At 50.1% G+C, this 116,077-nt stretch overlaps 2 protein-coding genes across 15 annotated transcripts in view; one reads left to right on the top strand and one right to left on the bottom strand.

Moving 5' to 3' along the window:
• The window catches only part of ELF4 (E74 like ETS transcription factor 4), a 45,984-nt gene extending 44,777 nt beyond the window's left edge, over positions 1 to 1,207 (top strand). For all 6 annotated transcript variants that reach the window (XM_003918262.5, XM_009198236.2, XM_003918263.4 and 3 more), the window contains one exon: positions 1 to 1,207. This exon is cut by the window's left edge and continues 1,400 nt beyond it. The gene's annotated coding sequence lies outside the window, so the exon portion shown is untranslated.
• A 6,789-nt stretch (positions 1,208 to 7,996) lies between these two features.
• BCORL1 (BCL6 corepressor like 1) lies at positions 7,997 to 85,397 on the bottom strand. 9 transcript variants are annotated; one of them, XM_031660666.1, is made up of 15 exons: positions 85,302 to 85,397; positions 83,907 to 84,017; positions 60,934 to 61,063; positions 53,564 to 53,654; positions 50,017 to 53,280; positions 45,065 to 45,230; positions 43,231 to 43,311; positions 40,833 to 41,222; positions 37,358 to 37,584; positions 31,610 to 31,831; positions 28,738 to 28,904; positions 26,978 to 27,123; positions 15,417 to 15,494; positions 14,193 to 14,349; positions 7,997 to 10,263 (listed from the first exon to the last, which is right to left on the bottom strand). In XM_031660666.1, the coding sequence occupies exons 3-15, from the start codon at positions 61,017 to 61,019 to the stop codon at positions 9,981 to 9,983; spliced, it is 5,358 nt and encodes a 1,785-aa protein (XP_031516526.1). In that variant the 5' UTR covers positions 61,020 to 61,063; positions 83,907 to 84,017; positions 85,302 to 85,397; the 3' UTR covers positions 7,997 to 9,980. The 9 variants fall into 9 exon arrangements, with proteins under 9 accessions (XP_031516526.1, XP_031516525.1, XP_031516529.1 ...); XM_031660665.1 differs by lacking the exon at positions 85,302 to 85,397 and adding an exon at positions 84,571 to 84,689; XM_031660669.1 differs by lacking the exon at positions 85,302 to 85,397 and adding an exon at positions 84,356 to 84,686 and having other exon boundaries at positions 37,364 to 37,584.
• Between the last annotated feature and the right edge of the window lie 30,680 nt (positions 85,398 to 116,077).

Genomic DNA, 116,077 nt, shown 5'->3' on the forward strand with positions numbered 1-116,077 from the left:
CAAGTTTGATCCCCCGAATCTGGAGATGTTGTAGAGCTGGAACGAGTGCAGAGTAGGAACGCTTTGATGCGCATGCACATTGGGGAAGATGCGCTCCTCAGGGACACGAAGGCCGAGTAGGATAAAACCACGATGGGAGGGAAGGGAAGTCAGCTCTGGGAGCAGCACTCACTGGCTGGACCAAGGTACTCTTCCTAGAGTTTGCCGAGTTAGCAACCACAGTCACCATGCGGTCAGGCTGGAATCGTGGGCCACCCCAGAGTGCTTTGCTGAAGGATTAGACAGGGGTGAAGTGCCCTCCAGCCTCAGAGCTAGCCACAAAGCCCCCAGTCAGAGCTGAATTCATTGAATATTTGTGCCTCGGGCTTGGGCTGTTTGTGTGATACCAGCCCCCCGCCAGACAATAGCCTTTGCTGACACCCCAGCCTACTTCCCCGATCCTGGGCTCCCTCTTGATTACTTTTTGACATTTTCCAGCTGTCAGGCGTCACTGGGGCTAGTCCAGCAGCGACCTATATGGGGCCCACCCCCATTCTTGCTCAAGCATGGGTACCTACCACATGGTTTCTGCTGCTCAGCCTGCCTGCAACTCACCTCAAAGGCGAACCAGCCTGCCTCCATGATGACTGCAGCAGACCTCCTCGGGTGGACCGATGCCCCTCATCTCCCACTTTCACACCTAACCCTGACTCCTTCACCAAGAAGACGGGAGTCGGCAGCCGGGAGTTCCCATGGCACCTCTCTCTCTTCGTGGCTCCCTGCTTCCCCCTTCCCTCTTTCCAAGGAAGGGTCAACCTATTCTCTCTCAAAGCCAACACCTAGGCCAATGGCCTGGATCTCCTCCCCTCTCCCTTCTTTAAACGAGCTTGCTTCCCTCTTGCCAAGTTTGGGGCAAGGCTAAGAAATTTCAGCCACAGAAACAACTCTATTATCTGGTGACTTTGGGTAATGTGAATCAGTGCCTGAGGACCTTTGCTGTGTCCTTGGTACAAAACCATCCACTTGACCTAACTACCTCCCCTGGCCGCGCTCTTGCTCTTCTCTTCTTCGCCAAGCCAATTATCACCCTCTCCCACTCTCTTCTTCTCCCTGCCCCCTGGAGGGCACTGCGTTTAGTTGTGCAAATGTATTTTCTATGCGTGTTTCCAGCAGTTGGCATTAAAGTGCCTTTTTCTAATAAAATCAGTTTATGATGAGTTTCCTGATGGTTGAAAGTGAGCATCTTGATAAAGGGTCACCATTAAAAAATTTTGCACAAAGGTGCTGCATGGGTTGGGGTAGCCCTGTCCCCACCTGAAATCTGGTTTCTGCCACCCCTACTCCAACTCCATGGAAACTCATTGCTGGAAGGTCATCAGTGACCTCGTGGTGAAATCAAATGTCTTCTTCACAGTCCTCGACCCTCGTAAGCACACACTAGCTGGGCTCTCCTGCGTCCCCCATCACCCTTTCTGGGGCTGGTTCTTCACCTACCACTTCCAATGTGGCTGTTCTTCAAGAATCTCATCCATTTGGGGCTCATTGTGGCTCCTCGGAGATGGGTCTTAAATCTAGAGCTCCAGTCCCACCCTTTCTCCTAAGCTCCTGGCTCACGTTTCCAGCGATCTGCTGGACATTTCCACATGGATACTTGTCAGCCCCTTAAAGATAGCCCCTCTATTGAGTCAGAGTCTTGCTCTGTCGGCTGGAGTGCAGTAGCATGATCTCGGTTCACTGCAACCTCTGCCTCCCAAGCTCAAGCGATTCTCCTGCCTCAGCCTCCTGAGTAGCTGGGAGTACAGGCACACACCACCATGCCCAGCTAATTTTCGTATTTTTAGTACAGCCAGGATTTCACCATTTTGGCCAGGCTGGTCTCCAACTCCTGGCCTCAAGTGATCCACCCACCTTGGCCTCCCAAAGTGCTGGGATTACAGGCGTGAGCAACCACGGCTGTCCAACAATGGATTTTTAAAATTATTTCCACACTCACAAAAAACCTTTCCAAGATGATGGGTTGATGGGTGCAGCAAACCACCATGGCACATGTATATCTATGTAACAAACCGGCACATTCTGCACATGTATCCCAGAACTTAAAGTATAATAATAATAATAATAAATCAAGCAAACAAAAAGGCCATCATGACTTGCCTATTTCTGTTAATGGTGCCACCGTTTTCCTGACCTCTTAAGTTTGAAATTTCAGAGCCATCTGATCGTTCCCTTCAATTCACCCCCATTCCCCTCTCCCATCTCCTGAAGTCCAGCGTGTGGTTTGCAATGTCTGTAAAACCTCGCCTTTATTCCACATTCCCAGAAGCCTCCACCCTAGCTCAAACTACACACAGAGGCTCCCGGTGTGATGTCTCAACCTCTCCCATTTGCCCTTTGATAAAATGCCCTCAGTGACGACTCCTGGCCTATAGGTAGGGGTGATACTCAAAACACTTCATCTCTAATCCTTTCTATACTTAATCCTTTCATTGCTGAAGCCAGTCCAGGGGTCCTGGAGTAGGGATGGGGGAGCACTTGGGCTCAGGGCAGTAGCTCCGGAAGTATTTTAAGCTTAGCATCAGCCCTGTCTTCAGGACAAAGCTCCAAGTCCTTGGCCTGCCATCAAGACCCTTCACCTTTGGGTCCTAACTGACTTCCCCAGTCAACTCACCCTGCTCCTTCTGCCACCACTCATACCCCAAGGCACTGCTCCAGTCAAACTGATGGATTTGCTGGCCTGTGAACATGCCTCTGTTTACAATTTCCAAACTCTGTGCTTTTGCTCTTATTATCTACTATATATAGTCTAAGCATTTTAAACCTGGAAACCAAGATCCTCCATTTATCTTTTACCTGCTCTAGGCAATACAGACAAACTCAACATTATTTACACACTCTTGTGTTTTCTTAATGAATAATCTTCCCTTCTATGTATCTTTTCCTTTAGAAATACAATCCACTGGCTGTGCACAGTGGCTCATGCCTGTAATCCGAGCACTTTGTGAGGCTGAGGCGGGCAGATCACGAGGTCAAGAGATCGAGATCATCCTGGCCAACATGGTGAAACCCCGTCTCCACTAAAAATACAAAAAGTAGCTGGGCATGGTGGTTGGCACCTGTAGTCCCAGCTACTCGGGAGGCTGAGGCAGGAGAATCACTTGAACCCAGGAGGCGGAGGTTGCAATGAGCCGAGATCGCGCCACTGCACTCCAGCCTGGCGACAGAGTGAGACTCCATCTCGGGGGGGAAAAACACACACACACACACACACACACACACACACAAGAAAAGAAAGAAAATCCATCCCCAGCCAGGCACGATGGCTCACGCCTGTAATCCCAGCACTTTGGGAAGCTGAGGTGGGTGGATTACCTGAGGTCAGGAGTTCGAGACCAGCATGGCCAATATTGCAAAACCCCATCTCTACTAAAAATACAAAAATTAGCCGGGCTTGGTGGCACGCGCCTATAATCCCAGCTACTAGGGAGGCTGAGGCAGAAAATCCTTGGACCTGGAGGCAGAAGTTGCAGTGAGCCGAGATTGCACCTGGGTGATCAGAGCAAGACTATCTCAAAAAAAAAAAAAAAAAAAAAAGTACAATCCATCCTTCAAGATCTGATTGGTTCCGCTCAATCAGAATGTCCTTCCTATCCTCCTAGTACCAATTAAATTGTGTCCCTCCTTCAAGACTCGATTCATGGACTCTGCCTCCCCAGACCAGCCTGTCCTAAGTGAGCTATTTTAAACTTATTGCAATTGCCACTCTTTCAGCAACTGATCATGAGCACCCTGTGACATCTCTTCCATTATAATCACAAACTGTTACTTAAATCTTCAATGACCTGTACCTATTTAGTGTCCCCAATTAGTACATTACCTCCTTGAAAAAGCGGGAGGGACTGTATCAACCACGTAAGGTGGCACAGTACAAAGCATCAAGGAACGGTTACTGATGGAGCCGGTGGGAGATGGGGACCAAACTTTGAGGTAGGTGGCCTCTGACCTCCCCTCTGCCCAGGCACTCGCCCCAGGTGCTCCACTGCTCTGGGCCTGCCCTCCCTGGCTCAGTGCCCTCATGGTATCCCCAACCCCACCCCCCACCTTAGCACTCAAACTTTGTTACTATTTTGAACATCCTCTACCTCTAAAGCAACTTCCCTGTCCAGTTTCTTTCTTACTCCAAGTGTGAAACTAGCTAAACTGATTAACCTGTGCTGATATAGTTATGGGAGAGGGCTAGAGTAGAACCTCAGGAGACAGGTTAATTTTAACCAGAGTCAAGTGGCAATAAGTCTCTGCCTTTTCGTGGTTTAATGGAGTCAGGAGTCAAGAGATGACCCTCATCTCCCAGCAGCTGATATGTTACTCCCTCCTCTGGGTTCCCACAGCACTTCGTTTTATTTTTCTGAGATAGAGTCTCCCTCCCTTACCCAGGCTGGAGTGCAGTGGCGCAATCTTGGGTCACTGCAGCCTCTGCCTCCGGAGTTCAAGCAGTTCTCCTGCCTCAGCCTCCCGAGTTCAAGCAGTTCTCCTGCCTCACCCTCCCAAGTAGCTGTGACTACAGCTGCGTGCCACCACGCCCAGCAAATTTTTGTAATTTTAGTAGAGACAGGGTTTCACCATGTTGATCAGGCTGGTCTCGAACTCTTGACCTCAAGTGATCTGCCCACCTCAGCCTCCCAAGGTGCTGGGATTACAGCCCTGAGCCACCTCAGGGTGGCTCTTATGGTAGCACTTATGGTAGCACTTAGCACACTGCAGTTCCTTAATTACCTGTTTATGTAGGGTTCCCCGCCAATAGACTGTGGAGCTCCTCAAGGACAGGGACTGTGTGTTAGTCGCTGATGTATCCCCCAGTGCCTAGCACAGTGCCTGACACACAGTAGGTTCTTAATAAATGCTTATTGAAAGAATGAACGGGTCCTGATTTTAATTCTGGGACCTCTGCCCTATGCTACGGCAGGCAAGAGGAGAGGGAGGGGGACAATCCACACTTGGGAGCTAAGGCGGCTTTCTGCCCGCTCCTATAACACTGCAGGGGGCTACTTCCTTTGCCCCTGGAGTGTTACAGACACCCCCGGATCACAGGGTCCACGAGGAGCCCAGGGGCTGCTTGCCAGCTGTGCGTTGCTGCCACCAGGTGCCACATGCAACTCCTGAACTCCCGCCCTTTGCTGCTGCCCGCTTCCAGGGACTGCCTCGCCACTATTTCCTCACCCTTGGGTGGGGCTGTCGGGTGGAAGCGTCAGCTCCAGTGGGTGGGGCGGGACAAGAAGTTATTCTGAGGGTCACAGGCCTTTCTGATCCCATCCTGTACTCCAAAAGAGGCAGTTGCCTCCAGCTCTGAAGTCGCTGAACCTGGGGTGAGTGAGCTTCTTCCCCTCCTGGACGGAGGTCCCAGCCTCCGAGAACTTCGGTCCTGGCGCGCCGGACATGGAGGCCGACGTCCAGCAGGTGGCGCTGTCGAGCCAGCGATGGCGGGCGAGTCGCCCGGCGGGGCCCGGGAAGGGAGGGGCACCCAGGGCGGGGCCTACCGTCCCTGGCGGAGGCGGCCGCGGCCGGCGTGTTCCAGTCCCTCGATCATGCCCCTGCGCCCACAACTGTCCCCGGACGGTTCCGGCCGCCACCAAAGCCCTCCGCTGTTCCGGAGCTTCGAACTTTCCCCTCGGCCCCCGCCCCCTTCACTTTCCTGGGGGAATTTAGCTGGCCGCCGAATGCGCTCCCCCATTGGCCAACTGCGCTCTGGCCCCGCCCCCGGCGCCCCCTCCCCCAGCCTCGCGGACCAGCAGGTGAGCACGCGGCGCCGCAGCCACCCCGCCTGCCCTTCGCTCCCCTCGCGCGCCGCTGCCTTCTACCATGAAGCGGCAGAGCGATCGAGGCGCCCTAAACAGCCGTTTGCTAGCGGAGGGACCTGACCGCCGGCCGCGCGAGCGCGGCTCCCAAGGACCGGCGCGGGGCCTAAAGACGTCGCTCCAGCGGCCGGACGCTGCGGCTCGGCCGGCTCCCCGCGCGGTGGCAGCCGGAGCGCTAGGGAAACAAGTGGAGCCCCGGCCCGTCCCTGCTGCGGGGTCCAGAAGGCCCGAGCACTTCGCGTCCCCCTGCCCAGCAGTTGAGCAGATGCCCCTGGGGCGGACCCCACCCTTCCCGAAACACACACACACTGGTCTTTGCATGGGTGGGACACAGTTACCCACCAAGGCCTCCCGGTTATTGGGTTAGAGTATGGAACAGGGCAGGAGTTTACTGCCCCATTCACCATCGCCCCCAACCCCACCTACCCCACGCCAAATAGGGATGCAGAGATGATCCCTCCTCCCACCAGGACTTGAACAGAGCCTCTCTTTCAAGCCCAAAGAGCTTTCTGATAAGACCCTCATTAACCATAGGCTCCTGAGCTCTGCATGAAGGAGGAACTAATGTTGGCTAAACAGATCTTTTTGGTCCTCAGTGTGATGCTTTGTCAGTAGGTGGGTACATTGGCCTCCATTTGGCTGATGGAGCAATGAAGGCTGGGAAAGATTAGGTTCTCGCCCAAGGTCAGCCTAGGTCGTTAGGAGTGGTGCTGGCTCTTTCCTCTACACCATACTAAAAGGACTGGGAGATATTTAATAAGAGGCCACCAAGCCATCCTCACCCCAATCCTGACCGGGGATGTAGATTTAATGCCACGGCCCATACTTCCTGCCTTAATCTTTCCAACCTGGCAGAAGGGCAGTGGGACTCCAGGTAAGCTGTGGGCAAAGAACCCAAAAAGCAATAAAACAATCTGCTGTTTGGTTTTGCTTTTAACTCCCCTTGTCTCCAAGCCTTTGCTCAGATTGTCCCTTCAGTTCAAACACTCTTCCCTGCCACCTCTAATTCCTAGATTTCTACCTTTTAAAGTATCAACCAGGCATCACCTTTTCTAGGATGTGTTCCCAGGGCCCTTGCCCATCCCTCTGAGCTCCCATAGCATCCTGAGCCTAGTTGAATTCTCATACTCACCACATGGCTTTCATAACCTATCAACATGTCAGATTTCTGGACTTAACTGCAAGTTCCAAGCACAGTATCGACCTGAATTCAGAACCACTGTGGGCTTGTTTAGGAATCTGACAAAAGTGGCTATTGCATAGGGCCTTGGGATCAGAAAGTGGGGAGAGGAGGACCAATGAGGAAGATTAATGCTATGGTTCAAAGAGGATGATGCTTGGGCCTGGGTCGAGTCAAGCTTCTGAGGCTTGAGCAAAGACAGCAGCTTAGAGTTCACTCCTGGGGACGGCTGGACTCCAGCCGGCCGGACGCACAGATCCCTTCGCCTCTACACTCTCTGACAGGGCTCTCCAGACTCGAAAGCCACAGTGAGAGGCCCTAAGAGAAAAGAGCTTCAAAAGGCCTCATCCCAGGCCTCTCGAACATCCTCTTCCTCTGTCACTGGTGCATTCTGGAACCAGCAATCACAAGAATCATAGCTTCCACCACTGTTTTTCTGAAGTGGGAGGAAAAACTGCAAAATCTAGGATGGGCATCTTGCCTTCATGGTAGCTTGGTGGCAGGAAAACAGAACCGTGGAAGGCCTGCACTGTGGGCGGGGAGCGCTGGCACAACAGTGAGGGCAGTGATGAGGCCATGCAGCCAGATGCCACCTCGGCAGGGTGGCCCAGGGCAGGCAGAGGACTTCCTTGAGGCTTATTCCCACAGCCACCAAAGAGAGGGCTACTTCCTCCAACCCTGTTACTCCTATGGAAACAAGGACTGCCCAGGCACCTGCTTCAACTCCAAACCAAAGCAACAGGAGCCAGATGCTCCATTTGCCCCACTGGCCCCGCCCCCAGGATTTGCCCCTTTCTTTTTCTTTCTAGATCGTGACCCAACGTTCACTAGTCACTCCACCTTGCCTTCATTCATCGTACCTCTCGGGACCCACAGCTGCAAAGCAGGATGGTGGGGACTCCCTATTTACTGAATCACAATGCCCACCTTCTGAAACCACCAAAAAGTCCCAAAGGGGAGGAGAGAAAAAGAGAGACGGGAGACAGAAGCCCTGACACAGGTTTTTCAGTATGCAAGTGTTTTTGACTCCACAGCCAGTTGCTTAAAATGAAACATAAAGGGCAGCCAGAATATACACCCAAATGCGAAAAAAGGAAAGGCAAACAGAACATGAAATAAACTACACAATACCAGGAACCCCAACAAAACCAACAAATTAAAGTCCAAAACCCCTCAACTTTATATATATATATATATATATATATATGTATGTATATATATATGTATTTTTTTTCTTAAAAAGGGAAAACAACTGTTCAAAACCAACTGGGCAGTACGGTGGGGGTGGGGAGCAGTCCTATAGAAGGGGCTGAGAACTTCTCCCCCAGGAACAAAGAACAAACACAATACAAAGAAAATAACCACCAATGCTCCCGCATGGCTCAGGAGCCTCTAGAGAACAGATTGTCCCATCCTCAAACTGGCTTTTTTTTTTCCTTTTTTTTTTTATCTTTTTTTTTTTTTCCATTTTCTTTTTTTGTTGTTGTTGTTTTAGCACCTGTACAATAAAACTGTACCATCTCCAACCAGAGCCGGCCACGGCGAGGCCCTCCTGCCTTTGGATGGTACATACTCTACAAGGATTGTTCGGAAAAATAGCAATTGGTAGAAAAATAAGAAGAGTGGGAGGGACAATGCCACAGAGGGGGTGGGGACAGGGAAGCAACCCAAGCTCCTCTCTCTCTCTCACTCGACAAACCCAGCGCTGGAGGCCCGGAGGCCAGGAGGAGGCCAGGAGGCCGGGGGAGGCCAGGCGGGGCCACCACTCAGCCCCAGGCCCCCAGGCAGGAGTGGAGCAAGGGCTGGAGACCACTTTCCTGCCCTTGCCTAGGAAACAGCTGACACCTGGATTTCACATCTGGCAGTCAGTCCCAGAGCCCTCTGCAGATTCCCAAGGAGAATGGGGGGCTGAGGGAGGAGGAAGGAGGAGAGGAAGGAAACGGGTGCTATGAGTCTGAAAAGGGGCAGGGATGGGGGTGATAAGGGCTGGGAGGTGAGAGGCTCAGTATCTTGAGACAGGGAGGCCAGAACGGGGTGGGAGAGTGGAGGCAGGAACAAACTCGTATTGTGCACTCTGAGCGGGGGCAGTGAAGAAGGCATGAGGAGGGGGCACCCTCACCCCTCAGATCCCTTCTCCACGCTCCTTTATTAGAGTAATTTATTAACCCCGCACCTCACAATCCTCCCCTCCCCGTCAACACTAATCTCAAGATAGCAGGGCTGCTGCAAAAGGTGGGAGGGGGCGGGTGGGGGAGCACCAAAGCCTCAGGATTTACCCCCAAGCCCCCAGCCCTGGACCAGCAGCAGCCAGCTTCGTTAGTCACAAGTCCATGTCCCCCCACCCCATTCCTCCCCACCCCCTCCCCAGTGGGGGAAAAACACCTGGGAATAGCTTTGTCAGAGCTCATCAACAAAGAAAAAGAAAAGGAGGTACAGAAAGTCCCTCAATACAACAAGTTGTCTCAAATCGTCACAGTGATACAGACTTATCAGAAACCAATGAAACAATACAAATTAAATACTAATAAAATAAATACTACAGAAGACAGAAGAACACAGGGGAATGGAGTTGGGGGGTGCTCAGAGATCTGGGATTTTCTCATTTCTCCTCGGGACAGGCCAAGGCCACCCAGGGCCCAGGTTTGGTCTTGGTCATAAACAAGGAGGCCAGTCCAAGGGACCCCAGCGCCACCTCCCACCACCCCCGGGACCTCTTGTCCTCAGACGTGGAGTTCAACTTTCCACCCCCATCACCAACCACGATAACAATGACGACAGGGAGATGAGAACTAATTGTAACCAAAAAAACAAAAACAGTCCAGTCGCTAATGCTGGCATTGATAAGGCGGCTTCTTGTTGGTCCATATTATTGCCTCATTCTGCAGTCTGGTGCTTGGTGGGGGAAAGACAAGGAGGTGGGGGAAGGGCGAACTCGGAAGGAGAAAGAAGAAGAGGAGGGGCTGTTTTCCCGGTCAACTGTTGCAAGACTGGAATTCCACCTCAGACCCTAGGAGCCGAAGTAGGTCTGGCTCGTACCGCACCAGCTCCACAGTCTCAGAGGAGCCTGGGGGGGATCTGTCGTCCAAGCCTCCAGGCCTCTCAGCAGGGGTCAGCAGCTGACTGGAGGCCACCTGCCTGTAGAACTCAGCCTTGGGCATGGTGGTGATTTCAAAGTGCGGGAACCGGGCCTGAAAGATCCTCGAGGAAAGCTTCAGCCTCTTCAAGACATCAGAAAAGAGGAACCAGTTGCAGGGCCTGCAAAGGCAAGGATGGGAGTTATGGAAGGAGCTAGAGGAAGCGGTGGGGGCACTGACCCAGAACACTCTGCAAAGTCCACAAAGGCTGTGTGACCACCAGTGTTCCCCATTATAACTCACTGCCAGTCTGGCTCCCCTGTCCCCTGCTAAACCACAGGCTCCTTGGGTATAGCTGAGGCAAATGTCTTCTGTCCCCTGCAATGCCTGGCCCAGCTTTCAGCTAAATGGCGAGCACGCAGTCGGTGACCACCTCTTCCAAAATAACACAAGCAGGAGGGAAAGGGGCCTTCTAGAACCTAAAACTCTTAGCAGGCTTCTTGGGGACTTACCCTGTACCCCTGTGACCTGGCATTTGCCATCTATTGGGACCAGTCTTTCCCGCGACTCCCGCCCCTGCCAACCCTGGCTGGCTTCCCTCTCCTGTTCTCACTCTAGCTTCCCCGGCCTCCTTGTGCTCCAAGATCTTCCCCAGCAGAGGGGGAGCCGTGGAGAAAGGCCTAAACTGCGGGTAATCCAAAAGGCATTTCTCTTTGGCTCTGGAATGCATTAGACGAGTGTTTTCTCCGGCAGCACCATCGTTTCTGCAGGGCCAGAGCTCACATTACAGAGAGTCGGAGTCTGACTTTGCTGAGCACACCCGACTGGGTGGCAGCCTAGGGACAGCTGGGAGGGGTGCTGGAGAGGCTGATCCCGGGCCAAACGCTTACATTGACTAATGCGGGAAGAAGCGCTGCCTCCCCACATGAGTGGTCCCGGTTCACAGGGTTTTCCCTCCTCGCTATTCCACTATCCCAGTTCCAGCCTTTGCCACTTCTGGCCTGGGCTCCGTCTTGTCAGCCTCCCAACCAGTTTCCCTTTGCCAAGAGTCACTCTTCTGCACCCCCACCCACCCTCATTGGATCTTCTGTTACCATTATGGTTTTCTTTCTTTTTTTTTTTTTTCCCAAGACACAGTCCCTAGGCTGGAGTGCAGTGGCGCAATCTCGGCTCACTGCAACCTCCATCTCCCCGGTTCGAGCGATTCTCCTGCCTCAGCCTCCTGAGTAGCTGGGATTACAGGTGCACACCACCACGCCTGGCTAATTTTTATATTTTCAGTACAGACGGGGTTTCACCATATTGGCCAGGTTGGTCTCAAACTCCTGACGTCCAGTGAGCCACCCGCCTCAGCCTCCCAAAGTGCTGGGATTACAGGCATGAGCCACCATGCCCAGCCACTAGCATGATATAAGACCTTCTAACCTCTTCAGCCCAATGTCTACCCAATCTCTCTCTGTCTCTCTCTCTCTCTCTCACACACACACACACACACACACACACACACACACACACACACACCACATTGTATCCCCCACCCCTCCAAGCACCAGCCACATGATAAAGGACTCCCCCTACTTTCTGAACTTGTATGTTTCAGTGCCTTGCTCTCCATCCTTCTCTCCTTCCCGGCCCAGCTCAGGTAGATACTGTATCACCTGTGAAACCTTCCCCTGGTGTAACTCATTGTTCCTCCATCTCCCATGGTCTCCTGGCATTTGATTCACATCCCTATTGTAATATTACTAACAAAGCCCATTTCTGAAAGGATTGCAAAAGAACCTTAAACTGTGGTTCACTCTGCAGCATAGCAATGGGGGCTCAGGGTGGACTGGAACTTTTTGTATTTGGCACCCTTCTGAAACTATTGGAGGTTTTTGTTTGTTTGTTTGTTTGTTTACAATAAATCTGCTTAGGATATTTTGTCTTTTATTAGAGTTAATTATATACTTGTCTGTCTACTGCACTAGACGGTGGATTCTTTGAAGGCCAGAGCTGAGTTCTGGTCCCCAGGGTTTGACCTGGTGCAGCTGTTTAAGACATGTTTATAGAATCAAATGTTCTGTTCCAGTGCCTTAAACATCTAACCAGACCCACAGTCCTCATCCCTAAAATGGAACATTTCTCCCAAATGACAGCAGGCTCTTATCTCACATGATTAGGAAATGGAGTGCTCTGGGTTAAGAAAAGGAGACTACAGATATCATACACTTGGACCATCACTTCCAAAGAATGGGAAAAAAGCCCTGAGAACATTCACACTAGTGATGAGAATTCAGTCTTGCTTTTGTGATTCAAAAGGCCCTTCTGCACCCCATAGGGCCTCAGAGGCATCATTCTACGCTAGCACCCCCACCCCCAACTTCTTGAAGAACAGACATTTTCACAGTGTGCTGCAGCTTTGGGGAAAGGCAGCTCTAGAGCGAGCGTTAGAGGATGTCACGTCAGGAAAACCAGCTTTGCTGCTACCAGGCTCTGGGCTAACCACATGCCTGCCACCCGGCTCGCTGAGGGGCACGCAGCCCTCTGTGGCCCGTGTTCTGTCCGTACCTAATGCAGACTACCCTGGTCCTTTTACTGCCTGAAGCCCAAGATCCTGTTTCAGAGAGAGAGGTGCTGAATACATCGGAGGAATTAATTAACCCTGCAATACTATATCCCAGAGGCCCCGCCCTGCCCTCAGGGATCAGCTTATGTCCAGAAGAATAAGGACCAAAAGCCCCTGAAACTTGATCCCTACTAGTGCCATCATATATGCTATTTTTATTCTGATCAGGCCATGTGTGTGGGGCAGTTGGGGGGGGGGGGGGGGGGAGGGCAGGGGATGCAAAGAAACTGTGGTCTAATGATTAGAGCCCTAAACAGAGGCTCTCACTTAAAGACCTCCTCATCCATCGTCTACCCAGCTCCCTATCCTGTGTACATCATGGTGGTTCACTGGCTTATTTTATTATTTTATTTTATTTTGTTTTGAGACGGAGTCTCACTCTGTCGCCCAGGCTGGAGTGCAGTGGGCAATCTCAGCTCACTGCAAGCCCCGCGTCATAGGTTCAGGCAATTCTCCTGCCTCAGCTTCCCATGTAACTGGGATGACAGGTGCCCGCCACCACATCCAGCTAATTTTTATATGTTTAGTAGAAATGAGGTTTCACCATGTTGGCCAGGCTGGTCTCGAACTCCTGGCCTCAAGTGATCCAGCCGCCTTGGCCTCCCAAAGTGCTGGAATTACACCGGCCATGCCCGGCCACTGGTTCACAGGTTTTTAACATAGAGTTGACATTTAAAAAATAGATATCAAAGAAAAATTATCCTTACAATTGTTTGGAAAAGTATTTGAAATACATGAAGACACCAATCACAGAGAAAAAAATCATGGAGGCTAAGAACAAAAGGGCAGTTGAGCCTGCATTCTCCTTCTCTCAACCAGCACTTCCACACACTGACATGTGGGGAAACCCAACAAGAACCATGGCCCTGCCAGCTGTCGAACTCCCTCCAGAACCATCAAATAAATATTAAATTGGGTTCAATCTAATGTTACGTGTCAGGCATATTCTATATTCTAGTCTCCTTAAATGAATGGGTGATCCCCAACATAATATGCACAGTCATCTAGGCTGACAATGTTGGCACCACCGCGCTACTAACATTATGGCACTGAGAAACTAGGCTGTAGATTACTGAAGGACCCCAGTGGCCCCATGGCTACGGCAACCATATGTCCTGGATTTTCCAACAATCTCAATTTCAAATATTCTATCTGTTTACCCCCAGAAACTACAAAAATGTTCCAAAGATTCTAGCAGTTCATCGGCCCAAGTATCTCTCAGATTATCTTTTATACCCAGTAACAGTGCAAAAAAGCCTTCTGAGAGAGAATCTAGATTTAAGGTTTAGGAAATGCAGATAGTCAATGTCCATGGAGCCTGTAGCCTCTAGTTTGAACATGACTACTCTGGGCTAAAAGGGCAGGTTAGCCTTTGTCATGTGTAATGGCACTTGTTGGCCAGGTCTTCACTTCCTCCTGAAGAACTCCACTTTCCCAGTGAGGTGGTCCACTGTTGCCAGGATCCTGGCACTTAGTCGCCATTGGATCTCTCAGACACTTACCCACGGGACACTGACACTTGGAGGTTGTAGCAAGGGAGAAGAGGCTTGTCTGAGAGTTCGAACATGAAATCATCCTCCTCCATTGGATCGTCTCCTTCTTGATCAGAGCTCCCAGGAGGATTATGTAGGAGGTCACAGGCAAACCCGTCTTTTTCCTCTGTAAGGGGAGCATATAGGGGATTAGGACTCAGATACATGTACAAAACCGAAGAAAAGAAATGAGCCAAGCAGATAAAGGGGCATGGGGAGGGGTGGTAGCTGGGAGGTAAATGACAAGGCCACAGGCCCCTAGTCAGGGACGAGGTTTGCCGGTCCCAGGGCTCACATCCTTCAGAGGGCACATGAAAGTTCTAGTCCTGAAAGAAATCATTGTGTGGCCAGAGATTTATTATATTCCTCCCCCCTCCAACCGGCAAAAGCAAGGTGACATGAAGGATGAGCTGCCCAGCTGTTGGGAGATGGAAGCCTGAAGATACTATCAGCAGACAAGGGCAAGGTAAAAACACCTGTCCTTCTCTAGCTGCAGCTTTCCCAAGCCATCTCACTGCCTGCAGGGCTCCCACAAAGCCCAAAGGGGGCTCAGCGGGTTCCTTTCCCCAGCCCACATTCTGGGTGTGGCTGGTTGCATTCCATCCTGACTTTCTCCCCTCCAGCTTCCCCCAAGGGTAGGAGTGCGTGTTTCCTTTCATCTTCAGCCCCTAGCCCAAAGGACGAATGCTAGATGACCACCATGGATAAAGACGTGCTAGTCTTCCAAGAGAGGAAAGCTGCGGCCAGAAGGCTAAGGGCTTCCGAAGACAGTAGCTATTTCGAAAACTGCGTGTGCATCATGGGGGCAGGGTAGGGAGGGAATGGTAGCTGTCAGGTGACGGGTGGGGTCCCTCTTGAGTGTCAGCAATACTGGAATAGGTGACAATGCTCATAGGGGCTTCTGGTAGAGTTAAGACAAAGCCAGGGAGAAGAAAGGGACCTCAGAAGAAAGATAATTTTTTAAATGCCCAGGGTGGGGAGTGGTAGAGGGCTAGTGAGGGATGGCTATGTCTAAATCAGTGCTGCATTTCCTGGTTTCGACAAATGACTTCTGAGTCTGCAGGGAAGGATGGGTTCGGGTTTGGGTTCGGTCTGAAAGGGTCTGTAAGCCACTAAAAGGTGAAGAAGGGATACCACCACAGGGCTACTCCTGTCCTTGAGAAGAGGGTGGGAAGAATCCCACTTAAAACTTACCCAACACAGAACTGCTGTAAAAATCCCAGGATACACCGGGATCACCCTCTGCCCGGCCCTGAAGATCCGAGAGGTGATCTGATGAAAGAAGAGCAGGCAGTGAGACAAGGAGGTTAGGCTGGGGAAGGAATGCCCAAGTGAAGTCCATGCATATGGGGCTAACGGAATGGGAAAAGGGAAGGAAGGACCACAAGAGAGGCCAGGAGTGACGAGAGAGACACACACTTCCTGTTCTCAGTCAGAGACTGCAAACAAGGGGACAGGAGACCAATCTAACCCACTGACTGCCTGGTGTTTGACCCAGTACTTTAAAAGAAAAGAAAAAAAAATATCCCCATTTGCTTCCAACATTTTAATTTTTTTTTTTTTAAGAGTCAGGGTCTTGCTCTGCCACTCAGACTGGAGTGCAGTGGCATGATCATAGCTCACGGCACCTTGAACTCCTAGGCTCAAGTGATCCTCCCACCTCAGCCTCCCGCGTAACTGAGACTGCAGGTGTGCACCACCACACCTGGCTAATACTTTTTTACATCTTTGTAGAGTGATGGGGTTTCCACAAGCTGCCCAGGCTGATCACAAACCCCGAGCTCGCTTAGGACCCTCCCACTCCTCGGGCCTCCCAAAGTGCTGGGATTACAGGCATAAGCCACCCCGCCTGGCCCCACTTACAACATTTTTAAATTTTAAATTTAAATTTTCACTTAAAAATCCAGATTTCCCAATATTTCTGTGAAAAAAAAAATCTGATCTGGCAACATTGTGTCCAAATTCCTGCATGTCAACAGCTGGCTGGAGGGAATAGCAACACATGCTGGCTCCAATTCGCCACTCCCCACCCAGCCTGCTTCTCCCTTTTAAGCCTGAAGGCATTCAGGTTTGGGACCTCCACTTTACATGGTGTAGAGCTTTAACCCTGCAAGCAGAATCTTAGACCTATCCCAGGATTTTAATTCCCTGCTGGTCACAATGTTCATTTATCGAATCACAATCTCTCCAATTTATAGTAATATAAATAAGCATAAGTCCTTCTGGTTCATCTTTGAAGAACATGGGGAAATGGCCAGGTTTATCCTCATAAAATCCTTTTGCTTCCACTCCTAGGTATATATCCTGAAGAACTGAAATCAGGTGTTCAAACAAAAACTTACACATGAGGCAGGGCACAGTGGCACACGCCTGTAATCCCAACACCCTGGGAGGCTGAGGTGGGTGGATCATCTGAGGTCAGGAGGTTGAGACCAGCCATGGCCAACATGGCGAAACCCAGTCTCTGCTAAAAATATAAAAATTAGCCAGGCGTGGTGGCACACACCTGTAGTCCCAGCTACTCAGGAGGCTGAGGCACAAGAATCCCTTGAACCTGGGAGGCGGAGGGTGCAGTGAGCCAAGATCGTGCCATTGTACTCCAGCCTGGGCGACAGAGCAAGACTGTCTCAAAACAAACAAACAAACGCAAACCCTTACACAGGAATGTTCACAGCAACTCCACTCACAAAAACCAAAAGGTGGAAACAATCCAAATGCCCATCAACTGATGAAATTTGTGATGGAAATATACAGTGGTTCAGCTGCTGTGGAAAAGTTTGGTCATTCCTCAAAAGGTAAAACACAGCATTACCATATGACCTAGCAATTCCACCCCCAAAAGAACTAAAAACAGGTTGTCAGACAAGTACCTGTCTGTGCGCACATTCATAGCAATTCTATTCATGGCAGCCAAAAGGTGGACACAACCCAAACATCCATCAATGGATGAATGGATAAACACACAAAAATGTGGTATATCCATACAGTAGAATATTATTCAGCCTTTAAGAGGAGATTCTGACACATGCTACCCACACGGATACTATGTGACAGAAGCCAGACACCAAAGGTCCCATATTGTATGATTCCATTGAGATGAAATGTCCAGAAGAGGCAAACCCATAGAGACAGAAGAAAGCAGATTGGTGGTTGCCAGGGCCTGGGGGGCGGAGGGGGGAGAGGGAGGGGACGCTTAATGGGGACGGGATTTTCCTTTAAAATTATGGCAAAGTTTCAAAACTAGATACTGGTGGTAGTTGCACAACATTGTGAATGTACTTACTATCACTTAATTGCACACTTTAAAATGGTTAAAATAGTAAACTTTGGGTTCTATGTATTTGACCACAATAAAAGTTTTAACAATCTTTTGTTTACTTGCTCTACAGACAAGGCAAGACAAATGAGGAGGCTAAGGCCACCCCTTAGCCTCCTCATTTCCTAGCTAGGCACTATCTAGTGGAATTGTTTCACCTCTTAGTCCTACCTGGACAAAAAGCAGGTCCATTGGCTTTCGCGACAAATCCAACTGTATCATCTCTGGGTACATGGCTCAGCCAATATGCCACACCCTGTACAACTGGCAAGCTGACTAAGTTGTGTATGATTGCCACCAGCCCTCAGGTGACACCTGGGCAACCAGACAGGAGACAGTCCAAAGGGCACAGGTGAGGTGAGGGTGCCCCCTGAAAAGCAAATCCCAGGAGGAAGTTGGCAGCCAACTTAAAGAAGCAGAGCGAGTTTCCCCCAATGGGAAGCACCACCATGACCCAATATCCCTTTGGGATCATCCTATCAACAAGAACACCTATTAGCATTGTGAGCTACTGAAATGATTCATTTCTTTAGCAACCTTCTAGGTGATGCAGGATTTCCCCCAATAGGAAAAGACAGCCAGAGAGAAGCTTTCAGAGTCATGGCTGAGCAACCAGAGTGGGATACCTCTAGTTATGCACATTAGATCTTCTGTGCACTCCCTGTAAAACAACTGCAGTCCCTCTGTCGGCTCAGGTGCTCCTCTGTGCCCCATGTCACTCGAGGGTTGGAAGTAGTTTCTTCCAGAAACATGTGTCAGTTAAGTGGGTGTCTCTTCTGTGCTAGCCCTGTGTAAGGTGTCATGGGAGATTATGGAGTGAGAGCGTAAGTTCTAAAAAGACGGCGACCATGCCTGTCCTGTTTACCATTGTCTCTGCCATACCTAAGCCCAGTGCCTGGCACATAGTAAGAGCTTAATAAATATACGGAGAGGAAAGGAGGGAGGAATTCCTACAAGGCGAGACTAGAAAGTGCTTGCTTAACCAACATGCCAAAACATATGCATTCAAATCACTGATGTCCCCTTCCCCCCACAAGAGGTCACACAAGGATTCCATCAGAGCAGCCCTAGCTCACCACATTCCTGGGGCTCCTCTCTGGGAACTTCCTTCAAAGCCTCCGGCACATTCCTCTAATTCTCTTCACTGACTACCAATCTTTGTCATTTGCAGGTGAATTTGCCTTTTTGAGATAGCCAAAAGTTAACTGGCATGAGCAAAGATGCTAAACCTCAAACAGGCCCATGAGTGGCACACAGGAGGAGCTCCAAGATTTGGTCAGTGGTGCGGCTTCCATTCCCATTTCCTCACGGACGTTCACAAACAGTCCAGATGAAGAGGGACCTTCCTTTCCCTTGATTCCCCCCACCCCAGCCACGCTTCCAGCCCTTTTCTCTTATCCCTTCTTTGAAAAAGTACCCTAAGTCCAGTAATTCCACTCCTAGGTATATGCCCAAAAGAACTGAAAATGGATACTCAAACAAGTATTTGTACATGCATGCTCACAGCAGCACCATTCAAAGCAGCCAAAAGGGGAACACAGCCCAAATGTCCATCAATGGTGTATATATCCACATAAGAGAATATTAGTCAGCCATAAAAAGGAATGAAGAATTGAAACCTTCTAACACACGGCTAGACCTTGAAAACAGTATTCTACCTGAAAGAAGGCAGACACAAAAGGCCCCATACTGTATGATTCCATTGATATGAAATGTCTAGAATAGGGAAATCCATAGAGACAGAAAGATTAGTGGTTGAGCGGGGGGCAGGGAGGAAGGGGGAATGGGGAGCAGCTGCTTAATGGGTGTCGGGTTTTATTTTGGGGTGATGAAAATGTTTGGGAGGCTGGGTGCGGTGACTCACGCCTGTAATCCCAGCACTTTGGGAGGCTGAAGCATGCAGATCACGAGGTCAGGAGATTGAGATCATCCTGGCTAACACGGTGAAACCCCATCTCTACTAAAAATACAAAAAATTAGCCGGGCGTGGTGGTGGGCACCTGTAGTCCCAGCTACTCGGGAGGCTGAGGCAGGAGAATGGCATGGCGTGAACCCGGGAGGTGGAAGCTGCAGTGAGCCAAGATAGCACCACTGCACTCCAGCCTGGGCAACAGAGCGAGGCTCCATCTCAAAAAAAAAAAAAAAAAAATTAGCTGGGCGTGGTGGTGCATGTCTATAATCCCAGCTACTCAGGAGGCTGAGGCACGAGAATTGCTTAAATCTAGGAGGCGGAGGCGTCAGTGAGCCAAGATCGCGCCACTGCACCACTCCAGCCTGGGTGACAGAGTGAGACTCTGTCTCAAAAAGAAAGAAAAAAAAGAAAATGTTTTGGAACTAGATAGAGGTGGTTGCACAAGGTAGTGAATATACTAAATGTCACTGAATTGTTTGCTTTATTTTTTTGAGACAGGGTCTTGCTCTGTCACCTAGGCCGGAGTGCAGTGGCATGAATACGACTCACTGAACCTCGACCTCGTGGGCTCAAGCGATCCTCTTGCCTCAGCCTCCCAAGTAGTGGGGACCACAGGTATGTGCCAATATGCCCAGCTAATTTTTGTTGTTGTTGTTGTAAAGATGAGGAATCACTTTGTTGCCCATGATGGTCTCGAACTCCTGGGCTCAAGTGATCTACCTGCCTCGGCCTCCCAAAGTGCTGGGATTATAGGTGTGAGCCAGTGTGACCAGACTAATTATTTCCTTTTAAATTGTTGATTTCATGTTGCATGAATTTCATCTCGATAAATTCTTTTTTAAAAAAGCAACCGCAGGAGCTGGGTGCAATGGCTCACACTTGTAATCCTAGCGCTTTGGGAGGCCAGGGCAGGCAGATCCCCTGAGCCCAGGAGTTCAAAACCAGCCTGGGTAACATGGTGAAACCCGCCTCTACAAAAAATGCAAACATTATTTTGGTGTGGTAATGTGTGCCTGTAATCCCAGCTATTCGGGAGGCTGAGGCAGGAGGATTGCTTGAACGTGGGAGGTCGAGGCTTCAGTGAGCCCAGATTGCCACTGCACTCCAGCCTGGGTAACAAAATGAGACCCTGTCTATAAATAAGTAAACAAATAAATTTTAAAAAATAAAAATCATCCTAAGGCCTCATGGTAAGAATAGAGCCTCTCACCTCAATTCAAGAGGCTACCCCAGCACTTTGTCTATTTCTCAGGGTCTGATCATACCCCTCCCCATCTCCTCTAACTAACTCACCAGCTGAGGGACATGAAAGGCTAGAAAAACAAAAAACAAGTAGTCTTCAACATGGGGTCATATGGCAGAGAAAAACAAGAACTTGTGATTCAGTGACCTCAAGCGGTAAACTGCTAACCCTTTCATAGGTGGAAGGCAGAGTGTCCTGATACTTCCTCTGATGTCCCAAACCAAACCGAATCAACTCCGGGTAAGCCCTACATTCTTTCCGACAGATGAGGAAAAACAAGTCTATTTTCCTTCAGCCAGCTTGGATATTGCTCTTTTCTTCAAAGGGACAAAGGTAAATCAGTCACATACCTGCCTGTAATTTGGCCAGAGGGGGAGGCCTTCCAGAGGCCTCTCAGGGAGTTTGGATGGTGTGGCGCTCCAAGCCCAAGCATAAGATAGAAAGAGTTCACTGTCTGGCCTCCTGTACTCAGGACAGCACCTGAAATCTAATAGGTGCTCACTAAATGGACGGATGAACGAATGAATAAAGGAGTGCCACTCCATCCTTCATGATCTCAGGAGAAATGCGCCTCACCTTAAGCCAATCCAATATAAGAAAATCTACATTTACAACCCAGATGAATTATCTATCTTCTGCTTTACAAAAGGACTCACTTCAGGATACGGGAACATAGTGACATTTCTTTGTACTTAGAAAAGGATTTACTGGCTTAGTGGCTCATGCCTGTAATCCCAGCACTTTGGGAGGCTGGGCGTGGCAGGATCACCTGAGGTCAGGAGTTCGAATGCCTCGACCAACACTGTGAAACCCCATCTCTATTGAAAACAAAGTTAGCCGCAGGTAATGGTGGTGTACGCCTGTAATCCCAGCTACTTGGGAGACTGAGGCAGGAGACCGCTGAACCCAGGAGGTGGAGGCTGCAGCCAAGATCACGCCATTGCACTCCGCAGCCTGGGCAACAAGATCGCAGACTCCATCTCAAAAAAAAAAAAAAAAAAAAAAAGAAAAGAAAAGAGAAGAAAAGAAAAAGAAAAAATGAAAGGATTTGATTCCTCCTATTTTTCCAGAACAGGGGCCTTTGCACACAGCCAGGGAAGTGCTATATGAGGCATAATCCTGACGCTAATGCTCACCTTTTCCTCCCACCAAAAATAGAGCCCTGTGCACCCTAAAGGGATTCTTCTTCATTTTCTGCCCAGTTGGACTCCACTAGGGGAGGATGAAGACAATTAATCGACAGAGGGTCTAGTCAAGCAAATGCTTGGGGACAAAAAGCCAAAAGCATTTTAAATACCTCGGCCAGATAGCAAAGTAAAAAAATTAAAACTAGGGCGGGCATGGTGGCTCACGCCTGTAATCCCAGCACTTTGGGAGGCTGAGGCGGGTATATCACGAGGGTCAAGAGATCAAGACCATCCTGGCCAACATGGTGAAACCCCATCTCTACTAAAAATACAACAAATTAGTTGGGCATGATGGTGGGCGCCTGTAATCCCAGCTAGTTGGGGGGCTGAGGCAGGACAATCAGTTGAACCTAGGAGGCGGAGGTTGCAGTGAGCCAAGATTGTGCCATTGCATTCCAGCCTGGTGACAGAGCAAGACTCCATCTCAGAAATAAATAAATACATACATACATACATCAGAAGTCCATGTAAATGTATCTAGGTGTAGGAGCTGAGGAGGTAGAACAGTGGAGGAAAAAGTTTCCCCAGCCTCCAGTCTCCATGCTCGGGTGCTCCCTGCAGCCACCCTACCAGCCTACCCAGTGGTTCCTGGAGATTTGGCAGGGAGGCACACAGACATGAAAAATGAGAGCCAAACACTCAGTCCAAGGCATCCAAACAGCCCGAGGTTGGCTGCACAACATTAGGAATATACTAAATGGGCCGGGAGCTGTAGCTCACGCCTGTAATCCCAGCACCTTGGGAGGTCAAGGCGGATGGATCACTTGAGGTCAGGAGTTGGAGACCAGCCTGGCCAATACAGTGAAACCTACCTCTACTAAAAATATAAAATTAGCCAGGCATGGTGGCGCACACCTATAGTAGTAGCTACTCAGGAGGCTGAGGCAGGAGAATCACTTGACCCTGGGAGGCAGAGGTTGCAGTGATCTGAGATCATACCACTGCACTCCAGCCTGGGTAACAGTGAGATTTGTCTCAGAAAAAAAAAAAAAAAGTACTAAATCCCACTGAATTGTTCACTTTATTTTTTTTTTAATTAATTATTTTTTGAAACGGAGTCTCGCTCTGTCACCCAGGCTGGAGTGCAGTGGTGTGATCTCGGCTCATTGCAAACTCTACCTCCTGCGTTCAAGCAATTCTCCTGCCTCAGCCTCCCGAGTAGCTGGGATTACAGGCGTGCACCACCACGGTCCAGCTAACTTTTGTATTTTTAGTAGAGACGGGGTTTCACCATGTTGGTCAGGCTGGTCTCCAATTTCTGACCTCAAGTGATCCACCTGCCTTGGCCTCCCAAAGTGCTGGGATTACAGGCGTGAGCCACCACACCCGGCCTGAATTGTGCACTTTAAAATGATTATGCTAGGTAAATTTTACCTCAATTTTTAAAAAAGTCCCTGAGTGGTGGCCGGGCGTGGTGGCTCACGCCTGTAATCCCAGCACTTTGGGAGGCCGAGGTGGGTGGATCACGAGGTCAGGAGATCGAGACCATCCTGGCTAACCCGGTGAAACCCCGTCTCTACTAAAAAATACAAAAAAACTAGCCGGGCGAGGTGGTGGGCGCCTGTAGTCCCAGCTACTTGGGAGGCTGAGGCAGGAGAATGGTGTAAACCCAGGAGGTGGAGCTTGCAGTGAGCTGAGATTCGGCCACTGCACTCCAGCCTGGGTGACAGAGCAAGACTCCGTCTCAAAAAAAACAAAAAAAAAAAAAAAAGTCCCTGAGTGTTGTCCTCTCACACAACCTACAAACAGTCTTTGGGCCTAAGTGCCCCTGCTTCTTGAGAGCCTGCTGACTCCCACCAGTGCCTGCCTCCCTGGGGTGGTAGGCCAAGGTCCCAGGCTGCCTTTGCATGGAAAAGAGCTGGTGTACTTTATAGCAACCCATTGGCTCCTGATTCCCATTATTAAGCCAGTTCCATGCCCATAAATTGAGCAAAAGGTCTAAATGAAGATTGGGCGTGGTGGCTCACACTTGTAATCCCAGCACTTTGGGAGGCCAAGGCGGGAGGGAGGATGGCTTGAGCCCAGGAGTTCCAGACCAGCCTGGGCAACATAGCAACATCCCGTATCTCGACAAAAAGATAAAATACAAAATTAGTTGGGACCGGTGGCACACACCTGTGGTCCTAGCCACTTGGGAGGCTGAGGCAGGAGGATTGCTTGAGCCCAGGAGTTTGAAACTGCACTGAGCTATGATCGTGCCACTGCACTCCAGCCTGGGTGATACAGGGAGACCCTGTCTCTAGTAATTTTTAACAAATCTAAATAAAGGTGCTCAGCCAGGACAAGTTAGGAAGTGCTGGAGTCTCTAGCCTTGGCAACACAGCAAGACTCTGTCTCAAATATATATAGACACATATACACACACACACACACACCCCCTACATATCTGAAATACTAGAGTTAAGGAAAGTCTCCTCTGGGGTTGAGAGCGGTGGCTCACGCCTATAATCCCAGCACTTTGGGAGGCCGAGGCGGGCAGATCACGAAGGTCAGGAGATCGAGACCATCCTGGCTAACACGGTGGAAACCCCGCCTCATTGGGTAAATACAAAAAATTAGCCGGTCGCGGGTGGCGGCTTCGTAGTCCCAGGTACTTGGGAGGCTGAGGTAGAGAATGGCGGAACCCAGGAGGCGGAGGTTGCAGTGAGCTGAGATTGCGCCACTGCACTCCAGCAGCCTGGGCAAATACAGGGAGATTCCCATCTCAAAAAAAAAAAAAAAAAAAAAAAAGTCTTCTTTGAATTCTGCAACATAGACTGGCATTCGCTAGTTTCCAGGAGAGTTGTCGTGCTGGCTAGCAGAAGTTCAAGACCAGCCTGGCCAACACGGCAAAACCCTGTCTCTACTAAAAATTCAAAAATTAGCCAGTCATGGTGGCAAATGCCTGTAATCCCAGCTACTCAGGAGGCTGAGGAACGAATCCTTTAACCCAGGAGGTGGAGGCGTTGCAGTGAGCTGTCACGCCACTGCATTCCAGCCTGGGAGACAGAGCAAGACTCCATCTCCAAAAACCAAACAAAACCAAAAGATAGCTAGTAGTTGGGATGAGGAGACAGAAAGATAAGAGAAACATGTTTATTTCTCTCTCTCTCTCTTTTTTTTTTTTTTTTTTTTTAGACACTGTCTCACTCTGTTGCCCAGGCTGGAGTGCAGTCACCATACCTGGCTAATTTTTTAATTTTTTTTTTTTTGCAGAGACAAGGTCTCTGTATGTTGCCCAGGCTGGTCTCAAACTCCTGGCCTCAAGAAATTCTCCCACCTCAGCCTCCCAAAGTGCTGGGACCACAAGCATAAGCCACTGCACCCAGCCTATTTCTCATTTTTTAACTACTTAAAATGGTCTCCACATTCCAACTCCTTTGGGGTTTTGGAGAAGGGATTGGGGAAGCAAAGAGTTCATCTGCTTACTAAGGTGGTCAGAGTGTTATTTAGATCTAGGAGCCCCGAGAGCCTCAGGACAGCAGTTTCTAGCCTAAGGAGGCCTCGGGACTAGACCAGTTTCTCAAAGACAGAGCTGTGTGTGGTGCCTTTGTCATATCAAGATGTCTGGATGCTTGCTGGTCTCAGATTTTCCTGGGAATCCAGTGGAGTGCAGATAGCACGTGTATGTGTCTAAGAGAGAGTGCATGTGTGCACAGCATGTGGGAGGGAGCCACCAATGGTGGCTTGCCCCGAGCCCTGCACCCCTAGGGATGGTTCAGCTAAGGGGAGCAAGTCACCACTGGCCCAGGACAAATGACTGAATGAACATTCCAAGGCTGCTCTGCCTCTCAAGGACAGGGGCTTGGGAACCCAGAGCTGGAGGGAGGGAAAACAGAAAAGGCAGCCATCCTGTCCCCGGCCTGGGAGAGGCTAGTCAGGCTGTATAGGCCTGAGGCCTGTGCTCCAAGGTTTAGTCAGCTCAACTGAGACGTGGGTGGAGGCTGGCTGAGCAGGAGTCAAGATCTCCCACAACAGCCTCCCATTAGTCCCCCTCACCCCCTATCTAGTCCTCGCCTTCCATAAGAGCCTTTAGTTAGGTCCTCTGTTTCTTCCTCCATCATCAACTACTTAACCTTTGTCGGATAAACAAATGAGCCCCTGGTTGGGAGCCTGGAACCATATATCTGGGGGTGTAGTGGTTCGGGACTAACTAGGGCCAAAGCCTGGGTGAGAAGAGGGAGCAGCCTTGGGCCAATCCTTAGTCCTGTTGGCTCCTGGCCAGAGAGGGGTTCTAACCATAATACAAACACTGCAGCCTCCAAGGAGGTTCAGAGATAAACTCCCAGCTGCTCTGCAGCTCAGGCAGTCTGAAGAAGTCACTGTTAGAGCAAGGGCCAAACTGTGATGTCAATAAGAGGCGGGGTTCCTTTATTCAGAGGTCAAGTCTGAGGAGATTCCTACTGAGCATGCCCAAGCTAGTCTCCCCTCCTTCCCTCCTCCCCCTGCCCAACTCAGTAGAGCTATCTAACTGCAGACAAACAGCTGCTATCCACTAATGAGAAAATAAATGCATGTTGGCTTGTGGTCCTTGCCATGGGCCTCAACACCAGACACTTTCCAGAAGGGGCAGGTGAGGGAGGAAAAGAAAGGAATGGAAGAAAGGGGGACCCTGGGATGCAGAGGGAACACCACAGTTCCCACAGGCAAGGGCTGTAAAGAATGAAGCTTCGGGAAGCATCCCAGGGGTTCTACTTTGATCACAAGCAAGAAATTGCAAACACATAAGCAAAATGCTAAGTATCACTTCGTTGCAACTGACATCCCATTCAAAGCACAGGTCAACACATTCTGTCCCCCAGCTAGGTCTGCTAGTGGGGCTGCTGCCCTCACACAGAGGCCCACCCTAGATCCCTATCTACAAAATAGTTCCCTGTGGGCTCCCAGGGCCCTGAAGAGGATGCACACACTTGCAGTAAGGGGATAAGAGGAAGTGGCCTTTGGACTTTTTCAAGCAAACTGAGATTCTTGAGATCTTTGAAGGAAAGCAGGTGAAGAGTGCAGATGGCCCTCATGGGAGCTGTTCAAGGTGGAAGGAGATGAAGAGGATGTCCTCACAAGTTCAGGAATCAGAGGCTGGCCCCAAGGACAACAGTGTCAAGTCTGGACCACACTTACCACTGAGAAAGCGCTTCATGGTGTCGCTGCTGGCCAGCTTCATGGCTGTCTGACCCGAGTAGGTAGCCAGTGTGGGATCGGCCCCATAGGACAGTAGGAGCCAGATGGTCTCCAGGTTGTCGTTGACCACCGCGTCATGAACTGGCCTATGGAGGTGATACAGGATGAGGATAACAGGGCCCAAGTGGGAACTGGGGTGTCTAGACTTAAGGCTACCGCACCAGGGGAAAACACTGAGCTGACCCCAGGTAACCTTGGTGTAATATGGTTTAAGACTTAGGACACGGGAACCACCTGTAGCCTTGCCACTCTCCACTACCATCTCCCCAACTCCTCCTCTCTCTGCACCCCCTTTTCCTCCCTGCCATTACTCTCTCTCTGGCGTTCCCCCGACATCTTGGGACAGTTCCCATGGCACAGTGGAGCTCTATTGGTAGTTGTGGAGTTCACTAGAGAATGGGTCCTTGACCTACAATAGAGTTCAGGCAGCTGCAGGGAGCCGGGCGCGGTGGCTCACGCCTGTCATCCCAGCACTTCGGGAGGCCAAAGCGGGGTGGATCACTTGAGGTCAAGAGTTTGAGACCAGCCTGGCCAAAATGGTGAAACCCCATTTCTATTAAAAATACAAAAATTAGCCAGGCGCCAATGCAAGGGCACCCATAGTCCCAGCTACTTGGAAGGCTGAGGCAGGAGAATCCCTGAACCGGGAGGCAGAGGCTGCAGTGAGCCAAGATTGTGCCACTGCATACCAGCCGGGTAACAGAGCCGGTGACTCCTCTATCTCAAAAAAAAAAAAAGGGGGTGGGGGGCAGCTGTAGAGGGATACGAACTGCAGGCCCTGGGTGACTCCCTGAGAGCAGAGAGGAGCAGAATGGTTCCACACGCCAGGCAGAATCCAAGTGGAGCCCCCTCCTGCATCTGCAGCTCCTGTCTCTAAGTTGCCCAGGAAGTAGGCTCTCTGGTAGAACAGAGGAGAATGGGTACAATTTCTCCAAGACACAGCAGGTATATTTTTCTTACAGTGTCTAGAGATCAAATTTTAAAAATCAAATCTAGATATTACCCTCAGGTCAACCTCCCAGTTCCTATTCTGTCTGAGACAGGTCCCCCACCAGGATGAGTTGAGGGAAGGCCGAGTGGTCTTCCTGGTGACAGCTGCACATGATGTGATGATCCCTAGACAACCGCAGCCTCCCCTTAGTAACTGATGTGGTCTGGCCATCTGGGAACTAACTCATTGGCTCCTGCCCTAAACTGGTTCCCTCTCGAGCCTATAGAAGTCTTTCCAAAACTCCTCCTGTCAAGGCCTCTCTGCAACTCGCAGTCTGGTGTGCTACGAAGGTTCAGGTTGAGGCAAGGTCTTTATTTTTTTACTTTTTATTTTTTATTTTTTTTGAGACGGAGTCTCACTCTGTCACCTAGGCTGGAGTGCAATGGTGTGGTCTCGGCTCACTGTAACCTCCGCCTCCTGGGTTCAAGCAATTCTCCTGCCTCAGCCTCCTGCCCAGCCTGTAGCTGGGACTACAGGCGCGTGCCACCACACCCAACTAATTTTTGTATTTTTAGTAAAGATGGGATTTCACTATGTTGGCCAGGCTGGTCTTGAACTGCAGACCTCATGATCCGCCCGCCTTGGCCTCCCAAAGTGCTGGGATAACAGGCGTGAGCCACCATGCCCTGCCAGCAGCAGGCAAGGTCTTTTGAGAGAGAGGCTGAGCTGGGAGTGAGGGCAGGACTCGGGGGAGATGTAGCCCTCTTGCCTCGTGCCGTCCTGAGCGCTGCAGTTCACATTGGCCCCGTGCTCCAGCAGGATGTTCAAGATGTCGGTCCAACCCCGGGAACAAGCCTCATGCAGGGCTGTGTAGCCAGCATTGTCACGGTGATTCACGTCCTCACTGTCTTTCTGGAGGCAGTAGAGAACAACATCCTGTGGGGACAGGGACAACTCCATGAGCAAAGAGAGGGCTAATTCTTGAACTTATAGAACCCTGAGACTCAAAGCTCCCCAAATATCTGAGGAGTCTCAGAGCCTGCTCTTTATAGCAGGGACACACCTCAAAATCTTTCATTAACAACATCAGTCCTGAGCCGCTACTGCCAGCACCCCAGCTCTGGGCTGTTTCCTTGGCAGCAGAGAGACTTCTTTTTTTTTTTTTTCCGAGACAGAGTCTCACTCTGTTGCCCAGGTTGGAGTGCAGTGGTGCGATCTCTGCTCACTGCAGACTCTGCCTCCTGGGTTCGAGTGATTCTCCTGCCTCAGCCTCCCAAGTAGCTGGGACTACAGGCGCACACCACCATGCCTGGCTAATTTTTGTATTTTTAATAGAGACGGGGTTTTACTATGTTGGCCAGGCTGGTCTTGAGCTCCTGACCTCAGGTGATCCGCCCACCTTGGCCTCCCAAAGTGCTAGGATTACAGGCGTGGGCCACCGTGCCTGGCCTGGAAAGACATTTTTTTATGGCCAAGGACACTCATCTGGGTGGTGGTATTTGAGGTGAGGTCCTCAGAGAGGCTGACCTGCCCACCCAGAGCTCAAGCACTCAGATCTCGACTCCCTGAGCCTGGCAAGCCAGCCCCAGACCAGGGAAATGAGATGTGGTGGACAGCACAGTTTCTGGTGGCAATTCAAGAATAAGGAAGACAATTGTTTTAAGGACTATCCCTGGATGCGGGTCTCGGCAGGACCAGTGTTCAAGCCAGGACAGTCAGTTCTAGCCCTCCCCTCAAATCAGGGTAATCCAACAGGCCAGGTGCAGTGGCTCATGCCTGTAATCCCAGCACTTTGGGAGGCCGAGGCGGGCAGATCACCTGAGGTCAGGAGTTTGAGACCAGCCTAGCTAACATGGCGAAACCCCCTCTCTACTAAAAATACAAAAATTAGCCTGGTGTGATGGCAGGTGCCTGTAATCCCAACTACTCAGGAGGCTGAGGCAGGAGAATCCCTTGAACCCAGGAGGTGGAGGTTGCAGTGAGCCGAGATCGCGCCATTGCACACCAGCCTAGGCGACAGAGCAAGACTCCATCTCAGAAAAAAAAAAAAAAAAAAGGATAATCCAATACTGCCATTCATCCACACTTTAATGACTGCCTTCCTTGGGTTGAGACGATGAAAGGACTACAGGTGGGACCCCAGGGACTTGCAGCACCCTAGCTAGCATGGGCTGAAGCTGGGTGAACGAGGTGAGGAGGGGAGAGGCTGGCAGCATTAATGGCTGCCTGGCTTTCCAAACAACGGCCCCACAGCTACACCACTGCCAGTCCTCTCTGGGGCACTGGGGAGATGGGCCACTCCACCTTTCTGCCTGACAGCTCACAGGCTAGCTGGCTAGAGTGACTGTGTGTGCAGCCTGTGTCGGGGGTGCTGCTGCCTGTATATAGAAACTGTCAAGCTCCTTTACCTGGGAGAAAGCATAAGGCTTCCCACCCTCCTCACCAGTGCAGATGTTTGCCTTTTCCCCAAGGCCTAAGAGGGCTCCTTCCACCCTCCCTGACAGGCTGCCTTAGTGCTCCAGCCCTGTCCCATTGGCCCCTCCGATGGTTTCCTGTTTGCTGGTTTTGCCCAGGGTACAAGACAATTAAATTAACCTTGACGGCAAGGATTGGTCTTCATTTTTGTTTTAGGTCTCCCTTGGCAGCTATCCAGGCACCCACACTAGGTGCTTATGAAAGATGGGCTGCTTGCCAGTGAGACACTGTCACGTCAGCTCCCCAGGGCTGACCAGTCTGGCTGGGAGTGTGGCTGGTGTGAAACAAGTCAGGTATAGGGATGGAAAGCCTTAAAACCAAAGGCACACTCTGTAACTAACCCAGCAACTCCACTGCTAGGAGCAAACCCTGAGGAAATAATCCATATGGTAGGTAAAGATACACACTCAACAAAAAGTGGGGAACAATGGAAACGTCCAAGGTGTAACTGAATTATGGTGAATGAGTCAGTCTTCCACCTACCCCAGCACTTGGGAATCAAAAGACCTTGGTTTGAATTCAGACTCATATACGTAGTAGTTGAGTGATCTTGGACATATCATTGAACACTGCAAAGCCTTGATTTTCTCACCTATAAAATGGGGATAATAAATCTACTCCCTCGGCTTACTGTGAAGATTAAATAATATAAAGTAATCAGGCTCTTAACATGACAAAAGAAGTGCTCAATAAATGCCAGCTTCCTTTCTTGCCTTTTTTCTAATCTATAGGGAAGTAGTATAAGGTGGGGTTAGCTCAGCCTCGCCCCTCAAACATGATCCTGGCCCCTCTGAGAGGCAGAAATGAGGGGAAGCTGGAGGAGGAGATGAAGAGTGAGCAATAAATCACCCCTTGTTCCTTTCTGAGTTGGGAAACCACCATACAGAGAAATTCAAGACAACATGGATATCCAAAAATTGCGTTCCTGGTCTAGGAATATACTGCATGATACCATTTCAATTGCATTTATCCCAAATTGACATTCAAACAAGTTTGCATTCTCACACACTGAGATCCGAGTGATGAGGGGCAAGGCAGTCCCAGGGCAATCTGGGGTGTAGAAGGAGGCCAGCCTGGGTTCAAGCACCAGAAGAGCCCATGGAGAAAAGCTTCTTCATAGATGCTCAGACCAACGGCGCCCTGTGGTCGGTGGAGAATTCCCTTACCTTATAGCCAAGACGTGCCGCCCTCTGCAGGAGGGTCTCACCAGCATTTTTGTTCACTATGAGCCGACGTGCCTCTGGGGGGATCTGCCGGGCTGTAGGTGACTCCGAGGCCTCCTCTGAGCTGGCACTTCGGGACTTAGAGGGTGTACATGGTTCTGTGGGTTTCACTGGGGTGGGAGATTTGGGAGATCGTGTCTTCTGCTGGCTCCAGCGACCTTTGCCCTGGAAAGCAGAGATGCAGTCCTAGGTCAGGTCAGGCCAGGCAGCTTATCCATCCACCAGGGTCATCACTGCCTTCAGCGGCCAAGGCCATCTCACCTTATCTGTGTCCATGCTGTACTTTGCTTACACTACCCCAAATGGCCGAGACTACTGTCAGGTTTGAGGCCAGAGGCTGGGCCAGGCGCTAACCATGTGAAATCTCTCCAGGATCAACACAGGTTCCCGTGAGTTTCTAGCCGGTGGGGAGATATGAAGAGGCTCAAATGCTCAACCCCATAAACCAAGGAATGCCACGGGAATTGTAAATCAGAGATTGAGGGGATATCCCAGCTTCTCTCAAGACTCTGCATGCCTTCTTTACCTGCCTCAATCACCATTTATTGAGGCTTTTACAAGTCCTGTCTGTAAATAGGCAGAAGCAAACTCTGAGAGTGAAGAGAAATGAGACAGCTATCTTTTTTTTGAGACCGAGTCTCACTTTGTCACTGAGGCTGGAGTGCAGTGGTGTGATCTCTGTTCACTGCAACCTCTGCCTCCCAGGTTCAAGGGATTCTCCTCCCTGAGCCTCCTGAGTAGCTGGGATTACAGGCATCTGCCACCACGCCCAGCTAATTTTTGCATTTTTAGTAGAGACGGGGTTTCGCCATATTGGCCAGGCTGGTCTCGAACTCCTGACTGCAAGTGATCCGCCTGCCTTGGCCTCCCAAAGTGCTGGGATTACAGGCATGAGCCACCATGCCAGGCCAGCTATCTTTGACTAGTCACAGCTGCTAAAGCTTCACACTTGTAGCAAAAAACCTTCCTTCCACATCCAGCCCTCACAGAATGTTCCCATCTTCCATCACACTGTGTCCCCATATCATACTCAGACCCCCCTGGGGTGGCAGAAAGATCTAACGCAGACCTGTGTTTGAACCTTGTCTCTGCCATCCCCTAGCTACAAGATCTGGGGCAAGGCCCTCCCTCTCCGAGCCCCATTTTCTTCCTTGCAGGGTCTCTGAGATAATGAACAGGGAACAGGGTAGGTGCTCACAAAACACTAGGAGAGGCTGGGAGTGGTGGCTCATGCCTGTAATCCCAGCAGTTTGGGAGGCTAAGGCAGGCAGATCAGTTGAGGGCAGGAGTTCAAGACCAGCCTGGTCAACACAGTGAAACTCAGTCTCTACTAAAAATACAAAAAATGAGCTGGGTGTGGTGGTGCACGCCTGTAGTCCCAGCTACTCGGGAGGCTGAAGCATGAGAATCGCTTCAGCCCGGGAGGGAGAGGTTGCAGTAAGCCAAGACTGCAGCACTGCACTCCAGCCTGGGTGACGGAGTAAGACTCTGTTTCAAAAAAAAGAAAGAAAAGAAAAGAAAGAAAAAAATGCCAGGCATGGTGGCTCACACCTGTAATCCCAGCAATTTGGGAGGTTGAAGCGGTTGGATAACCTGATGTCAGGAGTTCGAGTCTAGCCTGGCCAACATGGTGAAACCCCATCTCTACTAAAAGTACAAAAAATTAGTCGGGAGTGGTGGCAGGTACCTGTAATCCCAGCTATTCCGGAGACTAAGGCAGGAGAATTACTTGAACCTGGGAGGCGGAGGTTGCAGTGAGCCCAGATAGAGCCATTGCATTCCAGCCTGGGCAACAAGAGCGAAACTCCACCTCAAAAAATAATAATTAATAAATAAATAAAAGAGATTCTCAACCTGGAGTTGATGCTATAATTGGATGAAGCTTTGGGGGGCAGTGGGAGAGGTGGCATACTTTGCATGTGGGAGAGACAGGAATCACTGGGGAAGGCCAGAGGGTAGACTGTGGGAGTCAGCCTCTAAGATGGCCCCAATGATCCCCTGATCTTCATGCTCTTATGTACCCTCCTCCTACAGTAAGTAGGGCTGACCCGTGTAACCAACAGGAGACTGCAGAAATGACAGTAGGTGCCTTCTGAGGCTAGGGTCTAAAAGACACTGTGGTTTCTGCCTTGCTGTCTTTTGGATCACTCGCTGTGGGGAAAGCCAGCTGCCGTGTCCTGGGGACCCTTGAGCAGCCCGTTGGAGAGATCCATGGGGCAGGGAGAGGAGGCCTCCTGCCAACAACCAGCATCAATATGCCAGCCATTCGAGCAAGCTACCCCAGCAGTAGATCCTCCAGTCATGCCCTCAGAGGAATACTGCCCTGGCTGACACCTGACTGCAACCTCATGAGAGACCCCAAGCCAGGTCTAGCTAAGCCCCTGAATTCCTGACCCCAAGAAACTGTGTGAGATAACATATGCTTATTGTTGTGTAAAGCTGCTAAGTTGTGAGTCATTTGTTATACCCCAATAGATAACTAGTATTTCTGACTTATCCAAATCCCTCAGAACATCAAGGTCTCACTTCAATCCTCTGTCTTCTACCACATTCCACAACACTCTAGGCCCTCTTCCTCTGCGTAGCCAGAATACCAAGTCTGAACCACGTAATCTGATGCCTCACTTTCTTCTTTCCATCCAGTTTCATGCATAAGTCTCACCTCTCCTGCTAGATTTTAAGCTCCTTGGGGACAGGGTTCATATTGTCATCATTTTTCTGTTCCTTACAGCACTTAACTCAGGGCTGGACACATTATTATTATTATTTATTTATTTTTTGAGACAGAGTCTCGCTCTGTCACCCAGGCTGGAGTGTAATGGCACGATCTCGGCTCACTGCCTTCAAGCAATTCTCCTGCCTCAGCCTCCCAAGTAGCTGGGACTAAAGGCACCCACCACCACGCCCGGTTAATTTTTGTACTTTTAGTAGAGACAAGGTTTCACCATGTTGCCCAAGCTGCTCTCAAACTCCTGATCTCAAGTGATCCACCTGCTTCAGCCTCCCAAAGTGCTGGGATTACAGGCGTGAGCCACCATACCTGGCCACATTATTACAACAAATATTTGTTGACCTGTTTCAAGCCAGCTGTATACAGAGCCCTGGACGGCCAGAACAGTTGCCTAAAAAGATATTGAGTCAGGGAAGGAGCAGTAGAGAAGAGAAGATGAGGGCTCAGGGCATTTGTTTCCTCTGGTTAATCCCAAGACAGCGAGAAGCCATGATCAGTCCCCATCCTGAAAGGGCAGAGAGGTACAAGCCTTAGCAGGAAGGCACTAGCTATGAGGGTACAATGCTGCTTTATCTCCAGGAGGATAGAGTGTACAATGGCAGGACTGGAGGATGCTGGGTAAAGTACCAGGGTTTCGCTAAGCCAAGCCAGGAACCAAAGGGTGACTCTCCTTTCTGGGGGCCAAAGCTGCCAGAAAGCAGCAGCGAGGCAAGTTGCCTGGGAGGGGGAGGAGCAAGAACAAGTGGGGGGACCCCTCCCCCCCTCCTTACCCCTGGCTCTGAGCCCCTGTGGGAAGAAGCCCTTGGCCAATGCCCTGCTTTTAGTGTTGCAGGAGCGTTCCCCGCCCTCCCCCACCCTTGCTTCCTGCTACAAAGCCCCATGCCATGGGGGCAACCGGAGCAGGTGGTGGTGGCTGGGAGAGAAAGGAAGGTGGGAGGGAGAAAGGAAGGTCATGGGGAGGGGCAAAAACCTCTCCAGGAGAACACTGCAGCAGACACACTGCCAGGCAGAATAACCAGACAGAAGCATGTGAGTGTGCTGCTGAATCTTGGGCGCTGGTTACCTTTGTGTGGGCTGGGGCCATCCATCTGAGTGTCTGGGGAGGAACGGGGGAAGGGGAGGGGAAGCAGGAGCCTGTGACGCCCACCTTTTCCCAGTGCTGCTTGTGGTGGCGGCATTTTCTGTCCAACTGCCCCCCTCCCCCAGTGTCTCCCGGATACAAACAGAAGCCACCCATTCAGAGCCTGAGAGACATATGGAACGAGCCAGGGCTCCAGAGGCAGACAGGCCTATTTCACATCCCAACTGCATCACTCAGGAAACCCAGTAACCTCACACCAGTCCCTTAACCTCCTTGAGCCTCAGTTTCCTCACTACAAAATGAGTATAATAAAGGTGCCTACCTCCCAAGTGCCACTGTGGGAATTAAGAGCGATAATGTGAATGAACTGCTTGGCACAGACCAGAGTTCCCTGCTCTTTCCCTGGGCCCCTGTCCTCCCACTCTGGGGGGTCAAGGGAATGAACGTTGCTACCCTGCCATGCCATGCTTCTATTCCCTCATTCTTGCTTCCGCCCGAAGCACAATGATGCACAGCAACCCTCGGAGAGTACTTTATGGTTATCAAAGCCTGTCACAGACATTGCTTCCTTTGTTCCCCCAAGCACCCTTGTGAGACAGAAAGGGCAAGAAGCAGCAGCTCCATTCTTCAAGATGAGGAAATAAGCTTGAGTCTTGTCTGAGCTGGAAAGAGGTTCTGGGAGGGGGAAGGGGAAAGGAGGGGAGACGAGCACCTGGGGCTCCCACCTCTTGCCAGTGCCATTCGGGGATCCCAGTAAGAATCATGACCACCAAAGCGCTAGGCGTGATGGCTCACGCCTGTAATTCCAGCACTTTGGGAGGCCAAGTCAGGTGGATCACTCGAGCTCAGGAGTTCGAGATCAGCCTGGCCAACATGGTGATTTTTTGCATTTTTGTACTAAAAATACAAAAAATAGCTGGGCGTGGTGGCGGGCGTCTGTAATCCCAGCTACTCACAAGGCTGAGGCACGAGAATCGCTTGAACCCGGGAGGCGGAGGTTGCAGTGAGCCGAGATCATGCCACTGCACTCCAACCTGGGCGACAGCGCATGACTCTCTCTCAAAAAAGAGTGAGAGAGAGAAAAAAAAAAGAAGAATCACGACCACCAAAACAAGCTGAAGATGGGCTTTTGTTTTTGGCTGTCAATGACAAATACATATTATGAGTATACATTTGAACCTGGACCCTCACTTCTCTCAAATGTAAAGTTCACCCAGGTTGAGGACTGATTTTTTCTAAGGTTACAACATGCAACCTAACACCAATGGCATGAACATCAGACCCAAAAGAGATGTTGATTTGGGATGAGGGTTTTAGGAATGCTTGCCTGGCCATTGATTGGTAACTGCCCACTTACTGCCTCCTATGCTTCCCTGAGAAGCTAACGAACTGGGGAGCAGGGGAAGGGAGAAGTAGCTAGAATCTGGGCCCCAGTGGAATTCCTTCAGCCTCACCCTCAATCAACCTTTGTCTGGACCTTACAATCCTTCCTCCTACAAGTTGTTTTCTACCTTGATTGACTCAGAATGTCTCATGATTGGTTTCCAGTAAGTTAAACCCAGACAAAAGCTTCTTGATTGGATGTTAACAAGCTACTCAGGCTAACATCCTGCCATATTCTTTAATTCTTCCTTAACTCAAAGAAGATCTAAAGATTGTAGAGGAAAAGTCATCATGGGCCAGAACTTATAGTTAACTATAACTTTAGTTCCCATTCTTCAAATCCACCCCCAACCCTTCGAGAACTAGTTTGAGAATGCCTTACTAAATATGGGTTAATTTGATCCTCCCCATATCCCCCCATCCCTCCCTCCCTCCTGCCTCCTCTGCCCACCTCCCACACACACACCTTATACAATACCCCTTGATGGCTACACACCTTTACCTCTTCTGAGACGGTTGCCATGTGCTTGGTCTTGCACTTTCGTTTTCCTGATGGCTTTTCTGAATTTTCAAGGCAGGCTGGCTCCTCCAGGTTATTTGGGAGGAAACCATTTGGTGAATCCGAGATCCCCTGGGCTTTGTTGGGCAAGAGAAGGTTCCTGTTCCTGAGGCGGTGCTCCAAACTTTGGGAGGAGGAAGTCTTCTGCTTACGGGCCTTTAAATCTGAAGGCAAGAAACAGGAAAAGAACGGACGTCAAAGAAATGGAACACAGAAAAGCAATGCCTTCCTCTAAGATGAATCAGAGGACTTTGGGGATTAGAACTGCAGTGCAAAGTTGTATAACTATCAGCTATCGATATCCAGTGCAGTGCTGACTATTCCACTAAATGCCTCTTGAATGAACATACCATACCTCAACATCAAAGTCCCTCCTCTACAAGCAGGAGACAGCTCCCAGCCCTGCCAGCAGGGGGCGGCCCATCTGGCTAGCCCTAAGATGAGGGTAATTTTAACAGGATTTTACCCAGAGCAAATCAGAATTTCTTTTCACTTTTTTCCCCATTCCCTTTGTCTCTTTCTCCAGTCCCATATGAAAGCAAATCTGGCGGTCCTGCTGACATTAAGTATCAAGTACATGGGGAACAGGGAGGAAAAGGTAGAAGGCTGCCTTCATGGCCTCAGCTCTACTCACCTGACTGTCCCATTTGTCACTCTCCGAGGACACAAAAATCAAAGCTACAGGAACTCCCTGAAACTAGAAGGTACCATGAGCCTACTTAGCTGGCAGTCAAGGGCAGAAACCTGCTGCCCTTTCTGGGTGAAAATCAAGTCACTGGTGTCACTAGAACACACCAGCAACATCTCTAATTTAGCCACAGCTTGCTGAACAAAGCACATTCTAATTTCAAAAAGGCCTGTCGGGAACTCCATTATCAAGAGCTTCATCCCACAGGGTCCGTCCTAACCCTGTGTGTAGGGGCGACTGATTGTGTGTTTAGCCTCGTCTCTCAAGATTAGTGCTGCTTGGCTTGGCCGTCAATTGTGTGATTGGCTGGGCTCAAGTCCTAATTGCTCTGAGCCTCAGTTGCCATATCTGTAAAATGGGGAGAATATAATCTACATCACAAGAGTGGTATGAGAATGAAATAAGGTAATACATGCAAAATCCCTTTCAAAAAGTGTTATAACAAGTAAGGCATCATTATTCTGTTATTTAAGCACAAGCTCTTGAGGTGGACCCGTGCCCGTGTGTTTTCCTCCCCACGAAATGAACACCATGCCTAGCAATTAGTGAAATGAAGGGACTGAGATTGAAGAGTTCTCAACTCGCCTCCCCCAACCCTGACATGGGCTCTCACATGTGACATTGCCAAAGGCAGATCCAGATGTGGGAGCCATCATTCCAGCATGAGGAGTTGGCTGCAGCTTATGCACAGTTCCTGGAAGGCCAGCTGTCATGCCACCCCTTTCTCCCAACTAGCCTCAGCCCACTAGTGGGGCCCCATAGCCTGTCCAGGAATTGCAGTACTACACGGTCTCTAATAGCACTTCTAATCAGAATGTTCTAAACTCGGGCTTTTGATGCAACACATTTGGGCTGAGACAAAAGAGGAAGGAACAGAACCATGCCTTGTGAGGACTCCAGGAAACATGAAGAAGTCGTATTACAGTGTTCAATGCTACAGGCAAAGAAACAGCCCACCTTGTTTATCCAGGGCAGGGCAGGCTCGGGTGTTTATTCAATTACAGAGAAGTGAAGGCTTTATAAGTAGCCTACAAAGGACCAGACAGCGGAGGTGGCAGGTGTGTGAGTGGAAGTGGCTCTGCCTACCTGCTCCGCGGGTCAAGATGGGACATAACCAAAACCAGGATGAAAAGAAAGTCAGGAGGCTCAGACAGAAGTGTAACCTGCCTCATTTTGGCCTTTGCCAAATTCCTGCACGAAGATGCCATCATCAGATCTGGAGGAAAGTGACCAGACCACGTGCCAAATCCAGCTGCCTCAATGCAAAACCCTTAGACACATCCATGGAGGAAGAATGACCTACGTTCCAACAACTGAAGCTCCCCCCAAATCAAGTAGGATGCCTTGATTGGTGGTGTTCTCTGCATTACTGGAGGTGTGTTCATGAAAAGGCTGGCTGGCTACCTGTCAAGAATGCTGTGGAGATCTCTATCTCTGCATTGGGTGGCAAACTGGACCAGGCAACCTTGAAGGTCCTTCTGGTTCCAAGCGCCAATACGTTCCACAGGAAGCTTCCATGCTAGGAAACCAGGTGCCATTAGAGAAGATTAGGTGATACACAAAAGCTCCTCTTCATCCTAACACAAGTGGCTGAGGCCAACAGCTTGACAACTTATTCCTGATCAATCTATTATTGCTCTAGCAGAAGAAAGAGAAAATTGTTCCCACTCTGTCACATAGTTGATGAAAATTAGCTCAATTACTCTCTTGAACGTAGAGATGGGTATCATATATATCTCCACTTAAACAGAGCCGGAAATGAGGTTAAGCCGTCTTTGCATTATAGCAAACCTGGAATCTACTACCCACTCAATATGAGGTTATTCAGTTTTAGCTAAAAAGGAGACAGCGGATGTTTACTGGCAGCTCAGGATGAATACATTATAGGAGGCAATCAATTGCTGCTTCCAGGGTAGAGGTCAGAGAACAAGAGTGAGAGACAGAGGTGTTCTTATAAAACCCAGAGATGTGCTTTTTGCTTATTTAGAAATCCACTATAGGAATGGGCCTGAACAGTACTCAGTGGAACATACTGATACTAGCGTCTTGTGACAGTCTGTGCCTCCAGGATGGTATATCACAGCATTTGATGTGATCAGAGAAAGCCTGGTTTTCTCTTTGGGCTGCCTGCCTTCTTAACTCAGGTCCAACAAAAATGATGCCACTTTGGGTCACCTCAAAGCTTCACTCCGTTTCTGAATAATCACTGTGGCTTTAACGGATAAAGCAATGCTGTGCCCGTTTCTACTTGAAGTTCTTCTGTTGGTTTGAAGAACCCACTGTACTTCTTTTTAGCTTACAGGCTGCAAGTATCCCAGGAAAGGCAGCCGATGCCCTCTGTCTTCTTGAACCCAAGATTCTAGGAGAGAGAACCCGTCCTCCCAAAAGACTCGACTCCCTCAAGCCAACCAGAGAACTCCCTGGTATCCAGTTGTCCCATGCCAAGGATGTCACCGCGGCCTTGCCCACAGGTTCAGACTTCTATAAGAAACTGGAGGGCTTGGGCCTTCATGTCCTCTGCTCACCTGCAGGCCAATCCGAACTCATTCAGTGTCAACCCAAAGCCAAAGGCTGGGAGCTGGAGTTGAGTGACCCCCTCTGGCAGCTGGAGATCATAGCACCGGGTTTCTCTGGGTCCCGAAGCCTTTGGCTGGCGTAGAGATGCCCGAGGGTTCCCAGAAGCCAAACAGGCTGCGGCGACAGCAGAGCCCTGGCCAGCCTTACCTGCTCTCCCTTTCCGCCGCTGCTCATCTTCTTGCTCCGTCAGGTACTCCCCAGTCTGATATTTTCGGCTCTTCTGCCGTCTTCGTTTCTTCCTCTTCAGCAGGCCCTCCTCCTCCTCTTCCTCCTCCTCCTCATTGGTGTCCCACATTTGCCGGGCAGCCTCTGTCCTCCAGGGCATTTCTCGGGCTCGCCACAGGTGCCTTCGACCCTGGCTCAGCAGAGACTTGTCCTGGGCATGGTGGCTGCGATACTGGGTGTCCCGTTGGGTCTTTCTCACCTTTCGACGCTTAGCTGGGGTGGGGGTTACCTCTTCTTCTTCTTCTGTGGGGAAGACTTCCTGGCTTCCCATGTCACTGTCTGCCATGCCAGCAAAGGAGCTACAGATGCTTCCTGTGGACGGGATGTACAGAGGATGGTCAGGTACTTCTTCAAAGGACAAAGCATGGTGTCGAAGTGAATGCCCTGGACTAGGAGTTTGAAGGTCTGGGTTCAAGTTCAGGCTCTGCCAGTAATAAGCTGTACCCTTCGGGAAAGTTCCTTCAGTGCAGTGTCCTCATCTATAAAATGGGGATACTGTTCTCCCCTTACTGACCTCACAGGGCTGTTTTGAGGCTCAAATAAGATCTTTCACGCATATGTGCTTTACAGAATCCAATATACCAGACAACATCAAGTATTAAAAACATACACCCTTACTCATCCACGTTACAGTGTTACCTGAATTCACACCCAAAACGCTTGCTTAGCTCTTATAAGGTGCCAAGTATTTTGTGAAGGGCAGGAGAGGGCCACGGGTCCCTGGGAAATCAGGGGCTAGGAGACGGCAATTGGGGTCTCAGACAGGGCAAGGGAGGACATACTCCTTTTGTGGCACTGCCAATCTTGGGGACAGAGCCACCCAGGCCAAGCAGAATCATCACAAGAGAAAAGTCTCAAGAAAAGCAAAGCAAGAAGGAGTCCCTTTCCTGTGATCTGTGAGAGTCTGGTTGGGTCACGCCCAAATGCACCCAGGCACGCCCACTTCCCTTAAATTGACCCCACCTCCTCCTGACTTGCCAAGAGTTCAGGGGTGGAGCTTCCTCCCAGGCGCCTCCCTCCACCGGGTTGTAGCTGTTCCTCACTGCTGGGCAAGCGCTTCCCCCTCCTCCCCCACCACCCCAGGATGGATGATACCTTTCCTGCCTTCCTCAGCCACCTTGCCAAGAGGACATTTTCTCTGTCCACTCTTTCCTTCAACTCTGCTAACAACAAAAGTACATCCTAAATTGGCCTGGTTTCACACTACAGGAGATTTGACACCTTCCTCCTCGGAAGCAGCTGTGAGATACCACCATCTTTCTCCCAAGGCCCAGCTATTAACTCAACAGTCCCCAGACCCAAGCAAGGTCAGCAGAAGAAAGAAATGGTTCGAGGCAAATAGAGTAAGTAGCCCTTGACCAAAGCTTCAAGTTAGTCAGACTGCTGAAAGACAGCAAATAACAGCATACTTTCCGTTATATAGGCCAGGCAAAACAAAGTGCTCTGGTTAATCTAATATTCTGGTTAATACAGAATCATCATAGAGATCACAAAGGAATCACCAATTTCCAAAGAATCAAATACGGTACAATGTGTTTAACACTAAAATGGAACTGGCTGTAATGTAGTCGCTCTTTGATAATTCAGAGGACACTTCAGGATTTTGCAAGGCCTCCAGGCCATCATTATAAGCCCCAATTACCACCTCACTTGCCATGTGCTAAGGTGCTAGTTAATAGAATGTCAGATAACTGAGTTTACACTATACCTTGCTTCCCCATTCTATCCAATTCGCATGGAAATTGGGTGAATGGGGCAACCATCTCCAGCCCTGGATACCAGTGTGGAGGCTAGCAGAAGGTAGTGGTGGCTAGAAAGGGCTAGCTTCTTTTAGTCCCTGGAGGTTGACCAATACAAATTCAGGGAGCCAAATGTGATTCTGCCAGCCCTGACGATTCAATGACTTTTCCAATTTTGAGGATGCCTGTCACACAGGGCAATAAGACCAAGGTCAAAAGTTAAAAGTCTGTGCCTGAGATTGGCCCCAGTAATGACAAGGTGCCAAAGCTTGGAGTTGAACAGGCTTTCCTGAGTGGCACAGGCCTTACCTCTTTCCACCATCAGCTCCCAACAAGAGATGCCAAATCCCTGCTCTGAAAAGTTGAACAAATAGTCCTCAAACAGTGGGCAATATTTGAGGACTCTTTGTCCCCTGCCCCCACCCAGGGCTCTCTTATCTCTGCAAGGAGCTGGGCATTGTGGCACAGCGAATCAAATTCCCAACTCGACACCTGGGCCCATGGTAAAACTGCTCAACCAGATTTCGATCTCTCTTTTCATAGAGGATGCCTAGAGGGGCCACCACCTTAGTCTCACTCACCAGACTGACTGCGCGTGCGGGTGCTCAGAACCACAGGAATAAAGTCACGGAAACTGCTCTTTGCTTTCTTTTCCAAGGAACCTGGAGTGATGTGTGGTTTGGGGACAGAAGGCAGCAATGTTACAATCAAAGCCTAAAGACCAGAAAGCCCACCTATAAGGCTCAGGGCGGGGAGACTGAGAAAGAGTTTGTGTTTACCCTGTGGTTACTCTGGGTTACATTTATTTGGTCCCCTTACATGACCATCACATATGTGTCTCTCGTAGACAATGCATGGTTCCAGGTGGTTTTTAAAAACTGGGAGTTTGGTCACTTTTGCTGATATCAGAAAAGGCAGTGCACAGTATCAACTGGATGGTGTGCCAGAAAGTAGGAAAGTAGGAGGCCCCACTGCCCTTAGGACTCTGAGGTTGCTGCACCTCAACAAAGTTCTGCTGGGCATGGTGGCTCATGCCTGTAATCCCAGCACTTTGGGAGGCCGAGATGGGTGGATCACCTGAGGTCAGGAGATTGAGACCAGTATGACCAACATGGTGAAACCCTGCCTCTACTAAAAATACAAAAATTCGCCGGGCATGGTGGTGCTCACCTACATGTAGTCCCAGATACTCGGGAGGCTGAGGAAGGAGAATCACTTGAACCCGGGATGCAGAGTTTGCAGTGAGCTGAGGTTTCGCCACTGCACTCCAGCCTGGGTGACAGAGTGAGACTCCATCTCAACCCCCCAGAATATAAGAAAAAAAAAAGTTCTACCTGAGCTGGAGCAGGTCACAGAGGAGGGCAACCTCAGTGAATCTTGGAGGATTGAGTGAGGCGGGAAGATGGGAACAAGGAGCCAGTGAACAGAGAAAAACGGCTAAGAACAGATCAGGCCGGACGCGGTGGCTGACGCCTGTAATCCCAACACTTTGGGAGGCTGAGGCAGGGAGATAGCTTGAGCCCAGGAGTTCAAGACCAGCCTGGGAAACATGGTGAAACCCCATCTCTTCAAAAACTACAAACATCAGCCAGATGTTTGTGAGTAGCTAGTACATGCCTGTGGTCCCAGCTACTCAGGAGGCTGAGGTCGGAGGATCACTTGAACTCAGGAGGTTGAGGCTGCAGTGAGCCGAGATTGTGCCACTGAACTCCCTCTAGCCTGGGAAACAAAGCGAGACTCTGTCTCAAAACAAAAAATCAAAACAAAACCAAAAAAATAGACCAGAAGAGGCAGGTCATAGTCATGTCAGATGGGCAAGACCATGCACCTGGACTCCTATGCTCAGGAATGCTGGGGATTCTCTCCCTGATAAGGGTGCCCAGAAACTATTAGTGGCAAAACGGACAGGTTAGGGACACATACCAGCCCCTTCATCCCAAACATTCTGTGTGTCCCTAAGTGACAATAAACGTTTAAGATTTCTCTAAACTCTCCTAGCTAACTAGCTAACTACTGGTTTTTATCTTTTCAGAATGGCAGTTTTCCAGTATACCCAAAGACAGCATAATGAACCCCCATTCTGTGGTTTTTGTCTAAATTCTCCTTAAACTTGTTTCTTTGAGCCTAGACCCATCGCGGGGAAATGGGTCGGCTACTGTGTTGTGGGCCTGGTGTTTGTGTCTGAAAACCACTTCCTTCAGCCTTATTCTAGCGCCCAGGGGGAGCAGAAGGGGCCCCTGATCCTTGCTCGCTCACCTTAGACTTCAGAGGGGTCAATCATATCTTCTTTCCACACTGAAGAAGTCTCACTTTTCCAGAGTGAAGGAGTCAGCGCCTGAGCCCCTCTGCCCTCACCACCGTGCCCCGGGGATCCCTCTGCAGGCCAGCCCAGAGGGCCAGGGCCTCAGGGCCTACCTTCCTCGTGGCCGTCGGCTCGTTTTCCTGGAGACTGGGACTCCGGCTTTGTCGGCTTCCGGTGCTTGTGCTTTCCCCTGACTCCATTGTGCTCTTTTCCTGAATCTGAAGCCCCCCTGGGGCTTTTCTTGGTGGATTCCTGGGGGTCACTGGGCAGCTTCCGGCACTGTGGAGAGGTAGAGGGTCAGGTCTGAGATCAGTTTCGCTTCTTAAGAAAGCTCTCCCAGGATTGAGCTGGGTGTCCTGTTTCTGACCTGGAGGCATGAGCTGCCCAGAGTGGGGGACCAGGGGCAAGGGGCCGTGCGCTGCCTTCCACAGTGGGCGACAGGGGTTCTTTTGGACTGAGTCCAGGGCCCCAGCTAATCCCCGTAGGCGTCCACACCCCATCACTTTAAAGAGGTCTACAGAGTCTGCGTTCATAAGCCAGTGAATAAACACCCAAAGTCATTTTAAAAGGTGCAAAGTCAGGCCCCATACTCTCTGTACCCAAACACCAATGGAGAGACCGGCATTAAACAAAATGCCTCTTCTGCAAGTTGGGAGACTACATTGTTCAAATAACTTCACTGTGAATGGTATTGCACCAACAACTGAAAATAATTCTCAGTACAGGCCAACTCAAGAAAAATTGTCTCTTTTCACGTGTAAATTAATACCAGAAAATAGATTCAACTAAGGCAAGAAGAAAAACATGACACCGGAGCAATTCAAATATCCTCATATTTATAAAACCCAGTGAAAAGGCCCAGGCATTATTCATAATGCCACTTTATACTCTGCAGCACTTTCAGCTTGTCCAAATGCTCTCATCTCTATTATTGGATTTTATCCTCCCCACAACCCTGGGAGGAGAAGCTAATATTATCCCCACTGAACAGATAAGAAAACGGAGGCTCTAAGACAAAGGGTTGAATGACTTGTCCAGGGTAACACACAACCCCATGTGTCCACTGGCTCAGGGACTGCCACTTACCAGGCCAACCTGCAAGTTAGCACATTTGTGTTTGCAGTGAGAAAGACCCAGGACTGGGACTGGGACCTGGGGCTCCTGGCCCCCAGCCCAGGCCTCTGGGCATCAGCTCTTACTACCTATCTTCCCCGAATCACTTCCTTGGCTGCTTCAGCTCAGCTTCTCCCACGCCCACTGCCTGGCACATCTAAGAGGCACAATGGCTGTGCTCATACACTGCAAGGACACTCTCAGCCTAACAGTCACGTATTCTCATGAGCTTTGAGGTCTCTCTGTGCCACTAAACAAGAAATAGGGCAATGTAGGGATTTCCAGTATTCTAGTATGCAGGGAGTGCAGAATAAGCAAAATGTTGGAACAATAAAAGCAGGTCCGAGGAGGAAAGGAAGGGTTAAACTTGCTTGAGTTGTTTTTTCCCCAAGCTGACCCATGCCTCGCCTGCTAGAAGGTTATCGTGGTGTACCTCCAGCTAAGGGGATGGCACATACCTTACTGATGGAACATCTTCGGGGGCTGGGGCCTCCTAATTCTCTAGGGACAGGGAATCACTGCTACCCATCAAATTCCAGGACTCCTCCTATCCCATGAACTCCTCCTGCTTCTTATTTTCAGCAGAGGCCTGAACTAAAAATTCAAGTTCAGTTTCCCCCTTGGCTCGCTGCCAGTTCCTACAAACCAAAGTGTTAGGAAGAGGAAAGCACTGGTTGCAAAGAGGAAGATGGGGAACTGCTGCTTAAAAACTGACCTTCAAGTATGGCTGGAGAAAAACTATTTTAAGTCAGGGGGAATAAAGTCAAATGCACATACATTTGAACATGTCCTGTTTATTTCTGAATATCATTCTTAGCTGGCTCTTTCAAATACAGGTCATTAACTTTTACTTCCTAAGACAAAAACAAGTAAAACAGAACATCTAGCAGGGTGCGGTGGCTCAAGCCTGTAATCCCAGCACCTCGGGAAGCTGAGGCGAGCAGATCACCTGAGGTCAGGAATAAAAATATTTCGCACACTCCAACTTATGCATGAAGTTGGAAGGATGGGGAGACTGTGTGAGACGAATGTTCTGGTTAACAGAGTTTTGAAATATTTTCCAAAGAATTTTCCAAGGAATGAGAAGACAATAAAATACATCCAACACCAAATGAAGCAGAACTTTCTCTCTGCTGGTGATGCAGAAGGCCCTTTAGGATCCCGAGAGGACTTGGGCAGGTGGTATTGGCAACAGGAGACTATTTTCATTCTTGGCCAAGCCCTGAAAGGGGCTGTTTCAAACAAACCCCTGATCTTAGTTTGCTGATCAACAGTTTCCTTCTCAGGAAGGTGGCATGTAAAAAAGAATGAAGTGATTTGCACTTCCAAAAAATAGACATTTACTAAATCCTTACAGGCAGTTGTGAAGAGCTGCTTCCAGGCCCCTGATCTTGTAATTTTATTCTCTGCCCTCTGCATTTGACAGTGGGCCCACTGAACTGTTCATCTAATATAGGATGGAGCAGTGCCCACCTGTCACTGAGTCATCTGTAAGACATAAGCTTCATGAGAGGCGGGACCACATGTATTTTGTTTGTAATGCTAACAATAACAGCAACCACTATTGCTAACTGAACACCTACTATGTGCCAGGTACTACTCTACACACTTATGTATATCGCATTCTTTAATCGTTTTTAAAATGACAGCTTTACTGAGATATAATTTATTGAGACATACCATGCAATTCACTTAAGTGTAAAATTCAGTTGTTTTTAGTATAGTCATAGAGCTATGTAACCATCCCTACTTATCTAGCTCCAGAACTTTTTCATCACCCTGAATGGAAACCCAGTACCCATTAAACAGTCACTCCCCAAATCTTCCATCCTCCCCAGCCCTAGGCAACCACTAGTCTACTTTCTGTCTCCATGGATTTGCCTATTATGGACATTTTATATCATCATCTCATTTAATCTTCACAACAACTCTATGAGTAGGTACTATTATTGTCTTGTGTATAGATTAAGACACTGAAGGCCATAGAGATTAAATAGCTTGACTAATAGCACATAGCTAGGAAGAGGTGGGGCCAAAATTCAAACCCAGGCTCTGTGTCTGGCTCCAGGGAGCATACTCCTCATCAATCTACGATACCACCCTCCTGAAGATGTATTCCCATTGCCTGGGAAGGACTGGCATACAGTAGCCATGCAACAAAAACTTGCAAAACATTCAGTGAAACAGTTCCATGGGCGGAGAGTAGAAGACAGTCAGGTGCAGTGGCTCACACCTGTAATCCCAGCACTTTGGGAGGCTGAAGCAGGAGGATCACTTCAGCCCAGGAGTTCGAGACTAGCTTGGCTAACATAGTGAGACCTCGTCTCTACAAAAAATAATTAGCCAGGTATAGTGGTACACACCTGTGGTCCCAGCTACTTGGGAGGCTGAAGTGGGAGACTGCTTAAGCCCAGAAGGTGAAGGCTGCGATGAGCTGTCATCGAGCCACTGCACTCCAGCCTGGGTGACAGAGCAAGAGCCTGACTCAAAAAAAAAAAAAAAAAAGAAAAGAAAAGAAAGAGAGTAGAAGATAATATGGTATAGCTGGCTGAAGAAGAACATGGACTTTGGAACCAGAGACCAGAGTCTGAGTTCTAGTTCTGCCATTTAGTAGCTGTGTAACTGGGTAGTGTATCCTCTCTGAGCCTCTGTTTCATTTATTTTCTCACCTGTAGATTAGTGTAGCATTCACCTCATAGGGTTACTGTAAGGATTAGATAACATATGTAGAAACACAACTCTAACGACATGAATTATTATTCTTATTACCACCGAGTGCAGATGGCAGTTAGCTGCCAAATGTTATATGCTCTACTGCGTCATGACCCACGTTCCTACTTCATGTGTCTCTGACATACCAGGGTGGTTGTGAGGTTTGTGAGTTAAAAGCCACCCAAACACCTATCTCAGGGGTTCTTAACCTGGAGTCCCTGGGTGGGCTTTGGGCGATGGGGCAGAGGTCAGGTCCATGAACCCCCTGAAATTACTGGCAAAATTTTGAGGTCACGTTTCTGGGGACAAGTTCCATAGCTCTCATTAGCTTTTCGAAATGGTCTATGGTCCAGAAAAGACCATAAACTTTTGCCACAGACAAATTCACAGTGCTCTAGCCAGAAATTTGTCCCTTAGTGTACGTCAACATTCAACTTGAAAGCTTGCTAACAGAACTTCAAGCTGTTCTAGATTTTCAATAAACCCTATCCTCAAATGTTTCAAGATTCTCCTTGGATCACCAGTGGCCTCTGGTCCCTTCTAGGGGACCAGGGGATTCTCATCAAGTGTTCCTGGCCCACCTTTTTGCCTAGAACTCTGCCACCATCCATAGCCTGTTAAGACCAACACCCAGACACCCAACCTGCCTTGCCCATCCAATCCCCAATGGGCCAAAACCCAAATCTGCTGCTTTGAGCATTTGAGCGGGTAGGAAACTGATGGATTAGCACAGAAGCCAAATTGGCTCTGACCCCACAAGGCTCCCAGCAAATCCCAAGCAGGCCCCCCACCAGCAGTGCAAGGAACAACCCCGTCAGAGGCCCCTGCTCTCCCCATCCCTAAGTTCTCAAGGCCAGTGTTCTCTCAGTATAGGAAAAGGAAGAATGGTTATTCAAGGAAGAGCCTGTTATTCATTGATTTCCCTCACCAATACCTTCTTCCGCTTTCCGACCTCATCTGGGACAATGGCTTCCCTACCCCAGGGACGGAATCATTTCCCACATCCTACAAACTACAAGCCAGCCTCTTCCCAGGCTGAGACACCGTATATGGAAAATGTGACCTAGGGAGGGGACAGCAGGTCATTATTCCTTTTACAAAAGCCTTCCAATCCGTTCAGTTCACACAGCTGCCCAGCAGCACTGTGTCACAGGGTAGGGGTCACAGGAGGTTGCCATCCACAGCACAAAGTAGACCAGCAGTGTCTCAGCCCCACCCTGGACCTTAGCTCGGCACTTACCTTGGGTCTGTGGGAACTCCGGACCATGGCCTTGGCTTGGGGCTGCAGCTGCTGCTCTTCGCCGTCCTTCTCTTTGCCGCACTTCATCTTCTTGGGCGGCAGAGATTCCGTCACATCATCTGGCTGCCACTTGTTCTTGCAAGCAAAGACCCCTACACTTTCCTGTTTCACTCGCGCCTGCCCGGTCTTACCCCGAACTTCAGCTTGGCCCCTTTGGGGAGCCGCTGGGAGGCCATCAGCCCGGAAGCAGGTGGCTAAATTGAAGACCACATCACCATCCACCTTCTCCATTTTCACTCGCCCCAGATCCACCTGGCTTCCAAGCTGTGGGCGCTCGGTGCTGGAGCCCCTCCTGCTGCTCGGAACCACGTCCAAGGTAAGTTCCTTGGGGTGGCTGTCGTGAGGTAGCAAAGGCAGCTCAGGCATCTTAGGCAGGTTCTGGGGGGTGGCCAGGACCAGCTCATGGGACATGTAGGTGGCCAGCACTTGGTTCTTAGGCTTCGTGTCTCCTGCCAGCTTCAGGCCACAAGCCCCCTGGGGGCCTTCCATCTTAGGAGTGCTGTCAGAGCAGAGGTGGCTCTCTGATTCCTCAGGCCCCTGATTCATTCGAATGTCCCCACTGCTAGGCTGAACAGACAGTGCCAGGGTCCCAGTCTGAGGGCTGAGGGTCAAGAGGACAGGATTGACTTGTTCTTCGTAAGGCTTGGCAGCAATCCGGCAAGTTTTGTTCTTTGTAACAGTGTCCTGCTCTGGAACAAAGGAGCCCCCAGGCCGTGGCTGCCCCTCGGGAAGTCCGTGCACGGCTTCGCTGGAGCTGAGAGATGGCACACCAGAAAACTCTGAAACAACGCTGGTGGGCCTGATGGGCGCCCCCTGACTGGGGGTCAGCTGCCCAGCACTGGAAATGCCAATGGAAAGCAGAGATGCCTGGTGGTATGGGGACCAGCCAACAGGCAGGACCTGGGTGCTGGTAGGTTTCCCATTGACTGAACACCGGGGATAAATATTTGCCGGCCCCGTGGGTTTCCACAAAGAGAGTTCCTTGGTTTGGCACCCTGGCAGCCCAGGGGCAATGCGGGCTGGGGTGTATCGTTTCACTGTGCTTGGCTGTCCCTCAGCACCAGCCTGGCTGCCCTTTTTGCCACATGTGGCACCAGCGCCCTTCGGCTCTCCTTGATCAATGATGGAGATGGGCTCCTGCTTGGGGAGATGGCGGGGGTCACGGTTGAGGCCCAGGTTGGGGTCTTTGTTCAGCAGCAGGGATGCAGGCACTGGGTTGGCCACTCCCACGTAGGTGCCAGGAATGGTGCTAATCAGCGCGGTTGAGTTCTTCACCCAGGTGCTCGGGTCCCCATTCCTCACGATCTCAGGAAATATGACAAAGGGTGAGGAAGTGGAGCCCAGGCAGGAGGTGACGTTGCTGCCGGCAGCCTGAGTCGTGCGCTGAGACCTAGACAGGACTGTGGAGAGGAGGGCCTTGCTGCTGGTGTGCACGGGGGTCAACACAGGCATGGGGGGTGTCTTGCGCTGGTTCGGCAATGGAAGCTTCTGGCGGTTGGACTTGGAGGACAGATCAAGGGGCATCTCGCTGCACTCAGGTGGAGAGGCCATCTCTCGTTCCAGCTGTGGCGGTGACTTAAGAGGAGAGAAGGTAACGGAAGTCCCTTCTGTTTGCTGCTCGGTGCCAGTGGGCATCTTGGAGGGGTGTGGTGGGGCTGAGCTCCCACTGGGGGCTGGCAGCAGAGGCTGTGGAGTTGGAAGCACCTTGGCAGAAGCAGTGACGAGGGACGTATCTGCCAAAGGCCCAGGGACTCCGTCGGGTGCAGGCTGGGTGGTGGTGCTACCGGATGGGGAAGTGCAAGGGAGCCTGTTCACCTCCAGAGACACCAGCTTGGAATCCGAAGTCAGAGGCCGGGCCACAGAAAATGCGTACGGGTAAGAACGGAGCTCTGGGGAGGCTAGCACGCCTGGGAGACACCTGTCCTGCAGGTAGGACGGCAGGACAGGGAGCGTAAGAGTGGAGGAGACCCCTAGAGTGGTTGGCAGTGTGGCCACACTGAGCGGCTGCCCACAGCTTGGAGGTGGGATATATACCAGCGGCTGGCTCGGGGTCAGCACTGTCCCTGGCTGAAAGGACAGGGGTACTTTTTGCATAGCTGGTGCCTGAGCTGCAGGAAAGCACACTCGACTCAAACTGAAGGAGGCCGGGATGGGTGCAGAGGTGGGAATGGCAGCTGGCGTGGCAGCAGGCATGGGTGTGGGGGCTGGAGTAAAGATGGGGGCTGGGGTGGGTGCAGGCACCGGCGTGGGAGCAAAGGCGGGGATGAGGGTGGGGGTAGAAGGTGGGCCGGAAGACGGGGTTGGAGTGGGCATGGGCACAGACGGAGGGGCAGGGGCCGCTGGAGGTGTGGATGCCGGCATGGGAGCCAGAACCGGAGTGGGGACGGGAGCGAGAACCAAGGTTGGAGCTGAAGGGGGCACAGGAGCCTGGATGAGAGCCAAGGGAGGAGCTGAAACTGGGACTGAAAGTGGGGCAGGAGCTGAAGCCGACAGGGGGACCGGGCCCGAAGGGGGAGCAGAAGCTGGCACAGGCACCAAGACCGAGGCCGAAACGGAAAGGGGGTTCGAGTCAGAGATGAGCGTGGGCACCGACGGTGGCGCCGGAGCCAGAGCCGGGACAGGTGCTAAGGGAGGGGAAGGAGCTGGAACTGAAGTGGCAACTTGGACTGGAACAAGCCCTGAATGGGGGACTGGGGCAGGGACGGAGAGGGGAACCTGGAATGCATCTGGAACAGAGGGCGGGACAGAGGCTGAACCGGGAGCAGGGGGACAGATAGGGGCTGGCAGAGGACTAAAGTTAGTGGTAACCAGAGGCAGGGTCCCCTCCACAGGGACTCCGGTTCCCAGAGTTGCCAAAATGAAAGTATTCTTCTCTCCAACACCTTGCCGAGAGTCCAAAGCCTTTACTCCAGCAGGCGAGCAGTCAACCTGTTTGCTCATTTGGGTGTTGAGTGGAGTCCAGGAGCAGTCGGCCCTGCTGTTGCTGGCCTCGGCGCTGTCAGATGAGGGAAGCTTGAGCCCGTCTCCTGGGCTGCTCAGGGGCACCAAGAGGCCCTCGGCCTCTGCCACGTTCCCAGCATAGTCCATTTTTGGCTGGGGATCGTCAGGCTTGTCTTCTGACTTGTGCCCAAGTTTTTCTGTAGCACTGCCATCTGGGTCTGCCCCCCGGGCATTGCTGCCACTTCCAACTGCCGTGAGCTCCACCTGCAACGACAGGATAGCATGCACATTTCAGCCAGCTCGCTGAAGATGGTGCAAGTGTTCTGAGAGCCCTGAGAGGCAACTGCTGGTCTTCTCTGCAACTCGACCAACCAGGTCTCGGAAGACGCAGAGGGCAGCCAGCCAATTTGTGTCCCACCAACACCAACTCCTGGGAGAGACCCTGTGCCTTTCTGCCCACTTCTTGGGATGGCAGGCTGGGCACACCTTCTGGGCAGCTCAACTCCATCCTTTGGTGGACAGCACGTGGCTCCATAAAGCCTCTTACCTTGGAAAAACTGCTGCTGACACAAAACTCCTGAGATCCAAAGTGCTGGCAGTCGCCTGTCGTTGACTCCTCATCAGAAAGAGGTGCTCTTCTAGCATGGAAGATACAACCAGAGAAGGGACATGAGGCCCAGGATTAGAGCCACCACCACCTTCCCCAGAATGCCTCTTGCCTTCCTGGGTCCCCATAAAACCTTCCTGTCTCACTTCCTGTGAGGTGAGATTGTGAGGAGGATTACAAGGAACTGGGGGTTCTTGGTTACAAAGTGGAGGCTCCACACCTAGCATTGGAAGTCCCTGCCAGAGCCCAGTCTGACTAGACTCCCTTCTTTGGACTGTTTACCCTGTTTTCTAGGGCTCTTGCCGGGAGTGTGGACACCCTAGCACTTTCACCTTTTCCCTGGAGCTTACCTGCCAAAATGGCCACCCAGGATGTACAGGGCATTGCTCAAAGGGGAGAGACATGAGAACCACTGAATGCCTCAAAAGGTATGCAAAACCCATTTTTCTTTTAAATACAATCTTATTTTAAGTCTCTAAGGGCAGCTGGCTAAAAGTGTCATATGGGTAATCTTCTAAAACAAATAAACCCCTGTTGTGTTTTCAGGTCTACATCTGAATCATCACCTATTCACCTCCTGGCTTGCCTAGAGCAGAGACACGTTTATTAGCACTGGTAATGATACCACTTGGAGGCCACCAGGTCACTGGGTGCTGAGAGGCATTATTTTAAGAATACTACTTTTTTCCCTCCAGGAGACACTGCCCCCTTTTCTAGAGTTCTAGGCAACGCCCTCCCTTCTACCCTCCTTCTATCCTTGCCTACATCCTATCTCCGGCCAGTGCCCCCCCCCCCCCCCATCAGTCTCCCAGCACCACTTTGTTCTCTCCCGTCCGAAAGGCCTCAGACCCCAAATTCAGGTTAATATGCCCCAGAGAAAAAGACTCAAGGCCAGACAGTTGGGTCCCAAAGGAGGAAAACTCAACTGCATCTCCCCCTGCTCAAAAAGTCTTCTCCAAATTTCAGGTAAGCATCATAGAAAATGGTACATCCTAACCAAAAAAAAAAAGGAGGGGGTGGTATTAGACTGGAAGGGTGAAGTTACCCACTGAAAGTCTGGTATTTTAAGTACAGCAAGAACTATTAGGCCAGGCACGGTGGCTCACACCTGTAATCCCAGCACTTTGGGAGGCCAACCAAGGTGGGTACATCACCTGAGGTCAGGAGTTCCGTATCAGTCTGGCCAACATGGTAAAACCTCAACTCTACTAAAAAATACAAAAATTAGCTGGGTGTGGTGGCAGGCATCTGTAATCCCAGCTACTTGGGAGGCTGAGGCAGGAGAATCGCTTGAGTCTGGGAGGCAGAGGTTGCAGTGAGCCGAGATCCCACCACTGCACTTCAGCCTGGGCGACAGAGTGAGACCCTGTCTCAAAACAACAACAACAGAAAAAAACTATTGCCCCCTGCCCTGGGGAGCTGTGGGTGGGAGTGGCCAAGGAGGAGGTTGAGGTTAAAGAATAAAACCCCAACATAGATGCTGCAGTGCGTTTCCCGGGTGGGCAAGGCACAGGACTGCTCTGTGTGCCCCTGGGGAAATACACTGCGCCTGAAATCACCTCCCTTCTTTCTCTCCTTTTTTTTCCCTGTTTTGGTGTTTTGTTTTTTTTTTTGTTTTTTTTTTTTTTTGTTTTTTTTTTTTTTGAGATTGAATCTCGCTCTGTCACCCAGGCTGGAGTGCAGTGGCGCAATCTCGATCTCGGCTCACCGCAACCTCCGCCTCCTGGGATCAGGCAATTCTCCTGCCTCAGCCTCCTGCGTAGCCAGAATTATAGGCATGCGCCACCACGCCTGGCTAATTTTTGCCTCCCTTCTTTAGAGCCTCACCCCAAGCTCCTGAAGACAGCCCTGAAGAAGCCAGCTCCCGCCTCCCCAGTCACCCTAGCCAAAGGGCAGTCAGGGTGCTGAAGCCAACCCCAACAAGAAGGGGGAGGGCGCTGCTAACTCCCTCCCTCCCACTGAAACAGGGACTCCAAAATTGTACCTGGGGCAAGAGAAGCAAAAAAGGCAAGGGGGATCACCACGGGCCTCTCCCCATCTTTTCAGGGATCCAGAAGGGGCTAACCGAGGGGGAAAGGCTTGTTCCCTTTAAAAGGCAGTTAGGCTGGCAGAAGTGGGAGGGCTCCACTGCTGGAAGTGACTGTTGGTGACAAACAGAAATGACCGTAAGGAGAGGCAAGGGCTTTAGATGCAGTCAGGGTGGTCTCGGGAAGGGGAGGGAGGTAGGGCCTGAGGGAAAGGGAAAACACACTTTCACATCAACTCCTAAGAGACCACAAAAGCGAGACCTATGCCCAGCCTTGGGCCAGGGGGAAGCGTGTTCCCACTAGAATTGCCAGGGATGATTTTGGGGGGAATACTCCAGGGAAAACCAGCAGCACCTTCCCCAAGCAACCCCACATGGGAAGGTGCTATTTATTTACATTCTTTCCCCTCCTGGTCATACAAAAGGCAGTGGGCTGCATCCTCACTCCCCGCTTGCAAGCTCCCACCCTGCCTGAAATCACACCTTGAAAGCAGAATCCCTGCTCTCGAAGGCAGCTGCCAGAGAACCACAGAACCAGGCCAAGCAACAGCAGTCCTGGCTACTCCAACCAGACCCACGCCTGAGTGCCAGCCCCAAAGGCGCTGCAAAATGTCATGCAGCCATGTTTCAAATCCTCTGAGAAGAGGGGTGGGCAGAGCTAACCAAACATTAACTTGCTCCATTGAGAGAAGAGCCTGGGACAGGAGTAACTTGCAGAGGAGGGGGCCCGGGAAGAGCTGGGTCAACCAGGCAAGGTTATGACATGCAGCTGGCGGGGGCAGGGGCGGCAGGAGGGTACAGAGGTCATAGCAGGCTTCAGTCAGGACTGAAAATCAATCCTGCTGTTTCTTCCCACCACAGAGGAGGCAGAGCTGTTATGTTCAAGGTTTTGTGGAACTTAAACCAGAAACGGCCATGACCCCTCAGGGCTGTTTCCCTAATTATTAAGGGCTAGCACCACTGTCAAACCAGACCCTCTTCAGTTCCTGCTGGGCCCAGACTACCCATAAGAGAAATATACCACCCAGCACACACCAGGCTCCTTACCTTCCAGTCCTGGGAGATTTTCCCTGGTTCGAGTCCCACAGTACCCCAAGACTGCCTTCATTCCGACTCGGACCTTCCCCAAACACACTGAGCTTTTTTATTTTTATTTATTTATTTTTTTGAGATAGAGTTTCTGTCTTGTTGCCCAGGCTGGAGGAGCACAATGGTGCGATCTCAGCTCACTGCAACCTCCGTCTCCTGGGTTCAAGCAATTCTCCTGCCTGAGCCTCCCAAGTAGCTGGGATTACAGGCATGTGCTACCACACCAAGCTGATTTTTGAATTTTTAGTAGAGACGGGGTTTCTCCATGTTGGTCAGGCTGGTCTCAAACTCCCGACCTCAGGTGATCCACCCGCCTTGGCCTCCCAAAGTGCCGGGATTACAGGCGTGAGCCACTGTGCGCCGCCACACTGTGCTCTTATTGTCCCAGGGAAATACCAGCTCTCACCTCAAACTCCTACTCATTCCTCAAGCCCGGGCTCAAATGCCACTGCCTCTGGGAAGCCTTCCCCTATTCTCCCACCAGGAGGTTTGTCAATTCTTGCATCTGGACTCCCACCGGAACCAGACATGCTACTCTAGGGCACTCACCAGCAATGTACTAGGACTATTGGTTTGCTCTCATTATGTTGAATAAATGTTTGTTGAATGAAGGCATGAATTAATCCTAGAAGGGATGCAAGCAGGCAAGCAGACACATTTAGCTGTAGGTTTGCCTAGAGACAGCCACCTGGGGCCAGCCTATGCCTCCTGTTCTGCAATCCTCAATCACAGCTACCAAAGCTGGCAGGCCTCTAAAACATCACTTTAAGAGTTGAACCCCAGGCACAGCTTTGTACCCCAAATTCCTAAATTCTACAAGTTGTAAAAGGCCAAGGAAAAGGATTTTTAAATAAGGTGAGATTACATTTTGGAAACCAGTGATAACATGGCTTAGACTGTAGCAAGAAGGTGATAATAAAGGGTGGATGAGATGAAAAGTGACAACACTTAAAAAGTCATCTTAGGCCGGGCGTGGTGGCTCACATCTGTACTCCCAACACTTTAGGAGGCCGAGGCGGGCGGATCACCTGAGGTCGGGAGTTCGAGACCAGCAGGACCAACGTGGAGAAAACCCGTCTCTACTAAAAATACAAAATTAGCCGGGTGTGGTGGCACATGCCTCTAATCCCAGCTACTCAGGAGGCTGAGGCAGGAGAATCGTTTGAACCCAGGAGGCACAGGTTGTGGTGAGCCAAGATCACACCACTGCACTCCAGCCTGGGCAACGAGAGCTAAACTCCGTCTCAAAAAAAAAAAAAAAAAAGGGTCATCTTAAGCACCAGGCACAGGTTTAGAAGGAGGGAAAATCTGGCCAGGCATGGTGGCTCACATCTGTAATTCCAGCATTTTGGGAGGCCAAGGTGGACAGATTGAGATAAGGAGTCTGAGACCAGCCTGGGTGACATGGTGAAACTCTGTCTCTACTAAAAATACAAAAATTAGCCAGGCATGGTGGTGCACACCTGTAATCCTAGTTACTCAGGAGGCTGATGCACGAGAATCACTTGAACCCAGGTGGTGGAGGTTGCAGTGAGCCAAGATCGTGCCACTGCACTCCAGACTGAGCAACCGAGCAAGACTACATCTCAAAAACAAAAAACAAGATGGAGGGAAAATCAGATTTTGAGTCTCCTTCCTGCTCCCTTCTTGGCAGGGATTTATAGTAGATGGTGAACTAAGGTAACTTGTCTGTTGGTCTTTTTTTATTACTATTTAATTTTATTGCTTTTGAGACAGAGTCCTGCTCTGTCACCCTGGCTGGAGTGCAGTGGTGCAATCTCGGCTCACTGCAACCTCCACCTCCCGGGTTCAAGTGATTCTCTTGCCTCAGTCTCCCCAGCAGCTGGGATTACAGGCATACACCACCATGCCTGGCTAATTTTTTTGTATTTTTAGTAGAGACGGGGCTTCGCCATGTTGGCCAGGCTGGTCTTGAACTCCTGACCTCAGGTGATCCACTCGCCTTGGCCTCCCAAAGTGCTGAGATTACAAGCATGAGCCACAGCGCCCGGTCCTGCTGGTCTTTTGAAGGCTCTAGTCCAGATTTCTGCATCAAAGTCTCAACTACTTATAACTAGGTCAACATGACCTGCCAATGAATACTTATGCAAATCATTATTATCACCCTGCCTTTCCCTAGATCATCTCCTAGTGATCATCTGAGGACATGCTTCATATGTAAAGGAAAACACTTTTCTTCCTGAGCACCTGAGAATTTCATCTCATTTTCCATGGTCTTTACTCTTGTATCCTAAAATTAAATTCCTTTTAAGCCCATCTCTAACTTGTTTCTCAGTACAGAGAACATTAAGCTATCAGGCACTAATGGCTTAAGAAAATAGAAAGGTCTATTCTGCTAACCTTGACCTCAGATAAGTATATACTTCTTCGGTTAGGAACAGAAGAAGAAAGTAGATAAACACAAAGACTTCCATTCCTTTTCCCCTCAAAATCACCAATACTCCCCCATATGCACACACACATTTCTAAGGTTTACCCAAGAAATGTCAAATTTTGAATCCCAGGGAAAGCCATATTGTTCTGGGTCTTGGTGATTTATCTGATGTATATTTGAATTTAAACAGTCAGTGGGTTGAAACAACAGAAAAACACCAGCAAACATGAAAGAGCAGTGCCTTCTCTAAAAACGGGAGAGGCGGCCAAGTGCAGTGGCTCATGCCTGTAATCCCAGCACTTTAGGAGGCCGAGGTGAGTGGATCATGAGGTCTGGAGTTCGAGACCAGCCTGGCCAACATAGTAAAACTCCATCTCTACTAAAAATACAGAAATTGGCCAGGTGTGGTGGCATGCGCCCGTAGCCCCAGACTCCGCCTCAAAAAAAAAAAAAAAAAAAGGCCGGGCGCGCTGGCTCATGCCTGTAATCCCAGCACTTTGGGAGGCCGAGGTGGGTAGATCACGAGGTCAGGAGATCGAGACCATCCTGGTTAACATGGTGAAACCCTGTCTCTACTAAAAATACAAAAAATTAACCGGGCGTGGTGGCGGGTGCCTGTAGTCCCAGCTATGTGGAAGGCTGAGGCGGGAGAATGGCATGAACCCAGGAGGTGGAGCTTGCAGTGAGCCCAAGATCGCACCACTGCACTCCAGCCTGGAAGTGACAGAGCGAGACTCTGTCTCAAAAAAATTAAAAAAATGAGAGAGGCACTGCAGCCATCACACACAGCTCTTTGATCAAGGGTTATGAAAGCCAAATGTAAATTCTGAAGGCCATTTTGAGTGCTTTGGGTATGGGCATGATCAGGAAATGGCACATCTTGGTCAACCAAATATTCTGGGGAACAGATAACTGAAAACACACACGCGTCAGGCAGGTGTCACCAACTCTCAAGACTATGCTAGGCGGTCTCAACATCCTTTGATACTTCATAAGGATCTCACTTCAAATTGGAATTAGCCTCATGAGGTGGGAAAGCGCTGACCACCAGAATGCCTAATGCCAGTTGCCAGCAGAAATCTGAACAATAAAACCATCTTTCTTCCAGACCTAGATCAAGAACTGAAAATACCTTATATATATCCTTGAGCACCAAACTTTGAGGCAGCAAATAAAAACTGCAATCGCTGGCCGGGCATGGGCAGTGGCTCATGCCTGTAATCCCAGCATTTGGGGAGGCTGAGGCAGGCAGATCACTTGAGCTCAGGGGTTTGAGACCAGCCCGGGCCACATGGTGAAACCCCCGTCTCTACAAAAACTACAAAAAACAAAAAATTAGCCGGGCATGGTGTTGCTCGCATGTGGTCCCAGCTACTGGTGGGGCTGAGGTGGGAGAATCACTTGAGCCCAGGAGGCAGAGGTTGCAGTGAGCCAAGACTGTGCTGCTGCCCTCCAGCCTGTGTGACAGAGTGAGGCCCTGTCTCAAAAAAAAAATAAAAAAAAAAAATGCCATTGCCTGAGCTTCCCCTTACTCCCCAGTCTGACAGTTGTTAATGAGTAGACAAGTGCTAGCTGGCAAAAGGTCATTTTTTTGGCCTCCTCACCTTCGTCTGAAAAGAGATAGCATGGCAGATCAGGCCACTCACACCCCCCCATCCCCATCCCACCACAGGAAAATTAGAAACAACTAAGAGTCTCCTCCCCAGGGTCCCTCCCCAGGCCCTATTGTGTGCAGCTATCCCTCTGGTGATGAGGTACCACTCACTGGAGGCCAACAGCGGCCACCTTCCGCCTCCTCACCTCTCCTCGTTGATGCCACACATGCGAATCCGGTCAGAACTGGTCCAGTTGTGCACGCCGCTGTAGAGCGGTGCTGTAGAGATCATGACAGCCACTCACCACCAGATAGGACCTGCTGTGGCCACTCCCCCTGGGGAAAAGAATTCCAGAAAATCAAAACTCGTAACAGGGACAGCTGCTTCAATCACCTTTTACACAGCAATGTTTCAATAAAGGTAATTACAGCATCAAAATGTTAAAGCAGCCAGCCTGCTATGGAAAATTAAGGTCTGAACCGGGAAGAGGGAGCACTAGCTTTCTAGGAATCCATAGGTTTCAGGATGGAGATGAGGACATTGTTAATCACCTAGAGTGAGTTTTAAATTATCTTAAAAGACAGATATGCTTGAGTGTTCGAGGAAATTCAATCTATTTCAGACAAATGAGATGACAGTATATTTTTCTACACACATTTAGCCTAACCAACTACAATTAGAGAGTCATACCCATATATGAGTGGTGCACTGAAACACTACTGGTGACCTTTTTCTCTTCTACTCTCTAATCCATAGGTACTGAAGTATTTGAGTGACGTAGCCAATTTACACTCTTCAGAGGAAGCACATGCTGTTTTTTATAAGTCCTTCAAAAATACTCCATTGACTTTGACTTGGACATAACACATGTATCTAACCTGGTTTCGAGCTCCCTCCAAATCAGGTGTGGTATTCCTTGCACACTGACCACCAACAAGCAAACAAACAGAAACAATGTTCCATCAAGAACCACATGTTTCGGCAGGGCGCGGTGGCTCACGCCCGTAATCCCAACATTTTGGGAGGCCAAGGCGGGTGGATCACCTGAGGTCAGGAGTTCGAGGCCAGCCTGGACAACATGGTAAAATCCCGTCTCTAGTAAAAATTTAAAAAATTAGCCTGGCATGGCAGTGCGCACCTGTAATCCCAGCTACTCGGAAGGTTGAAGCACAAGCATTGCTTGAACCCAAGACGCGGAGGTTGCAGTGAGCTGAGATCGTGCCAGCACACTCCAGCCTGGGCCACAGAGCAAGACTTCATCTCAATAAAACAAAACAAAACAAAACAAAACACGTGTTTCCGTCCTTGTCCCTTCCTATCAGTCTGTTGTCTCCATGCTCCAACACTCTCTTCACCAGCCAATGTCCCCCTCTCGCTTTCACAAGCAGGGCACAGTCAATTTACCTTCTAGAAAAAATGAGCCACCAAGAAAAAGCTTTATCCAATGAGCTTGTCTTGAGACCCTTAAGCTCTCAAGTTAGCTTATTAACTAAAATCCTTATTCATTGAAGTTCAACTGAACAGAACCCTACAGTTATCAGAATTGTATGTTGTTCTCCACTTTCCAAAGAAGTAAATCACAGTAAGATATAGTTGTATGAGGGATTTGTTTCATGTATCCGTTTTTCAATTTTCAGAGATTGTCCACATTCAACACAGTATCACAATTTATTGCATTCCTACTATGAGCCAGCACCATCCTATGTACTGAGGATTCAACGATTAACAAAACAGAACAAAATCCCTGCCCATGTGGAGCTTACATCCCAGGGGGATGACATGGACAATAAACATGTTAAATACTTCTATGTCACAGCATGTTAAATAATTGTATGTCAGGGCATGTTAGAAGATAGTACAACAGGTTAGGTGCAGTGGCTCATGCCTATAATCCCAGCACTTTGGGAGGCCAAGGCAGGTGGATCACCTGAGGTCTGGAGTTCAAGATCAGCCTGACCAACATGGAGAAACCCTGTCTCTACTCAAAATACAAAATTAGCCAGGTGTGGTAGTGCATGCCTGTAATCCTAGATACTCAGGAGGCTAAGGCAGGAGAATTGCTTGAACCCAGGAGGCAGAGGCTGCGGTGAGCCGATATTGCGCCACTGCACTCCAGCCTGAGCAACAAGAGTGAAACTGTCTCAAAAAAAAAAAAAAAAAAAAAAAAAGGAGGAGGAGGAGATAGTACAACACAGACTAAGGGGCAAGGACACAGTCTAAGGTGGGGAGGGCCACTATCTGAAATAGGGTGAGCAGGGTAGGCCTTGCTGTAAAGGAGACATTTAAACCATCGGAATGAGGTGAAGGAGTAGCCACGCAGATATTTGGGAGAAAAGCATTCCAGGCTGAGGGAAGAGTGTACAAGAAAGTCCTAAGGCGGGAGGTTGCCCACAAAGATCAAGGGAGAGCCAGGAGGCCAGTGTGGAGGTGGCAGGAGAAGAGAGAGGGGCATCCACCCTACCTGGGCTTCATCCTCCTCCTCATCTCTGCAGAGCGGCATACCGTTGCCCTTGCCCCTTCTCTTTATTCTCTCCCTTCTCTTGTCTTTCCTGATCCACTGCCTGATGGCTTCTCCGGGGCCCTTCTCTTCCACTGCCCACCCCAAAGACTTGGGCATTCACTGGGGCCTGGCCTTTCCCTTGATCTCTGTCTCTCTTCACCTCTGCCACCCTCTCCCACTTCCTCCCCTTCCTATCTTTCAAGGCTCCTTCCCTCTTTCTCCTCATCCCCCTACCCAGCTCTCTCTCTTTACTCTTCCTCCTCCTCACCTTTCTCTCTCCCTATTATTTTCCCAGCTGTTCACCTTTTGCCTTTCTCCTCTCTCTCTCTCTCTCACACACACCCACAATCCCCTCTCCTCCAACTTTCTCCCCGTTCCCACCTCTCTCCTTCCCTTTTTCTTGCTTATCTCACCTTCCCCATTTCCCTCAGTCTCCCATTCATTCTCTCCTCCCTCTCCCCCTCCTTCCCCTTCTCCCTCTCCTGTGCCTCCCCCTCCCCTCTACTCTTGTGCCTTCAGTCTCCCTCTTTTGGTCCCTCCCTGGTCTCCCTCTGTCTCTTTTCCTCCTAGTCTGCCTTTTGCCGGCTCTCCCTGGCTTCCCCCACCCATCTCTCTCCCTCTGTGCCAGTTGTCAGCCCTGCCCCGCCTTCTCTCTCAGCTCATGAGCTTCCACAGTTTCAGCTCGCCCCTTGATGCGCTGATGACTCCCAAATCTGTATCTCTAGCCTTGACCTCTCTCCTTAAGCCCAGACCAGAATTTCCAGCTGCCAGCAACTCGCTGTTAATTGGATGACCACCAAGCCCCTCAAACTCAACGTGTCTCAAACCATACTCATTATCTGTTCTCATAAACCTGCTCCCCACCCACTATGTCCAGTAGCAGCGTGTTTCCTAGCTTACTTAACAGCACTACTGTCCCCTAGCCTGGAAATTTCCGCCCTGTCGTCTTCAACTCCTTCTCTCCCCTGCCGCCCATATTCAATCAGAAGTCATGCCTTAATAATGCCATCTCCAGCCTTGCCTTCTACCCTTCTTGCCACTACCCTGGTGCAGGCCCTCATCAGCTCTCACCCAGACTATTATAATCACCTCTTAACTGCTCCCTCTGCCTTCAATTTCTTGATTCTACAATAAATTCATCTTCTAAAGCTCCAGGTCGATCATGTCACCCCCTCCTTCCTCAAAAGCTTTTAACAGCTTTCCCCGGCCTCTAGGATCTAGCCAGCCATTCTCAGCACAGCCTTCAGGGCCCTCATGACCTGGCCTCAAACCTCCTCTCCAGCCTCCTCTTCTACCACATCTTGCCATTTCCCCACCACTCTCACCACCCCCAGCTCCCAACCCTTCCTAAACACACCATCCAGTTTCAGGACTCTTCTCCCTCCTCACCCTGAAATGGCCTCTCCTGCTTCCCCCTCTTCCTCTCCCTGTCTTCTCTCAAGACCCAGCTTAAATGTCATCACATCATCCCCCTAGCCCTGGCCCTAGAGTTCAGTTAACCCCTCTCTCTCTGGTTATCCTCAAGCATTTAATCCCTACCTCTTCCACAGCACTGGTTCTTATTCTCCTCTCTAGCTTGGTTAGTTGGGGACAAGGCATGTTTATCTCCCCCCACCAGACAATCAGCTACCTAAGGTAAGAAATAGCATCCTTGGCCAGGCACAGTGGCTTACGCCTGTAATCCCAGCACTTTGGGAGGCCAAGGCGGGCACATCACCTGAGGTCAGGAGTTTGAGACCAGCAGAGCCAACATGGGGAAACCCCATCTCTACTAAAACACCAAATTAGCCGGGCATGGTGGCACATGCCTATAATCCCAGCTACTTGGGAGGCTGAGGCAGGAGAATCGCTTGAACCTGGGAGGTGGAGGTTGAGGTGAGCTGAGATTGCACCATTGCCACTGCACTCCAGCCTAGGCAACAAGAGTGGAACTCCATCTCAAAAAAAAAAAAAAAAAAGAAAGAAAGAAAAAGAAATAGCATCCTTTTTTGTCTTTGGTTCCTCCACAACACCTTACATATAGTAACTACTCAGTAAATGCATGTTATACGGAACTGAATTCTGGATAAGAACTGAAGTGACGGCCCTGAGAAATCACAAGAAGCAAAATCAACACCCCCCCCCCCCCCCCCGACACACACACAAAGCATCCATCATGTTTGCTTACTACAGAAAAACCTTTGTACTCCAATGAAAAACCTATGCACTGTCTATAGTATAACCTTCTGGGCTATCTGATTTTAGCTCAGGTTATTGTCTTCAAGCTATTCTGCATCTCTGTAAATTGCAGGTAACTGATGTATATGCGAAGTCTGTCTTGTCCCATAGAGTTTGGATTGACTTTCCTCCCCACTGTAGAAAAACTACTTTTGCCTCCGTTTGCAATTTAGTTCCTTTACTCCACATAAATTTGTGCTTTTTGACTTTTTGTTTGAACCAGCTATAACATCTGTCTGGTTCTCTTGTTGATTAATGAGTAAAATAAAATCTTTAACACGTGTTCATTTTTATATCTGTACGAGAGTCATGATTTTTTACCTTTTTTCTGACAATTATCTTTTAACATTACAAAGACAGTTATGTGGGTTAGCATAATTTTAGAAACATTTTTAACAGGGACCCCGTTCCCTGAACATCCTGGTTAATCAAGTTTTGACTGTTTCTCAGAATATCTTGGAATATCCCCATTTTAACAAACAACACTGGCTGGGCACAGTGGCTCACACCTGTAATCCCAGAACTTTGGGAGGTTGAGGTGGGAGGACTGCTTGAGTCCTAGAGTTCAAGACCAGCCTGGGCAACATGGCAAAACCCCATCTCTACAAAAAATTAGCCGGGCATGGTGGTGGGTGCCTGTAGTCCCAGCTACTTGGGAGGCTGAGGTGGGAGGATCACCTGAGCATAGGAAGTCAAGCATGCAGTGAGCTGAGATTGTGCCACTGCATTCCAACCTGGATGACAGCGAAACTCTGTCTAAAACAAAAATAAAAATAAAAACAAAACCAGCTCAGCCTATTGGCTGATACCCCAGGTACTCATTTCATCTTTTCTCTCTACTAAGCATTACAGGACTCGGCCAGGCATGGTGGCTCACATCTGTAATCCCAGCACTTTGGGAGGCCAAGATGGGTGGATCACCTGACGTCAGGAGTTCGAGACCAGCCTGGCCAACATGGTGAAACCCCATCTCTACTAAAAATACAAAAAATAGCCGGGCATGGTGGCAGGCACCTGTAATCTCAGCTACTCGGGAGGCTGAGGTAGGAAAATTGCTTGAACCCGGGAGGCAGAGATTGCAGTGAGCCGAGATTGTGCCACTGCGCTCCAGCCTAGGCGACAGAGTAAGACTCCGTCTGGGGCGGGGGGGAAGAAAAGAATTAGAGGACTCAAGCAATGGAAGGGGCTGTTCTTGCCATAAAATGCATTTCAGGCTGGGGTAGTGGCCTGTAACCCCACTGTGATCATGCCTGTAATCCTAGCACCTTGGGAGGCTGAGGCAGGTGGATCACTTGAGCTCAGGAGTTCAAGATCAGTCTGGGCAACACGGCAAAGCCCCATCTCTACTAAAAATACAAAAAATAGCCGAGTGTGGCTGTGCACACCTGTGGTCCCTGCTACTTGGGAGGCTGAGGTGGGAGAACTGCTTGAGCCCGGGAGGCAGAGGTCACAGTGAGCCGAGATTGGGCCACTGCACTCCAGCCTGGGCAACAGAGGGAGACCCTATCTCAAAAAAAAAAAAAAAAAAAAAAAAAAGATGTGTTTCAACACAAAGTACAAGTTTCAGTTGCTACTAAATATCTATAGGCAGCAGGTATTAGTGACACTGGATTTTTCACTCTCAGGTTTCCTATTGTTCTATTCAGAGAGGATTAGGATTAGTAGTATGTAGGGTCTGAGACAGAAATCAGAGGGGGAACACAGGCATTTGGAAACAGAACATCATACAACATCACCTAGATAAAGAGCTTTTAGGCCAAAAAAAAAAAAAAAAAAAAACCACACACACACACAAAATAAAACCAAGTTAAAATATCAAAATAATTACTATATAATACATGTGCTATGACCACGTAGAGAACAACGCTGATTCTGGATACCCCCATTTTCACAAGATCCTCAAGATGGAGCATCCACTTAAATCTTTGCCTCCCAATTTTTTATCATGATTTCGTCCCAGATAGCTTCCTATCTGAAGCCCACTGTTGCTAATTAACAGTAGCCTTTGCAGATGAGAGGAGAGAAGGGGAGGGATAAAACACGGGCAGGAGAACACTGACACTGAGCTACATGGTCTATACAAGAAGGCAAGATTGGTCTTCCCCAGCCAGAGGGAAAGTAAAGGGAACCTCTAAAGCAGCCCTAGAGAACAGGCTCCTGCCTGCGCGAATGCTCACAGAAGGGAGGAGTCAGGACGGTCAGTGTCAACCAATGTTTCCCAGCCAGAATCACCGAGGAGCTTGTTCAAAATACAGATTCCTAGGTCTCAGTCCTGGAGATTCTGATTCAGTAGGCCTAGGGGCTTGTTTTATTATATTATAGCCAATCAAATTAGTATCCCAGGAGAGGTGAACAAAAAGGAAAAGCCTTGTAGGCATGCCACACTTGGTAGGTGCCGCTGGTTTACACACTTGTATGCTGGCTTTTGCTTGAAGCACCGGTACTCATGTGCTCTCCCTTTCCACCTCCCCCCACCACCCCGCCCACTCTCCCTCTCTCTGATGGAAATCATCACATCAAAAGCAAAGTTCCAAAAAGGAACTTGGAAGAAACCTGGTAATCCCAAATGACCCAGGAAGCACAGGCACAAGGATATGAAATACCTCAAAGGATTTTCCCAGATGTCACAACCATGTAATTGTTAAAGAAATGAACAGCTGCATGGCCCAAGAATCAACGCTGGTCACTGCCTGGAAGGCAGAGGAACCACTGTGAGCTATCCTTACTTTGGGGGGAAAAACTCAAAAGATATATCCAACTCACGGTGAGGACAAAGGAGAGCACGTGCTCTGCCAACCCAAAGCCATACGTGTGGCTGGAAAAAAATATATTTATATATGTAAAACTTCAATTTAGGAGGCATACGCACAGAGAAGTAAAAGGCCTGCCCAAAATCCCAGGAAATGAATCCAACAAGTGGGCAGCCAAGAGCAGGTAGCCAGAGACAATCACCACACTACAGAACAGGGGAAACAAACAAACAAAAAAGAACTAATGGGAGAGAAATAACTTTTTTTTTTTTTTTTTTTTTTTTTTTGTGAGACGGAGTCTCACTCTGTCACCCAGGCTGGAGTGCAATGGCACAATGTTGGCTCACTGCAACCTCCACCTCCTGGATTCAAGTGATTCTCCTGTCTCAGCCTCCTGAGTAGCTGGGATTACAGGCATGGGCCACCATGCCTGGCTAATTTTTGTATTTTTAGTAGAGACGGGGTTTCACCATGTTGGCCAGGCTCGTCTCGAACTCCTGACCTCGTGACCAACCCATCTCGGCCTCCCAAAGTACTGGGATTGCAGGCGTGAGCCACCGCGCCTGGCCACAATAACTTTAAGATGGTGAAAAATAGCAGCTAAGCTGAGGGCGAGCAGGTAGTGGAAGAGAAACTATAATGAAGCAGAGATCTTTAAAACAAATCCAAATAGAACACACTGGAAGACAAGGGCAGGTATGATAAGCATAAAAGAAAAGCCCATCACATGTAACAACCAAAAGGAAAAAAAATGAAATAGGGGAACCTGAAATATTTCACCATCATGGGCCAAACTGAAACACTGTGGGGAAGCACTGAAGACAGACATTTTAGAAAAGTTTAGAGAGAATGTGTTCTCAAAAGGGGAAGAATAACATCAAATTATAGCCTATGTCAGGGCTGGGGGAGTTAGTAATAGGGGATAGGCAGCACTAAAATCTCAAAGGAGATTTTACAGATGGGATAGGATTTTTTTGTTTTGTTTTGAAATGAAGATGCCAAAACATGCAGATTTCACAATAATTACAAGCGAAAGCATGGTTGTCATCATGCATATGAGGAAGAGAAGGACATTAAAGGAGGTAACAGAGAGAGCATCTATCTGACAAGTGTTTTTGACTGAGGTAGGCACTGTTTATGAGGTTTTTAACCTTAAACAGGACGAGGCCAGGCATGGGCTCATGTCTATAACCCCAGCACTTTGGGAGGCTGAGGCAGGAGGATTCCTTGAACCCAGGAGTTTGAGACCAGCCTGGGCAACATAATGAGACCTCATCTCTATAAAAAATTTTAAAAAAAATAGCTGGGTATGATGGTGCACACCTGTGGTCCCAGCTACTCAGGAGGCTGCGGTGGAAGGGATCCCTTGAGCCCAGGATGTCGAGCCCGCAGTGAGCTAAGATCATGCCACTGCACTCCAGCCTGGGTGACAAAGAGAGATCCTGTCTCAAAAAAATAAATAAATAAAAGAAAATGATCAGACAGGGTGTTCACGCAGCTGACAAATACTTCAGGATCATGTAGTTCCCTTTGTGGCCAAAGACCCCTTAAGTGCAGAACACTCAGAGCTGGCAACGTGTGGAACACAACTCAGTCTTCTACACATAGCATGAAACCTACCCATTTATTCATGCTTGGACTCTACCATCAAGACAGTAAACTAGAAACCCAACCTTAAGAAGCTCTCAATAAAACGAAATGTGGTCCTGCTCCCCCAGGTTCCTTTTGGTTCATAGTGCCTGGTGACCTGGAAGCAATTATGACTTTAAAAAAATGAAAGAGCCGGAAAATATTCATCTTGAAGCCTGGCCCTGGATCTGTCCTCAAGAGGATAGGTGTGGCCAGTAGACAGTTTAAGGAGGAGGGCTGGGTCAGTGATGACTAATAAGTAAAGAAAACCAACTTTGGGACCTACTCCTCCAATAGAGACCCAGAGCTCTTGGTAAAGCTCCCATAAGACAGAGGCGAACTTTACAGCAGCAAAAGGAGAGGCCACCTCATCATTCCACTTGGGAAAAACAGCATCCAAGACACCCCTGAGGAGATCCAAAAGACCACTGACACTGAGATCTCAGGGCTAGAGGGAAAAGGCCATGACTTCTGCCCAGAAGTCTTTTAGAGTGAAGGCAAATCTGCTCATTGTTTTCCACAGGAAAATGTATACACACCCAGCATGGACAACTTTACCCGGCTTTAGATGTGGAACTCCTACTACAGAGCTTGCCCTCCTGATTACTCTGCCTTCTTCCATGTGTATTCAACAGAATGTGTTAGGAGACTAACATTCCTGTTTTCCCTACTTGATTACATACCGCAACCCGTGCCCCCAATGAGGAAGTTACCCCAATTTAAACCATTCTGGCCGGGTGCAGTGACTCATGCCTGTAATCCCAGCATTTTGAGAGGTGGAGGCAGGTGGATCACTAGAGGTCAGGAGTTCTAGACTAGCCTGGCCAACATGCCGAAACCCCATCTCTACTAAAAATACAAAATTAGCTGGGCGTGGTGGTGTATGCCTGTAATCCCAGCTACTCAGAAGGCTGAGGCAGGAGAATTGTTTGAACCTGGGAGGCAAAGGTTGCAGTGAGCCAAGATCAGGCCACTACACTCCAGCCTGGGTGACAGAGCTAGACTCCATGTCAAAAAATAAAAATAAAAATAAACTGTTCTTTAATGATCTAATACATATAAGGGTATTCTAAAATTCTCCTCAATCTTTCCCCCCAATATCTATATTCCCTCATCTTTCCCTACCATTAACCAAATATCATTCCCTGAAACTCAAGAGTCCCATAGACAGGCCAGACGTGGTGGCTCATGCCTGTAATCCCAGGACTTTGGGAGGCTGGGGTGGGTGGATCACTTGAGACCAGGAGTTCGAGACCATCCTGGTCCACATGGTGAAACCCCGTCTCTACTAAAAATACAAAAATTAATCAGGCTTGGTGGTGGGTACCTGTAATCCCAGCTACTCAGGAGACTGAGGCGGGAGAATCGCTTGAACCTGGGAGGCAGAGGTTGCAGTGAGCCAAGTTCATGCCACTGCAGTCTAGCCTGAGCAACAGAGTGAGACTCTGTCTCGAAAAAAAAAAAAAAAAGAAAGAAAAGTCCCATAGACATGCCCCCAAACACTTTACTTTGCTTCCCTTCATGCCAACTTGGTCCCTCTACTACCGCACACACAAAATCAACTAGAAATAATCTGCCAGGCAATTTAAAGGAGGAAGAAGGGCCTTTGTGCAGTTCATCCCAAACTTTTGCCTGACTAAAAATCTATTCTAACACTTTCTACTTCCCCTGGATTTTTTTTTTTCCTATCCAAATATTTCCACGGGTATCTACCCCAAGGGATCAGTCTTATAAGGCATATTGTATCTTTTGCCCAGATACATTAATTCTGGTATTCAGTGGGAAGGCTAACTAGTTGCCAGCACACAGGTCTAGCACGGACACCTTCATAGACTCTTTGGGTACTTCCATGTCTAAAACCTTACCTATAAACATTTATGAGACTGGATACAAAGGAATGTTAACTGCCTGTTAAATGCATGAGTGTTTACTCATTCAAATGAATGTAGTTACCCCAAAGTAGTCACCTCAGGAGGCTGGACAGTCATCTCAGCTGAGCGGCCAGGGCTTGCAATCTCCCTGGAGTTCCTCTGTGAGCATTAGCATCCAGACCCATGCTACGCCCTTTTCACGCTCCTCACTAGTGCTGGATCCCATCTTTTCAGGGTCAATCTGACGTTTAGGAACATCCAAAATCCATTCAAAACCATCTACTCAAACAGCAGCAATATTAAACAGAACCATCTAATCTAGTAATGCCTTGAAAAGTGATACTCTCTAGGACCCACAGCCTACACTGCGGTGGGAAAACTTGGAGAACACTCCCAGTCCCCACTTCTCAGCCATCTCAGATTATCTCTCTATGTCCATTTACCGTGTCACCTGCAAAATGGGAATGAACTACTAGTCCCTACTAAAAATTCGGAATAACATGAGAGCACTTAAAAAAGGACTACAGGCTGGCCGGGCGTGGTGGCTCACGCCTGTAATCCCAGCACTTTGGGAGGCCAAGGCGGGTGGATCACCTGAGGTCAGGAGTTCAAGACCAGACTGGCCAATATAGTGAAACCCTGTCTCCACTAAAAATACAAAAAATTAGCTGGGCATGGTGGCGGGCATCTGTAATCCCAGTTACTCGGGAGGCTGAGGCAGCAGAATCACTTGAACCCAGGGGGTCAGAGCTGAGATTGTGCCATTGCACACCAACCTGAGCTACAAAAGCAAGACTCTGTCTCAAAAAAATAAATAAATAAAATTAAAATTAAAAAATAAAAAAAGGACCATAGGTAATCTATTCCAAGAATGAAGTAGTCAAATGCAAAAGTTTTAATCTTTTGCTTACATTTTGTTTCTTTCTTTGAGACAGGTCTTGCTCTGTAACCCAGGCTGGAGTACAATGGCATGATCATAGCTCACTGCAACCTTGACCTCTCAGGCTCAAGCGATCCTCCCACCTCAGCCTCTCAAGCAGCTGGGACTACAGGTGTGCGCCATCACACCTGGCTAATTTAAAAATTTTTTCAGTACAGTCAGGGTCTCCCTGTGTTGCCTAGGCTAGAATCAAACTCCTGGCCTCAAGCAGTCCTCCTGCCTTTGCCTTCCAAAGTGCTGAGATTATAGGCGTGAGCCAGTGTGCCTGGCCTCACTTACATTTTCATACCGCCAGATTCTTTTTGCTTTCTACCCATTGCTATGATACTTTTTCCCTATTATTCAAACAGTACTCACTTCCATTTCCTGCTGTAAGAAAATTACTTTACTCCATTTAACGAAAACACCTCATCATAGCTTTATAATAGACCTAGGCTCTGGATACAAGATTTTATACAACTTCCAGATGTCACACAAAACTTAAGTGATCATTGTGAAATTAATCAGTCCTTTCAAAATGCAAAGCAACCTCAAAATGTCACCCTAAATAGCTAGGGTCATTTTTTGAGTACTTCTAATTTCTGCTAGACCAAAAACACAAATTGGCTTTCCTCAATCTTGGTCTTCAGCAGGACTATATAAATATTTAGTGCTTTTTTCACACTCTAAAGTTGAATCACTGTAATATGAGACATTCTGAATCCCTTTTGAGATGCTTCTGGGTCCTCCCTGCCATAGACTGTCACAGTGGCCCTCTGGTGTCTCCATTTCAGTATACCATATTCATGATATGCATTTTTTCACCTAAAGACAATTCCTGGCCGGGCGCACTGGCTCACGCCTGTAATCCCAACACTGAGAGGCCAAGGCAGACGGATCGCTTAAGCCCAGGAGTTCCAGACCAGCTTTGGCAACATGGTGAAACCCTGTCTCTACAAAAAATACAAAAATTAGCCAGTCTCATAACCCAGTTTCTCTCTCTCTCTCTCTCTCTCTCTCTGTGTCTCTCTCTCTCTCTATATATATATATATATAGTTTTTAAAAAGACAATTCTTCCTCACCCAACTTTTGCTTTTATAAAAGTCTCCTGGACTACATACACAGATATTTGGATAGACTATTATCAGGTTATTCTTTCTATTTTCTCACAACAGAACAGACTCAGCTATGGGTTCAACCAACTTTATATATATTACTCATTCAAAGGTGTATCTATACAGCATTCATTAAACAGTATTAGCTCAAAGAGTTTTTGTTGTTGTTGTTGTTATTTTGAGACTGGGTCTCAACTCTGTCGCCCGGGCTGAAGTGCAGTGGCATGATCACAGCTCACTGTAGCGGCACTCCCGGGCTCAAGTGGCCCTCCCACCTCAGCTTCCCAAGTAGCTGGGACTATAGACACATGCCACCATGCCTGGCGCCACCAAGCCCAGGTAATTTTTGTATTATTTTGTAGAGACAGGGTCTTGCTACATTGCCCAGGCTGGTCTTGAACTCCTGGGTTCAAGTGATCTGCCAGCCTCGACCTCCCAAAGTGGTGGGATTAAAGGCGTGAGCCACTGTGCCTGGTCCAAAACTTTTTTTAAAAAATCAACTGTGCCTGGTGGTATGGGCCTGTAGTCCTAGCTACTCGGGAGGATGAAGTGGGAAGATCACTTGAGCCTGGGAGGTCGAAGCTGCAGTGAGCCGAGTTTGCACCACTCTACTTCAGCCTGGGCAATAGAGCAAGACTCCATCTCAGAAACAAAAATAAAATAAAAAGAATATTTTCTGCTAGGCACAGTGGCTCATGCCTGTAATCCCAGCACTTTGGGAAGTTAAGACAGGAGGAATGCTGGAGCTCAGGAGTTTGAGAGCAGCCTGGGCAACACAGGGAGACCCTGTCTCTACTAAAAATAAAAATAAAAACAATTGTCCGGGCGTGGTGGCCTGTCCCAGCTACTCGAGAGGCTGAGGCAACAGAGCCAGACCCTGTCTCAAAAATAAATAAATAGGCTGGGCGTGGTGGCTCAGACTTTGGGAGGCCAAGGTGGACAGATCACTTGAGGTCAGGAGTTCGAGACCAGCCAGGCCAACGTGGCAAAACCCCATCTCTACTAGAAAAAATACAAAAATCAGCCGGGTGTGGTGGTGGGTGCCTGTAATCCCAGCTACTCGGAAGGCTGAGGCAGGACAATCGCTTGAAACCAGGAGGCAGAGGTTGCAGTGAGCCAAGATTGCACCATTGCACTCCAGCCTAGGCAACAAGAATGAAACTCACTCCCAAAAAATAAATAAAAAATATAAATACAAAAATTAGCCAGGCGTGGTGGCTCACACCTGTAGTCCCAGCTACACGGGAGGCTGAGGCAGAAGAATCACTTGAACCTGGGAGGTGGAGGTTGCAGTAAGCCGAGATCACACCACTGCACACTTTCAAATAAATAAATAAAATAAAATAAACACAGCAACCCTTTTCAGAAAGCAAAGGTTTTTAAAAATGTCACCCATGGCCTGAAATGTTCCCTAAAGTTTCAACTGGATATACACTCCTCAGTTCCTGTCCTGAACTACTGAGCAGTGTTACAGCATAGCTGTTAAAGAAGCCGCCACTTCCATCTCAAAGGTGGATGCAGTGATGAGTCAAGCTCTTTCTTCCTAGGACGTTGTAAATGCTAAATGTGTACTAATACAACAGGAATATGAAGAAAGAGGACAGAGAATCAAGATATAAGGGGACCACCAAGAAGCTGTTGATAGTTTTCACGCTGCCACCATGTTTACTATAATATAATAGGATACAATTGAACAAGAAAAATTAGGTAATAATATAATAATAGGTCCCATTTATTGAGCACCTACTATGGGCCTGGGATGATTCTGTGTAATCCTCACAGCCCTGTGAAATTAGTATTATCATCTCCATTGTATAGATGAGAAAACTGAGGCTCAACAAAGTTAAGTGGGCCGGGCACAGTGGCTCACGCCTGTAATCCCAGCACTTTGGGAGGCTGAGGCAGGAGGATCACCTAAGGTCAGGAGTTCGAGACCAGCATGGCCAACATGGCAAAACCCCATCTCTACTAAAAATACAAAGATTAGCTGGGCGTGGTGCTGGGTGCTTGTAATCCCAGCTACTCGAGAGGCTGAGGCACGAGAATCACTTGAACCCGGGAGGCGGAGGTTGCAGTGAGCCAAGATAGCACCACTGCACTTCAGCCTGGGTGACAGAGCAAGACTCCATCTCCAAAAAAAAAAGAAAAAGAAAGAAAGAAAGTTAAGTGAAGACCTGGTACGGTGGCTTATGCCTGTAATCTCAACATATTCTGGGAGGTTGAGGTGGGCAGATCACTTCAGGTCAGGAGTTCGAGATCAGCCTGGCCAACATGGTGAAACCCCATCTCTACTAAAAATACAAAAACTAGCTGAGCATGGTGGTGGGCACGTTTAATCCCAGCTACTCAGGAGGCTGAGGTGGGAGAATAGCTTGAACCCAGGAGACGGAGGTTGCAGTGAGCCGAGATCGCACCACTGTACTCCAGCCTGGATGACAGAGCTAGACTGTCTCAAAATAAAAAGGGCTGGAGTGCGGTGGCTCACGCACATAATCCCAACACTGGGAGGTTGAGAAGGGTGGATCGAGCTCAGGAGGTCAAGGCCATCCTGGCTAACACAGTGAAACCCTGTCTCTACCAAAAAAAAAATAATAATAATACAAAAAATTAGCCGGGTGTGGGCCAGCGCCTGTAGTCCCAGCTACTTGCCAGGCTGAGGCAGGAGAATGGCTTGAACCTGGGAGGTGGAGCTTGCAGTGAGCCGACATCGTGCCACTGCACTCCAGCCTGGGCGACAGAGTGAGACTCTGCCAAAAATGAAAGAAAGAAAGAGAAGAGAGAGAGAGAGAGAGAGAGAGAGAGAGAGAGAGAGAGAGAGAGAGCTAACTGACTTGCCTCCTGCCACACAGCTGGGAAGTAGAAGAGCAAGCACTCTAACCTGAGGTTGTCTGTCTCCAAAGCCCACCCCCCACCCCGCCCCAGGCAATTCTGAGGAGCTCAAGTCTGAGAACCACTGTACTATACTAACTGGGGTGTGGTACAACCAAGTTAAACTGAGTAAAGCCTCATTATCAGAAGACAATCATCTCATGGATTCAGGTATAGAGTGCATCAACTCACCTCTGTGATCATAGTCATACATGGTGCACTTCTCTACAAAACTTGGAAAAGCAAAAATCTGCTTGTTCTCCTTGTCCCTGGACATCAGCATTATAACAAAACTCAACAGTACCCTTAAATGGCACTAACACTATGATTTCTAGGCATACCTTAGTAATGAGGTAACCAAATTTTGTTTCTTAGCAGACCGACGGTAAAGAAGCTCAAAACACAAAGCTTTCCCTGCTCCTTGGTACTCTGGATTCCTCATGGACCTTTAGCTTAAGGTTTTCTTAAAATACAAATGAAGAGGCATCCTGCCTCACATACTGTGATGAGTAAATCTGAAAATTACCACATTTTACAAATAATACATCAGCTGTATTCAAATTCATCACAATTCATTGACCAGGGAAAATATGACCTTGACATGCAGCCTGCATGTTACCCCTTTAAAAAAAAAAAAAAAATCCTTTTTATGTTTTATGGGGAAAGGGTGGCTTCTGCTTAGAATAAAAAAGAAGAAAATTAGAACAGCATATTTGAATTATGGGGATAGAAACACAGAGTTAAATTTTACTCTTGACCAGAATGAAACTTCAGTTCGCCAAAGAAAGTTCTCATCATGAAAGATTGCTTTTAAGTTATGAACAGTGGGAAAGGGAATGATTTAATTTAGAAAAAGAACCATTTCTACATTATTTTAAGGATAACCATTCAAAAATGGGCATTAATAAAGCCTAGCTCATATGTAAAATTCTATCAAATACTGTACTAGCATCCTACTGGCCAAAAAGGAGATATTACCTCCCTCTTTGGCCATCCTGACACTAAACACTCTGGCAAGCATAGACTCACACCTAATTTAAACTCCAGCATTAAGAAACTTCCCTTCTCTTTGAAAACCCGAAGGCCTAGGGTCTTCCCTCCGGGTTATATAATCATCAGTGGCTTCTCCCTTTTCCTATTCTACCCCAACTGTTGTGTCACTTTCTCCAGCGCCCTCTCCGTTCCACTCTGGTGTTCACTTTCCCACCCAAACTTGACCTCGAATTTCTTCACTCTGATTCTGATGCTGATGGGCCCTGAAGAACAGCTCTCTACTCTCTTTGGCTGTTCTATTTCATCCCAAGCTTAGCTCAGCCTAGAATCAATGAATTACTCTATATGGCCTCCAGTCCAAGCCCTGATTAGAGCCTCTCTTCCATGCCCCTAACCCCACCCTCCAATTCTGGCCCACAGGCTCTCATGCCACTCACTGTTCTTTATCCAGTTTCACCCTGGAATTTCCATCACTCATCTCCTCATACCTAGGATCCTTCCCACCTGCAGACTGGAAACACTGGTGGATTCCTACTTTTTCCTTCTTTCAAGTCCACTCTATTTAGGACAGTGAATCCCTCCCCCCATTCGGTATCCTTACTTTAGTCTAAATTTTCTAATTAATGTTTAGATGTGTAAGGCCTGGATCCCAGCTAACCTCTGCTTCCTGGGCCCTCCCAGGGCAGTGGCTGTCAAAGGCAAGCTTTCCCGCTCCCTAACACCAGCTCCAAAAGACATCTGAGTGAATATCTTCCTCCTTTGGCTCTTAATTCCTCTCTTTTTCTCTCACATTCTGCATTTTAACCTGTATATAATCTCTAAGTTCCCTATTTCCTTATGGATAAATATGCTTGTATTTCTCTCTAAAAGCCAGTTTCTCCCCAACCCTACTTTTACCCCATATCTTCCTTCTCTCTTGCCCCAACCTTAGTGATTCCAGCATGAAATTGTAAAGAGCTTTAAGAGTTCTTCAGAGTTTACTTTGGAAAACATTGTCCTGGCGATTTCAAGGTTTGACTTTTTCCTTAGTTGGCCCTTACGTGGGACCAGTGATGATCACCTTTCTTTTCCCTTCATTGCTCAACCAGCCCTCTTCCTGACTTCTCCTTCTTGCCTTCCTTCTCTCTAGTGTCCAAGTCCTTTTTTCCCATAATTCTGTTTCTCTCAAACAAGCCCTTCTCTACAACCCATAATCCAACTAATAGTGTCCTGAGATCTTCCAATCCCCGTACTAAACATTTATTTCTTTTTCTTTCTTTCTTTCTTTTTTTTTTTTTTTTAAGATGGACTCTCGCTCTGTTGCCCAGGCTGGAGTGCAGTGGTGCGATCTTGGTGCACTGCAACCTCCACCTCCCGGGTTCAAGCAATTCTTGTGCCTCCACCTCCCAAGTAGCTGGGATTACAGGAACGCCCCACCACACTTGGCTAATTTTTGTGATTTTAGTAGAAACGGGTTTCACCATGTTGGCCAGGCTGGTCTTGAACTCCTGACCTCAAGTGATCTGCCTGCCTCAGCCTCCCAAACTGCTGGGGTTACAGGCCTGAGCCACGGCACCCAGCCCATTGTTTTCTATTTCATGAACTGCATGACAAATGAAGCAGAGCCCTCTGGAGGACCCCTCTTTTCTTCCCAAGAATGTCTATGTCACTGAGAAAGGGATCCTCCCTCTTTATCTACACTTTCCTGACAAATCAAAACAGCCAGACCCACATGAGTGTTCTTGGTGCAGCCATCATGTCTTGTAGAACTCCCTCCACTCTGCCCAATGCAGACTCCAGCAGCAGAGCTTGCCGGGGCCTTAGCTTTTCTCTGCCTTATGCCAATGATTTGATTTGCTGTCCCTTCCTTATTGGCCTATTCTAAAAAAAAAAAAAAAAAAAAAAAAAACAAAAAAAAAAAAAAAACCAAAAACTAGTCCTCCTGAACTCAGACATCAGTGTCCCCTCTCCTTCCTCATCAATGACTTACAGCCAGGACAAAAATAAACCGGGCAGCCAGATCACCTGAAGTCAGGAGTTCAAGACTAGCCTGGCCAACATGGTGAAACCCTGTCTCTACTAAAAATACAAAAAATTAGCCAGGCGTGGTGGCAGGCGCCTGTAGTCCCAGCTACTCTGGAGGGTAAGGCAGGAGAATCACTTGAACCCAGGAGGCAGAGGTTATAGTGAGCTGAGATTGTGGCACTGCACTCCAGCCTGGGCAACAGAGTGAGACTCCATCTCAAAAAAAAAAAAAAAAGAAAAGAAAAGAAAAGAAATCTACCCACCCTTCTTGCAAAGCTGGTATCAGGATCAGCCCTCTTAAGGTCAATTTTACTCAAGCTGTGTGCCCCAAGGCCTGTACCTTTCATCCCTCACATCTGCCCCAAGGGCAGTTGCCTAAGTTGCCCTGTCAAAAGATGTCCGCCTAACAACATCCTCATGACTTAGTCAAGATGGCCACATCCCTAAACTCTACTATCAACCTTCAGATTCTCTTAACTTGACTCACCAAGCCCCTTGCTCCTCCCAGCTCCCTCAGTCTTTGCTACTAACTTTTCGCCTCCATCGAAATTGTACAGGCTCCTCCCCAGCCTTTTGCTTCTATTTGGAGCCCCGGGATGATTCTTAAAATTAGGTTATCCCATTTAATCCCCAATGGAATCCCCCAAATTTCTCTCCTACATACTGTCATCTTTAGTACCACATGGTGACATCACCATCCAATTAAAGTACCCTAAACTCTGCACCAGACATCTTCCACTGTGCCATCTACCATCTTCCCCATAATAAAGCTCCCTCAATTCCAACATTCAAGGACAGGACATATCAACAGAAAAGTAAATAACCTTAAAACTCCCTTCCAACCTTGAAATTTTATTATCAACCTAATCCACTCCCAACCCCAAATGCATCCACATTTATTTTCCCATGTAACTCAACGGCATGCTTTTGAGAAAGAGCCTTCTAAGTTGAAAGAACCACAGGGCTAACCACTGTAACGCTAACCTACAACTCATCTCTAGAAGTCTCACTGAAGATTTTTGCAATTGTACTCCACCTCTGTACCAAAGGGACGACCTCCAAACTGCCTTAACAGTAGTCAAGCTGTGGCACAAAGTTACCGGGCCCCCTTCTCACACTAACATAAAGAGCCTCTAAACCCTGGGCTAGATGCTTGCTCGCCAAATGATGCCTGTGCTTACTGTCTACTCCAGGAGACATCAAGAATGAATATCACCCCATCGACAGTTTCGATCAGCCAACATTGAAAATTTCAAAACAATAAAACGAAAACATAGTGCTTCCACTCAGGGAGGGAGGAGGTGCGAGCGGAATAGAAGGGCACCCCCACGGGCCTGTGCTATTGGCCTCCCGGGTTTGCAGTGTTTCCCTCCCACCTTTTCCCTCGACCACGTCTTTCCCTACAACAATCTCCCGCACCTCCATAACGCGAAATCCCCAGCCGAGGTGCGGCCGGCTCCTCCCAGCCTTGCCCCGGACGTCCCTCTGGCCCAGCCTTCCTCTCGGCGGGACCCCGGCGAGGAGGGCATGGGCCCTCCAACGACCTGCTCCTCCCTATCCCCTCTCCCCTTGGCCTTGCGCCCCGTGCCTGTCCGAAGCTAACCCTGAGAGTTTCAAGTCACACGAGGCCCGTCGCGGGACCCACACCCCCCTTCCTTCTCCCAGCACCTCGTCCTCCATGCACCCGGCCCCCGGGGCTCCTCGTCGTCGTCGTCCTGCCTGTACTCTGCCCCTGCCTGCCCACCTCTGCCTGCCTCCCCTGCCCCCAGGGACGGCCTCCCTCCCACTGGCAAGGCCGCCTGCGCCCTCCTTGCCCAGACTTCTTTGCCTCCGTTCCTCTGCCCAGAAGTGGCGGCGAGGAGAACGGTGCCTTATTGCAGTGGCCCCAGCAGGGAGGGCAGCGGCGGCGGTGGCAAAGGCAGGCAGCAGTGCTGCCCCTGGCCTCCTGCCCCTGCTGCCCGCTGGAGTCTCTACTGCCCTGCCTGCCTGCCCTGCCAAGCCGGACTGCTCCCCTGAGCCCACCACCACTAAGCTCCTCCCACTCTTTTGCCGGTGATCCGTTTGAATCCAGCCTTCCTGCCTAGCCTGCTGTCCGTTCCTCACGCCCCCTTAGGGACCCTGGGATTCTGGGTTCAGTCCTCTCCTCCTTCTCCAAGGGCCGGGGGATTGCCCCTGATCCCGAAACCCGGCCCCGTAACCGGAGCCTCCCTCCTTCCAGCCCTCGGCTTCGCTAGCCGACCCCTTGCCTCCAGGCCTGGCGCGAAGCGGGTGGAGGGCTTGCACGCCGGATCTCCCCTCTGGCTTGCCGGTGCTAGTGTGAATTGCCCCCGATCTCATCTTCCTTCAATTTAAGCCCCCTCCCCGCCGCGCCCGGCCCGGCGGCCCCCGCCCCTAGAGCGAGGGCAGCGGAGCCAGGGCGCTCCGAAGTCATCCCCCGCCTTTTTTCCAGGGACTCGGATAATTGCCCCTGCCCCCATCACAGCACTCCCACTCCCGAACCCAGGCCCCGCCGCCACCTAGGGGTACCCCTTACCCTACGGTTCCCGCACCCCAGCGCCGGGAAGAAAGCAGCCCTGAAGAGCACCCGTCGCACCTCCCCTCTGAGGTTGGAGGGTATTTTCTCCTGGTCTCTTCAAGACTTCATCACGGACACCCCCCCCCCCAAAAAAAAAAAAAAAAGCCTTTTCTCGCCCTGCCCTGCTAGCCAGCCTCCCTTCGGATCGTCGGATCCCTGGATCGGGGGTTGGGGTCAGGTAGTTAACAAGACCATAGCCTCCACCTCCTTTTCTGAGGAGTGGGGTAATTCCTATGGTTTCCCCCCCCAGGATCAACCGACCCCCGTTTCCATGGAGACCCCCGCCCAGCCGGGAAGAAGACTCTCGGATCGTGGCGAACGAGTCTCACCTGGCTAAGAGAGAAGGGGGTCGAGGAGGGGGTAGGGCAAGTCAGGGGATGGGGTACGAAGGTGGGAAGTAGAGGGGAGCTGTCCCGAAGGGAGGGGCGAAGACAGAGCCAGCTCCAGGGAGCGCTACGTCCGGGGACACGAAGAGGACGGCGCCCCCGGGGGGCAAGCCGAGCGGCCGCAGGGAGAAGAAGGAACAGGGTTGGAGAAAGGCTTAAGATAGAAAGAAGCGGGTGGGGGGATACGAAAAAGCCGGGGAGTCAAAAGGGGTGGAGGGGTTGGGGGAGAGAGAAAAAAGACGCACCTGTTCCCGGGTCGGCTCCGCGGGGAGGCTCAGGCCGCCACCCGGGCTCCCTCTTACTCCCTCTTAACCGCCACCCGCCTAATACTGCCCCGATCTGATGCCGCCCTCCGCCCCTTATCGCCACCGACCTCCTTCTCCTCTCTCTCGGCGGCGGCGGCGGTCGGACTCTAGGAACTGAGAGGAAGAAGGGAGGGCTCAGCAAAGCGGAGGAGAGACAGAGCCACACACTGGCAGCAGCCGCGGCGAGCGAAAGAGTGAGGGGGAGAGCGGTGTGTGTGTGTGTCTGTGTGCGAGCGAAGCCTGGTGGAGTGGGTGCCGGTCGCAGGGCTCGACGGGAAGTGGAGTCCGGCTGGGTCCGCGGGCGGCGCCAACCCCCGCGCCACCGGACTACAACTCCCAGAATGCCGCCTACGCGGGTGGGGGGGAATGGGGAGGAGGAGGCGAAGGGAGGGAGCGAGCAAGAGAGGGAGGGACGAAAGCAGGGAGCAAGCGGCGGCGAAGGGGGCAGAGCCAAGCAGCCCCGGTGACACTGGGAGGGAAGGAGAGGAGGAGGGGATCGCTGAGAGGACCGAGCGGATTCCGGAGAGGGAGGCAGCAGTGGCTGCAGCAAGCCGGGCAAAAAGCTAGACTCCCGGGAGAGGCGGAGGCGCTCAATCTGCGGGGCTGCAGGAGCCCCACGTCGCCCCCCCCCGCCTCGACGCCCCTCGAAGGGGGAGGTTGAGGAAGGGAGAGGGTCAGTGGGCCGCGGCCGAGGGGTTCCCTCTCTTTCTTCCAACGCTCTCCACCTTATGCCCCGACCTGACTTTCTCAGGCCACTGGTGCCCATCCAGTGTGCAAATCTCGAGACCCCAGATCTCTGCTGGGCAGCAGAGAACAGACGCATTCAGTCCCCTTCTCCCAGGGGCCTGAGGGAGGCTCCCCTTGCAGGCAGGGCGTGACTCCCCCTTCTTCCCGCCCCCCTCTACCGTCGTCGCCACCCCCCCATCTCCCTCCCCGGAACCCCTCCCCTGAAGCCGGGGCTCGCCTCTCTGTCTCCCCGCCAAGACACGGAGTCCCTCTGGGGACAACTACCCAGCCCCCTCCTTTATACTGGGCCCCTACCCACCAGTATCCCCTTCTTAGCGTTGCCCCCTCACCGAAATAATGGTGGGGGTGACCCGAGTTGGACTGGTGGCTACTTTCCCTCCAAGGCTAGCCGTCCTTCCTCACGCCGACCCTGTGTAGAAATAGAGAAGCATATTAATACTCCCGTCCCCCCTCCCCCCAGGTTTGGATACCCGTGGAAGTGGCTCACAAGAAAGAGGGGTTGGTAGTGGAAGTGAGCTGGGGTTGAATCCCAATCTTCAAACCTCATCCCTGCCATGGAAATCCAGGTATTCGCCTTTTGCTTAACAGCCATTAAATCGCTTGGGTGGGGGGTAAATTATCTAAACCCCAATGTCCACGCGACTCGAAGCGACGCTACCTTGTAGGAATAAGATACGAACTAGGTTGCCGCCGCGGGAAGGAAAGTATCCCCCACCCCCGTCGCCGTCCACCCCCAAAAACACATACCCCTAGGAGAGTCAGATGGCTGAAGAAGGGGAAAGGAGGTGGGAGTGCTGGAGAGTAAAAAGACTGTGGCGGGGAGGGTCCGCGGCCCCCACTATGAGAGCAGAATCCAGATGCTAAGAGGTGGGTGGGGGGTGCAGCATAATCGCAGACGGTGTCTTTCCTCGCTTTTCCCGGAATCGCCGCTCGATCACCGTCTAACACTCGGAGTTGCTTACCACTCAGTCCCCTAGCCCCATTTGTGCGCGTGAGGCGGCCGGAGCCCGGGAAGCCCGGGCACAAACTCCGCGGAAGCTGGCCTTCGCTGCCGCCGCGCTGCCGCGGGCCTCCCTCCCTCCGCTCGCGGCCCCGCCGATCTACCTTCGCCCCCGGCCGAGGCCAGACCCCGCTCCACAACTCCACGCCCCTACTCCACCCCCGGCTCTCCCTCCCCTCGCCCTCTCCCTGCGGGTCCGGCCCAGCCCCTAGCGCCGCCCCGCCCTACCGCTCGGTCCAGAGCCCAGCAAGTGCCCCGAACTCGCCCCCCGCCCCCACGCCCAGGCCAGTCCGGCCAGGCCTGGTTTCCCCCTCCCGCCGCGCCCCGCCCCCGAATCCACGTCCTACTTCGCCACCCAACTCGGCCCGGTCCGGGTTCGGCCTGCGCCCACGCCACCGGAGTCCCCGATTCGGTCCGGTGTACGGCCACCCACCCCGCCCTTGCCTGGGTGCTGGCCTGGCCCGCTGCCTGCGCCCGCCGAGCCGGCCCAAGCGCGCGGTCCGGGTCCGGGTCCAGGTGCCGGCCTCGGTCCCGGCAGTGTTGCCGCGACTCGCCACGAGGGCTCGTTCCACGCAAGATCGGAACCCACGCGGGGTGGGGGCCGCGGGAAGCAAGTTTCTTTATCCTCCCCCCGCCCCCGCCGCAGGGCCGCACCGTTCCCCCACCACCCCCGCCTCACGGCGCCCCCTTTACCTGGGCAGAGCCCCCAGCCGCTGTCGCAACTTTGCTCTTCTCCACGCCGCCGGGGAAGCGGGCGAAGCGGGAGGAGGGAGGTGGCGGGGGGTGCTGGGATCAGGCCGCTGGGCTCCGGGAGGACACGTGGGGGAGGAGGGGAAGGAGGAGGAGGAAGGGGGGGCGGGCCTGCCGTTCTCGGGGCTCCCCCTGCCAGCCCGGGGAAGCCGGAACCTCGCCGGGCAGCCGCAGACCCCGCACTGGCCACGGGGGAAGAACGGAGCCACCTTCCTCGGCCAGCCCCCGGCTCCAGGAAGGGGGGGGGTCGAGCAACGCGCTGTTCGGGTCGGAGAGCGAGCGATTTCGCTCGTGCTCTGTGTCACTCTCTTCCCCCTGTTTTAGCCTCAGTGTATGTTGGGGGGGCGCAAAGGGTCTTGCATGCGGTGGGGAAGACGTCCCCGCCGGATGCCCCGCCCCTCCCCCGGCCCCCCACTTCCCCACCCTGGGCGACCTCAGTGCGTGGTTCTGGCGCTCAGGCTCCCAGGCCGCCCGCGGGCGCAGCCCCAGCCCCGGCGCCGAAGTGGGACAGGTGCTGGGGAAAGGAAAATGCCGGGGCTCGCCGCCTCGCCTCTCGTCTCCGGGGCGGCCCACCTCTCCGGCTGCAAACCCCCTGGGCCACCCTCAGTGGGCAACACCACCTGGGCGTGGAGGCATCTGGGGATGGAGGCGAGATGGGGGGCGGGTGGCAAGAGACCCGAGGGAGGAAGAAGGAAGAAGGGGATGAAAGGTCTGTGTAAAGTGGGAAGCCTGCACGATTCGGAGCCAAAAGCCCAGCTCTAAGAAGACTCGCTTCTGCCGGCTTTCCTTGGGCTCCTCAGTCACCAATCCGAGCCCCCTTGACCCTTACCCTTTACCCTAACGACTCTCTGCCTGGCCAAAGGAATAAACCCTCGTGTGTGTTTACATCCCAGATCATCCCTGGGACTGAAGGGCTGAGAAGCTTGCGGTCCACATTCGAACTCTGATGACTTTACATTGACTCCGAGGAGAGCAGCTAGCAGCTTGCGAAGAAGCTGAAGCTGCCGGCCGATTTGCTTTCAGTCTTAGGGTGTTTCTTAGCAGCTCCAGCCCTGAGCCCGTGATAGGGACTTCAAAGGCATCGCCTCAGCCTAGAGGGTATTAGGGGAGGTGCCCAGCAGTTCCTGGAGGATTCAGTGCTTTGTAAACGGAATTTGAAATGAATAGCAGGAATTCGAAAAAAGTCTTTATGTGCAGATATATTGATATTATTTGTTATATATTTATCCATGCTGAGGAAGTCAGAGGGTCATTTGGACTAGAAGGAAGCCCTGCCAGATTAATGTCTTCCTCCTCCTCCTCCCCACCCCACCTCGATCCTGCTAGGCCCAGAGGTTCCATCTCTTAGCTTGGATGTGTCTTCTCTCCTTTGGAAGTACTTTAGAGATGGCAGTTGAGCCTTGCCTGGTATGTCTCCCTCACCTGGTGTGAGGGATGTGGGTGAGCATTGGAGCAAGCTATCTAAGGCTGCAGTGGCTTTGCTGTTGCCTGAGGCCTGGTGTTCTAGGACCCCTCTTGCTTGTCCTCACCACCGTCAAAAGCTATTGCCAGCAACGTGGACATGGCGCTGGCCATTTTATTTTGCTTTGGGAACCTCTCCTCAAGACATTCTCCTTGGCTACTCCTAACCTTTCATGCACCCCACCCCTACTCCTGCACACCGCATATACACACACATACACACACACCCCTTAAAAAATATTTGGCCTAAGTTGCATCAAGGGGAACGTGAAGATTTGGAAATGATCTGTTTAAGCCAATCAATATGTGAACTCAAAATGCATTATTAGGGAGGAAATCGCCTCCGTGGGGCCTGATGATGCAGACCCCACCAATTCTGCTTTGATTTAAGTTGAGTTTACTGTCATCGCTGATTTTAATTAACCCAGAAATTACTAAATCTCCATTTCTTGAAAGCCCTTAGGGCTTTAGGGCTACTTTGCTCCTTGGTTTGAGGCCGAAACAGATCCTGAACACCTCGATTCGCACTAGTCCGTGTCTCACCATTTGGCTGCCTCATTTATCTGGCGAAACGAAGGTTGGGGCAAGATGATTATTTCCTGGCTGAAGCTCTAGCTCCTCTGAGCCCTTTCCTGTTGGGGGCCAGGCTTCCTGCCCTACAGGAGATGATGGGAAACCAAGGAGCAGGGTGAGGAGAGCTGTGGGAAACCTTGTGAAGAATGTAGATATTAATGATTATTTTATTTGAGGCTAGAACCACAACATAACCATAATAATAATAATACCTACCTTTGTATAGCATTGGAGTGTTTACAAAACTCTTTCACTTGTGTTATTTCATTTGTTTCTCACTATAACTCTCCATGTTGTAATTGAGGAAACTGAGTCTATGAGCATCTGTGAGTGGCTTGCTCAAGATCACATGGCTGGTGAGTTCCTGAGCCAGGACTCAACCCCAGTAGTCCTAACTCTCCATCCAGGGTTCTTTTCAGTATGGTATAGCGCCTCCATGTAATGCCAAAATAGTCTTTTTCAGGCAGATTGCTTTTCTTAATTATTTCTCCCATCAGTAACATCTACTGACCAAGGCCTGGACTCTCAGAGAGGCAGCTTGGTGTAATGGAAAGAGGGTTGTTTGGGAAAGTGCTAAGAACCAGGTCCTAGTCCTTCCTTACCCATCGCTAGCAATGGTACCTCAAGCAATCCCTGACATTTGACTGAGTAGTGCCAGCCTGATACCACGGACTATATTTTGGTCTTCTCTTTACCTCTTAAATATGGATATCAATGTACCTGCCCTACCTCCCTCAGAGGAACATCCTGTGAGCAATGAGGTACGGATGGGAAAGAGTTTTGTATACCGTAAACTACTGGATTCATGCTGGAGTTTTTTTGTTTTTGGTTTTTGGGGATTTTTTTTTTTTTTTTTTTTTGAGACAGGGTCTCACTCTGTTGCCCAGGCTGGAGTGCAGTGGTGCAATCATGGCTCACAGCAACTTCAAACTCCTGGACTCAAGCGATCCTCCTGCCTCAGCCTCCCAAGTAGCTGGGGCTACAGCATGCACCACCACCACCACACCCAGCTAATTTTTTTTTTTTCACTTTTAGTAGAGACAAGGTCTTGCTATGTTACCCAGCTGGTCTTGAACTGCTGGACTGAAGTGATCCTCCAGTCTCAGGGTCTCAAAGTGCTGGGGTTACAGGTGTGAGCCACTGCACCCAACCATGCAGGAGTTATCAGTGTCAGCATCACCAAACTCCTTAGGTATAGCACAGAGGCCTAAGGGTGATACGGGCCTGGGCTCTGCCCTCCTGAAACTTACTAGATAAAGCAGGACATTTTGGGGGTCCCAGGGTAATTTAGGCCCCAAACCAACCTCTAACTAAATCCATAGGTAATTAGTTTAATCCTCTGCTTTGTTCTGTGATCAGAGCCCTTGTCTCGCTGGTAAAACAGCCCAGCCCTATGCCCCCACCCCGCCCCCCACCCCCCCAGAAAAATTCCAGTGGTTTAGATCTTTAGAGTTATCAGAATGAAGCAAATTTGAAGCTTCTAGTTGTCCCTTTGTTCCCTGCACCTCAATCAATTGAAGGTGAAGTTAGTTTTGGAACTTAGGATCTCAGGACTGCCAAAGGGCTCATTCTAAGTTACCTGTCTTGAAAGGGAACGGGTTAGGGGGCGGGGCGGGGAAACAGAAAGAGCTATGCAAACTGCAGGAAAGAGTGACCATGTGTTACACTGTGAGCTCTCTAGTGTTTCACTTATGTTTCAGGGGACAAGTGGGGTAGGGGAGGAGTCCTTGCCCCTATTTGTTATTGGTAAATTTCAAAGGCATGAGCCTTTTTTGCAAGAAGGGTTGCTAAGGTAGATATATTCCAGCTGCCTACAGAGTACTGGATACTAAGTACTGGCTCCCAGAGAACAAATGGCCTGGTCTCTGCCCTCTGAGAGCCCCAGGTGTGGATGGGGAGACAGCATGTCCGGATAAACTGAACTCTGTAAACAACCAATAACCTTTTTGGATTTTATAGCCAAGGGAGTGAAAATGAGGAAAGGGGCTGAAATCACCCCAGAGGCCTCACCAGGTCAAGCTCTTCAGCTTGCTGACCACTCGCCTCTTCCCTGAGACTCCTAGGCTCTAAACAAAGTTCTTTCTTAAAAATTAATTTTTTTTAACATTAGAGATAGGGGGCAGAGGGTCTTGCGATGTTGCCCAGGCTGGTCTGGAACTCCTGGGCTCAAGTGATCCTCCAGCCTTGGCCTTCCAAAATGCTGGGATTATAGGTGTGTGAGCCACCATGCCCAGCCAACAAAGTTCTTTTTTTTTTTTTTTTTTTTTTTGAGACAGAGTCTCGCTATGTCGCCCAGGCTGGAGTGCAGTGGCCGGATCTCAGTTCACTGCAAGCTCCGCCTCCCGGGTTTATGCCATTCTCCTGCCTCAGCCTCCCGAGTAGCTGGGACTACAGGCGCCCGCCACCTCACCCGGCTAGTTTTTTGTATTTTTTAGTAGAGACGGGGTTTCACCAGGTTAGCCAGGATGGTCTCGATCTGCTGACCTCGTGATCCGCCCGTCTCGGCCTCCCAAAGTGCTGGGATTACAGGCTTGAGCCACCGCGCCCGGCCACCAACAAAGTTCTTAATCAAACATGCAGTGCTAGAAGTGGAAGGGACTCTAAGAAATCTGCCCTCCTGAAAAACTGGTTATGGTTGGCCACTGCCAACAAAATCAAGTCCATGAGCCTTCATCTAGCCTTTAGGGCCCTCCCTGATCTACTTCTAGCCTCCTTTCCTTCCATATCCCTCACAAGCCCTCTTTTCTGACCTGACTGGCCCCCTCGGCATTCCTTGGATAACGCATCCATTTTGTCAGCTCTGCTTCCTCAGCCTTTTTTTTTTTTTATTTTTTTAAACACTTAAAAAAATTGTACAGATGAGGCTGGGTGTGGTGGCTCACACCTGTAATCCCAGCACTTTGGGAGGCCAAGGCGGGTGGATCACCTGAGGTCAGAAGTTCAAGACCAGCCTGGTCAACATGGTGAAACCCCGTCTCTACCAAATATACAAAAATTAGCCAGGCGTGGTGGCAGATGCCTGTAATCCCAGCTACTCAGGAGGCTGAGGCAGGAGAATCGCTTGAACCTGGGAGGCAGAGGTTGCAGTGAGCCGAGATCGCGCCATTGGGCTCCAGCTTGGGCAACAAGAGCGAAACTTCGTTCAAAAAAAAAATTGTACAGATGAGTTCTTGAGTTCTTGTTTGTTGCCCAGGCTGGTCTTGAACTCCTAGCCTCAAGCGATCCTTCCCTCTTCGCCTCCCAAAGTGCTGGGATTACAGGTGTGAACCACCATAGTGGCCTCACACACTTTTTGTTGTTGGGTTTTTTGTTTTTTGTTTTTTGTTGTTTTTTTTTGAGACAGAGTTTTGCTCTTGTCGCCCAGCCTGGAGTGCGATGGCGTGATCTTGGCTCACTGCAACCTCCCTCTCCTGGGTTCAAGCAATTCTCCTGCCTCAGCCTCCTGAGTAGCTGGGATTACAGGCACGTGCCACCACACCCAGCTAATGTATTTTTAGTAGAGACAAGGTTTCACCATGTTGGCCAGGCTGGTCTTGAACTCCTGATTTCATGTGATCCACCCACCTTGACTTCTCAAAGTGCTGGGATTACAGGCATGAGCCATCGCACCTGGCCCCTCCCACAGCTTTTTACATGTCCTTCTCAGCTTATTGAAATCTCACTCAACTGTTACTCAAGACAGCTCTCTCAACCGGGTGCGGTGGCTCACGCCTGTAATCCCAACACTTTGAGAAGTCAAGGTGGGTGGATCACTTGAGGTCAGGAGTTCAATACCAGCCTGGGCAACATGGCAAAACCCCGTCTCTACTTAAAATACAAAACTTAGCCGGGTGTAATGGCATGCGCCTGTAATCCCAGCTACTTGAGAGGCTGAGGCAGGAGAATCGCTTGAACCTGGGAGGCAGAGGTTGCAGTGAGCCGAGATCCTGCCACTGCACTCTAGACTGGGTGACAGAGCGAGATTCTGTCTCAAACAACAAACAAACAAACCAACAAAAGACCATTCTCTCATGCCCCTTTCCCTGACACCCACACCCTCCCTATGGAAGTTGACTGCTCCTCTGGGGTACCCCCACAGTTTTTAGCTTGTCCCTTTAGTTAGCACTTCTACACTCTGCCTGTCTATCTCTCCGACTAGATTTTAAGTTCCTTGGATAAAAGGACTCAGTACTTCTCAACTGTGTATCACAGCCTCCTTCATCTCCCCCCAAGACCTCCCACCTTGGCACAGAGTAGGACTTGTTTTACAGTGGAGAAGCTGAGGTCCAGACTTGACTTCCCTTCTTGCCGAAGACTCATTTTAAAGTCTGGGTCTCTTTTGGTCTTTCTCTTCCCACTCAGTGGTTAAGCACACAATCTCCGAAGTTAGACAGACATGGTTTGAATACTGGCTCCACCACTTCCTAGCACTATTGCCTTGCATACTTTTCTCTGAGCCTCAATTTCCTCATTTGTGAAATGGGGGCTAATAAGTACCTCCTGAAAACATTTTAAGGGCCGGGCGCAGTGGCTCATGCCTGTAATCCCAACACTTTGGGTAGCCAAGGCGGGTGGATCAGTTGAGGTCAGGAGTTCGAGATCAACCTGGGCAATATGGTGAAACCCCGTCTCTGTATATAGAAAAGAAGAAGAAGCAGCAAACGTTATAAGGATCACATGAGTTCTTGTATGTTAAGCACTTAGAACAGTGCCTGGCACCCAGTAGATGCTCCATAGTAGTTTAAAAAATAATAATAAGGAATTTTTAGAGTTCAGAACTTGAGAGCACCTGCTTCATTTAAGCCTAGGAATAAAACTCACAACCTGAACATAAAGAAAAAGAGGTATTTTTCGGAAGGAGAATAGAATAAAATTTAGCAAGAACTTTCAGCAAAATTATTACCTCTTGCCCCAAAGAGACTAAAGAATATTGAAGAACAGCACCCATTTCAGTGGCCCACATTAGTGGGTACTCAACAAATTCCACTGAATTCGGGGTACTGCTTTTCTCTTGCCGTGGTGGTGATTCTGTACAGGCTTGGGGATGTTAGCAGGGACTAAGGTGCCTTGCAGAACCCACTTACATCATTCTTGATCCATTTAATGTACCTACACCTGAGCTCCCCTCCACCTGGCCAAATCCTTTGAGCCCCACCTACATGAAGCTTTCGGGTAATGCCTTTGCCTCTGAGAAGTCCTCTCGTCCCTGAACTCTTGGCCCTGTAGGTAAGTACTGCACAGTTTAGCACTCTTCTGTGCCTGTTCCTTAGTTAGACAGCCCCATCTGAGAGCAGGCATCTTGTCACAGAAGTCAGCATTCCCCATAATGCCTGGCAGCATTTGTGCAGACCACACTCCATGAATACTTTGGGATTGACTGACAAGTAGGCATTCATGAGGAGCAGTAGGGGCATGGGTCCCCTCAAGTCCTGCCCACCATGGCTTCTATCAATCCTCTGTCCCCACACACACCACACTTCTCAAACCAACCACCTACAGACACCCCAGTGTAGCCATCTTGTCTCTTAGAATTTGTAAATATCTGGACAGCAAGGGCCACATTTTCCTGTGTCCTCCACGCAGCACAGCATAGAGCTTCTAGCATTAACAGCAGAGAGTAAGCACATAGTGTCACGAGCTATAGATAACTCAGTAAAGATACCATTCTTAGTTCGGCTCTCTCTCTCTCTCTCTCTCTCTCTCTCTGTGTGTGTGTGTGTGTGTGTGTGTGTGTGTGTGTGTGTGATGTGTGTTTATATGTATTCTTGTGTGCCTCTTCTTGCTCATTAAACTGCAAGAGCTCCACGGGAATTGTCTATTTTGTGATGAAAGTTAGAAGACGATTTAAAAACAAGTTAAAACCTGGGATTTGGATTTTTTTTCTTTACAATCTAGGGAATGAATGTTCTGCCTTTAGTACACATTCAGTTTATACTCTTACCAAATTTTCTCAAACTTTAATGTACATCAGAATCACCTGGGACAGCTCCCTAAAATTTAGATTCCAAGGCACCATCCCACTTAGGGTTTTATTGAATAGGTTGGGGTGGTGCCTCTTACTTTGCATTTCAAACAATCTCTACAGTAAATTATAGAACCAGTGGGTTCTGGGACTACATCTTGAAGGACATTAAGCACTTTTTTCCTTTTCATCTTTACCATAGATCCCCAAACGTTTCACTACCAAGGGTTTTTTATTATTTCTTTCCCTTCATGGACCCCATTTGACACACAGTTATATGTCACTTAGTATGTGCCAGACACTGATCGAAGGACTTTACAAATATTAGCTTATTTAATACTCATAACAACCCCATAATGTAGATACTATATCTTTCCCCTTTTATAAATGAAGAAATTCAGGTACAGAGAGATTCAGTGATGACTTGCCCAAGCTTGTCCAACTAGTACATTTTTAGTCAGTTGAAGTCAAATTCATATGAAATTAACTGCCAGGCGCAGTGGTTCACACCTGTACTCCCAGCACTTTGGGAGGCCGAGGCGGGCAGATCACAAGGTTAGCAGTTTGAGACCAGCCTGGCCAATATGGTGAAACCCTGTCCCTACTAAAAATACAAAAATTAGCTGGGTGTGGCAGTGGGTGCCTGTAGTCCCAGCTACTACTCGGGAGGCTGAGGTAGAAGAATCACTTGAACCCAGGAGGCGGAGACTGCAGTGAGCCAAGATCGTGCCACTGTACTCCAGCTTGGGTGAGAGATTGAGACTCCGTCTCAAACAAACAAACAAACAAAAACACTTTAAGATGTAAAATTCACTGGTATTTAGTACATTCCCAGTGCTGTACAACCACTACCTCTCTAGTTCCAAATTGTTTTCATCACCCTAAAATGAAACTCCCTACCTGTCAAGCAGTTGCTCCTTGTTTCCCCCTCCCCTCAACCTCTGGCAATTACCTATCTTTTTTCCGTTTCTGTGGATTTGCCTATTCTGGATATTTCATTTACATGGAATCATAGGCCAGGCACAGTGGCTCAAGCCTGTAAAGCCAGCATTTTGGGAAGCCAAGACAGGAGGATCACTTCAGGCCAGGAGTCCAACACCAGCTTGGGCCATATAGCAAGACTCCACCTCTTTCCTTAAAGAACTAAAAGTAGAACTACCTTTTGAACCAGCAATCCCACTACTGAATATCTATCCAGAGGAAAATAAGTCATACTAGCCAGGCCCAGTGGCTCATGCCTGTAATCCCAGCACTCTCAGAGGCTGAGGCGGGTGGATCATGAGGTAAGGAGTTCAAGACCAGCCTGGCAACATAGTGAAACCCCCATCTCTATTAAAAATACAAAAGTTAGCTGAGCATGGTGACACATGCCTGTAATCTCAGATATTCAGGAGGCTGAGGCAGGAGAATCGCTTGAACCCGAGTGGCGGAGCTTGCAGTGAGCCGAGATCATGCCAGTACACTCCAGCCTGGGTGACAGAGACTCCATCTCAAAACAACAACGACAACAACAATAACAACAACAACAACCAGGGTGCAGTGGCTCACACCTGTAATCCCACCACTTTGGGAGGCCAAGGCGGGAGGATCACGAGGTCAGGAGAGATCGAGACTATCCTGGCTAACATGGTGAAACCCCGCTCTACTAAAAAATACAAAAAAAAATAAAATAAAATAAAAATTAACTGGGCATGGTGGCAGGGCAATTCAGGGGTCCCAGCTACTCAGGAGGCTGAGTGCAGGAGAATGGCGTGAACTCGAGGTGGAGCTTGCAGTGAGTCGGTGACCGCGCCACTGCACTCAGCCTGGGAGACAGAGCAAGACTCTGTCTCAAAAAAAGCCGGGCTGGCCTTCACTGTAATCCCAGCATCTTTGGGAGGTCGAGGCGGCGGATCAGAGGTCAGGAGATCGAGACCATCCCGCGACGCAACACGGTGAAACCCCCGCTCTACTAAAAATACAAAAAATTAGCCAGGCATGGCAGCTGGTGCCTGTAGTGCCAGCTACCGAGGCTGAGGCAGGAGAAAGGCGTGAACTCGGGAGGCGAGTTTGCAGTGAGCTGAGATCTGGTCACTGCACTCCAGCCTACGCACAGGACAGACTCTGCCTCAAAAAAAAAAGTAAAAAAAATGTCACGTAAAAGATACTTGCACAGGCATAAGCTTATAGCAACACAATTCAAAATTGCAAAAATATAGAACCAGCCCAAATGCCCATCAATCAACGAGTGGATAAGGAAATTGTGAGATAGATAGATAGATAGATAGATAGATAGATAGATAGACAGACAGACAGATAGATAGATATGCCGGGTATGGGGGGGTGGCTCATGCCTGTAATCCCAGCACTTTGGGAGGCCAAGACAGGCGGATCACTTGAGGCCAGGAGTTCGAGACCAGCCATGGCCAACATGGCAAAACCCTGTCTCTACTAAAAATACAAAAATTAGCCGGACGTGGTGGCACATGCCTGTAATCCCAGCTACTCAGGAGGCTAGGTCATAAGAATCGCTTGATCCATGGAGGCAGAGCTTGCAGTGAGCCAAGATCGCACCACTGCACTCCAGCCTGGGTGACAGAGCAAGACAGTCTAAGAAAAGAAAAAATTGTAAATGTGTATATATATATATACACACACACACACAATGGAATACTACTCAGTCATAAAAAGGAACAAAATAATGGCATTTGCAGCAACCTGGATGGAACTGGAGACCATTATTCTAAGTGAAGTAACTCAGGGATGGAAACCCAAACATCATATGTTCTCACTCATAAGTGGGAGCTAAGCTATGAGGATGCAAAGGCATAAGAATGATACAAAGGACTTTTGGGTCTCAGGGGAAAGGGTGGGAGGGAGGTGAGGGATAAAAGCCTACACTTTGGCCGGTGTAGTGGCTTATGCCTGTAATCCCAGCACCTTGGGAGGCCGAGGTGGGCAGATCACTTGAGATGAAGAGTTCGAGACCAGCCTGGGCAACATGGTGAAACCCTGTCTCTACTAAAAATACAAAAATTAGCTGGGTGTGATGGCATGTACCTGTAGTCCTAGCTACTAGGGAGGCTAAGGCAGGAGAATCACTTTTGAGACTTTGTCTCAAAAAAGAAAGAAAGAAAAGAAAATTCCAAAATCTGGTATGTCATTCTGCCTGAGTATTCTAACTAACTAGAATTTCACCACTGAACCTGGGCACAGTGGCTCAAGCCTGTAATCCCAGGACTTTGGGAGGCTGAGGCGGGTGGATTGCCTGAGTTCAGGAGTTTGAGACCAGCCTGGGCAACATGGCGAAACCCCGTCTCTACTAAAAATACAAAAAATTAGCTGGGCATTGTGGCGGGCACCTGTAATCCCAGCTACTCGAGATGCTGAGGCACAAGAATTGCTTGAACCCAGGAGGCAGAGGTTGCAGTGCACTCCAGCCCAGGCAACAGAGCAAAACTGTCTCAAAAAAAAAACCCAATAATAATAATTTCACCACTAAGGATGCACATGGCTATGTCTTGGGGGCCAAATATAAAGCCCCTTAACTGCCCCCCAAAAATGTGACAGCCTGTGCTGGACTTACCAGAGAGGCCTTCCAGACCTGAAGCTGAGGTGAGAATGCTGTCTCAACACAAGGCCGATCACATGATTTTGTCTCCTGAATTTTCAAGGGTGTGGACAAAAAGCAACTCAAACAGGCTTGCATCTCCTCTGGAGTTTTGTGATACCCACTGCCCACGGCTGAGAGCACCATTTGATGTTCTAAGTGTTGCCCTCTCCAAAAGGGTCCCTTGTTGCTCCGAGACCGAATAACCAGGCTGGATTCAAAACCATTAGCCCCGCCTTTGCTTAGCAGAATAAAATGAACATCAAGGCGAGCCTTGAAGGGGGAGGATGCCACGAAACCTGTGCTGGAGAGGTGAGGGGTGAATGAGGAGCAGTGAAGGCTTCTTCATCTCTGTAGTGCCAGGACCTAGCAGAAAGCCTGGCACCAATACGAAAGCGTTCAATGTGTGTTTGTTGACTGAATGTCTGACTGAAAGAGAGCCTTCTTCTTGGTCTGGAGGTCATCATGGAGGCATTGTAGAGCTGCTCTGTGGGGACAGAGAATGGAAGGAAGTTGGCACGGGTCTGGAGTGTCCTGCCAGGACCTACACAGACCATGTTTTTCTCTGCCTGAAAATTTCTCCCAGGCAAAGTTCTCAGCGCCTGCAAGTCTCAAAAGTAGATTCCTCCAAGCTCACGGTGTACTTTATTGGACTAAACTCAACTCAGGGAAACTTAACAGTGGCATAGTGTTGTGAGGAGAATCCAATGAGAGCACCTATATAAAAGCATATTGAGGCCTGGCGCGGTGGCTCACGCCTGTAATCCCAACACTTTGGGAGGCCAAGGTGGGCAGATCAAGAGGTCAGGAGTTCGAGACCAGCCTTGCCAATATGGTGAAACCCCGTCTCCACTGAAAAAAATTCAAAAATTAGCCGGGCGTGGTGGTGTGTGCCTGTAGTCCCAGCTACTCGGGAGACTGAGGCAGAAGAATCGCTTGAACCCAGAGGCAGAGGTTGCAGGGAGCTGAGATTGTGCCACTGCACTCCAACCTGGGAGACAGACCGAGAGTCCGTCTCAGAAAAAAAAAAAAAAAAAAAAAAAGCATATTGAAAAAGATAGAGGGGCAGGGAATTCTTGATAACTCACCAATATCGACTTTGTGTGGTCTAAGTGACCCTTTGTATGTGCTATTTGGCCAGGTAGGTTTCTATGTACAGATCCTAACCCTGAACATGCACACGCACGACAGGCACTCCCACACATACACATTTTATAATGCAGTAGACTCCTGTGTGCCAAAACCCAAATAACTACAATCCTCAAAGAATCGGAATGCTTTTTTTGCAATACAATGCAATAATCCCTTACATTTGTATGGGGCTTTGCGGGTCACAAAGTGCTTCCCCATCCATGACCCCATTTGTTTGCTGATTGATGTTCAGAACGGTTCCAAGGCTTTGCAGGATCCTGAAGGCCCTTGAAAAGACTCAAATAGCAATAACCTGTGGTGTGAATGGCCTTGGCTGTGTGCTGAGCCTCTGAACAGCAAGCCTCTTGTTGTGACAGAGACATCCAGGGGTACAGCAACCTGCTGCCACAGACTTGCAGGGACTCAGCAGCACTTGGGAGACTGGGTTTGTAGGACATGATTCCTGCAGCTGAAAGGAGCTGAGACCCATCTGTACAAAATCAGTACTATACCAGCAACAGAGGAGGCCAAAGGGTTGGCGCACCCCTCCCTGATTTCATTCTATCAGCCATTCAATGGACAGACAGTGAACACTTGAGCTCCTTTCTCTGGCTCGTTCTGGGTATTGAGGGTACAGATATAGCAAGACATGTTTCTCTCTTTCTCTCTCTCTCTCTCACACACAGACACACACACAAGGCTTCACCTGGAGCTCCAAACCCCCAGGGCTAACCTGCCTCTGCCATGCTCCTGTATTAAGAAGAATATTGGGGGCCAGGCATGGTAGCTCACGCCTGTAATCCCAGCACTTTGGGAGGCTGAGGCAGGCAGATCACGAGGTCAGGAGATTGAGACCATCCTGGCTAACACGGTGAAACCCTGTCTCTACTAAAAATACAAAAATTAGCCAGCCGTGGTGGTGATTGCCTGTAGTCCCAGCTACTCAGTAGGCTGAGGCAGGAGAATGGCGTGAACCGGGAGGCGGAGCTTGCAGTGAGCCAAGATTGTGCCACTGCACTCCAGCCTGGGCGATGAGCAAGACCTCAAGCTCAAAAAAAAAAAAAAAAAAAAAAAAAAGAAAAAGAAATAAAAGAAAATAGAAGAAGAAGAATATTGGAGGCCCTTGTAGGTCACCTGTAATCCCAGTACCGTGGGAGGCCGGCAAGGGTGGGTCACTTAGGTCAGGTAGACAAGACTCATCCTGGCTAACATGGTGAAACCCTGTCTCTACTGAAAATACAAAAAATTAGCCGGGGTAAAATAGTGGCAGGCTTCAGTCCCAGCTACTCGTGAGGCTGAGGCAGGAGAGAATGGCGTGAACACGAGTGTGGAGTTTTGCAGTGAGCCAAGACAGACCACTGCACTCCAGCCTGGGTGACAGAGCGACTCCGTCCCAAAAAAAAAAAAAAAAAAAAAAAAAGTAATAATATTGGATAAAACTAGATCCATGGGAGAAAAATGAAATTTTATAATGCATATTAAAAATAATAGTAATCCCTCACATCTGTACACAACTTAATAGTTTACAAAACACTTCCATCCCTATTCCTTTATTTGATCCTGGGTCCTGTCGTCGTCCTTCATATTCAAAGACAATCTTCTGATTGTGATCTCTATCTCCAGTGCGAGTGAAGCCAGGCTAAGGCAGGACCAGGAGGCCCTCCTGCACTCTATTAACAGACAAACATGGTGGGCTTTTTTCTCTTTCTCTTTCTCCCTCTCCTCCCCTCCCCTCCCCTCTCTTTCTCGCTTTCTCTTTTTCTCTCTTTCTGGAGTCTCTCTCATTCTGTTGCCCAGGTTGGAGTGCAGTGGCACGATCTCAGGTCACTGCAACCTCGACTCCTGGGTTCAGCTGATTCTCCTGCCTCAGCCTCCAGAGTAGCTGGGATTACAGGCACACATCACCACACCGAGCTAATTTTTGTATTTTTATTAGAGACAGGTTTTTGCCGTGTTGGCCAGGTTGGTCTCGAACTCCTGGCCTCAACTAATCCACGCCTCCCCTCCACCTCCCAAAGTGCTGGGATTACAGGCGTGAACAACTGTGCCCGACCGGCTATTTTTTTTCACCCTTTTCTTTTTCTTCCTCCTTCTTTCTCTTGCTGTGCTGTCTGTGGAGCCTGAAGTTGCCTATGACTCAGCTTCCCAGTCTCCAGGGAGCCTGGCACCCTGGGGAAAAGGGCTGTTGGCCAGCTAGCCCCCCAAGCTGGGATGCCAAGTCTTTAACTCATGCAGAGTGAGGAAGGGAGATCCTCCTCTTTAGGCAGCCCTAAAGTGAGCCCCAGCCCACCTCAGCAAATTGGGCAGGCCTGCCATGGGAGAAAGGGAGCAATTTCAATAGAACAAGGAAAGGAGGGTTCCCTGAAGCTATTAGGAGGATGTGAAATGGGGCTCTGAAGCTGGGGAGGCAAGCGCTAAATTCATGCTTCACAAAGTGCAGACATAGGAACCTAGGCTTGCAGGAGAAGATGCTGGGGAAGGGAAAAGAGGAGTCCCCACTATGGTGGCTCACGCCTGTAATCCCAGCATTTTGAGAGGCCAAGGCGGGCAGACCACTTGAGGTCAGGAGTTCAAGACCAGCCTGGCCAACATGATGAAATCTTGTCTCTAATAAAAATACTAAAATTTGGGCCGAGCACAGTGGCTCACACCTCTAATCCCAGCACTTTGGGAGGCTGAGGTGGGCAGATCACTTGGGGTCAGGAGTTCCAGACCAGCCTGGCCAACATGATGAAACCCTGTCTCTACTAAAAATACAAAAATTAGCTGGGCGTGGTGGTACCTGTAGTCCCAGCTACTTGAGAGGCTGAGGCAGGAGAATCACTTGAACCCGGGAAGCAGAGGTTACAGCGAGCTGAGATGGTGCCATTGCACTCCAGCCTGGGTGACAAGAGCGAAACTCTGTCTCAAAAAAAACCAAAAAACCAAAAATTTGCAGTGAGCTGAGATGACCCATGACACTCCAGCCTGGGCAACAGAGTGAGACTCCATCTCAAAAAAAAAAGAAAAAAAAAGAGTCCCCCACTGTATCTACTGGGTTTCTGGGCCTTTTAAGAAACCTACTTCACTCATCCATCCCCATTCCCTCACATACTTGAGTTTTTTTTGTTTGTTTTATGTTTGTTTGTTTTTTGAGATGGAGTTTCGCTCTTGTTGCCCAGGCTGGAGTGCAATGGCACCATCTCGGCTTGCTGTTAACCTTTGCTTCCCGGGTTCAAGTGATTCTCCTGCCTCAGCCTCTCAAGTAGCTGGGACTACAGGTACCACCACGCCCAGCTAATTTTTGTATTTTTAGTAGAGACACGGTTTCATCATGTTGGCCAGGCTGGTCTTGAACTCCTGACCTCAGGTGATAGATCTGGCTCAGCCCCCCAAAGTGCTGGGATTACAGGCGTGAGCCACCGCACCCCGACTAACGTAGGTTCTTTCATTTGTCCAGTCTATTCGCTGAGCCCCCTTCTACCTCCATTCCTCTAATGTAGCCCCAATTTTTTGAGCTAGCGATGCTTTCAGTGAAAGCCCAATCCGGAGAGTTCTGAAGTCATCCCACCCAAACATTCTCAAATTCCCCCATCCATCCCTCTCTCTACATGGTTCTCAGCCCATAGCTGTGGCCATACCAGTCATGCCCTCCACCTGGCCCAGAGCCGCCCCAGATGGGAATGCCTAAGAAATGAGGGAGGAGTAGGGGATATAAAAACCACGGTGCTGTGGTGGTTTCAGTAGTAGAGGATCAAAGCCCATCTTCTCCTGGTGGGAGGGATCAGAGCTGTCTGTCTTGGCAGTTGCGAGCAGGGGGCCCAAGCAGCTGGGAAAGCTGCTGTCAGCTAGTGGCCAGGTTAAAAAGAGATGACGGTGTGAGTGACTGCCATGTCAGGGTGGGGAAAGAGACCCATGACCCCCTCCCTTCATCCCTGGACGTGACCAGCAATCCGTTGAGGCTTCCAACCTAGCCTAACGTCGGAAACTCCCTTCTCTCAGGAAAAGAGCTTCATTCCAGCCCAGGAGCTTCCCTGGTTGAGCCCTCTTCTAGCCCTTGCCCTGACGTTTGGGGCCAGCCGAATTAGCATTGTCACTCTGGCAGTGGCAGCCAGTGTGGGGCGGGAGTGTGTAATTGCAACCACTTCCTGCCCCAGCTTGCCCTCGGGCTGGCCCCGCCCCTGAGGACAGTTGGGGCGGGGCCCAGGTATAGTGAGGGAGTCCAGTAGCGGATGGGGGGCGCTGGCTAGTGGGGCCGCCCTCCAGGGAAATCAGCTGAGACTCATAAAAGGGCGAGGGAGGGGGACCCTTAGTTCCAGCCAACCATCACGAGAGGGCTGGGGCCTCGGGGCATTCTATTGGCACAACCCGTCCCTGCAAGGGAGGATCTAGACAACAGCCCCTCTCCGACTAGTATACGACTAGTTCCAATATTAGCTTTATTCATGAGCTCCGGACACGCTGAAGCCCCAGAGGAGAGGGGGAGGGAAGAGCTGGGGTCTACATGGAGGGATGCTCTCCTCTCTGCCTTGGCACTGCTCTCTGCCCCAGTAACTTGAGTCAGATAGAAGGGCCGGGAGCTGCGGAAGACTCTGGTGGTGCACACCACCATTAGCCTGCAAGTGTCTCCTGTCCTGGAGTTTCCCGGATTCCCTGGCAGGTTGTATGGTGGGTCTGTCTGGCTACCCTGGCCTGGGAATGCCCAACATGTACAGAGCCAGTCCTATATCAGGTGCTCTGGAGGTATAAAAGAAGCAGAAAAACGAGTTTGAGGCTGCACTGTGCTATGACTGCACCTGTGAATAGTCACTGCCCTCCAGCCTGGGCAGCATAGCAAGACCCTGTCTCTAAAATAAAAATAATTTTACTTTTTTTTTTTTTTTTTTGAGACGGAGTCTCTCTCTGTCGTCCAGGCTGGAGTGTGGTGGCACAATCTCGGCTAACTGCAACCTCCGCCTCCTCAAGCGATTCTCCTGCCTCAGCCTCCCGAGTAGCTGGGACTACAGGCCTGCGCCACCACGCCTGGCTAATTTTTGTATTTTTGTAGAGACAGAGTTTCACCATGTTGGCCAGGCTGATCTCGAACTCCTGAACTCAAGTGATCCGCCTGCCTCAGCCTCCCAAAGTGCTGGGATTACAGGTATGAGCCACTGTGCCTGGTCAGAAAATAATAATTTTTAAAAGAAAAAAAGCAGCAGAATGACAGCCCCCTCCTTTTGAAGAGCTGGATATCAACTGGACATTAGGGTGGCAGAGTAGACAGACTGTGCTTTGTAGTCAAAGATGGAGATTGTAGACCTGCCCTACCCCAATGCATCAACTGTGTGACCTCGGGCAGCTTGCTTATCTTCTCTGAGCTTCAGCCTCCTGGTGTCTAAAGTGAAGCTACTAATACTTGCCTTATGAGGTGTGGTAAGGGTGAAGTAAGACATGCATGGGAGAGTGCTTTGAAAGCTGTGAAGCACTATACAAAGACAGGGATGATAGTATTAAATGGGGTGGAGGTGGGAGACAGGACCCTAATGGGAAATATGAGCAGGCACCCATGATTAGGGTTCATACTCTCCACTGGAGTGTTACAAGAGTGTGCTGTAGTGAGGCTATCTGAGGCAGGTGGGGGGTTAACTCTGCGCAGATTTCCAGTTGGAGGTGGGTCTGAGAGAGGAGATCCCCTAGGAAAAGGCGGTCAGGCGAGGTGGAGAAAAAGCCATAATTTCTCTCCTTTTGAGAAGGGCTTGCTACGGTCCTGGTTGCCTTAATCATGCCCGTGTGAAGAGAGGCCAGTGGTGGTGACGGCGGCCCCACTACACAGTTTTGTTTAGGAGGTGGCCTTGCCTCAAAGTATAAGGCAGCAGCTGGAAGCGCGCCGCTTACTCACATACCACGCCTGCCTGCAGCGTGCACACGGCTCGCTGGAATGAGCCGGGAATGTCTCCTCTCCTCGCCCTCCGCAGACCGAGAGACGGAGAGGAACCGAGGGGAGCTGGGTGATCCGAGCACATTCAATGACAGCTGCAAACCTATGGGCTTCTCGGTCCCCTTCACTCTCTGGCAAGGGCTGCCCAGCCCAGGTGACCCCTGCCTTCCCTTCTCTGATCAGCAACAGCCAGCCCTGCCTCCCCCTACGCTGGGATAGGGCCATCTTCACTTGCTTGGTAAGTTTTGGGGGAAGGGTGTACCCCTGTGTCGTGGTGGCACACGTGGTTGGGGATGCAACCATGTTTATACATGTCAGCAGCCATGTGTGCAGGTTCAGGCAGGTGTCTGCATACAAACGTGTCACACATGTGCAAGCTCTAAGTGTCAAGAATTACAGGACTGACATTTCTGCTCCTGTCTGACTTTGGACCAGGGACCTTCTCATCTGTAAAATGAAAAGACTTGTGCCAGAGCATCTCAGGGCCCTTTCAAGCTCAGATGTTCACTGTTTCTACTATGTAGGGCTGTGGCTGCTTAAAAAGTCAGAGCAGTGAAACAAAATCAGCCCAACCAGTTATGACGTTGCCTGTCGACACTTCAGATGTTTAGGTTTGGAGATTCAACTTTCAAAAGGCCATTTACTTGGCATCATGTAACATCTGTTCACTTTCCAAGGAGTGACACCCCGACTGTGGCATGATGGTATTTTGTGTATTTGCTTTGTGCGTTTACATGAACGTGAGAACATCTGTGGGCGCATGTTTAAGTTGCATCACAGGATATTAGTGCTGAACAAGATCCTGAAGTTCATCCCGTTGGATCCCCTTCCATTTCTAGTACGTTTATTCAATATCTCTTTTGTAAGCAAGGATCTGTGCAGGGAGCTCTGGAGATAAATAAGGCATAGTCTCTGCCCTCCAGGAGCTCCCCATCTATGGGGGAGAGAAACATGTCAACAAATAATTACAATACAATGTGATAATAGAGGTATAAATTCTAATCTATGGGAGCACAGGGGAAAGCCCAATTAATTCTGCCTGGGAATGTCTGTAATGGAAACTCGGCCGTGACAGTCTCACTTTACAATCATTCTACAGTCAATGAGTTTTCATCTTCAGTTTTCCACCTCCAAAATATTCTTCCTAGTTCTTCACTCCCCACCACCTCCTCTCAGCAAATCTAGGAAGATGCAATGAGTCGATGGCATCAAGGAGAACTTGGAAACCTCTAGTGAGCGGGAAGGGAGAAATCCCTGGCTGGCAGTGTGAAGCTATAGAATGAGTATGTCCACACAAACGACTAGTCTGCACAAGCCGAAAAGGATTGGCCAGATGGCATACTGATATCAAAATGGCCCACTGGGATCAACTGTGACCCACACTCCTTTCAGCTACAGGTCAGCGAGAGGTTCATGTGGGGACAGTTGAGGTTGCCTGGGTCAGTGGTTTAGCTAACGCTGAGGTAGGGTGGGGATTGAGAGGGAAGCCAAGGGAAGTGAGAGTCCAGTCCTTCCTGCCTGGCCAAAGGGGTGTGCGAATGGAGATCACTTTCAACAGGCATGCCCTTTGTGTTCTCTGCACTAGGAATGGGGCTCCCTTGCCCGGTGCCCCTGGTGAGCAGCAGCGCAGGTCTGTGAGATGGTGCTGAGGATAATGGGGCAGCCTAAGTCAAAGTAGAGGGCAGATTAGAGCAAAGCTAACTGGCAGTGGGAAGGAGGGCCAGTAAGTCCGCACTCCGCCTCAGGTTCTAACCACTGCCCTATCCGCTCAGGAATTGACCGTGGGAGACAAATCTCCAGCCCCCGAACCTCCACCCCAGTCTAGCGTCCTTCCCCCTCTCGGCGGGCAGAAGACAACGCCCCCTCGGGGACTACCACCCCACCAGGGCGGGAGCACTCCCTCCTCCTCCCACCCCTCGATCCATAAAGCCAGGAGATGCTACCGCGAAGGGAACCCTGGGAGTGTGCCTTGAATGACCCCCAAACACATCTGGATTTTCGGAGTTCAGGCCAGCCCCCGAAACGGACCCCAGGGAAGTCCGCCAGAGGGAGGGAGCGGGGGAAGGGAGAGGCAGCACGGAGTTCAGGGCCTGCCTTTTAGGACTCCCGGCCCCACGACTAGGACCGTCCCAAACTTCCTGTTTCTTCCGGCCGCTCTGACCCCGGGGCTGCGGCTCCGAGATAGCTCAGGGCCTGGAAGTGCATGCTGGGTAAGCGCAGACGGACGGAGTAGGCGAGCTGCTCGCTGTCGCCGCGGCGCAGGGCCGGTGTGGGCGCGCGCGCTCGGCTTCCTTCCCCGGCGGTCACGCTTTGCATGTGGGATGGGCAGCGGGCAGGTGGCAAGGAGGCCCCCACGCCTAGGGCTCGGGGAGGAGCCGGGGCCTGGGCGGGGGCGGAGGGGGAGGGGGAGGGGGAGGAGGCGGCCCGAGGGGCGGGGGCGGGGGCCGGGAGTTGCTGCATTTTAAAGGGAAGCGGAGTTGCCTTCGTCGGAGGCCGAAGTTCGAGCCGGCCTCGCCGCGTCGAGTGCAGGAAATCCTGGAGGGGCAGCGCAGCCTGCTCGGCCCCCGACCCAGACCCGAGCTCTCGGGCCCCCGCTGAAGCCCCAGGGGGTAGTTGAGGACGAGTAGAAGGAAGTCCTTCTTTACTCAGACTAGAGAAAACTTAAGGAAACTGTTAACCCCCTCCCCAAAGGGGGTCCAGGTTTGGGATTTTTTTTTTTTTTTTAAGTGCAGGCAAATGCTCGACTCCGGGGAGAAACTAAGGCGATCCCAATTGTTGAGGGGTGGAGGTCGGAAACGACAGCCCATTCCTCAGTACTTGGTCCTTAAGATCGGCTGCTTAAGGTTGCGGGGATGGGGTGGGAGGGGTGTGGGGAGGGAACCTATTGCTGCTACTTAGCTCCCGCTTCAACGTTAGAGAGAGGAGGAGCTTTGGAAAGATGGTTAAATCCATGAAGGTGGTTAAATCCGAATAGAGGTTTAACCCCTACCTTTTCCCGCACCTTCCTTTGGGGCCACACCCCTTGCGCGAAACCCCATCTCGCTTCCACTCTTTCCATCTCTCATTATTCCGTACTCTCCAGCTCTGCCACATGTTTGCGTTGTATCTTAAGGGAATTGGTCTTATGCCCTCGCACGGGGGTTGATGTTGGACATAGGACGAGATGGGAGATAAGGCGAGATGGGAGATAAGAGCACACAGCACACTCGGGCCCATTTCAGAGATTACTGCCCCCATTCTGAAGATGAAAGAAACCGAGGCTGCCCAGAGAGCCCAATCTTTTGCTGAGCTCACACAGGGAATTAGGAATAGAGGTTTAAAACACAGCTTGAGGCCGGGCGCGGTGGCTCACGCCTGTAATCACAACACTTTGGCAGGCGGAGGCGAGAGGATTGCTTGAGGCCAGGAGGTCGAGACTGCCTTGGCCAACATAGCAAGACCCTATATTAAAAAAATTGTAACAAAACGCAGCTTGGGAATGGGAGCAGGGTTGATGCTTAAGACTCAATTAAGCAACCGTATCCCTCACCAAGTCTCTTCAGACACCCACCCCACTAGCTGAGTGCTACTTTAGCAAGCCTCGATTATTCTCTCTGATGGCACACTGCCGTAGGGCTATTTGACTGTGTTTTCGTCACCTGTGCTAGATTAGGAGTACCTCAATAATGGAGATAGGGTCTCAATATTTATCATCTCACCTCAGTGTCTACTAAAGTGCCTGGCACATAAAGGACAATAAATGTTTCTTTGTTGAATGATAGAAATTAGGAATCCAGACTTCCAGCCATTTTCTTTTCTCCTTCCTTCCTTCCTTCCTTCCTTCCTTCCTTCCTCTCCCTTCCTTCCTTTCTTCATTCTGTCCTTCCTTCCTTTCTCCTTTCTTTCTTTTCTTTTCTTTTCTCTTTCTCTCTCTTTCTTTTCTTTCTTTCTTTCTTTTTCTTTCTTTCTCTCTCTCTCTCTCTCTCTCTCTCTCTTTCTCTTCCTTTCTTTCTGTCTGTCTGTCTGTCTGACAGGGTCTCTTGCTCTATTGCTCATGCTACAGTGCACTGAAGCGATCATGGCTTACTGCAACCTTGACCTCCTGGGCTCAAGCGATTCCTCCACCTCAACCTCCTAAGTACCAGGGACCACAGGTGCACGCCACCATGTCCAGCTAATTCTCAAAAACATGTTTTTGTAGAGACAAGTTCTCTCTGTGTTGTCCAGGCTGGTCTCAAGCTCCTAGGCTCAAGTGATCCTCACGCCTCAGGTCTCCCCAAAATGCTGGGATTACAGGTGTGAGCCACCATGCCCGTTCATCCCTTTTTCAAGTCAAGTGCTGCCTTATCTACCCATCCACCTACACACCTGGCTTAGAAGCACCCCATTTGGGGCAAGGTCTTTCTATTACCACACATCCCTGGTGCTGGGCTTTGCACTTAAGAGGGGCTTTCAAAAATAGACACAAAGAGTGAGGGGCCACCTTTGGCTTGCCTGGCCAGGGGCAGGATCAAGCTGCCCAGTTACAAATCTGTTATGTATGTTCTGTGCCCTGGTGCCCTTCTTCCAAACCAAAATATAGCAGGCAGTGCAAACATGTATGCAAATGAGCCAGGAGCCCTGCTGCTTTCAAAAATAAATGATGGAGCCCGTATCAGTAGTTGCAGTGTGTCTTGGCAGGGTTTAGAAGGGGCCCTGCCCATCCCTTGCTAGTTCTCTTGGGAAGCGCAGCACAGTGAGAAGCAGTGTCTCCTACCCCCCTTGTTTCCCCCTCCCCTCCAAAACTACAAACAGCCACAAACCACATGGCCCACAAGCAACTGAGATTTGTGGCCTTTGGAACCTCCCAGGGCAGGGGTCAGTCAGCAGGTCAAAGGGGGTGTAGGCATCACACAGTCCAGAGTCATTACTCTAATGCCCTCTGGGAGAGTTTCGAATCAATGGGCCTATTTGTCCTCCCTCCAGGGAGGACTGGGGGTAGGGCAGCGGGGGTCCATTATCAAGCTCACCCCCACAACACTGCGTTCAAGAAGCTCACCCTTGGCCTGGCATCCTGCAAACCTTACTGCTACCCAGAAGACAGAAACCGGAAGTGGGATGATGTCTGTGGGGTTGGGCAGATAGGATGTCTCCTTTGCATTCTAGGTTAGGAATCTAGGAGTCTGGACTTTTATGTGGGAGTCTCTGTGGCATTTACAAAGCCAGCCGGGTGACTTTGGGCCCCTGTTGACCTCTCTACATTTTGGCAAATAGCCAATTTCCAGCAAGACCATGCCCTGACCCAATTGTCTCTGTTATTTCTGGGAGAGTTTTAGAATTACTCCTTGTGGGAAAGAGGTTGGATAGTATAGTGATTAGAGGCCTGGACTTGGGCGTTGGCCAGACATGGATTCCAAACCCAGCTCTGCCACTAACCAGCTGTGTGACCTCTTCAAGTTACCTTCTCTGAACCATAGTTGCCTCATCTGTTGAACGGGGATAATAATAGTACCTACCATATAAGACTGTTATTGGGATTAGTGTGCTATGTACTTGGCAGTTTGTGAGGGTTCAATAAATAGTAGTTGTGGTGGCCATTCTTACTAGGTTTGGTTGCAAGCAAGTGCTATTCTGCCTGGTGCTTGTCAAGCCTGAGGCCCTTCTCTGCTCAAGTTCCTCCCTGAGATACTGGAGATGGAATTCTTTCTGTCACCCCTCCCCTCCCAGCATTTGGGTCTTTTGTTCTGGGATTGGCCAGGGCTATGCCTAAGGTGCAGCAAGTGTGGCTCTGGCCACAGGCATATCCCCTGAGGGCACTTAGCCTTATTGACTAAAATGGTATTAAGTGGTCAGCGGGGGGCTGCGGGGGGCGGAGGAGGACTAAGGGAAACAGTACCTCCGAAGACTCTCAAATGCATGCACATGGTTTTTAGGGCCAGACTAGTGCCACGGCTCTAGACCCTAGCTAAGAGTGCATTTGCACTGAGGCTGCTTTGAGAATGTTTTGTCTGATTTACTGGATAACCTTGATCTTCAATGGCCTTGGTATGGAATGGGAAGGAGCTCACTTTTCATTCCAACTTTTCGTGGCAGGAGTTGGTAGGATGGGAAGGGCCCCTCGCTAAGTGCTGGGCAACATGGCCCAGAAACAATCTAGTTCAGCCAGACGTTCACGAAGACATAGGCCAGCTCTGCTTTTGTAGGGCACCTTCATCCCACTTTTGGATTAATCCTTACTGTTGAGTTTGAACTGCTAAAGGGAGAGAGACTGGGTCTCTCCTATCAGACCTGGAGCTCCCTGAGGTCGGAGATCTTGTCAACCCCACTGTACAGGGAACCTTCCGACGGCAGGGGCCGAGTCTCTTCCCTTAGGCTGGCCGTTCTCCAGCCTGGGAACCGAGAAAGCTGCCTCCGCCCCCGGAGCGTGTCCCCCACCCGTGACCGGTGTATTCCTTGGTATTCGAAGCACCCAGAGGCTCAGCACCCGCGGCGGAGCGATTGGCGCGAACAAGGCCCGGAAGGATGCTTCGGGGCCCGAACTCCCCAGACCTCTGGCTGGACAGGGGAGGGGGAAGCTGCCGGCTGCCCGAGGAGGGAGGGGCCACGTGGTGGTGGTGGGGAGCTGCAGAGGGGTGCTCCCGGGTCCGTCCAGGCCCTTTTGTCTGTCCCCCGCGCCGAAGCCCCCTCCCTAGAGTGGGCTGGCTGCTGGGGAGAAGGGAGGCCCCGGCGTTGGTGGCGGGGGGGCGGTGCGGAGGGGAAGGGGAGAGGGAACGAGCACTGTGGGGGCTGGGAGAGGCTGGAGGGGTGGAGGGCCAGAGGCCGCGCCAGAGAGAAGCGGCTGGAACTGCCCGAGAAGGCCAGGAGGAAAAAGCGGAGGAAGGAAACCCATCCTGCCCCCAACACCCGAGTGTCTCCTGTTACCAACCGAAAGGTGCTGCCTCAGGAAGAGGTGATCGGAGCCGTTGAGAGCAGGCGGTCACGTGAGCCGAAGAGGCAGAGCAGAGAGAGAGAGAGAGAAGAGAGAGGAGAGCGAGTGAGCGAACGCGCAGAGAGCCAGCACGAGAGAAAGCCGACGGACAGACCGACAGACAAAGAGCCCAAGAGGGAGGCCAGCGTGGACCGCGAGAGAAGGGAGGAGCGCGAGGGAGGAGGGGAGGGCGGCCCCGGCTCTCCTCTTCCCTTTCCTTATTTTCCCCAGCCTCAACTCTCTGGCCTCACACTTGGGGGGCCCAGTGACCGAATGGGGGCCAGAGAGCCCGTCCTCCGGCAGAAGGAGCCCTTTATTCTCGCTATCTCACTCTGCCCAGGCAGCTAGTTTTGAGGCTTCCCCACTCCTGGAACTACCAATGGGGCTGTAATTGGGCCTGGTTAATACCCCTTTTTAGCTTGCAAAATACAAGCAATTCCCTGTTATCCACAGGCGGCTTCCCCAGGGCCTCTGGAATCTGGAACCTCCAGGACCCTACAGTACCCCACCCCAAGCCTTCTGGGAATTGGGGCCCTGGGTAGGCCCCATTCCATTCTGTCCATTTCACTGGGCAACAACAAATGAGGCTGGGGGAGGAGTCCACTGTGCCAAGCACGGTACTAGGTCCAACAGGCTGCTGAGATGGGCCAAAGGGCTGAGCTGCCTTCTGGAAGCTTTTACTCTAGAGGGAGAGGAGGTCACGGACAGACAGAAAAGACTGACAGTGGAAGGGTCTGTGCCCTGTGCTAGCAAAGTGCCAGAGGGAGTATGGAGAAAGGAGGAATGACAGGAACTAGAAGACTTCTTGGAGGAAGTAGGATTTGGGCAGGCCTTGAACGCTGAGAGCTCTGGAACCCAAGGGCTGCAGGGGCAGGTGGAGGGATTATTCCCGGGGAGAAAGACTGGAACAAAGGCCAGCTCCTAACAGGAACCTGGACTGGTTCTTAATTATAAAGGTAAATCTGTTGTTTTAAAACAAACTGGGGGCCGGGTGCAGTGGCTCACGCCTGTAATCCCAACACTTTGGGAGGCCAAGGTGAGTGGATCACCTGAAGTCAGGAATTCAAGACCAGCCTGGCAAAACCCCATTTCTACTAAAAATACAAAAATTAGCCGGGCGTGGTGGCACACGCTTGCACTCCCAGTTAGGAGGTTGAGGCAGGAGAATTTCTTGAACCCAGGAGGCAGAGGCTGTAGTGAGCTGAGATCGCCCCATCACTCCAGCCTGGGTGACAGAGCAAGACTCCGTCCAAACAAACAAACAAAAAATCACCACCAACAATAACAACAACACAAATTGGGGCTGGGCACAGTCAGGAGTTTAAGACCAGCTTGTCCAACGGTGAAATTCCGTCTCTACTAAAAATATAAAAATCAGCTGGGTGTGGTGGCAGGTGCCTGTAATCCCAGCTACTCAGGAGGCTGAGGCAGGAGAATTGCTTGAACCTGGGAGTTGGAGGTTGCAGTGAGCTGAGATTGCGCCACCGCACCCCAGCCTGGGCGACATAGAGAGATTCTGTCTAAAAAAAAAAAAAAAAAAAATACATTAATTAATTAATTAAAATAAAACAAATTGGATTGTAAACATTACTATTTTTCTTTAATTGCAGGCCCTACTGCTGGCCCATCGTTAGTGCTGATTACTGGGAATTGGCTATGATTTTCCAAAGTGCTACCAGTCCCATGAAAACTTTCCTCAGCCTGCTTTTTCCATTGAGGAAACACGGGCCAGAAGGAAATGAAGTCAGTATCCTGTCCCCTGTCCCCCTGCCCCACAAGGCTAGGAGGTAGCCACCCACTCAGTAAGTATGGTCCAGGGGCACTAAGAGGTTTGCCTTGGCATTGCCTTTCTGTCTTGTCGCACATGTGGGCTCACAATTGGAATCACTGGGGTTGGACAGCCCAGCCAGGGATTCCAAATCCAGATTCCAGGTCCCTATGAGCAGGTCAGGTGTTCCTTGGGCATCTTGGTTCTTTCCGACTGGCATCTTAATCATGTGAATCACGTTATTCCTTCTTTTTTTTTTTTTTTTGAGACAGGTTCTCTTTGTCACCCAGGCTGGAGTGCAGTGGCACAATCACGGCTCACGGTAGCCTCCACCTCCCGAGCTCAGGTGATCCTCCCACCTCAGCTTCCTAAGTAGCTAGGACTACAGGTGTCCACCACCACAACCGGCTAATTTTTGTATTTTTTTTTTTGTAGAGATGGGGTTTTGTCATGTTGCCCAGACTGGTCTCAAACTCCTGGGCTCAAGCGATCCACCCGCCTAGGCCTCCCAAAGTGCTAGGATTATAGGCATGAGCCACTGCACCTGGCCATGTTATTCTTTTTAGTTTGCAAATTTCAGTCAACTCCCTGTTTGCCACAGGGGGCTTCCCAAGGGCCCTGGGAACCCAGCATCTCCCTGAGCTTAGACCACTCTCCACTCTGGCTACCACTGGGCTGCACTAGGAGTTGGGGCCTGACAAACACAGGGGTATTTCAGTGGGGAGAAGGACATAGCTACAAGCCCAGTGGGTGGCAGCCCAGAATGTGGGGTCCCCAAAGCTAGGAATATCATTTGAGAAATTGCTGGCTGGGTGCCCAGGGCCATGGGGACCAAAGTCTCATAAGAAGGCTGTAGACCTAAGGGCACCCTTCTCAACGTTGTAGTGAAAGACTGTTCTCTCACCAAACACCTTGTGTATACAAGCCAGTAGCATCATCACAATCAACGTTTTTGTGACTGTTACTCATTTATTCCTTCCTTCAGTCCTTTATTCTATAAACATCTATTCAACATCACTGTGTGCCCCTCTGTGCTCAGGACTGGGGACAGAGTGCCTCCCCACCAGGGACTCTGGGCTCTACTGAGAAAGAGATCACAAATTCTAAGGAGCAGGAGAGAATGCTTCCTTTTATTCTTAATATAAGGATTAATTAGATGAGGAAAGGGACTGTTGGGAAAAGGCAGAAAGCAGATGCTCATTATCAAAAGTTTAGAAGACAGAGAAAAGAAAAAAATAACAATTTCTTTTTATTTATTTATTTTATTGAGACAAGGTCTCACTCTGTTGCCCAGGCTGGAGTGCAGTGCAGTGGTGCGATCTCAGCTCACTGCAACCTCCGCCTCCTGGGCTCATTCGATCCTCCCACCTCAGCCTCCTGAGTAGCTGGGACCACACGTGGCCGCCACCACACCCGGCTGATTTTTGTATTTTCAGTAGAGACGGGGTTTTGCTATGTTGCCCACGCTGGTCTCGAACTCCTAAGCTCAAGGGACCCACCAGTCTCGGCCTCCCAAAGTGTTGGGATTGGAGGTGTGAGGCACCATGCCCAGCAATAATTTATTTTTGAGACAGGGTCTTGCTCTATTTGCTCAGGCTGGAGTGCAGTGGCACTATCATGGCTCACTGCAGCCTCAACCTCCTGGGTTCAGGTGATCCTCCCACCTCAGCCTCCCGAGTAGTTGGGACCACAACAGGCACACGCCACCATGCCCGGATAATTTTTTTTGTATTTTTTGTAGAGACGGGGTTTCACCATGTTGCCCAGGCTGGTCTCAAACTCCTGAGCTCAAGCAATCTGCCCACCTCAGCCTCCCAAGGTACTGGGATTACAAAAACTAATTTTTTTTTGAGATGCAGTCTCACTCTGTCACCCAGGCTAGAGTGCCATGGCACGACCTTGGCTCACTACAACCTCTGCCTCCCAGGTTCGAGGGATTCTCCTGCTTCAGTCTCCCGAGTAGCTGGGACTACAGGTGCACGCCACCATGCCCAGCTAATTTTTGAATTTTTAGTAGGGACAGGGTTTCACATGTTGGCCAGTCTGGTCTTGAACTCCTGACTTCAAGTGATCCACCCACCTCGGCCTCCCAAAGTGCTGGGATCAGAGGCATGAACCACTATGCCTGGCTCATAAAAATAATTTTTAATTGATAATTTTAATAAGGCTATTTCTGAGCTTTGTGTATTTTAGCATGTTAGTCTCTGGGAGTCTCACCTATAAACTGGGAGTGGGAGTAGTTGCCTCACGGGGTCATTATGCAAAGACGTGGTGATTATTTATTTATTTATTTATTTGAGAGACAGTTTCGCTCTTGTCGCCCAGGCTAGAGTGCAGTGGCGCCATCTCAGCTCACTGCAACCTCCGTTTCCTGGGTTCAAGCGATTCTCCTGCCTCAGCCTCCCGAGTAGCTAGGATTACAGGCACGTGCCACGACGCCTGGCTAATTTTTGTATTTTTAGTAGAGGCGGGGTTTCACCATTTTGGCCAGGCTGGTCTCGAACTCCTGACCTCAGATGCTCCGCCCGCCTCGGCCTCCCAAAGTGCTGGGATTGCAGGCATGAGCCACTGTGCCCAGCCCATGATGATAATTTATGTAAGTAGAATGACAAACGCAGAACCTGGGGCTTAATAAATCCTTACTATTTTGCAGGTATACTGTAACATAACTATCATCCAGAGACAACTGCTGTTAACATTTTGGTGCATTTCCTTCCAGGATTTTTAAAAAATGCTTATTTTTTCCACGTAGGTTTGTGATGTAACTCAATACACAGTTTTATAGCTTGCCTTTTTAAAAACTTAAAATTATAACAAGAATTTCCTCATGTTATTAAAAAAGGTATTTGTAAACATCAGTTTAGTGGCCACATAATAGCCCATTGTGTAGATTCCTGTTGCTTTTTAAAAGTTCTCAAGCCTACTGTCTCCTTTGTCCTCTACCCTTTACCACCCAGCAGTATTCTTGACTCTGAGGTGGAACCACCTGTTCCCCCTCCCCCACATTCAGATCCAATTATTTCCTGAGACATTTATTGGGATCCGTACTTTCACTGAGGCATTTCCACAGATGTCTGCCTTTATGCTTAGTGGCAGCCAAGAGATCCTCGGACCTTGTGTGTGGTGTCTCCCTTTACGCTTAGTGGCAGCCAAGACATCCTCAGATCTTGTGGTACCATGTTGTAACTCAATCTGACTCTTGCCTCAGCAGACTCTCTCCTCTTTCCCCTGGCCATCTTTGCCTCTCCTCACTCCCTAGAATGCCCCCTGAGCCTAGGCTGGGGACTTCCTCAAGGATTCTTTGGAGGCCAGTCCTGTTTTCGCCCTTCCAACCAGAGATAGCACTGCTCTGCAAACTCAGTTTTGATGGCGCCAAAAAAGTAAATCACGGGGGAAATAAAAGTAGACCAAAGGGTGAGCACTGTAGCCATCAGC

Source organism: Papio anubis, chromosome X, assembly GCF_008728515.1.
Source record: "Papio anubis isolate 15944 chromosome X, Panubis1.0, whole genome shotgun sequence".
Taxonomy (NCBI): domain Eukaryota; kingdom Metazoa; phylum Chordata; class Mammalia; order Primates; family Cercopithecidae; genus Papio; species Papio anubis.

Excerpts from the sequence above, each read along its gene's own strand:
- BCORL1 (XM_031660666.1), bottom strand. The coding sequence starts at position 61,019 with ATGATCTCTACAGCACCGCTCTACAGCGGCGTGCACAACTGGACCAGT. Across the intron at positions 53,655-60,933 it reads TGTGGCATCAACGAGGAGAG|AAGAGCACCTCTTTCTGATG; the intron begins GTGAGGAGGCGG and ends CTTCCATGCTAG. Across the intron at positions 27,124-28,737 it reads AGCGCTCAGGACGGCACGAG|GCCAGTTCATGACGCGGTGG; the intron begins GCAAGAGGGCTA and ends TCACCTCCATAG.